Consider the following 125,109-nt stretch of genomic DNA (forward strand, 5'->3'; position numbering starts at 1 on the left):
AGCCCCGGAAGCTCCGAACCGGACACGGCCCGTTCTAACGTGAGTCATCCTTAAATCGTATCCTAGCAGTTAACGTCTGCCAATGGTCAGTTAAGTGGATTGCCGTGAGTATATACTGTATACATGGTGTTCACGAGGAATGCGAAAGATTTTAACCACGCATTTCTGAGGTCTAAAGAAGGAAAAAACGTAATATGAGTTTAGGTCAATTACACCAAAAAAAAAAAATTTTTTTTGTTTGTTTTATTTTCATTTTTTTAATATACATTTGTACATAAAAAGTAAATGTAAAAAGTAAAAATCCTATTTAAGTGAAATTTTAACCAATAAAATTTCACTTAAATAGGATTTTTACTTTTTTTTTCGTAAAACTTAGTTTTTGCAATATTGCAACCTGTCATTTTTTGACATCTATCAATAAGGATATTTAGACTACGTCCCATAGTAGGAACATCGCCATCAAAAAGGCGTTTTGCACTATGTAACAATAAAAACTAGTTTTTTTTAAAATTGGTATTAACTCTGAAACTAGGCGAATTTCAAAAAGGTTTCGTCATGTTACACCGTGTATAGGCAGCGTGATGTGGATTACGTTCACAAACCTCAGACATTCGCCCATCCTAGAGAAAGGTACCTATAATTAATTACTAATAGTCACCAGAAAATTCAATTTGTAGCAAAACGGTAATCAATAACTAACATGCAGACCTGTTTTTCGACCAATGACGCGGAGCAAGTAAAAGTATCATACATACTTGAGTATACTTCAAATACTTAAGTGTATTTCATTCATAACAATGAAAGGCCGGAATACAAAGCATGCCACAGTCTTATTCTGGCCTTCTGTCTGAACTAGTGATCCAAAAGACTCGAGCCTTTGGAGCTCTATTTTTTAGGGCTCGCCTCATCTCTTGACGCCTAAAAGGCTAAAAGCCTATTTAGCTCTTTAGCCCCCGAGCCTAGTTCTATTTAAGAGCCTAGACTCTTGGGGCTAATAACCTTATTAAGCCCCTAAAAAAAAGCCTGTTTAGCTCTTTAGCCCCAAGCCTTAATAAGGTTATTAGCCCCAAGAGTCTAGGATCTTAAATAGAACTAGGCTCGGGGGCTAAAGAGCTAAATAGGCTTTTAGCCTTTTAGGCGTCAAGAAATGAGGCGAGCCCTAAAAAAAGAGCTAAAAGGCTCGAGTCCTTTGGATCACTAGTCTGAACTATGCATGGCTCGAGATCAAAACGACGATGAACATATGCTGTACCATGGTCTACACGTTTTTTACACGAAAGCCATTTCCCGAGTCACTTTAATGTACATGATGTGGGTCATTGTGTTAATGTTTGGGGCACTTAATCCATTACGAGACGATCTGAGTCACTCACGCGCTGCCTACTCTAATCACATAGGAAGTTAATATTACCGAAAGTTAAGTTAATAAAAATTACATTAGGCTCAGACTTAGGTTTAGCTTCATTTAAATGCACGTGTTTGGTTTTAGACGTGTATATATTTTACGTAAACCGTGTTAAATTTTGTGACAATTGAATGTAAGTAAGTGTGTCTTTGTAGGGTAGAGAAGCTACCGCGCCACTGCCGCCGGGCAGCCACGCGCGGTGCGCATCTCTGCCCTGGCGCGTTCCGCCTAACTTCTATCGGATTCACTTCGCTTTCGCACTTTTTATTTGGTGTTTGTGCGATAGATGTTTTTGCGCTGGCACTCTAGGTGTCAGTTAAACAACCAATCTAGGTCACTCGTCCAAACATTTATAAAACACTTTTCCTTAGTGGAGGATAGTACTTATACTTATAATTTAACAAACATTCATTGGGCGCCCAGTTCTACTGCAATTTAGTATTAGGTGACTACACTACAGTATTGAATTGGAGCTCCAGACTGTCGCAATGAAGTACGGAACGTTACCTATATTAGGTAATAATGTTACAATGCCCTGATGTCGATAAGTCGGTGTAACAATGTCATTGATCAACTAATCCGGATGTTATGATACCCTAATGGCAGAAAGTTTAGATGATGCCACATGGGTAACACAATGTCCAAAATGTCAAAAAGTCAACATGTCTTTTGTCATGGCGTCAAAATGCCCAGATGTCATATTTGCCTTATCTCGGGAAGTCATAAAGTTATATTAAGTAGGTGGTTTAGTGTTAAAGTATCGTTAACAGAACAACAAGATAGTATCATAATGTTCGTTCATTGAACTAATTACCTATTACAAATAGGTTCCCTGTAGTAAATACACAGTATTTGTCGGTTATTTTTCCGCGGTGACCACACTGCAACGTAATAGAGTATTTTCCTACTAGTCAAATCAGTTACTTTTTTAGAACTGTCAAAACGATTTGATAATATGGCATTTATATGAAACATTACATCGTGACGTCACGGTCAACTCACCTACTTTTTATATTTCTATCCGACTTATTAAATAGAATTTGTGTTTAATAATAACTCCTATCTGTGTTTTTCTCATAATTATCTGGTCCTTTATTTCATGCATGGTGTAAAATAATTTATTTTAAATACAGTATAATACCCTATTATATAAAAATAATTTTGTTTCATAATTATATTGATGGCATTTTGAGGATTGAACATTTTGTCACTTGGGCATTTGAACACACGAACTTTTTGACACTAGATTAGATATTGTAACACCTGGCCATTCTGGCAGTAAGGCATTATAACAGTTTGACTTAATGACATTACGACACTGAAATTTTCTGGCAATACGACATTCTAACACTTGGACATATATGCTCCTAAAGAATCAAAACAACATACAACCGAAACCAACATACAATATTGTACAACCGAGGTGACTTTGTCAGAGATTCCATTCCGCTATTCGCTGCAGCTAGATATAATTTCCTGGTGCTATTAAGCCTCATGTTCTTAAGAGCAAAACACATTAAACGTTTTGAGTGGAAATATAAACGGTATATGCTTAAGAATTAAAGTGCGCGACGCAAGGAAGAAACATTGATGTTGTAACGCAGTTATGTTGATGACAAGTGCGTTGGCGCGGCGGCGCGGCGCGCGTGCGCGGTAATCGCCGCGTAACGGAGCCAACTGTAAAGCACGCCACGGCCCGCGGGCCTCGTGCTAAATTTGCCGAAACAGCGCTTTGTAGCGAGAAAAACTTGAATCCCCCTAATTTGTGTCAAACTATCTACTTATTTAGGAAAATGATAATTAAAAATGTTTGGTGTCCGCTACGAATGTGCGTCAATTTGACTAAACGAAAGTAGAATTGGACGTTTGGTGCTTTGCTTTTTCTTTAGTTAGTTTAGTTATACCTAATATATCATATATACAAATGACCTAGTGTATCCTGGTAGATATTTACGCTGTGTCCTATGTGTGTCCTACAAAATCAGAGCTACCTACTACATAATAGTAACTTATTAGTTTTTGGATGCATCGAAAAATAATCTATGCATATTTTACCGTAAAACCCGCTTTATGTGAAAACGCGTTTTCTGTAATCAAAACTAGTTTTCCGTATCGCCTTGGTGAAAATGGTGAAAACGTATTTTCACTAGTTAAATCTACTTATAGTTTTCGCAAAGTGCCTTGGTGAAAAATTAAAACTAGTATTGACTACGGAAAACGCGTTTTCACTAGTTAAAACTAGTTTTCAGGATTTTCTGCCTGAGGTAAAAAATAGGAGCGACGCCGAGCGAAGCGAGGATGGGCGTGTTAGGTTAACCACGATCAAACATCGCGGGTAAATGCTCAGTTGCAAGAAAAAATTTACAGCGACTTTGAAAATATTATCCATAAAATATTATATGAAAAGGTTTTAAAAGTTGTACCTATCAGGATCGAACACTCTTTTGAGTACCTAGGAGGCTTGGGGCTTTGTAAAAAGGCATGTTATTAAAGTAAAAGAAAAAAAAAGCGTTTAGAAAATTCATCCACTAAGGGCGTTAAAAAGCAGTTGAAAGTTTGTACCAGGTCCAAATACACTGAAATTTCTTAGAAAGACATATTATTAGAATACAGGAAAAGTAGTTTTAGTCTTTTTGAAAAGTTATGCCCTAAGGTGGTTAAAAAAGGGTTGAAGGCTTGTTTCGAGAATGACAGTTTTCTTAAAGTGAAGAACTTGAACCTACATAAATAAACACATTTCTTCAACCAAAACCGTAACTGACACTGACAGATCGGTCTCGTATCGCTGTGACATCTTATAAGCATTGTTCGAATCAGGCCGATAATTTTAGAACACAAGAAATGTGGTTGCAGCTTATTTGAAATACAAACCGTAAGGTGTTTAAAAAGGGGTTGCAATTTTGTATCGGGTGCAAATACTTTTTGAAGCGGGGAACTTGAAACAACGAAGAAAAACACAATTTTGGAAAAAAACATTCCTTAAGGGGTTAAAAGGGGGTAGAAGGTTTGTATCGGGTGCCAACGAATAAGTAGGTACTTTTTTGAGACAGGCACTTGAAACTTCGTAGCAAATCATTAAAGTAATTTCAGCGTTTTGGAAAAAAAATCGCTCGGGTTGACAGGGTTTATATCGAGAGCGGTTTTTTTTTACTTCTAACATTCTGACAGACTAGATAATATCAAGTTACTAACAAATTATAAACCCTATTGCTATCTTTTGCTGCACAATGTTTATGAATATTGTTGATGTAGATGTAGATTGATGCAGAATAATACAACAACCAATATAAAAATTACAACTTATTACATACTTATTACTAAATTACAAACAGATTCCCGACAAACTGTTGTCGAGCATCTCAATCCGGATTCCCGCAAATGTAAAAAGCTTATGAATATTACCTCCGTTACGGTGTACCGAGTTAATGCAATATAATAACATTATGTAATGAAGAAAATCCGGTCTCATAGCGAACTATCACATATTAATTAAGCGGGATTGCGTGTAAACAACGGAGTGGCGCGGGTGTACCGCAACAATGGGGAACATGGCGGGCGCAGCGATTCAATCACAGCGCCGTGAAAACTAATATGAGACTTAACCCATTACGGTACTCTTTGATAGACATGATCTAATCACGCAAACTGGCACCCACGTATATATACGAGTACCTAAAGGTATGTAGTCTCTTACTGAATTATGCAAAATGAGGACCATGTAACTGCATAAGTGCATACATTATGTTTATACTGAGCCAGCATTTGAGCATTTATATTTGATTACCAGATTGACTAAGTCCCACAGTAAGCCCAAGAAGGCTTGTGTTGTGGGTACTCAGACAACGATATATATAATATATAAATACGTAAATGTAAATACATAGATAACAACCATGACTCTGACACAAATATCTGTGTCATCACACAAATAAATGCCCTTACTGGGATTCGAACCCAGAACCATTGGCTTCACAGGCAGGGTCACTACCCACTAGGCCAGACCGGTCGTCAACCTACCTACAATGTACCTATATGTAGATGGTTATTAGATAGATCTCAGATTTAAATCATTTTCATGACGGGCGAGCGAGGTACCTACGGAAAAAAATACTGTGCTGACTTTTATTTAAATTGGGTAATGATGATATAGATCCACCCACCACTGGTACCTACTATAAATAAATGAAACCAACGTATGTAAGTACATTATTTATTTACTTGTTATAATGTTAAATTTTATTTCATTGTAAAAGACAGTAAAAGGACAAATAAATAACTTATGAACTAAATACATCTATGAATAAAACTAAATTAAAACTAACAACCCTAAATATATCTAAAATAAAACAAGGAATATAAAAACTACTGAAAGAGGCCTCCACGCGCTACCCCCGGCGCAAAGGTGCCCATCACACTCGCTGCGTTACCGCGTTGAATTGCGATGGACAGCCTTTGCACCAGGAAAAACCCGGAGCGCGGGTCAAGGCCCCTTTCTTGCAGGCGGCGACCTACTTCCCTAAGGAAGGTTTTTGCCTCAGCGCACCAACAACCGGACGTCTCTACGGCTACTGGGACGAACAGGTTATTGGTGAGTGCTGAGTACTTTTGGTGTTTTGTTATAAACAGTGTTAATTTATGTTCTACAGTTTCTCAAAAGTTTAATGACTTGACTGTACTTCAATAGGCGAGTATGTACTTAAAACACGTAGATACCTAATCATAAACCAATATTTACACTCAAGTATGTTTTGTGAAAGTGTTTATTACTGTAATTGAACATTGAACTGAAATTCATACAGTTTAATAATTAATGCGATAACTTTACAAAAAGAGGCGTGGTAATCAACCCTATCACAAGGAACAACTTTAAAACACCTACTTACTGTCAACACTTTCAAAGTAAGTACCTAATTAATATTGGAGTAGTTTTGTGGGTATATAAGTGGGGTCGAGGCACTAAAATTATTTATTACAAGCATAGTCCGAGAGTAATCATGAGCACTAGAGCAGAAGCGAGACGCGAAATAGGGACAACCTTATCCCTATGCATATTTTCAATGCAGTGCATAGGGCTTTCGTTCGAGCGGCCAGACGGCACTGCCCGGCTTCTTCGCCAGAAGCTGATTTTCGTAGCGTCGGTTTGCACCATTGTCTATCACGTCTTCAGTGAAATCGTTTACATTGGCCTCACGTTATCTAATTCGCCACGAGTCGAAGACGTTGTTCCGCTTTTTCATACTTTTGGCTACGGCGCTTTAAGTAAGTCGAGTACGAGTTTAGCGAGACGATATAGATTAAAGGCCTACAGCATTTGAATTATTTGTGGCATTGAAATATTTATGTTTCCCGTATCATTAAGTTATTGTATTCTGTATTTTTAGGCATTGCGAAGGTGTTTGCCCTGTGGTCTAAAAAGAACGTGTTCGCTGAACATTTAGACGAACTGTCGGGCATATGGCCCATGGAGCCGCTCGATGAAAACGTACGAAACATCAAGGAGAAGAGCGTGGCTTCACTACGCCTAGTTCATCAAAGTAAATTTTATTTTAATGTCTGCAGCACTATGTATAATTGAGGTTAACGCCATCTAGCGTTGTATCGTCGCATTACTTGAAACCCCTAAGCACATTACTGTGAGTACTACTGGTACTACAGTTATATTAATACCAGTTTGAGGGAAACTCATTAGATGGCATTTAAATCAAAAAACAATGACATTGTCCGTCACACATAACATAACGTCACGCAAAGCGCCCTGCGCCACCTACATGAAACAGGAGGCTCAGGCATACATTTTCGCCGTGCGGTAGAAAGAGAGGAGAGACGCCTTACGCGTTACGCCTTACGCTGTCTCGAGTTTATCATTTTTTCCCCACCTCAAAAGTGCACAGCGCCGCTAAAGAAGTTTTCACTTCAAAAACATCTTTACGCGTATAATTTATGTCCGCACAGTCTGAACTGAAACACGAGAATATGAATACTAATAGGTATTAAAAGGTTGCATTTATGTAATCAATACCTAGGATTAATGTTTGCGCAGGTTACTTCTTAATCAACGTCGGGGGGGTGATGTTCTACAACGTGACGCCCATATGCGTTTACCTGTACGAACTGTGGCAGGGGCAGGACGCGGCGGTGGGCTTCGTCTGGGTGTCCTGGTACCCGTTTGACAAATATAAGCAAATCAACCACGTTTTTGTTTACATATTTGAAATATTTGCTGGTGAGTTTCGTTTCGTCTAAATGTCTTCTTTATATTGTCGATTTCCTAATTGAGAATAATAATAAGAGAAAGCCATAATAGATGACGACAGTAACAAATATCGATTTAACAATTATCTCATTGAGAACAAGTAGAACACGCTATTGTTCAGAAGCAAGTAACAATTAATTCCAACGTTTTGATTGCCTGCCTATACACACTATTAACTATCTAAAAAACGATACAGCGCAATTTGCTATTGCGAGATGTGCTCAAAACAAACATCGTTTCACTTTCTTTGCTTAATCCACTTTCGACAGTTTAAAATTGGTGTAGAGTTGTCCTCACGCAATGTTACTGTCAGACAATAATTGTTTTTTGAGGCAATTTACTATGTATACATCTGTCATATATCTAGATCATTTTTTGTCTGTTAAATAGTAAGAACAAAAGTAATAGTCATCGTGTCTCATAAAGTAAATACATACACCTGTATTCATTGCTATATATGAACATACGTTCATTCGTTTAAGTAATCCCACACAGTATACATTTACATAGGTACCTAATACTATTTTAGTCAAATAGGTACTTACAATTGGTGGGTTGCAATTGTATTTGACTAACAACGCATCTGTCATTTCATCCTTTATAGAACTGCCAATCTGTCCTTAATAGAGAAATAACATTGGCAGTTGGTGATACTGGCCCTTAATACAACAACTGTTAACTGATAGGTACCTGCAACAGTGTCCAGTGTCCACAACTGACCGATCAGATGGCGTGCGTGCACTCAACCGAACTAACATACCCGTATTCCAGGTCAGACTTGTGTGTGGATAATGATCAGCACGGACCTGCTGTTCTCGGGGCTCACGAGCCACATCGCCATGTTGCTACGGCTGCTACACAAGCGACTGGAGACATTAGCCGAAACTGAAAAGTCACAGGAGGAATATTATCAAGAGATTGTCGATAATATTAAACTGCATCAACGGCTTATAAGGCTTGTTCAACTGATTCTGTAGATTAGCCCGCTTTGGGCAAACAAAGGACATTCATGAGCTTCATGGCCCATTTTGATAAAATATTTCACGTGCCCCATCCTTCTTCCCAACCCGCGACACTCTTTTAGAGGGGTCTGGATGGGTTGGCTCCTGCTCTAGAGTATCTGAGATACCTATTGAGTTTTTAGACCGAAAGCCAAAACTTGGATGTATCCATAAAAACATATTCTTGTTTCTTTATCTACCTAAGTTGTAGCGAAAAAAGACAGCAATAATTAATATTAGGTATGAGAGTATTTCCCCTGAGTATCCTGAACGTATCAGGTAATTTAACATTGGTTTATAATTTACAGATACTGTAACGACCTGGAAGAGGCGTTCACGATAGTGAATCTTATTAACGTCGTATTCAGTTCATTGAATATATGTTGTGTCGTATTCGTTATTGTGGTTAGTATGTCTGTTTTTGGCCCAAAAAGAGATATAGGTAACAGGAATGTATTAATTATGAAAAGACAGTAGATATATATCTACATGCCTATAATAAGTTATAAGAGGATATAGCGACGCACATACCTACTGATATATACGTGACTACCTGCGAACTTGTAATCTTTATATATACACAGTAGGGGGAAGCGGGGTAGATAGGCACAAGGGGCAGGTTTGAACACTCACACTAATTCCTTAACTAAAAACTTATGTTCACCTTCTGCAACACTAAAACGTGGCTTTGTATGTGTGAGTAAGGTACGAGCTTCGGTACATGTCTCCTGACAGCCGTTGCCGCTTGGTGCGTGAAAACGTGTTTCCGCGGTCGCATAGTAAATAAATTATGATTTTTTTATCGAGTAGTGGTTCGAAATTTTAGACTTTACCGGATGAACATCATAATGAGCGCTTAGTACGTTTATTCAGTAATAGGGTTAGATTATTATTTTAAAGTAATACTTAATAGTATATTTTTAATAAATTATTTTTAATTTATTTGACCATTGGGGTACTTTGGTACAATAAAGATTGGGGCAGTTTTGAACATATCAAAGTGCCCCTCTAGTGTATCTAAGTGCCCCTGCCAGTTTTTTGTTGTGAATTTTTTTTTTTAATGAATAATGCGAACGTACAAAGAGTAAGAAAATTGACAAAGAAAAGTTAAAACAACCAAAGTAGCTTTTTGTCAAAAACTGACACTGATTTCATTAAAAGTTGTTTTTTGTACTGTTAGTGCACTTGCTGCTTAATAACTGTAGTATGTTCTAATAGCACCGCAGTTAATAGACGTTTTATAATGTTTAATAAATTTACTACTGGTCAGCTAACTGAGTTGATCTGTAAAGTGTGCTCTGGGGGGCAGTTTGAAACACTTACGGGGCACTTTGATTCACGTGCCAAAGTACCCCAAAATGATGTATCAAAGTGTCCCATGTAATGTATCAAAGTACCCTGCAGGTGGGGCACAATTGAACAAATCCCATTTTTTGTTAAAATCCATATATCTCTTTTACTGGCCATAAATTTAACAAAAAAACATATACTTTGTATACCTTAGTAAATTTGTCATCTACTAAGTACAAAAAAAATGTATTTTGAATTCATTTTGGGGCCTAAAATCGATTTCAAAAAAGGGTGTACCAAGCTGCCCCGCTTCCCCCTACCTAATCTACGAGCAAGTTACACTTACGCTTTTTTATTTAGACCTTATTCCTCTTTCTAATTCCATTTTAACGTTTTGTGTATTTAAATTTTACTCTAGCACAAAATAGTAAAATTGTTTTATGAATCGTGTTCCGCAAAAATTACACTGCTGTTTTTTTTCAGCTCCTGGAACCATTTATGGCTGTGAGCAATAAGCTCTTTTTGGCATCTGCACTCATTCAAATAGGAATGCTTTGTTGGTACGCTGATGATATTTTCCATTGTGTGAGTATTGCTATATTCACAAAACATACAAAAACCACAGGTTTCGCAATCTTCAGCGTGACAAATATGGAGAAAATAGAGTTGATGGATTTCCGCTTGCAACAATCCTGACACTGTTTGGGTTCATCCACTTTCATTAACGTTCGTCATACCTATATATGCTCGTCTGTTATGCTCATAGATCCAACACACCAAAATAGGAATTTCCTGGGAACATTCTCACTGTTGCATGAAAAAGGCTTGTTATAAATAATAGTACATTGTTTGCAGAACGCGGACGTGGCGCTAGCGGTGTATAACAGTGGGTGGTACCGTACAGACCCTCGGTGTCGCCGCGCCCTCATTTTCCTTATTCGGAGGTCGGTCTGACACTGTAATAACCGCAAAAAATGTAAACGCACTACAATTGCTACTTTCCACTCACCGTCAGACAGAAGAGAATGCTTAGCGGCCAGTCCACAGATTCAATCATTTGCTATCGATCAGTCCATGGTATAATAATATACTCCGCCTGGTACTCTATTCCCGTCTTTTCTAGGTCACCTAACTGACACAAGCCTACGTCATCATGCGACAGCGCTATATGATAATATGCGATAGCGCTATATATAGCGGCCATGTTATTGTGACGTAGGCCTGTGTCACTCTGGGAATAGAAGACCATGTTTTATTAGACCATGGATCAGTCTTATTTTACACATCGATAATGTAAATTCAACTGTCCATCATCGCCGGTCGGTTTACCTTTCAATCAACGTTTATTGTATAGATAGTACAGATGCCTATGCCTAATTCGTTACTTCAAAATTTTTATTAAAATTAAGTACACCTCCAATAAAGTCCAGTAGGCGGACCTGCTGGATGGGGTGTTCTTTTTATGATTAATGTATTTTTTATATGTAAGTTTATTTTTAGTGTTACTTTTAATCTAAGTATTTGCTGTTTTAGTTTATTTAAATAAGTTTATATTTATGTCATTTAAGTTAACTTACGTTCTTTTGTTTTAAACAAAAGTCTTATGAACTAGTCTTATGACCATGCAGTTATGCAGTGGAGTGAGCAAGACTTTTTTCATCCTTAGTGACCTTCATTCCATCATAATTATATTTTACATCTCATAGACTTGCATATGGTTAACAGTCGCATGTTAATATCTAGTACGTACACATTTCAGAGCCCAAAAACCAGTGGCGTTCACTGCCATGAAATTCACAAACCTGTCTCTGGTTACTTATTCATCGGTAAGTTGTGTTGTTGTACAATTAAGTAACTGCTAAAACATTTAGAAGTTTTTAAAATTAATATGGTACCTACTGATAATATGATTAGAAATTAAATTATATGTACAAAGTTTAAGTAGAAATAAATTAATAGAGGAAAAATCCCCGTCGCAGGCGAAGCTAAGCCCCGCGTCACTGGATCTCAAGTTTATGCACAGCCAACTCAGATATTGAGACCTCACCCGAGGACAGCGAATAGTTATTTATATTTAATTTATTTCTAAGCTTAATCGCTTCGTTTGCAGACGTTTTTGCTTAATACAAAATTAATTTACACAAAGTTTGCATCTTTCTTCGTACACATACAAAGCACGCGACAGCTATCTGTTGGAATCAGATGTAAAAGTTGGTTGGTGAAACCCCTGTCTAAAACTGCAAAATTCGTGTACAGTTTTTTTTTATATCTAGTAACACTTATTGAAACTCTGTAATGTAGAGGCCCAACGGAACCGACATGTCTTCATGTTTCTGTCGACATGACTGTGTTCTTTTAAATATGTAGATAAACGAAAGTTGGTTGGTTCGATATTATAATCGATATAGCTGAATTAAGACTAAATGATTTGGCAGCTTTTTGTTTCAGATCCTGACCAGGTCCTATTCTTACTTCGCTTTACTATACACCATGTACAATGACAGCTAAAGACAAGAAAATAAAATGAAGTAATATTGTTGAAACATGTACCTATATGTATTTATATACCTACTTATACTAAAAACAAACTGGAATCTACCAGTTTGCAAAGAGAATATGAAACAAAGCATTCATAATACATATAATATCATGTAGACTTTGATGCAGACTAAGTATCCCTACTGCCGTTAAAAAACTGTAAAATGAAGGTGTGAAATCTGGATTAAATAGTAAAGCTTCAAGTATATATTTTATTTGTGATATCCAATACTCTTGATTTTAATATTTGTGTAGGTACCTAGTTGCATTCAATGACCTTTTGTTGCATTAGGTTCAAGGCAAGGGTAACTTGCGTCCCTCTTTTACCTAGGTACTCCAGGCTACCCTTTACTAGGCTAAGGGATATATGTTTCCCACATACGGCACTTCAAACATGTGTTCTATTTTCGATCAGTAAGACTGACATTAGATTGTCATTTTTGAACTGTCAGCCTGGTAAAGTATTTGCTCGATTATTTGTGAGGGAGCGTGCGCACCTATATTTATAGGCTAGGAGTCATATTAATCATATACCTTATTAATCATATTCGATTTGCACTTATTTCTCTTCTTCTTTGGCCAACCCTCTTCCCAGCTCATCTGGGGTCGGGTCTCCTTACGCCAGATAGCTCTGTTCTGGGTTGTCTGCGTAGTTAGGCTGTCCTGGTTCATCTCTTTTTGTATTTTGGTCCACCAAGTAGCGGGGGGTCTACCTCGTCCTCTGGATCGGTTTGGTATGTTCAGGACCTTTTTGACTACATAGTCATCCTCTCGCCTGGAAATGTGTCCGAACCAGCGTAGTCGGCTTTCCTTGATTTTTTCAGCTATTGGAGCTACTTTAAACGATCCCCTCACGTGTTCGTTACGGGCTTTGTCCAGACGTGTCACTCCACCTGCCCATATAAGCATCTTCATTTCGCTCATATGTAGTTGTTGCTCGTGTACTGCTTTAGTAGTCCAGCATTCAGCTCCGTATATTAATGCAGGTCTCACTACTGTCTTATAGAGCTTTCCCTTCGTTCTAATGGGCATTTTGGGATCACAAAGAGTTCCGGAGATTGATCTCCATTTAAGCCATGCCGTATTTATGCGGTTGTTTACATCTCTATCGATGTTGGCATCTGGTGTGATTGTAGAACCCAGGTATTTGAAGGTATCTGGGTCAAACAGATCACTGTGTTATGTCTTTCCTGTAGACATACACAAGAGTTAAGGGCTATAAAGGTTAATTTTCTTATTTAACCCTTATCCACGTGAAAAGGTCCTCCTTTTATTTAGAGAACTATGATAAAATCATTGCTTACATGCCCACAAGCTGTTAACTATTGCCCACAGGAGAGAAAAATGTGCTGTTCGCGATAACACACTAGTTTTCACGTGGATAAGGGTTAAATAAGAAAATTAACCTTTATAGCCCTTAACTCTTGTGTATGTCCACAGGAAAGACATAACACAGTGATCTGTTTGACCCATCTACTTTAGGTAATGGTGCATCATCGAGGCTTATGGTGCAACCTGCACTCTCTGTACCATCGTAGTTACACTCCATGAATTCCGTTTTGGTTCTGCTAATTCGAAGTCCGTGGCTTTCAATTTTTGCTACCCATCTGTCGAAAGTTTCTTGCAGGGCAGCTGCACTTCTGCTTAGTAGCACAATGTCGTCTGCGTATAGCATGCACCATGGGGTGGGTCCTTGTATTTCACGTGTAATAAAGTCCATGCAGAGATTAAATAGCAATGGGCTAAGCGCTGACCCTTGGTGGACTCCTACCTCTACCTTAAATGGGTCGCTGAGCCCGGCAGGGCTCTTGACGCAGGTGGTAGTGTCGTGATACATGTCCTGTACTATGGCTACGTAGCCTTCAGGTATATTCTGCGCTCTCATAGCCTGCCAGACTAGTTTCCGAGGTACGCGATCAAATGCCTTTTCCAGGTCTATGAATAGTAAGTACAGGTTGTCTTTGTTTGCGCGGTGTTTTTCCATTACTATTCGGATGGTTTGTATAGCGTCGATCGTACTTTTACCTGGAATAAAGCCAAATCGATTTTCTGAGATGTCAGATAGAGCCATTATTCGGGCCGCGATTATTCTCTCCCACAGCTTTAGGGTGTGCGATGTCAGCTTTATCCCTCTGTAGTTTCCGCATTGGGCTATATCTCCCGTTTTTTTTTTTTATATAGGGCATAGAGTACTTTTTCGCCATGATTCGGGAATCTTACACTCTATTAGGATATTATTGAAGAGTTTTGTTAGCCAAGGTAACGCTGCATCACTCATTTTCTTCCACACGTCTGCTGGGATTTGATCAGGGCCAGCAGTCTTACGATATTTTATTTTAGAGACTGCTTTTCTGGTTTCCTCGAGAGATATAAGATTTACGGGGCCTTTGGTCGCTCTTACAGTGGTCCTGGATTCACTCGGGTACTCTTCGTTCATAAGCTGTTCAAAGTACTCCTTCCATCTTTTGTTAATGTCTCTATTTGATGTTAAAAGGGTGCCTTGGGTGTCGATTTGCACTTAGGTATTTATTAAATTAAATTATTGATTATAATTATAATTAATAATTACCGAAGATTCTCTCGGTTGACTTTTAACTGTCATTAAAGAGATTTACCATAGAGTAACTTTCAACACTACGTTTAGAAGAGGTGGAAGTTAGAACATTAGGTATAAGCAGAAAAGCTTCCGTTTAATGCCAACATAACAAACTTGTGGAAATTACCAACAAACCAAAACCGTTTTTGACTATTATACTCTGTCAAGCAATTTCCGTCAGTAGAAAAGAGCGGCAGATTTATAAAACTAGGCGCGAAGGGTTATTGTCCCATAGAAAATTCGAATTACGCGCCTTTTTCTACTGACAAACTTGTTTGACCGGCTGTCATAATTTCATAGAAGTTTGACGTTTAAAATAACACTTGCACTACGTGTGCTATCAAAATCGTTGCAGATTTGGCGCCTTGGATGATCTAATCTAAAGAATATAATACTCACCAGTCATCAGTATTCAGTAACTATATAAAAAATTACTCTATGCCAAGGATGTATATACTATAATAATCTCACAACACCATGAATAAAATAATCTATCAAATAATATATGCTCTCTAATAAATTAAAAATATGAATAGAGTCTGTGCAGAAAGAGAAGAGTGGTGGAATGTATGGGGCCCAATACATTCCACGACTCTTCTCTATCCGCACAGACTCTACCTACAATTACTTATGCCAAAGATAGATAGGCCTAAGGTATGGTGCCATCTTTTCGAGCGATGGCGCCATACATTTGGCCTACTCTCGACTAGATGGTGATACTTTTTGACATTTAACAAATTTAACACATATCAGTGAAAAAATAAGCATCTTAGTCAAATGGTTAATCATTTGTGTCTAAAGATGGCAATAAATGTACTGATTACATAATATACTTTGACAATATTCCTCTATTTCAAATACTCTTTGCTTATGCGAATGAAACTAGGGACTAGAAGAAAAACAAAATTACTTATATATTTTTTCTGATAACCTTTTCTGTCAATTCCTCGTCAGCAGAGCAGCAGCAGAGTATAATAATATATGAATAGGACAGCTCTATGGTCTTAAACAAAGAATTCAAATAAATAAAGAATAATATATGTCTTGAAGATGTATTGAAGTTGACAAGGTAGTGTAATAACTGTCACGTTGGTTTGTGTATATTCATAAAATTCATAAATAACACAAAATTAAAAATAATTAACAGTTTTCTAGTTGGAATTCTGCAGTACAGAATCATTAAGATTTTTGGATTATAACAATGAAAACATCAAAAACAGACTCTATAGAACAACAAAGCCTACCTAGTGTGCCGGCTATAGGTAAAACACCAATACACAAAAAGCATAGGTACTAAAATAACAACATATCTCACAGTACATTTTTATATACATTTTTTCTTTCAGATAGTAATTCTAAATACGTGTTACATCGCATTCGCACAGCTTACCCTAATGTTTCGCTAATAAGCGTCACCACTAACGAACCAATCTCGAGTGAAGACAGTGGAACGAGCAAAGAACGTAATAACCATAGCTCTAGAAACAAATGGGATCGTCAATATGAAAGACTTGACTCGGCAAGTACTTTTATAGATTAATTTCTACTTAATAACTTAATAATTACGTTAATTGTTTTTCATTATTTTAACGGGACTTCACTTAATTCCGTTTATGTATTTACCCGCATTTTCTGAATCAATATTTTTATAAGAATTTAGCTTTAATTAACTTTACTGACTTGATTTCGTGTTAAGAGAAAAGAAGAAGGTACTAACCTAACTAAAACGGAGAGCGTTTTATTGCCCGAGCTACTGCCGAATGAGCTTGAATTCCTTCAACTGGTAACTGACGACAACGTTTCTGCTGTGCGGGCCTACTGCCTGTCACACCCATCCCTCGACATAAACTGCGTCGATTTCCAGGTCAGACACATGTATTAGCGATTATGATATGACGAGATATCCTCATCGCCATATTTTAAAGACAATATATTGATAAATAATTAACACTTGTAACTATACCAGAGTATCGTTAAGAATCCTTCAGAGACTCCTTTAAAAGTTTTGAAATTATCACCGTTATTTCTGTGGGATACCGTTGCACGTGGGACCGTTCAGCGCACAACTGATTTCATGAGTTTCATGACGATGATCTAAGTATTCTAAGTCACTGACTAAGAATTAATTTGCTTTTAAACAGCCGTGGCTTTAAAAAAATATAGGTATCTCTTAATATTAACGGCATACATGTAAACGGGCTTTTTACTTATTAATGTCTTATAGGTAGTTACCGTGTAAGCATTAATTAATGAAATAACACGCGATTTTAATGTGTTGAATATAGGGCACCTCAGCACTTCACATAGCTGTAAAAAACCGATCGGAAGCAATGGTCGAATTTCTCTTAACGCAGCCAAATATAGAAATCGGTGACACGATAATGCACGCCGTTCGAGAGAATACCATAAAAATACTTGGTAATGACGTTGAATATGACTTCGTTTCAAACAAAAAGTAAAATTTCATTTTCTTATAACCCAATTTGTATACTGACATGTGTTTATAGTAAAACTGCTCGATACCCGAAAGAAGATATGCCCTGGTTTGGAGTTTGTAGGCAGCACTCACTCGCCAGATTTTCCGGAATACGTTACGCCTCTGATGCTCGCCGCGCACTCCGGGAACTACGAAATAGTAGCGCTGCTGGTTAATCGAGGCCACACGATACCTCAACCGCACTCACCGAATTGCCTTTGCGGGGAATGCAAGTCAGTAAATTCTACGGTAATGGCTGGGATCTTACCAGTCGACCGCATTTAAATTACAGACCCCAATAGATTTTACAACTTCACTGAACGATCGGGTTTAGCAGAACACTTTTATTATTTTGCCACGTTACTCTCAATCGAAATTTTACGCATTCCCGAAGGTTCTATAGTACCTATACACTACATAGGTACGCACTACCCAGTTTATAGCGCCAGACTACTTGTCAGATATTGTATGGAACCCAGTAGGTAGATAGTGACACCGAGGCACGGTCTATTTTTTGCTGAGTACCTACTGGGACAGACTGTAGCAACGGATTATCGTCCGGGATAGCTAACGACTATCATTTGTTAATTCTACTATATTAACTTGTTTGAAAGGGAGTCCCGCGAGACGGACGCTCTACGGGCAAGCAACGTCCGGCTGGCTTCGTACCGTGCTATGTGCGCGCCCGAGTACCTGGTCCACGTGGCTGCGGACCCCATACTGGCGGCGTTCCGTTTGGCGAGGGTGCTGAGCGCGCACGCTGACGCCAGCCGCCACCAGGCTGCCGCCTACTTACAGCTAAGGAATCAAGTCAGCGAGTTCGCCGTGAATCTTATAGGTTAAACATACCATACCAAAAATAGTTTTCTAGGATAAAATTTATCGAATGCACATGTACAGTCGAGAAAATAACGAAGTAAACAAAATATTTAAGAATCAAAATAATTTTAATAGCTCTGACAGTAATTCCAACGCCAGCTTGACAGCAATGACGATCATCACTATCATCAGTGCCCGGATAGTTTTCGGTGCGTTAGTGACCTAAAATCATGTAGGTAGCATGATTTTGCCTAGCTGATAGTAATTAAGAATTCTCTAGAGTTTTTGGGATAGAAACATATTATATGTTTCTGCTATATTTATATAAATACCTTTAACAGTATAACAGCTTTAATAATAAACCGCCTATTTCATTCGGCACAGTAGACGCGTCTGTCAGTCCCAATTTAATAAATAAATATTCAGATCATATCCACACAAAATAACGAAACTAAAATTGATATGATGTATTATTTAAGTACTTGCTTAATCTTAATAAGCTTTGCTGAGTAACTATGTACATCAGACTACTTACAGTAAGTTCAGGGTTTGCTTGTGTCAAGCTTTCCATCTCATTAACGGGTTTAATCCAGAATTAGCCTTTAGCGTTTACTGTAGGAACTGCTTTTACATTAAGTATTCCATTAACCGTTACTGTTTCAATAAATTGACAGTAAATTACACGTGTCACATCATACAGCCTGAAATAACAGCATTAAGCTCACTCCAAATGACATCAATTTAGCCACTAGTTTATTCTCCGCAAGTATGCTAAATATCAAATCGTTGGCCTTTGGTACAACCGTTAGTCCGCCATGGGATGTGGTTTGCCCTTTTGTTACCACTACTTTATTGGGAAACCGAGCAATAATAAAACTATAGTATCTATAGGTAGTACTATGCATTAGTTAATAGTACTTACCTAATGTAATTTAAACTCTAAGTGGTAGACTCCATAAATACGAGTAAACGTTTAATTTACTCATGTTAACCCTATTGCCATTCGTCATTATGTTAAAAATATTACTTCAAATTCTTTGCTAATTTAAGTTATAATAATTACTTAGGTACTTTGGCAACGAATGCTATAACACATACCTAATGGCCAAGTTATTCTTCGTATTGCTTTTTAAAGGTATCCTTTGTGTTTTAATGGCTAAATCTGTGAGAAAATGTCAGTTTAACATATTAACTTTTATAGTTTAAGTGCAGTAGCGGTATTATGTTATGAAGAGCCTGGCAATAATTTACATTTAACGACCTATGTTTGACATTCTTTAATTTGCACAAATAACAGGCAAATTCTCCTCCTGTAAAATGCATTTACGCCATCTTCTTAACGATCGCTGTGGGTCTATCTGTGTTCTAATTGTAAATTGCAACTCGCGGTAATTGAAAGTCGGAATTTTGCTATTTGCCTCTCTATCACTCTTATATTTTAGACTTACTTACGCGAATTTGTTATTGATATGTTATTTACTCGCTTCCCTAATATAAAGATACAAGTGACATGACATCAATTTATTTAAATTAGAATCTGTGTGTCTACAGAGTGTTGCCGAACGTCAGCAGAGGTGGAAGACGTATTGAAGCAAACGTGTTGCCAGAGCCTCACGTCGTTCAAACTGCCGCGACTTCTGATGGCCGTAGACTATAAACAGAAGGAGTTTGTCGCACATCCTAACACACAACTGGTACCTTGGATATTTAATTTACGCTTTCTTAAAAAAACCGGACGTGCGAGTGCGAGTTGGACTCGCCCACCGAGGGTTCCGTACTTTTTAGTATTTGTTGTTATAGCGGCAACAGAAATACCTACATCATCTGTGAAAATTTCAACTGTCTAGCTAATCGGTTCATGAGATACAGCATGGTGACAGACAGATGGACAAACGGACAGTGGAGTCTTAGTAATAGGGTCCCGTTTTTAATCTTTGGGTACGGAACCCTAAAAAGGGGTTATTCCACTGAGACGTACAGTTACAGCTGCCAAGGGATGTGCATTTTACCTTACTTAGTCACATTAATAAGTATGTAGGTTATTAATTAAGTGTGAGCCATAATTGAAAAGATACACACATATTACATATATTGACAAATAAGAACATATCGATAAAAGAAGATTCCATAGTTTTAATTCATCACCGCATTTGTATCATTTGACCCACAGTATGAGTCAATTAAAAGATAATACATAAGGTTTTATAAAAAGCTTACAAATTAGAAACTAACCTCTATTTGGTCGAATAGGAGTGTAACTTGTTTACATCCCACAGACGTAGATTTGACGGATTTAGGCGGCCAAAAGTCGATTTTGCAAAAATCAACCTATAGATAAAAAAATATCACGTGGGGGTAGCCTATAGACCCAGGTATATTGTGGTACCCTCCCCACTCCTTATCGTCAAACCTGAGCCGCACAACAGGCAGTCGAACTTTGACTATCGCTCAGAGCGCACGTTTCTGTTCTCGACGCTCCTAAAAGTTACATGTTTTCCAAAGTGTATATATTTTTTTCTGGTATTTTCATAAAGTTTTATTGATGGAATCCAGTTACTCAGGGAAGAATTTATATATTTAAATCATTTGATATTATATTTTTTACGTTTATCATATATTTTGAGCCAGTTAAATATGACCTTTCACAAAATGTTGTTTTTTTCATAGATTTGGTTTTTCAAACGTCTTTTTGTTGTACTTCAGGGTGCGTCCCTGTAGTGTATTGTATATTATATTTGAATAGAATGCTTATTCCTCTTTATGTTGTTTACAAAATTAGCCGCAACTAGCCGCAACTTCCGGACTTAGACGCTTTCAAAGAAAATTCCTTTTCGTTTAAATTGATTAAAAAAATATATTATTTTTACAGGTAGGTAAACCTAGTGCTTCGGGGAGAAAAGTTCTCACTCGAAAATATATTTTAGAGTAAATACAAGAGCAAAATTTACCTGTTTTTATTTTTTTTAAATTGATAAAATATAATTGTCTTTAATATAAAACACGTTTTATAATGTTTTATCCCATTTTGAACTAATATAAACCCTAAAATAATATTGGCCGCCTAAATCGGTCAAATCTACGTCTGTGCATCGGAGAGAAATGAGAAGGATTGGTATAAAAAAAGTTGTCGAAATTGACGATTTGGTGGCTGACTGTATTATTTTCCAAAATCTGTAAATGTCAATAATCGTTAAACCCCTTACCGCATACGAAGCCATATATGGCCGATATGATATTTAACTCTATTGACAGCTATTAAAGTTCAAATTTCAACAAATATTTTTTATTATATGCAGTAAGGGGTTAACAAAATAGGGGAGACTTTAGCGTATCAGCACGGGACAAGGTAGCTTCCCTCAGTATTCTATTTTAAAAATCCACCCTGTATGTTAATGCCTCTTTATTAAGACTAGCACGAGGCCTCAAGCAAGAAAATTAATAATGAACGCGTAAAGGCTTTGCTGGAAATTTTATTTACAGCAGCATGAGATTGTAGCGCTATTTTAATTGGAGTCAGTCCTCGCATCCAATCGCGTGCTATTATTAAGGTGTCTTGGGGTTATTACAATAGGATTATGGGCGAATTATAATATAAGTGATGTTTGGAATAGGGCTCGAAGATCACAACTTACGAAAGATTCCTTAAACTGATGGCGTAATTACTAGTAGTTCGCCCCGAACTGAGAACTCGCGGTTAACCAAAAATTATATAGAGCCATCGAGTTTGTTCATTGAACGTTGCACCTACTTATTAGTTATATAAATAATCTTTTCCATCAGATGTTTTTTTGTTTGTTTCATGCCTTGGATTAAGACGTTTTGACGAAATAAAGTGAAGCCATATAAAAAATGAGTGTAGCGTTAAGTAAAATAGATGGCGCTATTTTTTCGAATAAAGGGCTTTATATACGACTGTCCCTCCCCTGGATATTAGAAATTAAAATAAACTGTATCTGTGCTAAGCCGAAATATTTCCTGTCAAATGTCAAATTATATTATGTTTATTTTATATTATGTTTATCTTGATAATTATTTCAAAATGGTAAATTTAAAAACGATATTATAAAAGTGTAAACCGAGCACTTTCATTTGATACTAAACTCGACCATATTTTTGCAAATAAAATGACCAGAATAGCAAAACCTCTCACAAACAGCTTTTTGGCCTTTTAAGCTCTTCAATCTCAATAATCCCTTGATCGAACCTGCTCATAATTTAATGACTAAAATATAATGCCCTCGACTACACGTTTACCCAATTTCATTTAAATTAGGACAAATTTACTTAAGTTCTTGAGTATCAAACTATCCTCTGACAGTTCAGCTTAAAAACATCGAAATGCCGGGACGTGCCCCTAGCCAGCCGCGTGTCCCAAGTCGAATGTAAGAACTTCGTTCGCTTCGCTCACTCGTTCGATTAATTTGGATATAGGTAGTACTTATACATTTTATTGATCAACGCTTTATGAAAGTTCTGGTAAAAATATGAGTCATGGTAGGTACACATGTAACAAAAATACCAAATGGCAGTTGAGCATTTGATAACAGCTTACATGTACGTAATATATGGTATATGGTACCGGAGCGAACGCAAAAATTAGCTCAGATAAAAAGACAAATGTTAATTTCGGTAATTTTCGAAATTACAGAATTACCTTTACTGAATAACCCCGATACACCTTAACAGTATACTATCCGCCACTTCGTTTCCAGGTTCTGCAATCCTACTGGCTGGAAAACTGGTCGAGTTGGGAGACCAAGTCAACGGTATGCAAAGGACTCATAATAACGAGCCGGATTTTCATTACACCTCTCATTCTATTTATGTGCCTGGTAAGTGTACGACGTTTCCGCCGGATATTAAGTGTGTTTAATAGCTAGGCGTGTAAATACCCCTTGGATAGCCATCAGTTAGTACCTAAACATGGATATTAGGAACCACTTATGGACAGCAAATTTCATTCTATATAATTGGACAAATCGGTCGTATATTCGCCAAACGGCAATAAATTTCACTTGGTCGTTATACATGTACGTATTACTCGTAAGTATTTGCACGAACATGGTGTGATTAAACTTACATATAAATGAGTTTCCAGCTACATAATAGTAAATTTTTATTTTACATATTTAGTACACATTTGTGCTCAAAATACCACCTGTTTTGGTCAGTGTCGCCTAAATATGATATAACATGCACTCTAACGCACTTCAAGACGTAGGTACTCGTACAAATGGACAAAAGTACTACAAAACCCTTAAGAGCTGAAAACATATTACATATTAGAATATGTAGGATTGGTAGGCAAGTGATCTGTGCCTCCCGCGCCCAGACAAGCGCAGCGATACAATCAGCACATATTTCGGTACAAACGGCGCACGTTCCAGGTAGCCCCGTGCCACCGTCTCGTTAGCCACTACCAGATACCGTTGAACAAGCTGATTACCCACGCCACCGCCTACTTCGTATTCCTGGCCTTAGTCTTCTATATATCTAATCAAGATAAAGCGAAGCAGAAACGAGGACCGCCGAATACGGGTTCGAGCTTTATTCACTCTCGCTAAGATTACGATGATGAGATTTGTTGCCAAGATTATCACAATTAATTGTTAGGAACATTGTAGGTCAACGATTAGCGTGAGTTAGTACTGTTAGCGTTACTCGTCAAAATCGATTTAAGTTATCATAACTTATTTATTTTGTTCTTACCTACAGGTAAAAAACTTTACTAAAGCCCTTTATCCTGGTGGTAGGGGATAAATTTGGAGTTAAGTAGAAACCTATTGGAATTGAAAGATCAGATGATAGGAAGAATAAAAGGTTATGTAATGTTTTCTTTTTCAATGATCAGGGAAACGTCTAACATTTTTTTTAAATAGCGGGCGGCTGGTAAGCATTTAAAAAAATTGTTAAGTAGATTGTGGATTTCGTAATGTTGGTCTAAGTTAAATTGTGCTAGTACTTATTTGACAATTATTTGTAGATAAGCATTTATTTTATATGACGGTGACAATTTCGATACCCGATTTCTAACGAGTACACAATAATGAGTTTACAAACCATACGTTATTTATACTACACATTTAAAAAAGGAATGCCTATTCGAACACTTAAATTCACTATTATACTTATTCTGTGATTTCACTCACAAGAGGCACTGCAAGAGGGGCCTTAGTAAAGTTTTTTTACCTATAGGTAGGTATACCTACATATTTAGTTGGAAACATTATAATCGATTTTGAAATATAAGTGTAGGTACTGTTTATTTCTATGCCTGGTAAATAGACTACGCATTCCTCTAAGTCTAATGCACCCTGGCACAAATCCAAATGTCTCAATTTTATTTGACCGGCATTTAAAAGAGAGAAGGTTCCCAATTTAAACTTTTTAATCGAGTCGGGTCAGTTCATCGAAGGAGTTTGACACTGTTAGTGAAGTGGAACTGCTGATGAACACCATGAATCCAAGTATCTATTAATTAAAGACCTTAATACTAGATGGTCGATTGCGCATTACATATGTACCTACTACCTACCCTTAGGGCTCATTTAGATTTTAGACGATGTGAGAACTCGCATGCGAGTTTCATTACATTGTGGATTGTGATCGGTCGGTTGATTCGGACGTAACCACAACAGTCCGTAATGTAACTAAAATCGCATGCGAGTTCGCGCGCCGTCTAAATCAGCCCTTACTCAGGATTTTATTACCGATACGTCTGTCTTTCTGTTTCCAGGTGCAGAAACGCCGCTAATGCTCTTCGTGCTAGGCTACGCTTGGTCTGCGCTGCGCAAATGCGTGTTGCAGGGCTCGCGACGTTATTTTTCTTACGCATGGAACATCTTCGACCTCACCATGCTTTTGCTCTTTGGCCTTACTTTTGCTTTTTGGGTTGCTGCCATGTTTGAAACTGTTAATGATTATGAGGAACTGGGTAAGTAAATAATGAGACCATAATACTGATGGATCTACCCTTTAAGTATACACTTATTATCATCATAGTCATCATCATCATCATCATAGATAATGCTATCTATGATCAGGGTCAGGTATTTACTTACACGCAGCTGCTTGTAAGGTGTGCGAAGTGAAGTTTGGACTAATTTCAATGTCGTATTACTTGGTTGTTTTTTTAAATAATCATGTCTTTAATAATGTAGGTATTTGACAATAGAGAATATTAGGCAAAGCTCTGCGTAGGTGGCACCTTTGTGGCACATACAGTAGGTATCGTCTTGGGTCGTCCCATTCGTTTTTCGTCAAGTTCTTAAATTAGTCCTATTCTACTTTCGTCACTCATTCTACATTCGTCACAATCGTCGGTGGCTTTCAATGTAGAATGAGTGACGAAAGCAGAATAGGACTAATTTAAGAACTTGACGAAAAACGAATGGGACGACCCAAGACGATACCATACAGTAAACAAACCACATTGACACATCACACGTCACGTCAATCACATGGCCTACCGCGAAACAAGAAAATCGAAATTTCGTTATCTAATCTATCACTCTTGCATATTCGAACGATAAAGAGGCAGATAACTAAATTTCGATTTTCGCGTTTACCGGTAGGCCCTCGTTAACAAACCGCCTAGATGCATCAATGTCATATTTTATTGTCTGTGAAAACTTGTCAAAAAACAGTTTAAGGCACTGTATGTATAAATTAGTCTATGAATTTACTGAGTACTGAGTAGAACATTGCAGTAATATCCCTATTAATTTCCTTATTTTATTTATTGTGTGATTCGCTATTAATAACCCCAACAGATTTTTTTGTTATTATAAATTATATGTTTTCTATAGTAGGTATCCTCATGGCTGAGGACACTCTTCACTATTCCTCTCCAAACCGCTCTAATTATAAGGTCCGGTGAATTTTGAATTGAATTGAAATAGCCTTTATTCCTTGTGAATATGAATACCTACTAGCTTTTAATACGCAGCTTTGGCCATCTGTGCTCTTCTGGACACTTCTTGGTCGCAGTTCCCATAGTCGCTTATTTGAGAACCCTAATACACAAACATGTAGGTATACCACCTCACAATCTTGCAACTCCTTGGTTCTCTGCTTTTACCAGCTGCGATTCTTACAAGGTTAATAAATAGCCCTTAAAGAATTTTTTGTTACCTATGTTAATAATGTGTTACTGTAGTAAATAGGTACTTAATAATATGCAAAAGATGAATGTAAAACTTTATCCAGGTAAACGGAGTCTTATCGATTGGTTGTTGACAGAACGAAAATATTGGAACCAACATGATCCAACCTTACTGGCCGAGGGCACCTTCTGCCTTGCAACCATTTTTGCTTTCTTCCGACTCTTGTCATTTTGCCAGCTTAACTACCATCTTGGACCACTTCAAGTAAGTGAACCATACGTAAGAATGACCTTAATATACGTAATAAGTAGGACTGTGTTTTAAACTAAGTTTATGTGAGATACAGCTTGGCAAAAAAGAGTAGAAATTAAAAAGTGGCAACACTGTAGTGTCGTCCCGTTTTCTTATATAAATAGGTTTGAAAGGGACGACACTACAGTGTTGCCACTTTTTAATTTCTACTCTTTTTTGCCAAGCTGTACCTACACTAAAAAATTTTAATGGTGACAAACGAGTGAACGATCTGATTGGCTAATCCACATTACTAGTACCTAAATGCATCAATCTTTCTCAGGTGTCTCTAGGAAAGATGACTGTTGATATCTACCAGTATTTAAAAGTGTACGCAATAATAATAAGCGCATTTGCGGTGGGTTTGGCTCACTTCTATCAATATTACGATGGCATGGTTTATGTGGACGAAGCAGGGATGAAAACTGTACAGGTTCCTTATTTAACTTATATCTTTCATTCATATACCAGGGATGTAACGGATGTGGTTTTATCGGAACCGAAAACGGAAACAGATGTTTTCAATTTAGTTTAACGGAACCGAAAACGGAAACGGAACCGGAACCAGAATCGGAGCCTGACTTTTTAACGATGTAGTCGTTTTCCCCTTTCTAGAATAAACGTTCAGACAAAGTTTACACTTAGCCGTGTCCCCACTAATTACATCAAAATAGTTCCAAATCAAACTTGATTTCGGCTTCTTTGTGCGTTTTTTTACACACTAACATTCACCACACACACTACACACAGTCAGTAGTCAGTGCACAACAGAACACATACGATTTTAATTTTAATAACACGAATAAAACAAAGTATACAAACAAACAACAAATTAGCGTAGCACGTGGCAAGCGGGGCGATGAGCGAATGACTGCTTAGAGAATATAACCAACGGAGACGCCAAGTCTATAATTGTCGGTACAAAATAGTCTGCCGTTTTTTGCGGGGGAGGGGCACATCAAATGTATACGTAACGTAAACATAGCCATGTCAGATAAACGTCAGGCCATACATGGGGTTGACATGTGGTTGACCATTGGCCGCCTATTTTCTACAGAGGGGAACGCCTGTTAATGACCACTCCGTTTGGTTATATTCTCTAAGAATGACTGGTATGATGCTTGTATTTGATGTACGCCGCCGCCGCGCGAAGCATTGACATCCGTTATAACTTCCGTTTCAAACATAACGGAACCGGAACAGAAACGGATGTGTAATACCAAACGGAAGTTCCGCCTTAACGGAAACGGAACCGGAGCTCCGTAACATCCCTGTCATATACCTATCATGTTCATCAAATACAGGTGTTTCCATATAATTACATAATTGGTACTTAAAGTAGCAGTCCTTCTTGTCCTGTGAAAGTGTTTGCTTGTTATAATATCGTGTATGGCAGAAACAGGTTTCAATCGACCGGAAAGCCGATGACAGGATAGCTAACTAGAAAAGATCCGCTAAATAAACGCCTACTTCTACCTCGACAAAATGAAATAAGATAAAATAACAGAAACATTATACGTGGGATAGAAAATATGAAGTAGAGATGGCAAAGGAATCAGTTGTCAAATGTTGGGAATCGGCGAAGTTATAGAATTTCTTAACTGATTCAGACACAGACTGAGTTATTAATTGGAATTACAAATTATAATTCACAGGCGTCATCATTCATAAGCTTACCGGACACCCTAAAAACATTGTTCTGGGCATTGTTCTGCCTGTCGCCCCTGGAGAGTGCCGACGTGGTACTTGACAACCGCAACTCTTCGGACAGGCTTCCCCTAGCGCAGCACACGTACACTGAACGAATCGGATACATTTGTTTCGGATGTGAGTCTTAACTAATTATAATTATAGCAACAAACAGTGTGGTGTAAATCCAATTTACGAAAAATGTAATGTACATGGTGAACTTGATGCAACTTAAATAAGGTTTTATTTTTCGACAAATTGTTTATTTTTATACTATTGTAAAGATTTTTCGAAAAGTTAATACTTGTTATTAATAAGTATGAAGTCTACTTGGCATAACTACATAATTATTGTTGCATCATACAAAATGCCTTTTTTACTCGTACGTAATATAATAAGCACTCATAGTGAATTTAGTGTTTGGCATTTTTTTGGTAGGGCAGCCAGGGAAATTGCGGACCCTGTTCACTTTAGACACTTGATTTATAGGGATTTGAATCCGCCCATATTCTGTTAGAGTTGTGATGACAGCATTTCTCGAAACTCGAAAATCAATATTATTAAATACGACCAAATGCCAAAGTGGTATGAAAGCCAAGAAAATTGAGTTGGAAGTTGGCTGGCTTTTCATCAAAAATAACGCTTAGTTTTATAGATACTTAACTGAATTAGCCGCATTTATCCCAGATCCGCACTTGTCCCAACATACCTTACTTAATACGAAAGAATAATACTAATAAAAAGAGAATAGTACCTACTCTCGATAGACAGAATTGTTCCGGATGAAGGTTTCCACTTATTCGCCCAGATAAGAAACTGTATATTTGCACAAGTAATGTTTTATGAATTATGATACATCGATTAAGTTACTTTAATTTATATGACCTACATTACTAGGACCACAGCCCGCGTTGTTTATTACCGTGTTAAGTATATTTTATTTTTTATAATGAACACAACTTCCCCGTAACGGATAATTAAGTATGTCGATAAGCACGAAAGCAGGAACTTAAACTCTTAACTTAACATTAAACAACTTTTTACTTAGTATGAAAACTGAGTGAATATAAAGATAGGCACCCATAAAATCTAAAATTAGCACGGTAGGTACTTACACAGCATCAAACTGGTATTACACACTCGCAACTGTTATATCATTTTTCGAAAAGTTAATGCGTGTTATTAATAAGTATGATATTTTTTGCATCATAGAAGATAACGTTATTATTACTTTATATTTTGCTTTACAAAATCAGTGTTTGACATTTTTTTTGGTAGGTAGGGAAAATGCTGACGTTCCCATGGTGGTAAGTAGGTATGAACTATATTCCAAAATCTACCGTGTTCACTTTACACATGGACACATGATTTATAGGGATTTGAATCCGGTCATGTTCTGTTAAAGCTGTAATAACAGCACTTTCTCGAAAATCAAAGAAACCAACTAGAAAAAATCACATCGTTCTCAAAAAGCTTTAGCAGGTAGATACGTCTTTCCCGTGTTAAGGTAAAGCAATGTAAGCATGTGGTTCTCAAAGTTTTCTAGGAAAACTATCAAGATATCGAAGCTTTTTTGGAAGCTTGTTAATTGGGGAATCGATAAACTTTAATTTCTTAGTTTTATAAATAATTGAATACACGCACCTATCCCAACATACCTTACTTTTTTACTATTTCATAAATAGGGGTTATTTCATTAAAACTTATTACTTGCAGGTTTCGAAGTGATATCCGTTATAGTAGTGCTAAACATGCTGATAGCGACAATGTCTAACACATACCAGCGCGTCATAGACAACGTCGCCACCGAGTGGACCTTTGGGAAAACTGAGGTAACTCTCATTGGGATAACTTCAAAAGCGGGGTAATTTTGAAAATTGCTAATATCTAGGTACTAAACTAGAAGCATTTTCTAACCATGGTCTTACCACTGATCTCAATCTTTTTTGTGTCAATATTAACCTTTTGGACGCCAATGACCGATATATCCGCACCGCAGGTTCAACGCCAAAAACTGATTCATCAATCACAGGCCAGAGAGCAACATAGACCTACGTGCATATGCATAAAGTTCAATTTCAGTTTTGACACATCGGGGACGTGGCGTCCGCGTGACAGCTTTTGTGTTTGACACACGGCGTCGAAACGGTTAATAAAAATACCCGGATGATTAAGGAGTGGGTTCAATTTAAATTTAAATATCCGGGAGACCGAGCTTTTCTCGGAAAACCTATAAAAACTAAAAAATATATATAAGACATAGATATAGATAAGACCTAGCTAGATCGATTTATCGACCCCGAAAACCCCCATATAGCAAATTTCATCGAAATCGTTAGAGCCGTTTCCGAGATCCCCGAAATATATATATTAGATAGATAGATTTAGATTTAATAAGTTACCTATGTCTTTCCCATCACGGAACAATGGTGTTCCGGACCTTTGGGAGGCGTGCGCGGAGCCGAAGCCAACACGTAGAGGCCCTTTTGACACTTTAATGAAATGTAAGGGGTACACCGAGCGGAGGCTGCCCTTGCCCGTGTCATGGGACGCACGCAGAGGCAGCACCTGCCAGGGTGTAAGGACTATTGAGAGTTGATGGAATCTAAAATGAACTAGGTTATTGGGTGAAAGCGATGGACTAAGAACTGAGCTATGGGGTAAAAAACCGGACGCCTGCCTAATAAAACGGTATGCAATTTTATTTACCTATTATTGTTAGCATTTTTAAGGTGTCCGAAAAAATTCGAACACTTTAAAGAATTCTAAATACACCAGTAACTATGTACCTACAACTTGGTGGTACTGTGAATAGCCCAAGAAGAAAGGGCGTGTGCCGCATTCTGCCTGCTTTACTATATTTATCAACAGTCGAGTAAAAAGAAGATCAATTGCAGATGTATCTGAACTACATGTACGAGACCACGCTGCCGTCGCCTTACAACCTCGTCCCGACTCCGGGCGGCATACGGGCAGCCGCGGAGTGGCTGCTAGTCAAAATATGCCGCAATAAGCCGACAGTCACATGCTGTGCAAGATACTGCAATATTGTGAATATACAATTACAATATTTTATTCAATATCTACAGGGTGGTTATAAAATAATTGCATTCCCGTTCCCAGGTTTTGGGATTATACTGAGCAACTTTTACTATGGGACCTACCCCGAAATCGCGAAAAAGTAATTTGGCTGTTTCATACATTTTGGCTGGTCCTTTTTCTATGGGAGGGTAAATTTTTATTACGCAATTTCGGGGTTGGTCCCAGTGGTTGTAATCAGGGTTAAGGAAGCAATTGCGAAAGGCATACCTATGTCTCGAAGCTTTGGATAACGGTTTTGAATTGGTGTAGGTATCGTTAACAGCAGCGAAAGCGCCTGCTGCACTCAAGGAGCTTTTCATGTGATCACCTTTTCATTTGTATATACGTATAAGTGTATACTCGTAGGTGTGCACTTTGTACCTAATAAGGCTTGATTTCCTCCTACGCTGACATCGGTCGAGCACAATGTTCTATGGGCCACCGCACAGCGACTCTGACGTCAGATTTACCTATTGCTACGCTAACACAGTATTTTGGTCCGCAGGAGTGTGGCAACGATATACACGTGAACACCGAATACGCGGCATTGATGACAGTTCTGGTTCAAAGATACTTTAGGGAGAAGCGCTTAGTGCTCCAGAGCGAAGACCGAGCGAGCGGACGAGATCTCGATACGCTGCGCCACGAGTTGTCCTCTATAAAATCATTACTCGAAAACTTGCAACCGCCGGGTACCACCGATAATAATGAATAGGTACCTATTAAATAAGCTAACCAATCGCTGTATTTATTCTTTCCCTAATGACTCGTGCCTTTTTTTCGCCAATCATTGGCAACTCCGACAGTCCGCAGTGCCAGGCCACCGATTTATACACGGGTAATACGTATAACCATAGTAAAACATACCTATGAGTATAAGTAGTACATGCGTTCTCAAATATATTGAGTGACACCATGAACTGTGACACTAACGAGGACAAAGTACATATACTAAATATGTCATGAGGAAATATAAATCGATTTTTAATTGATTTGCGTCCATGAAATATATCGGTAAGTTATAGCACCTTATGTGGTCTTCCATTTATTAATCTATGACTATCGATAACAGATTAATCGGTGTTACATTTTGTCAAGCACTCATTCTTACCAGGAAAATTATATGTCTGATCAGTGAAAGGCAAAGTACCTACAGTATCTCACGGTATCTGCATACGTGTGATTGAGTTTTCTCTTGCACCTAATTAGATTAAGTTTAGGCTAGGTATCAATTAGTGTCCGACCGAAGGTTCGGTTTCAGCCAGTTTCGGCCAAAAAATCATGTTTCGGCTGTAGTTTCGGTTTCGGCCAAAAAACGGCCGAACCTTTCGGCCGGGCCGAAACTTACGAAATGGTACTTCGTACTATGAAACTAAACATGTGACAAAGATGAAAAGTTGGAGAACAAGTAGGACATCAATATTAATATACTGATTGACTGAATTAATTGGTTTATTATAAAACACAATTCCCCTAATCAAGGCGCCACTGGACGGGCGACGCAGTCTTAATGTGTTAACTAGTTAAGTGGAGTGGCCAAGTTGAAGAATAGCAACTTTCGTAGGACTAAAAAGGTTTATAACGACAAGTGGTATTGTTGGAATCAGCATGGTCTACTGATTATCAAAATGCATGTTGTCGCTAAATAAAGTGGTGGAATGAGTTTATATGACGTCATAAAGTCAGCACTACAAAGTTGTAAACTTTTTTCTTTTAAACATACCATGTGGGGTACCAAATGAAATGGCTTAGTGAGTAGGTTACAAATATATAACATAGTCTAACATGTTCACCACTTGGTCTAACAAATTATTAGAAAACTTTCAAAAATTTGACAATCCAGAGTTGAATTTGAACTGCTCTATATTGAAAATGGCTGAATGGTTTAGTCCAAATTTTATAAAAAAATACTGTGAATACTATACTATACTATGTCTAAAAATAATTAATAAATATATCCAAAAATAAGAAAAGTACATCAAGTTGAATAACAGTATAAACTGTTACAGTAGACTACTAAATACTTTTTTTTTTAACATATGAAAAGAAAGGGCTTTGTCAGCTGATTACAAATATATTTAAACGCCCAAATAGTGGAAATGGTATAGTATGTTATATATTTGTAATTTACTCATAAATCGCTTTCATTTAATACCTCACATGGTATGTTTTCAGTAAAAAAAATGTATTTAAGAAGTTTCCCATATCAGTAAATTATACTGTTATTCAAACTGATGTACCTATTTCTCTTATTTTTTAATATTTCTGGCTAATTATTTTTGAACATTATATAGAGGATATTCACAGTCACTTCACTTGGTATATGTTTTAAAATAATCCATTCAGTAGTTCTCAATGTAGAGCAGTTCAAAATCAACTCTGCATTGTGTAATTTTTGGATGTTTTCGGTCGGCCTAAAGCAAAGGGAGTGCAAAAAAAAGACAGATTTTTTTTTGACTAAAAGTGCAAAATATATAGGAATCGTAAAAGACTTAGAAAAATTCAATCAAAACGCTAAAATAAGCATGTTTTGTAGGAAAGACTTTTCTCTAAAATCGAAAATGGCCAAGATATTTGACCCGAAAGTTGGGAAAAATCTAGGACAGTAAAAATTTCGATGAATGTTGTGTCATTATAATATCTATTTTTTATTGTGTTATTGTAGAGAATACGCTAAAATAAGCATGTTTTGTAGGAATAACTTTTCTCTATAGAGTCTGTGCGGAAAGAGAAGAGTCGTGGAATGTATGGGGCCCAATACATTCCACGACTCTTCTCTTTCCGAACAGACTAATCAAAAATGGTGCTTGCTGATGTTTATTTTAGCGTATTCTCTAGGATAAAATCATGAATAATAGGTGTCATAATAACATCACTCTGATGAAATTTATTCTAAGTACTGCACCCCCTTAGTCCAACCCGGTATACCTTTAACCTAACCTTTTCGGTCCTACGAAAAACGTAAATAAAGTAATTTCTACGAATTGGCCTCTCCGCTAAAAAGCGGTTTTGTGACATATTTTCAACGATTTTCACTAGTCCACAAAAGGTTCGGTTTCGGTTTCGGTTTCGGCCGAAACTGGGGCCAAAGCCGAACCTTCCGTTTCGGTTTCGGATTCGGCAAAAAAAACATGTTTCGGTCGGAGACTAGTATCAATTGATCGTCAGAACGGGCAAAAAGAATAGATAGTATAGAGGGGTCCTGTCCTTGTAAATTTTGTAGTCACTGTAAATTTACTGCCATCTATCGACACACGACTAAAACTCAAAATGAAAACGTATAAAGTTATCAAAAAATGTATATATGTATATGGATAAATGATTTTATTATTTTTATATAATTTTGATCCGTGTTCATTCACTGATATCTATGTGTTAAAATTGTTAAATATGAAACGGTGTCGTCACGCCATCTAGCCGAGGATAGGCTAAAGGTGTGTGCGGCATCTATTCGAGAATGACTTTTACTTGAATTCCGAGGCACGTTTATTCCTTAGACTTTATTCGTCTTATACGAAGTTACATATGTCTTTGGAACGGGGGAACGGACCAAAACCCTATTTTTGTTATGAGGGTAAAGCTCGGAGTAAATATCTATGGAGCGACCATTAACAGGCGTTCCCCTCTGCAAAAAGATCGCGGCCGCCGGTCAAGGAGGTTATATAAAACTAGTTGCCACACGTCACACGTCGGAGAGCCACTGGCACCTCGCACGGACGCACCTCACCAGCACCAGCTTATCCGGACAACGATTTTCTGCGAAAATTGAAGCCGGTACGCGCCCGGCCCCGCCGGAGCAGAAGCCCAGCTGCACCCAGAACCCATCCACCGATGGTCGCCCTGTCTAACAGGGTCGTCCGACGGTGACGCGTCGCGCAGGTCCCGCACATATGGACAAGAAGCCACCGAAGTCCCCCCCCGTCCCTCCGGGGCGGGTGGGTAGACAAGAAAACGGATTTTACAATCCACCCGCAGCCACAACAGAAAAACTCGCGACCCCCCCGGTCCCCTCGGATAGGGTGGGTAGTTTGAAACGCGAGTTTTTCAAAGTACCCGTCGACACCAGGACTCCCGAACCCGCCCGCGGCCCCACAAAGCCGTGGCACTTCGACTTCGACGGACTCATCGAAGCCCTTGGACGCCCCCACGCACCGACCCCCCTCCCGCGGGTAGCCCCAGACCGACTTTCCCCTCGCGGGCACCTCGATCGTGACCGATCCAGGGTCGCCGGCCCGGAGAGAGTCGGTCATATACCTCCGCACATGGAGGTATACCCCCCGGCGCTCACCCCTGGGATAGTGGAGCCGTCCCTGGAAGAAACCAAACCACAGCGCCACCTGGACGAGCGCCCGACCACTCTTCGACCTTCGGCAGTCGAGGAGGGACCGGAGCGCAGCCCGCCCGACTGCGAAGAGGATGATGATGATGATGATGACGACAACAACATCCCGCCGCCCAAGGACCAGCAACTCCGTGCCAGCCCCGGAGTCGCCCCGCAGCCCCACAAAGGCCCTTCTAAGGGCCCCCACCACCACAACAACGACGCCGGACACACAGAGGCCCCCAAGCTGGGAACCTCTGTACCAGCACCCCCGGTTCCCGCGCCAGCACCTGCTCTCGCGGACACCGGCCCCACCCACGCAACCGTCGCAGCACCACAGCTGCGCCCGAACAAGACGACCGAGCGCGCCGCACACTCGCGTCTCTGCCACCCACTGGGCATCGCGCCGCTCCACGCACGCCCTCCGGACAACCGCCGTCAGCGCCAGCGCCCCCAGGGCGCGGGTGCCAGAAGGAGAAGAAAAAGATGCCACTCAGCGGGCATCGCGCCGCTCCACGCACGCCCCCCGGACAACCGCCGTCAGCGCCAGCGCCCCCAGGGCGCGGGTGCCAGAAGGAGAAGAAGAAGATGCCACTCAGCGGGCACTGCGCCGCTCCACGCACGCCCTCCGGACAGCCGCCGACAGCGCCAGCTCCCCCCCTGGGACACCGGCTCAAGAAGCAGAAGGAGTCAGCCCGCAGCAGCTACGAGGCCCCACAGCCACAAAGCCGCTGAAAGGCTATAAAGAAGTAACTAAAGCCATGACAGGCCATCACGGCTAGCCATGGCGCAGAAAGCCACAGCCCTTAGAATAAGGGCACTGAAAAGACCCGCCCGTAGTTACGGGCGGCGATTTGAAACCGCCAAAAATCCCCAAAAGGGATGGGAAGGCATCTCATGCCTCCCTTCGGGAGGCATGAAAGAAGCACACGTCACACGCCATTCAGCAAACGTCAGTCTAAGCGGAATGATAGGAGCCGAAAATGCCGAATTGCAGCGTTTTCTCGTGCAAAATGAGATCGGAAACGTCTAGTCTACAAAAAGAACACGTTTCTTATCATATGTAAGTACTATTACATCTAAATATTATCATATAGTGCATTCACTTTGCAAATAACTAAAAAACATTGTCAATCTGACAGTGATACCAGTGATATGATATTAGATCTAATTTAGGGTAATTCTAAAGAAGACTTTCTAAATATTAATTAGGTACGAGTAGAATTTCTAATAGGAAATATTATGCGAAACTCTGCGTAGGGGGCGCGACTACCACAATCCATCACAATCTGGGGGTCCGCCGCGGAACAAGAAAATTTAAATTTCGTTATCTAACCTCTCTATCACTATTGCATATTTGAGCGATAAAGAGAAAAGAGAAAATTTACTAGCTAGCTTAGTGCTACACTCTGGCGGCAGAACATTGCAGTAATATGCCCTATTTGCGTTGCTTTTTGTTATATATGACGTTCCATGGAAAAAGGTACCTTATGGCGGCCGGCGCTTACGTCGCATGGCGCCGCAATAATATTGGAGCGGCGTTAATAATAGCGTAATCGCCAACCCCCATAAGGTACCTTTACCCGTGGGACGTCACAATTATAATTTATGTAACACATTATTTTTATATAACACCTTAGTTTCATATCAACCTAATCTATTTAATCAAATAAATAGATCTATAAGAATAAAGAAAAGGGGGACGGGGGATCAAAAAGTAGTCGAAAACATCTCGCGTGATTTGTGCACAACCCCTAAATAACGTAAAATTACCGATAGACTCTTTTTTGAAAATTAAATTTTCCTTTAGTTTCTACATATAGCTGGTCAAGCAGATCTTGTCAGTAGAAAAAGGCGGCAAATTTGAAAAATGTAGGCGGGAAGGGATATCGTCCCATAGAAAATTTGAATTTCGCGCCTTTTTTACTGACAAGATTTGCTTGACCAGCTATATATTTTTATTTAACATGTCAAATATTTTATTAATTTAAGGTATTTACGGCTGTCACTTTCCATAAATAGGCACTTTTAATTTATTACTCTGGTATCACCGTACCAATATTAGTGATGGGACACCATAAAAACCAATATCGGTAAAATCGATATAAACAAAATGAATAATATACAGATGGTCATGATGCCTAGCGAACACCAGCCATATCGTACAAACCTCAAGGAGTGATATTCCTAGGCAGATGATGATCTGCCTAGTGACCACCAGCCATATCGTGCTAACTTCAAGGTGTGATATTCCTAAGCAGATCATGAAACGCCGGCATGTCATGATCTGACTAGTGACCACCAGCCATACCGTGCAAACCTCAACATTTAGGCATATCGAATAAGTAGGATGTCCTACATTTTAGCAAATGATAACCATTGAAATGGCTTGACAGCCTACTTATAGTACGTGTTTGGGTAGCGTATGATTTTAGTACCTTCCTAGCACCTACGCATTCTGCTCCAAATGCCACATAGAATGCAGCACTAGCAGTGGCAAAAAATGCAAAAGGCAGATTATTAAATGGCGGAGTTTCATGATATGCCTAGGAATATCTCGATATGCCCGATTTTACGATCTACCGCCGATATATATACTAATTATCCCCTACTCAATATCCCTTAAATGACATCCTATGGCCGCGTTCCATCTCTGTCATCAGATCTGCATGCTCGATAGTATATTGCATTGCTTTCAGAAGTAAACCAACATGTAAAATATTAACTAATGAACTGATAATAAAAAATCATTCTATATCAGCTTGCAAGATTCGCCTTAAAGAAATTGACAAACTATTAGAAATAACATCTAAACAATACAAAAATTCAAAGTTAGTAAAATGCTGGTACAAAGACTTGATATTGTATTATTATTATAATTGATAAAATCAGAAATTAAAATTCATTGACAATTTTATCGACAATATTATCGGCGCGTCCCTCGCACTATCTAGGTTTACTTAGAACTGACGTCATCTCGTTCACGGACAGGGTTGTCTGTGTTTGTTCTTGTACTTGTGTGAATATAGTTTTTGCTAGTGTTTGATAATTTTGTCGTGTGCGTGTGTAGCGACGCATGCTAAAAATGCATTAGTGTTAACATTATTTGTGTGCGTTACCTCGTCCCCCGCGCCAAAAACGACAGAATTTTTCAGATAGAAATTAGTGCGCGTCTCTACTCCATAGATATTTACTCCGAGGGGTAAAGTAAAACGAGAGTTAAGTTATAAAACCGTTATAATTAGCAATTTATATACTTATTGAAAACGAAAGAATACAAATCATTCGGCCTACAAAATCCATCATCATCATTGGCCTTCAAATCTATTACAGACTATACAAGCAGTGCCAGGTAGGGCGACAACGACAAATCCATATGCAGATATATATCTAGCCTAGTGTAAAAAGTTGACATTAAGTTTTTTGTAGAATACTACATTCGGATATTTTGTATAACATTCACCTTATAATTACATAATATGTTGATCTAAATTAAATAAAACTATAACAATCAACAAGTACATGAAAATTGCATATTTATACTTTCCATCTACATATAATTTAAATAGGGATACTTTCCATCTACATATAATTTAAATAGGGATATCTATCAATGAAAGTCAAAATCACTCGCTCGCCCTTACTCGTATCCTAAAATGGTGTCTCTAACAAATACAAAATGTCAAAATGACGGATGATTATCGACCACATGTTAGATCTAACAGACGTTTATGAATAATTAAAAATTACTCAAATCAGTAGAGAAGACCAAGAGTGAGGCGCACCTTTGAATTATAAATGAACTTACCCACGTAACTTACTTGACTAATACATTTATTATCAGATGTAAAATTATTTCTATTAATACGCTCAAAATAGATAATTTGAGCGTATTAATAGATAAGATTAACCTCTATTTTATTTCAGTAACATACAGTCGGTAGAATGATATTTATATGATCTTTAACGTCAATATTTTTACATCTGACTAACCATCGTATGGGTTGTGGCTTTAAATAACAGCCTTTTTACAAAATGGAGCCCCAATCGCCGTCACGGTTTATATGTCGGCCTACGACATATACATAATATTTTCCTAATTATAAGTATTCCGTTCCGCGAAAGACCGTGTTCCGTTTCAGACTAAGGTCTTATTGGTCTCCCGTCGATACGCGCATGAGCGTAGGGACTCTAAGTACGTTCGCATTTATTATATTTACCTATTAGTGCAGATCGTTATTATTTCAATGTGGATTAACGCTAAATTTGTTTATTACTTAGGTACTTCACTTTTACAGAGCCTTACTAGGGCAAATTCATAAATTCCGTTTTATGTTAAATGCACCGCTATACTGTTAACGCGGTTATAAGTTATATCATATTTTTTACCTTACAATTTCACGAAACACGTTGGACATCGTCGACCCGCCCCGTGCAGGAATGGTGTCACTAATTATAACTACGAGTATATCTAAACTCCATATCTAAACGCATGACGCCTATTAATAAGAGACTGCCGTCATGGCATGTCCATATGTATGTACTTAGATGAATGGGCGATAAGCAGACGAATAGACCTTTACTAGCCAAGCCAAAGCGAAACATAACATATTAATAAGAATAACAAAGGCCCTCTCAACCTGATAACCACCTATACTGACAACCAGTAGTAGGACCTCCAAAATACGAATGACGGAAGAATACATGTTTGGTCACAAATATGAATACATGTGTATTTTTAGGGTTCCGTACCCAAAGGGTAAAACGGGACCCTATTACTAAGACTCCGCTGTCCGTCCGTCCGTCCGTCTGTCACCAGGCTGTATCTCACGAACCGTGATAGCTAGACAGTTGAAATTTTCACAGATGATGTAATTCTGTTGCCGCTATAACAACAAATACTAAAAACAGAATAAAATAAAGATTTAAATGGCTCCCTGGCTCCCATACAACAAACGTGATTTTTGACCGAAGTTAAGCAACGTCGGGCGGGGTCAGTACTTGGATGGGTGACCGTTTTTATAGATAATGGTACGGAACCCTTCGTGTGCGAGTCCGACTCGCACTTGGCCGGTTTTTTTTTTATTTCCTAGACTACAGGTTACAACATCCCTAAATACATAATGATGTACATAATGCATTATCACTTTTAGTTATAGTTATATTTATTTTTTCCTGTATATGTTGTCAATTTAAGTGTTGTTAATTTATCTCCTTATTAGTTTTAAGTTAGTGATAAGTTAGGTCCCCACCGAAAATCAGCGCTACGGCTTACCGTCGTAGCATTACGCTGAGTGGGGTCCTATTTAACGTCTATGTGTGTGCCTATGTAAAATTTATAATTTAATGATTGGTTGACGTAAATAAATGTATTTTCTTTCTTTCTTTCTTCTTCTTTCTAGTACAGTCAGCGTCTTATAGTAGGTAGCATCCAAAGTATTAAAATAGTTCGGTACACCATATTATTTGTATGGCGTACCGAACTATTTGAATACTTTGGATGCTACCTACTATGTATACGACGCTGACTGTACATGAGTAGGTACATAATGATGAGGTGCATAAGATAAGGCAGTAAACTATTTTACAGGCAATTTGAAGGCAATTAAGGAAGATAAATTGTCTTCGCTAAGAGGAACAAATTTGGCTAGTATTCTTCTTGATTTAACCTTTTTAGTGTGAGGATATTACAGCTCAAAAATTGTCATGCTTAAGGCCTAGCGCGCACTACGATTTTTTGTCGTGCGATTATTTTGACGCAGAAATGCAACGTATGTGTTTATATGTCAATACGCGCATATGCGTAAAAACAATCGCAGCGATTTAAAAAAAATGTGATTTGTCACATTTTTCCGCGACTGCTAGCGACGCGATTGTCGCAAAGTGAATTGCAGCATACGGAGTTGTATGGCCCCGCGCGCACTGCGATAATAAAATCGCACCCCGGACCTAAGTCGGCATTTCGCTCTCCAAGCGTCAACATGTTGGAACCTGCTTCTCCAATTGAGTCACAAGATGAGACTAGATATTGACCGTTTAATTATGGAAATAGAAGGAGATCACCTTTGTGGTATAAATACTCAGTCATACAGCGATTGCATATTGAAGACACGTTTCACGACAAGCGACTGGTACGTAATCCATGCCGAGAATGAACAAATCGTCGACTTTTTCATCGCAGTGCGCGCAGTGAATTTTCTGCGATATATTACAGCGCGATTCTAAAATCGTGTCGCAAAAATTAAAATCGCAGTGCGCGTTAGGCCTAAAAGGTAGCGCCGCTTGGGACCTGACCAAGATGACATTCGTACATCGACAAACGCCAACCGAAAAAAAAAATGTATCGGAATGAAAAGTCACGTGCATTTATCCATTCATTACCTATTGTAGTTTTCTATCGACGATTGTCATATTGGCAAAAACCTCTGGTTTAGTAGTAGTGATAAGGCCTTAAATATTAAGGAAAATTCACTAAGATCGCCTCAAATCAATTGCTGACGTCGTACATGCCAGCCTTCGAACGTATGCGCCCCCTATTATTTAATTATTTTAGTTTATACTGACCGGCTGGTATATACAGGAGACTTGCAGTTTCGGTTCATACATATCACGCTTAGAAATTATATTTAGGAGCCATGCCGGGTCCGGGTTGGGTTGGCATCACATGCGCACTTTGAACTTGCCACCCTGATGTACTTGACGCTAATGAACGGCTTCAATTGCTCGACTTGTATATGTCGCTTAACTCTAAACTCGGGTAAATCCATGTGTCAGATATTTGCTGAGAGGGTCGAATGGATTTACCCGAGTTTGAAGTTAAGCGAGACATATAAAGCAGCGGTCGGCAACAAGCGGCCCGCGGGCCGCATGCGGCCCGCGAACCTCTCGCTTGCGGCCCGCGAGCCTCCCTGGCTATTTTGTATGTGGGTATTATTGACAAACGTCAAAGTCACAAATATTACCAAAGTGCGGCCCGCGTCAACTTCGTTAACTACTATGTGGCCCTTGGCTGCTAAAGGGTTGCCGACCGCTGATATAAAGGATACTTGTAGGTTCATATTCGTTTAGTCGGGTCACAGCAACCTGAGGAAGAGCCACGCCAGGTCCGGGTTGGGTTCGCATCACATGCGCACGTGGAACTTGCCCGCCTTAGTGACATACTTGACGCCCTTGAACGGCTTGTACTTGGCGCCGTACATGTCGAGCCGCGAGACGCGCAGCCCGGACACGGCCAGCTGGGGTATCGTGAAGTGAACGTTCACGCTGGGCGTCGCGCCTGTCGTGTCCGCGCCTGACGCTACTGATACCTGATACAAAAACAGATGGTTAATAAATAGTATCGGGGCGGAGTTACGTTACAGTTGAAACTTGATTAAAAAAAGAACCGGCAACACAATAGAAGGTATTACTGCAATGTTCTGCCGCCAAAGTGCAGCACTAGCGCCTATCGTAAACCAATATGACATTGATGCATCAAGGCGGTTTGTTTACAAAGGGCCTACTTGGAAACGCGTAAATCGAAATTTAGTTATCTGCCTCTTTATCGCTCGAATATGCAAGAGTGATAGAGAGTTTAGATAACGTAATTTTGATATTATTGTTTCGCGGTAGAGCCTCCAATTGTGATGGATTGTGGTAGTGGCGTCCCCTACGCAGAGTTTCGCATAATATTCCCTATTGAAAATACAAAGCAAATCCTGTCGGAAACATATCTAAACGTATAAGTATGCCGCATCAATAATGACTGATAGGTCCATTTATTTTCACCACACCAGCTCGGAAAGGCTTACTTTGCACTTCAAAAACTGATAGCAAAGTTGCATTTTATTCACATGTGAGGCAAAGTAATCAAATGCAAGTTTTGAGATGTTTTGTTATGTTTGCTGGTAGAATTGACTTTTAAATGATGATTTAGGCTGATAAATATTTAATAACATTCATTTGGATTTGATTTAGATTGATTTTGTTTGATATTTTACATTTAATATTTGCTTCGGGTTGGTGTGGTGAAAAATTTTGTGTTTCACTCGGGGGCAAATTTTGTTTAACCGCTCGTGCTTTGAAACCCTCGCAACGCTCAAGATTCCATTTTTCGAACCACTCGCTACGCTCGTGGTTCAATTTTGGAATCTTTCGCTTGCTCGGGTATCAATATTAGCACGAGCGGTTAAACAACAACTTTGCCCCCTTGTAAAACAAATAACTATTATAGGCAGCGTTAGTTGTAGTTGTTACTCACAGTTCCTCTAATATTAGGCAACTTCGGTAGCTCTATACGTCCGATGTCCCACAGCAGCACCTTGCTGACCGGGTCGTACGAGTACTTGCCCTGGTTTGCGGTCAGCGAGCAGTTCAGAACACACTTCGGCATGCAGATTTCTAATGCCACATCTGAAATTTACAAACAACTAATAAGAAAATGCTAGAATATTTTTTGAAAACTACCTACAGAGAGTACGTGCAGTAAGCTGCGGAGGTACTTAACTGTCTCCCTGTAAACAAGTCCCTATGTAGGGGGGTTAGTTACCACTGCAGCTTAATGTACAAGAAAAGAAAAAATATATTATTTTGGTATTATCTGGTTTGTACTTGTAGATATTTATTACTCATTTTGCCGTATTTGCGTGAAGCGAATACGATTCTAGATCTCTTGCATTCCTATTTTTTATTTTTATTTTTTATCAAAGGATAACAAACAGAATTTTCTTTTACAAATGAACGTGCATTACATGTGTACAAAGAGTAGTTCCATAAAAATGTTATATGTAAAAGCAAGGAAACCTAAGAACATGTAAACTTTATATTAACTACGTGTGCGACTGTGTCATCCGCCTGGCCCCAATTTCACCACGGTGACAGGTGCGACAATTGTAAAACATCACTGTTGCTGACGTCACAGGCATCCATGGGCTACGGTTACCGCTTACCATCGGGCGGGCCGTATTCCTGTTTGCCACCATCATTGTATTATTAAAAAAAACTTTATTATATCGGAAAAAAACAGATATTTCTCTTGCTAAGTTTATGACAATTGTCACAAGAAACACTACAATTGTCACGAAATTCCGACATATAACTCATTTCCTGTCAAGATTCACCGACAATTCTACAAATATGTCGACTAGAAAAAATAATTCTTGTTTCACAACATAATTGTAATACATACAATTGTAGCAAAATGCCTGTCATGTTTGTAAGTATTTCTATAGAAAATATTTTATAAAATTGTAATATGTCACCTGTCGCTTGACAATTGTCGCTCGACATATGTCGCTGACAATTGTAGCCGTGGTGAAATTGGGGCCTGGTAGTTATGGGCCACATTAATTATTTAGCAGTTTGAATATGTCAGTTAACCTGAATATTTGATATGTTTTTAGAACTTCGAACGTGTGTCCCGTCCTTCGAATTCGGTGTTTAACATCGTCTTGGTCCAAATTAATATAAATAAATAATTTTATTTAAAAAAAGAAGTGCAGATCGAATATGATTAATAACGACTCCTAGCCTAGGTGCGCACGCTCCCTCACAAAAGGAGTAGGTAAAAGAGGGATGCAAGTTACCCTTGCCTTGAAAATTACAGTTATTGTCCTACACTTCAATTAAATATACATACTCTCTAAAGTTCTGCCCATCGTCTGTTTTGGTCCGACGGTCAGGTCGAGCCGGCCGTGGTCCCCGTTGGAGCGAAGCATCAAGCTGTGCCGCACGTATATGGGTATGGCCACCACACTCTGGGACCCGATGTGGTACGACATCAGACGGAAGTTGCCGTCCGGAGGGATGAACGATAAGATTCTTTCAGACTGTAATAAGAAATATAGCTGGTCAAGCAGATCTTGTCAGTAGAAAAAGGCGGCAAATTTGAAAAATGTAGGCGCGAAAGATATCGTCCCATAGAAAATTTGAATTTCGCGCCCTTTTCTACTGACAAGATTTGCTTGACCATCTATGTATATTATTTTTACTTATAAGGTCAGATCCAATTTCTTTGTCCAATATCATTGCGTCTCACTCTCTCATTAAGCACAATGTGATACGCAATACAGATTGGACAAAGATATTGGACAGGACAGGACAGGACACATGGAATACCACCCTAAGATCCATTCAATCAGCTCAAAAACTACATACACTACTTATCTAAAAACCGGACAAGTGCGAGTTGGACTCGCCCACCGAGGGTTCCGTACTTTTTAGTATTTGTTGTAATAGCGGCAACAGAAATACACCATCTGTGAAAATTTCAACTGTCTAGCTATCACGGTTAGTGTGATACAGCCTGGTGACAGACGGACGGACGGACGGACGGACAGCAGAGTCTTAGTAATAGGGTCCCGTTTTACCCTTTGGGTACGGAACCCTAAAAAGGTTTAATTATAATCTGTACAGTTGTTAATGTTATGAAATATGCAATGTGATTTATGGCATAGAAAATATTATCAGGAAGAAAAATTGCTCCAGTTAGGTTTTCTTTGGTGAAGATTGGGATTGTGTAAAGATTTGATAGACGAAGAGGAACAGTAACATCAGATATTTGAAATGTCGTACCTCCCATCGTTTAAATCTCACGCAAGGATGAAACGAGACATCATCGAACAGGCGCGGGTTTACGAAAGTGAGCGTCAAATCGGGCATGCCACTTAATTTGATGCAGCAGTCAATCTGGAATAGTAAACAATGAATTTCTTAAATAAAAATCCCAAAAGTTTTTTTTTGTTTCCATTATTTCATTCAATGCACATTTTGGTAGCCAAATTAGCTATCTACCTACCCAAAACATTTGTTTTAGCTCAATGTCGCTTACCTAAGACTATTCTTTTAACAGTTTTACCTGCTAGGAAGTAAATTTTTACTTTGATCGTATTTCAAGACTTGGCTTAAAAATTTAATGGTGTACTAAAGAAAAGCATTTAGTAAGCACACACCAGTGAAATACTCTAGCAACCTTGCCAGTACCAAAACATTGTACAGGTAGCATCAAATGGATAGCGGCAGCCTTATTGACTAAATATATCGCAACAAATCCCTATTCCTATATGGTAGCAAAGGTGTTGCCATATATTTGGCCACTTTGGCTGTCACTATCTATTTGGTGTTAACTGTATGTGTAAAACGTGCACTTACATAGCCCTGTATCTCAGCGGAGACGGTGGCGCCACTCTTGTCTATGATGGCGTCCACCTCCTCGACGACGTCGAAGTAAGCCTCGTTGTTGGCGTACTTGACGCCCGACCGACGCCACGGCACGTTGGACAACTGGCCGGATGGCAGGATCGAGGAGACGCTGTGAAAATTATCTTCACTACGCACTGGGCCAGACCAGTCGTCAAACTAATCTACTAGGATACTTAGGATAAAACTGGTTAGCTGTAAGCTAGACTATATAAGTCACATAATATATGTACTATGTACTTTCTTATGAATACATTAAATCACTCATGATTCTCATGAAATTAAATTTGGTTCTTTATAAAATCAAACTTCACTTGCACATTGAAATATTTTAAGATTAACAAAAACTAAATAAAGTATGGTGGATTCATTGTCAAGTCAGCCTTTTTTTTTCTTCTGTCCCAACTTGGTATTGAACTCTAAGAGTTCTTGTATATAAACCTAATTTAGATCTAACCATCCTATTTTATTTGTGAATTTTATTCTATCATAAAATATAAAGTAGATAATCTATCTATATATAAAAATGCAAGTGTCCTGACTGACTGACTGATTCATCAACACAGAGCCGAAACTACAAAAGATAGAAAGTTGAAATTTGCACACCAGATTACATTTATAAAGTGTACAAGAGATAAGAAGCGATTTTAAGAAAATCAACCCCTAAGGGGATTTAAAAGGGGATGAAAGTTTGTATGGGGTTCAAGTTTTATTTTAAGCTAGGAATCTGAAACTTCGTAAAAAGATATATTATTAAAAAACAAGAAAACTAATTTCAGCGTTTTTGAAATAACAGCCCCTAAGGTGGTGAAAAAGGTGTTGAATGTTTGTATGGATATCAAACATTTTTTCGAATGAGGGAATCTTTGTATTTGGGGATATGATTAAGACAGGAAAAGTAATTTCAGTGTTTTGTAAAATTCATCCCCTAACAGGGTTAAAAAGGGGTTGAAAGTTTGAATCCATTACAAATGCTTTGAAACTTCTTAGAAAGGCATAATAGCCGATTACAAAAAAAAGTTATTGCAACGTTTTTGGAAACTCAACCCCTAAGGGGGTTAAAAAGGGGATGAAAGTTCGTCTCGGGGTGCAAATTTTATTTTATGCTAGGAACTTTAAACTTTGCAAAAAAAGTATTAAATTAAAAAACATGAAAACGAATTGATGCATTTTTGAAAATTCATCCCCCAAGGTGGTGAGAAAGGGCTTGAAAAGATGTAAAATGTTAAAGATAAAATTCCACGCGGACGAAGTCGCAGGCAACAGCTAGTACTAGTACTAGTATATGTATAATTTAAAACCACTGATGCATACTTGGATTTTCCTGTAACAGTATTGGCTATAGTCCTCAAAATATTTGGTGGCTTGATCAGCTCTTTCAGGATGTTGCTTTCAGTTGCCAGTGGGAACCCATTATCCAACATTTCATCAAGAAGCTGTAAGATAAAAAAAATATTGTAAGTAAATATTAAAAAGGTAAGTACAATATTTAATTGATTGTATTAAAATCAATAAAATAGATTATTCATTCTTACCTCATACACAACAACATAATTTTCTTTGATTATAGTCTCTGTGCAATCAGAAAAATAGTCCTGGAAAAGAGCAACATAATGAAATAAAGCAGCTGTTTCATAAGTTATAGCCAAAGAGTAGCAAACTTTCAACAAAAGAACTTAATGTGATAAATATCATCCTGCTTATTACATAAATATTTGTGTGGTCTCAGTAATATATATGTATTGGATTTTGTGTACTCTCTTACAAAACTTCTTATAGGTATGTACATATATATTGGGACTAGATTTTGGAGGGACATTTTTTTGTATATATTGGCATCTTCTTATCTTTTTTTACTTTTTTTTACGTTATTTGTTTCCTAATGCAGAAAGAATGCAGTGATATCAATTTTAAAACAACAGAGAGGGACAGCCAAAGTGACCAAATACAGTGCAATATAGCTTTGCTAACATAAAATAAAGCTCTGTTGTGATTTATTTGGCCACTTGGGATATCACTTTGATGCCAAATGTACATTTTAATACTATAAAATTGTGGTTAGTATAACCTCAGAGATGTAATAATGTTAAAAAGTTAAAAGAAAAAGTTATTTTCTGCTTTATCTGAATTATCAATTTGATTGGCCCTTGGGGTGTATGCATACCTGGAAAGTGTCTACAACCCTGTGTAGGAACTCAATGACAAAGAGCGGTGCCACCTCCTGCTGGCAAACTGCCACAAGAGCCACGCCTCCTCGCTGAATGGAGATAAGGTAGTGATGGGGCGCCGCCAGAACCGGAGGCACATCCTTAAAACATATCAACTAAATACTAATACATCTCAAAGTGTTTTAATACTTACAGGGTGATAAGCATTCATTGGTACCTTACATGTAACCTATTAATTGGAATCTTAGTTATTGTATATTATTCCCACTGTGTCTTGAAATAAGATTAATTATGATTTTTATGTCAAATTGGAAGGGTACCTACCAATACCTACCCCTGTACCCTATGAATACCTGTCAAGAGTGCCTTCACTAACAGTTTACTAGTTAAAATGCTAATGACGCTACAATTATACTTGTAGCAGTACAAGTTAAAAACAAAACGACTATTTATACTTACATTAGGCGAGGCTCGTTGAGCTTCCAAATAGTAGTCGCATACAGACCTTGGAATTACGCTACGCCAATGCTTTTCAAGGAAAACATCCCTGGAAATAAAAAAAGTACATGTCTGGCTTCATATTGCATGTTAAAAACAATAAATCAAACATAAATTATCAATAAAAACTATAATACGATTGGAGATCAACTAATTTGTTAAATGAAGTACAAAATAAAGATAAAATAACATACCCAGAGGGGTTAATAATGAATAAACTATGAATCATCGTGATCCTTAACAAAAAGATATGTACTACAACTTTATTCGTAACATTAGTGTATTAGAAATTAATAAAGTATCACGGCGCCAGAACAAAATTCTAACAAGCTGGCAGCTTATCCTATTTGTAACTGTCAAAATGTGACAGTGACAAGACACCTCTTTTTTTTTTTTTTTTTTTTTCGTCCATCTGGACAGGCTAAAGCTACAAGACACCTCAGTAGACTCAGAGGGCCTACCGCGAACCACGTTCGACGTGTTGCCCCTCTGTCGCACTTGTAAATTTGTACGTAAGTGCGACAGAGAGGCAACACGTCGAACGTGGTTCGCGGTAGGCCCTCAGCCCATACTCAGCCGAGCGATTAAGTTGTTTGAGCCATTTATATTAACGTCGAATCCAGTCTATACTTTGCTTTGTCCATAATTTCCAGACTTAATGGTAAAATTTTGTAAATTATTTGTTTGTTTGAATCAAAGAATATAATACTCACTAGGAAATCTTTTCTCGCTTTTCTTTTTTCAACTTATTAATTAAAGTTGGTCAAGCAGATCTTGTCAGTAGAAAAAGGCGGCAAATTTAAAAAATGTAGGCGCGAAGGGATATCGTCTCATAGAAAATTTGAATTTCGCGCCTTTTTCTACTGACAAGATTTGCTAGACCATCTATATTTATTATGTTTTGTAAAGTCTAAAGTCTTCGATCACCATCAGAAAAAGGCGCGATATTCAAATTTTCTATGGGATAACTAATCGAACCCTACGCGCCTACATTTTTTAAATTTGCCGCTCTTTTCTACTGACGGAAATTACTTGACAGAGTATAGTTTTGTCACTTTCGTCCAACTTTACGTCCGTCTGCCTTTCCGTCCACGGCTTAGCTCACTCAGCTCACTGACTGAGTGATAAAAACAGGTAGATAGCTGTAGCTGTAATCACGCCGACAAAGCTCTAAAATTAAAACTAGAAAAAAATCACACCAGCTCGTAAAGGCACTCTTTATACTTCAAAAACTAACGGTAAAAAAGTAATCTGATACAAATTTTGAGTTGTTTCATCATGTTGGCTGGTAGAAGTGACAGCTAGAGGAGACGCCACATTACCTAATAGAGTCGGACCAAGAAAAGTCTGCAGCGGATTTGATAGCCCACGCAGTGCAAGTTTCATTTATACGTCATCATTTCATAGAAGTTTGACGTTTAAAATAACGCACTGCGTGGGCTATCAAATCCGCTGCAGACTTTTCATGGACTGACTCTACGTTCATTTGAATTTAATATATGTATAATGTTTTGAAGTTAGTATTTTCCTTACGTGTGGTTTTTTTTTTGTTTTTCACTCTGTAGCACAGTTGTTTATCCCTCGTGCCTTGAAACCGCCGCAACGCTCAAGATTCCACTTTTCGAACCACTACCATCAATATTGGTACGAGGGGGGAACTTTATGCAAATGCACGTAGGTCTATGTTGCTCTGTGGTCTGTGACCGATTAATCAGTCTTTGGCGTTGAACCTGCGGTGCGGATATATCGGTCATTGGCGTCCAAAACGTTAAAAGCAACTTTGAGTCTTTGTAAAAGAAATAAATATTGTACCTTACCTAGCTCCCCCACACGTCAAGTGAGGAAGAATTATTTTTTGGCTTCAGCCCTTTGCTGTGAGGTGTCGTTGGACTCGTTGGAAAGAGATTTAAACGATATTTAATATTTTCAGAGATAATTACGCCGTGAGGATACCTTCTTAATTTATGGAAGGCCTAATAAATACTCGTATCAAAAAGAAATAAATAACATTTAATATACCTACCTTCCTTTTAAACTCGCGCCTACATTTGTCAAACCCATAGGTCATACTTAGTATGCAGGTACTATGTACATACTAGTTCTACAGTGGAACATGAAGTAGAACTTCTACTTCATGTCCTGGTCTCGGGACACAATCCTAAACAAAATCTTAATAGCTTGGAAATTATTTCCACTCGGTACCTACTTGGAACAGCGTCATCTAGCTTTCTATATGTATACTAAAAATACTTAGGCTTATTAGGATCTAGCTACCGAACGACCATTATATCAAGACCCTTTTTTTTTTTTTTTTTTTTTTTTTTTTTTTTTTTTTTTTTTTTTTTTTTTTTTTTTTTTGACGCAGGGGAAATGCATTTATGCATCCACCCCGGGCTGGAGAGGCCCATTGTGGGGGTGGTATGTGGGACTCGCTCCTCCCGTAACTCCCTCTGCTAATCAGAGGGAGGGGAGGAGAATACCCACTAAAACCCCTGCGGCGTTTCCCTCTCTGCCGTTATAGGGGAGCACCGTGAGGTCACTAATATTCTACCACGATGCTCCCCCGGCCGCCCCAGCTGTTCACCGGGGGCACCCTCAGATTGGAGGAGGAGGGATTGTGTAACGCTACAACCCCTCCTCGAGCGTGTAGAGCTTTATTTACGGGTCCCCAGCCCGCAGCTCTACTGGGGAATCAAGGCATTGACGAATTGCCGCCGCCTGACTCCCCTCCGTCTTTGTCGTAGCGGATGCGCATCGGCTCTGTCCTCGCGCGCCCGCTCCGCTTCTTCCTTCTTTCTCATTACTTTTTCGGAAAAGTTATGGAACGCCGCCCAGGATCTCTCGCTGACTAGGATTCTTGCTACTATATTGTGCAGCGAGAGATCATCCACGTTCAGGGCCATTTCCAGCTCCCATCTCTCAGGAGCCCAGGTTGGGCATTCCACCATCGTGTGATAAGCAGTGTCATCATCGTACCCGCAATGGTGACAAACCGGCGAAGGTTCCCTCCTTATTGTGTACAGGTAATGACCGAAGCAGCCGTGTCCAGTCATTACCTGCACTTGTCTATACGTAAGAGTACCACTTTTTCGGTCTAGCCAGCTGTCAAAAGATGTGAGGAGCGCCGCTATGGTATACGTACCATAGGGCTCGTCCTCCAGCTGGCTTTTCCAACGATCCCTCGCTCTCTTTTTTTCCGCATCAAGCCGAGCCTCCAACTCCCTGGGAGCCAGACGCTCATCGGCGATGCGTAACTCCGTCCGCTGGTTGTACCTCTCGGCCAGGAGTCGGGCGTCAAGCTCCCACGGTATGGTGCCGGCGAGGGCGCAAGCGGCTGCATGCCCTATTGTCTTGTACCCTCTTATGATGCATATATATCAAGACCCCTGCGCTAACTCCATTTCAGTATTATCAAGTATTATCGATTCCTGTCCTATTAATGCTGTAACTAAGTAGTACGTTTTGCCCAATCAATAAAGCTTAAATTAGAACCTTCATAGAACATAATACATCATTCTATTAAACTATGTTAGTTATACTTATTTCCTTACCCTGAATCCATCGAAACTAAACGGTAATATACACCAAGTCGGCGGTTAACTAACGTACTCGTATAGCACGTAGAAGATCCTTCAGTCTCCAACTCCAGTGATCAGTATGACCATTATCAATGGCGTAGCCAGCCAGTGAACTGCCATCGCCGGAGGCCTAGGAGGGAGGGGGCAGAGGCCGCCGAGGGGCATACACTGTATGTAACATTTAAGCTCCAGGTGTTCCCCCTGCCTACGCCCATGCCCATTATGACGCTGACCGCATCCTTTAAAAACGTATTTACACCTTTCTTTAGATTATTATAATCACAGATGTCCTATATAACGTTATTCCTTCCCTCATCAATTCATCGTCATAGCTTTTTTATCAATTACATACCTACATATATGTACATATAGGGTCATTGCGTTAGTTTCCGTCCATGCTCTAGTTTTCGGCCACTTTACGGATTAGCAAATAATATATTTCATTTTAAATTTGCTACTTTTTGCGAGATATAATTTTTATGTAGATAGATACATATATTGTTTAGACTTTAAGGATTGTATTAAGCCCAAATTGGTGCAGCAAGGGTGGTTTTATATTCAAATTTCGTCAAGTAGACGAAAACTAGCGCATTGACCCAATGTTATATGTACATATATATGCAATGCAATTCTAGCTCAAATAAACACCGAATCTTCGAAAAAATTACTACTGCTCAGTCAATGTATGAGAAGTTCTTGATAGGATAGAAAATAGATTATAGCTTTAGTGAAAAGGAGTAGAGTCGCCTGTACACAAGTGTCGCGCAAGGCATATAAAAAGTTATATTTAAACTGCACTGCGCGAGATTTTTACCCCTTTTCACTAGAGCCCCAGTTAGATACACAGTGGCTACCTATAAAGTAGAAATCCACTAATTAGCGCTTCAATTTCTAAAGCAATAGATAAGCAAATATATGAACAAACAAAGTGATGGTGGGCTATAGTTAACCCAGATATACATCGCATGTATCCATGGTGTCATTATTCAAGCAATTACCTTCTAACTACTTTCACTTTTGTGGAACAGTTTCAGTACCTACTTTCAGGCCATCTGGTAAAAATACTTACTAGATAACCAGAAATGCCATTAAGATATACAGGTGATGCATCGACAACAACCATTTGAGTGAAACCAAGAAACTATTAAAATGCTTGAATAATGACCCACAAATGTACAGTGAGCTGCAAAGATACCTGAACCCCTCTGCAAACAAGTTTCTATGGGGGGTCACTTAAAATATCGTATGTAACTGTCATATCAGTTAAAACTGTACATGGGAAAAAATTATTCGCAATTGGAAGAGCATTACATTTACAATTCGCTAAAGGCATTTTACATTCCTTAAAATTTTTTTTTACTTTTTTTAGTCTTAAGTTTTTCAAAGTTGCCATTTGCTACGCTATTTCCTAGTTTGGTAGGTGAAAAGGTCCACCCATTTAATTTCATGTACACAGTTATGTTTTTTAGGGTTCCATACCCAAAGGGTAAAATGGGACCCTATTACTAAGACTCCGCTGTACCTGCACAAACCGTGATAGCTAGACAGTTGAAATTTTTACAGATGATGTATTTCTGTTGCCGCTATAACAACAAATACTAAAAAGTACGGAACCCTCGGTGGGCGGGTCCGACTCCCACTTGTCCGGTTTTTTACCTTTTCCCAGCCTTGTCCTCTAAATTAGTCTTGAACAGATAACTAATGCAATTAAAATTAAATATAATTCTATTAGTCTTTAAAACTAGGACACTTATTAAAGATAAACTAAGGGTGGTATTCCACTTGTCCAATGTGTAAGTTTCTCGCATTTTGCTTAGAAAATGTGGGACAGAATGCACATTGGACAAGTCAAATACCACAATCTTAATATCTAATTCTGAGCAGTAAGTTTGTTGGAATAACTATACAATCATTAGTAAAGAGATAATCTGTTGCATTATCACACAGTAACAATAATATTAACCCAAGTGCTAAGACTAAGAAACAAAAGTTTAGTACTAAGTGCCACTTGCACTATTTCAATAACCCGGGGTTAACCGGTTAAACCTGGACTTACCATGGTTACCAGTACACCTTGACACTGGGTTAACGGTTTAACCGCTTAACCCCGGGTTAGTAGGATGGTGCAAGTGGCGCTTAGCCAACTAGGCTAGAAAATGAGTATGTCTGTCATTGTTTGTTGAATGGCTCTTGCAATTCATCCAACAAATATGTGAAACACTCCATGTGTACTGAGCAAAGTGCTCATGAAAAAGCAGTTTTAATTTAATCTATGAAACAGTAGAAGACCAATTTTCTTAGCGCTCACCCACTGATCTATGACAGGTTTAAAAAACTATATTATTAAATAGTGCAAGACATGATTCTTACTTGAAGGCACAGTAAGCCCAAATGTAAAAAGTCAAAAATGTTTCAAGATATTTACAATACTTTAAATTGAAATAAGTTCAAAACTAAAAAGAAATTTAACTCAAATGATTATCATAAAATATCTGTATACTTTTCTGTTCAGAACTGCCATGGTATTTTATATTAGAATGAGGTTATGTTTTCAAAAAGATAAGTGAAGAGTGTTGATATTTACTGGCAAATCTAAACAACCATGGCAAATTTAGAAAAGAAGGTTACTTTGAGTTTATGAAAGAAGTTAATTAAACAATCAATGGATTTCTTACTTTTTTATTGAGTCCAGCCCTTACACTTAACAATTAACGGTTGGATTTAGCGACACGCTCCAGCTCGTCCTTCTTCTTGATAGCGTAAGAGTTGGAGGAACCCTTGGCGGCGTTGATGAGCTCATCGGCGACGCACTCCGCGATCGTCTTGATGTTTCTGAAGGCGGCCTCGCGGGCTCCCGTGCACAGCAGCCAGATAGCCTGGTTGACGCGACGCAGCGGCGACACGTCCACGGCCTGACGACGCACGGTACCGGCGCGACCGATTCTGGTGGAGTCTTCGCGGGGTCCGGAGTTGATGATGGCCGTCACAAGGACTTGCAGGGGGTTCTCACCAGTTAGCAAGTGGATGATTTCGAATGCGTGCTTCACGATTCTTACGGCCATCAGCTTCTTGCCGTTGTTGCGACCATGCATCATCAGAGAGTTCGTCAGACGCTCCACGATGGGGCATTGAGCTTTGCGGAAACGCTTGTGTGCGTACCTGCCAGCTGAGTGTGGTAAATACTTGGCGTATTTCTCCTTCACGGAGATGTAATCTTGCAGGGACATGTCCGAAACCTGGACATCGTAGCAGCTCCATCGCCCAAAAAGCTTAATTTCGGGAATATCGGCCGCTTGGGGCAGGGGCGCATTGTCGACGGCCACGCTGCCTGCGTCCATGCCGTCATCAACCCAGTTTTCATCAGCCATGATTATTTTAGCCTATGAACAAACGATTACTGTGTTAAAACATGATGAATCACACACATTATGTATAATTGTACTACTATTTAAATGAATAATACTTACTTTTAGGCTAAGAAGTCGCGACCTAACCTCGTGTTGTCAGTGGAACACGGTAAAAAGGAAGTGGATTGGAAACGTGAAGTTGGCATCACACTTTTAGTGTTGCCATGATAAAGTAAATATTTTTATGTAGTTAATTAAGGTGTGTATACATAGGACAGGCAAAAGACATTATTTTTATAATAAAAATATATTTTTGATAGATATTAATAGTACATTGTACAACATGGGGCGTAAGTTAAATATTGCAAACGTGCCGGAGCGATTTATAGACTCGAGTTTGCAATATTATTACGCCCCGCCCGAGTTACACACAATGTTTTTCATCACACTTACGATCAAGGGCCCAACGTTTTCTGTTCTCTTTCACGGCGCAGCAACTAGTATCATTTCTCTCTCCTCGCTCTTTTAAAAATGGTGTTTGTCAAATAAGGACAACCATACTGTTGACAAGATGGACTTCAAATCAAGTGTTGCCTTTTGTGATGCGCCCACGAGTTCGTAGTTGACTACCAAGTTGTAGTGTAATCAGTGTGAAAGTGGTAACACACTTTCGCACCGCACCGCGACCTTGGTGCGTCGCACCCATAAGCGAGAGACAGATATCTCTTTCTCGCTCTCACTTATGGATACGCCGCACCAAGGTCGCGGTGCGGTGCGATAGTGTGTTACGGCCTTGACAATACGCTATTCAAATTACTACTTTCCCTCATTTTATTAGATTCTTACTTTCCAGGCCATAACTGTTAAAAAAAAAAAAATTATTAGATTCTTATCAAATTCTTATGCCATCCCCGCATGGAGTTAAAGTTGGCCGTTAGTGAAATGAAGACTCTGTTATAGTCTGACAAACCCAATCTATCAGTAAATAGTAACAAAAAACTATACTCATCTCTTTCTTGTGGGTGCTAATGCTAGCGTAAGACAAAGACAGTGTAATTCTCTCTATCTATGTTTGAAATGAGACATTCCCTGGCCAAACAACTATACTTGGTCAAGCAGATCATGTCAGTAGCAAAAAGGCGGCAAATTTGAAAAATGTAGGCGCGAAGGGATAGCATCTCTTAGAAAATTTGATTTTCGCGCCTTTTTCTACTGACAAGATTTGCTTGACCATCTATATATATTGGATTGGCCTGTATGTAGGCCTAACATGTGTACCGGGTATTACATGTGCCGTGTGCATGTCGCGAGGCTCGCGTGAAATGAAACGTAAGTCGTAATGTAATGTCAAGTTTTGACATTTCACTGTGCGTGAGATGTGATACGATTCGGTCCTCGGCTCTTCAAAGTAGATAAGTTTCTCTCTGTACACTCTTATCTATCTTTTACGCCGGCCGGAGACCCTACCTATTTATTGTGATAACATCGAAGTGAGGTAACAATTGGCGTTATTGCAGTGACCTCATAATCAATACATAATTTCACACCAAGGTTAGAAATAGGTGTGCAAAGTTCGGTCGCTATGGCTGCGATGAAAAACACCAAGAATATTAAACTTTTCACTTTTCTGGCGTCGAAATGTAATCCACAAGTGAGCACGAGAAGATTCTTGAACCTGCAAGAGTACCACAGCAAAGATTTATTAAGAAAGCATCAGGTATCAGTTCAGGACTTCCGTATTATTGATACCAAACTAGATCCTAAACCGCTCGGCGACTTTAAAGCTGATGAGTACGTGGTGAAGGCTCAGATCCTAGCCGGCGGGAGGGGCAAAGGTCATTTTGATAATGGATTTAAAGGGGGAGTTCATTTGACCAAAAATCCCAAAGATATAATGGGCTTAGCAAAAAATATGTTAGGTCATAAGTTAATAACCAAACAGACGCCAAAGGAAGGCATAAAAGTCGAAAAAGTCATGGTGGCCGAGAGTGTAAACATCAAACGCGAGACATACTTGAGCATTATAATGGATAGGAGTTTTAATGGTGCAGCTTTGGTGGCATCGCCAGCAGGTGGCATGGATATAGAGGCTGTGGCTGAGAAAACGCCCCATTTAGTTAAGACTGTGCCTATTGACATATACGAGGGAATTACTGATAATGTGGCAAATGAGATTGCAGGTTTCTTAGAGTTCAAAGGTGATCTGAAGAAGAAATGTGCTGAGGAGATAAAAAAAATGTGGCAATTATTCACAAAGGTATGTAAGTGTTTGCATTGGTATAAGTTAATTGTTTACTATCTAAACAACTTTATTTATGCAACTACTTTTTTTTAATTAATACAATATGAATATGCATGTTGTGATTGCCTGTAAGTGGGAGATCAATTGTAAATGGCTTCAAGTTCTATTGAAATGTGTAGTGTCTTCTATTATTCCTAATAAAATAATGATATTAATTAATAATGATAGTCAAGGAATTAATTATATTATTTGTTATCTTTCTTCGTTTGGGTTGCTTCTTAGGTTGTACCAGGATAAAATACTTTTCTTTAAAATGTGTTATGATGATCAATAACATAAAAACATGCTACTTACTTTATAATCTATCAAAATAATAATTATTGGTTCTTTTTCTTTAATATCCCGTAAACCTGTGTTTTTTAATTTTTATTTAATTGTAATAGTTGTTAAATAAATCATATATTTCTTTATTATATACAGGTGGATGCAACCCAACTTGAAATAAACCCTTTAGTGGAGACAGATGATGGACGAGTAGTTGCTGTGGATGCTAAGATCAACTTTGATGACAATGCTCAATTCAGGCAGCAAGAGATATTTGCTTTGGATGATGATTCGGAATCAGATCCTAGAGAGGTAATGCAATCTGTGACCATAAATTTACTATCAAACTTAATTCAGACTTATGGCAGTGTGCCAAACCAAGGCACAGACACAATAAGGGCCACTTGTACCATCCCACTAACTCGGGGTTAACCAGTTAAACCTGCAGTTACTATAGTTACCAGTACAATTTGACACTGGGTTAACGGTTTGACCGCCTAGCCCCGGGTTAGTGGGATGGTGCAAGTGGCGGTTAGGGTCTTTGACGGTTTTAGCTTCAATTAAATATTAACACTTTCGCAACCAGGCAAAATTTCAAACAATACCCCAGAAACCGACAGTACTCGCTAGTCGGGCAACGACGTGCAACTCAATGCCGCACGCCGCGAACCCGCTAGTCGGGCAAGCGGCGGACGCTAAGGGCTGTGCCAAGTAACTTTCGTATAAGTACGTGGATAAAATTAAATCTGCTGTCTCATCTGTTTAGGCTCCCCGTTTTATCAATTATCACAATGCATTCAGTGGGGCAGTAGGAAATGAATAAAATCACACAAAGCCAAATCATCAACAGGCTAAACCACAAAGTCTAGTAAGAAAGCAGAAATCACGTTGTCCAAAAAACAAGCCGAGTCGTCAAAATGAAAATTAACACAACACAACAACGTCCGAAGCACATCACAAACCATTACGGAATGGCTCCGATTGCAATTTTACACCGAGACCGGGTTGAAAAAAAACCCGGGTCGCAAACTTCAAATAGATAAGGGATGGTAAACAACATCTCCAGGGTTAAGTGTATGATCACAGTAACTACATTCTTTTGTCAAAGAAGTTGCGACTTTATTGTATGTGTACAAACGTACTAATTATCGTAACTATTCAAAGCTACTTGTTACGTTTTGCTTCCATGCAGTTGCAGTGCAGTGCTGTTTTATGATGACTGACCTATTGTCTTTTTCTGAGAACTGCCGCTTAGAAGTTAGAATGTTGTTAGGTACTTAGTTGAATTTCTTGGTTTATTTTTCTCCGAATTTTGTTTCACAAAAATCATCCTATGAGTACTCATGAAATAAATGTATACCTATACTTACTAAATATTCGTAAACACAAATTAGGTTGTACGATTTACGAAAATTCTAACTCCTATTGATACATACCCGTGTATGCAATTTCACGTAACCAACTAATAAGAATTTTTATTTTGTAATCGCATTAGGTAAAGTAAATAAAAATACAAAGTAAAGTAATAAAATATAATAATCAACTGTAAGTACCAACTTTTCGACCACATAATAATCAGAAGACTTACAATTTTTTCTGTTAGTGGCAGTGGCAGCCCTGAGGTAGTGAAGATGCAATGCTTGCCCGCCTGTCGGGCACTTCGGCGTCGCGTGTAGGTTTATAGCTCTTGCCCGACTAGCGGGTATGCCGGCATCTGAGTAAAGTTTACGAGTGCCCGAGAGTCGGGTACGCGGTGTCGAATGTGTTAACATTGAAGTCTCCAAAAAAAATTAATAAAGTAGAAAAGACTAAAAAACGTATTTTAGTATTTTTTTTAACTATATGTAACAGAAATCTCAACTAGTTGATTCATGACTTAACTTAAACTAGGTGTGCAAACATTGATGTGTTTATTAGTTGATTTCTTCCACAAAACACCACAATCTCAGTCTCGTTTTCTCTGTAATACTCGTACCAGTTGATCCACTCAAATATTTACTTGCTTGACATTAGAATTAAGAAGAACTAAGCGGGCATCTGACTTGAAGAAGAATTTTGAGTGATGTTGTCAATGTATGGAAATTGTTTGAAAGTTTACATTTGAGATTCAATTTCTGTGTTGTCTTTGTGAGTAAAAATATAAATCGATAATAAATTGGTAGTTAAATTATCTAGCTTTCAAAATCACACAATAATTCAATTACTGTCAAAGACAAAATTGTTTTGCTTCTTTCTCAAACGGAACTCCATATTTTGATTTTTTGATACTTTTAGTGTCGATTTTTAGAGAATAACAGCAAATTAAAAATATAATGGCATGAAGAGTCGGTACACGGTTTCTTCGTGAAGAAATTTACGTGTAATTTGATGCAATTATTAAACATTTATTGAACAAATTATGGTCACAAAGTGAGATCTAAATCGAAAACGTCATATACCGGCCCCTTAAGTAGTGGTTGTTACATTTTCATCGTCATACTTTTTTATAGAAAGAAGCAGCTGCTCTCAACCTGACATATATAGACATGGACGGAAGCATTGGGTGCATGGTAAACGGAGCTGGACTGGCCATGGCCACTATGGACCTGATTGCACTGAGTGGTGGCCAGCCTGCTAATTTCTTAGACCTTGGAGGAGGTGTGGGTCAAGCTCAGGTCTCGGCAGCATTGAGGATTTTGGAGTCAGACCCAAAAGTGAAAGTTGTATTTGTCAATGTTCTTGCTGGTAAGTAATAGTTTAAAACTTTAAATAAACATTCGAACATACTCTGCATGCGATAGCAGTATTATTTTAGTATAAAATAGCTGGTAGCTGAGCAAAATTTGAAATTAGTGATATTATTTTGCTCATATCTTCCGCCGCCAATCCGTCTGTTGAATTCTATTATATGGAAAATTTCATAGTTCACTGCTGATTGCCGTTAATCAGTCTGTCAACTGTGGTGGGTGCTACTGGCCCTAAGAGTGTAGTGTTATATTGCCTATGGTAGAGGAATAAAAATGTAACTATGAGTTATAAAATATTAACAAGTTTTTCCATTTCAGGCATTGTGAACTGTGCTACAGTTGCTAATGGAATTGTGGCAGCTTGCAAAGCAAACCCACCAAAGCATCCCATAGTCATCAGGCTGCAAGGCACAAACTCAAACGCGGCTAAGAAAATCCTTGAGGAGTCCGGCTTGCCCCTACACATGATAAATGATGCAGACGAAGCTGCCCAAACCGCAGTGAGATTAGCTAAGTCTAAGTAAAAATGTAACCAAACTAATATACACTTTCATCTTCAGTGTAAAGTGTTTGTCCTTAAAGATGTAAAGTGAGACAACTTTATGTTGGTAGATGAACATGGTGTGGATGCAATTCTTCTACAGGTTTTTATTCTACAGGAATTGTTATATTAATCATAGTTTATGTTGTGAGACGTATTACACCATTTAACCAATAAAAAATCACTCTGAAGACTGATTTGCTAACACCATACTAAAATTGTACATATGTTTTTGTTTTTCTTAAAAATCAATGAAATTGTCTTCCATGTACTTGCCTTTGTTTTAATATATATCACCCGATATAAGAAAATTAGAGTTATTATTGGAATTATCGTGTTTTTTTTTAAATTCCGCATGTGAACATTAAAATAAAAAGAAAAAAACTATCGAAACGAAGTCATATTTGAAATGCAAAAGATGACGAATAAATACATTATTTACAAAAAAATATTTGAATGTGGGCATTGTTGAAAATAAACATAAATTTTGATGTATCATACATTTTATTAAACAAATACGATTATAGTTAAATTTTACAACAAAATCTAAAAATTGTGAAATTTCTATAGACAATACTAATGCGTAACGAATAGCCGAAGCCGCTCTCGTGACCAGAAACATATTTATCGTAGTCTAAACATTACTGGGACAACATAAACATTTGAACAGAACTGTTCTGCTAAGTAATTGTATTAATGTCTCTTCAACCAACTAAGAGATAGTTGTACAAAAACCATTTGTAGCGTACCGACCTTTCGAGTATCCTTACTAGGAGACTGAACTGGATTACAATTATTTTTGCATAAAGCAAGACTAGGAATATTATAAATGGATTTTTCATTGACTACATTTTAAGTTATTTCTTGTTATCATCAGCGAATTTTTTGTTACAATTTGCCGCCCTAGGCCCGGGCCTACTGGGCCTTAGGGCAAATCCGCCACTGAACATACTGCCAGACGTTATTTACTCGAAACTATACTTACGTAATACCAACTGGCCACTGAGATCATAATGCTCCTTTACCCTTGTTGAGATTAATCAAGAGTGAAAGAGTAGGCATTATGACCTCAGCCGCCAGTTGGTATTGCGGTAAGTATTGTTAGTTATAATTGTTTGATGGTGTTCATTAATCAAACAGTTGTCGGACTACGTAAATTAAATATAAACGGAAAAAATGTAATTGTCTCGACTCGAGGCTAATAGGCCATCCGTAATTTTTTTAAATAAAAGGTTCCGTAATTGACTCTGGAGGGTTACTATTTTGAAGAATGTATCCCAAGCTTTACATATAGCAAATAAAAAATGCGATTTTCTTTGTCCTAATTCTACAGGATTTTAAAACTGATTTTAAAGGTGTGTAATAGGGATCAGTTTAGTGCGATAGACATCGGCACGGCGGTATAATTTATGTGTAGACTTTTAGCGTCTTTCATGTGCATCTTGGAAAGATTACTTTATGCTGTAATAAATCGTACCCCAATTTTTTATTTTATAATAAAAAGCTTCACAAGGGGTAAAAAAACTCATTCGTTGTCCGGTATGAACCGTACAAAGATACGAAAAATTAAGCATTTTTTCTTCTATTAAATTAAACAGTTTTTATGTTCTATCAAGAACGAAAGAGCTGATGGTTCTAAGTAGAAAAAAAACATGATACGCTTTTTATAGAAAGGTTTGGTTATCCGCGTCGCACTGAAACCTGTCTAATTTAGCCATTGGGCGCCGTAACGGCGATGGAATCAGTCAATCAAGCTCGGAAGAGGTTGAGCCTCCGGCCCTGAGGCGAGGAGTCGGTGGTGAGCGTCATGTTGGCGCAGATCTCGTCGAAGGAGGGCAGGTGCGCGAGCCGCCCGCGCGCCGCCACCGACGGCCGCCCGCTCAGCATGCGTCGAGCCACGCGCACGATGTCGTCGGCTGTCACTTTTTCTACAACGACAATATGTAAAATATTCAAGTCTCACGCGTCGAGTAAAAATAGGGTTATATGGTTTTCATATTCATAAAACATAAATTTACAAAATTTTCCTTAAAACTAAACACTGCTTCCGAAAAATCTGCACACCACATACACACCCTACCAATACCCACATATGCACCCGTACATACCAATTTCATCGATAAAGAAGGAGGGCGGCTTCCTCTTGCCGGTGGCGAGCACTTGCCGGCCGACGTCCTCGAACACCACCGGCCTGGCCTCAAGGTTCATCAGCAGCATTGACTGCAACTGGGTCTTGGCTCGCTGTCCAAACAAATAACAAAACAAATATTTAACTGTAGTGACAGAGCAGTTAGGTTTTATTCTGAATATTTAGTAGGGTAAACGTAACTTCTCTATGTACAGTCAAGTCATAAATAAGTATACCATTTTTCACCTTAATCCACTGCAATAAGGTGAGGAAATCTATACATATTTATGAACTCGACTGTAACAAGTTACTGTAATGTTTCATTGCTGACCGCCCCCTGCCTATACACCTTTTCAAGACCATTTGATGAGCACGTTACGTTGTGGGAATATCCAGGGGTTCCTTCGGACACCCTCCGAGTTCCGACTGCATCATCAGATCAGCTCCATGTTAGCATAAGTATAAGGAAGTGGTTTCATTTCAAATAATAACAACTGTAGAAGCACGGTAGAAACACCATACAACTGTAAAGAGTGAAACTCAACACGTAAAAAAATACTATAACTAATATATAGTGTGTCAAGCCACTTCCGTCAGTAGGAAAATTTAAAAAAAGTAGGCGCGATGAGTAATCTTCCCATAGAAAATTTGAATTTTTTGTCTTTTGCTACTGACAAACTTGTTTGACCGGCTATAGGTCCATTGCATTCATCCATAGTTCAGTTTCACCTACCTTCTCAGTAATTTTGGCGTTGGGTATCGTAAATGCGGTTGGGCGTTAACGCCGGTGTCTCCATGCGCTAGTGTATATCCTGTGATGATATCTGAACGTCACTCACCCTCAGCTCCGTCTCGCCGACCTTGCCGGCCATGTTGGCGAGCTCGCGCGCGATGACGACGGCGGTGTCGTAGATGTGGGTGGGCGGCGACGCCGGTGTCTCCATACGCTAGTGAGTATCCTGTGATATCTGAACATCACTCACCCACAGCTCCGTCTCGCCGACCTTGCCAGCCATGTAGGCGAGCTCGCGCGCGATGACGACGGCGGTGTCGTAGATGCGCGTGCGCGGCGACGCCGGTGTCGCCATACGCTAGTGAATATCCTGTGATATCTGAACATCACTCACCCTCAGCTCCGTCTCCCCGACCTTGCCAGCCATGTTGGCGAGCTCGCGCGCGATGACGACGGCGGTGTCGTAGATGCGCGTGCGCGGCGACGCCGGTGTCGCCATACGCTAGTGAATATCCTGTGATATCTGAACATCACTCACCCTCAGCTCCGTCTCCCCGACCTTGCCAGCCATGTTGGCGAGCTCGCGCGCGATGACGACGGCGGTGTCGTAGATGCGGGTGGGCGGCGACGCCGGTGTCGCCATACGCTAGTGAATATCCTGTGATATCTGAACATCACTCACCCTCAGCTCCGTCTCCCCGACCTTGCCAGCCATGTTGGCGAGCTCGCGCGCGATGACGACGGCGGTGTCGTAGATGCGGGTGGGCGGCGACGCCGGTGTCGCCATACGCTAGTGAATATCCTGTGATATCTGAACATCACTCACCCTCAGCTCCGTCTCGCCGACCTTGCCGGCCATGTTGGCGAGCTCGCGCGCGATGACGACGGCGGTGTCGTTGATGCGCGTGGGCGGCGACGCCGGTGTCGCCATACGCTAGTGAATATCCTGTGATATCTGAACATCACTCACCCTCAGCTCCGTCTCGCCGACCTTGCCAGCCATGTTGGCGAGCTCGCGCGCGATGACGACGGCGGTGTCGTTGATGCGCGTGGGCGGCGACGCCGGTGTCGCCATACGCTAGTGAATATCCTGTGATATCTGAACATCACTCACCCTCAGCTCCGTCTCGCCGACCTTGCCGGCCATGTTGGCGAGCTCGCGCGCGATGACGACGGCGGTGTCGTAGATGCGCGTGGGCGGCGACGCCGGTGTCGCCATACGCTAGTGAATATCCTGTGATATCTGAACATCACTCACCCTCAGCTCCGTCTCGCCGACCTTGCCGGCCATGTTGGCGAGCTCGCGCGCGATGACGACGGCGGTGTCGTAGATGCGCGTGGGCGGCGACGCCGGTGTCGCCATACGCTAGTGAATATCCTGTGATATCTGAACATCACTCACCCTCAGCTCCGTCTCGCCGACCTTGCCGGCCATGTTGGCGAGCTCGCGCGCGATGACGACGGCGGTGTCGTAGATGCGCGTGGGCGGCGACGCCGAATGGACGCAGAACACGCCGGTGTCGCCGTACGCGTGGTTGTACGCCGTCGCGTTGAACATCCAATGATATCTGGAATTTGTACAATTATATCGTCAACCTTGAAACTAATTCGTTTCAAATTAGGATTGTTTTTTCTGTTTTTCGTATACTCAAATCCTTAACGTACTGCGATAGAAAAAAGAAAAATAAAACGAATAGCTCGAAGTTTGAAACATAGATTATCTAATTTCACAACATGATTAGAGTCCGACTCATCTTTTTCCGCACAGACTCTAATATAGCAGTGACCATTTCTACGATATTTGTGATATCAGCTCGTAGTAGGTAATAGGTATACGTTTTCAATAATATACACTTACTTATTGTTTAAATAAAAAAAAATGTTGATTAATATCAATCCTTACACCCTAGGCCTAGACATTGCCATCTCGCACGCTAAACCCATTATTTGCTGGTAGGTTGCTGTACGGTGCCTACACATTGTATGGTAACAGAGCAACGTTTCTACGTAATGCTATAGGCAGCGTACGGCGTGGGAGGCCACGGCCTTACCTATTAAGCACGTTGGTATAGAGGCGTGTGTACATGCCCTTGCCAGGGCCGCCGGCGGAGAAGGAGCCGCCGCCGCCCATCATCATGTTCAGCACGCACGTCGTCACGAAGTCTGGGTCTCCATGCGAGCAACCTTCACGAGAAATAATTTGGTCAAAAAATCGCCATTGAGACGAACATATAAGGCCTCATTTAGGCGGTGCGAGAACTCACATGCGAGTTTCATTACATTGCGTTATTTGATTGGTTGGCTGAATTGATGTAACCTCAATGGTCCGCAATAAAACTAAACTCGCATGCGAGTTCGCGCGCCGTCTAAATGAGCCCTTAGTATGCAAATGATTAGCGCAGATGCGGTTCGTAAATTTGGCAAGATATTTGCGTTCTGATTTGAGCAAAGATTTTTGAATTTGTGACATTTTCTCAACTTTGGTTTTATGTAGCGACAAAAGCACTAAACCAAATAACACTTACTTTCTAATCCAATAACAACATGAGATAGCTCTGGTAAGTCTGATCCAGGGTACAGTGGTATTTCACATTCCTCCTGTAAACAAAACAATAAGTGTGTGATTGTTATTTATTTGTTAGAATGTAGTAATAATGTAAGTTACACGTTGAAGAAGAGCAGGAATAGATATTATTTCTTATTGTTTATTTTGCTGTGTGCAAATGGTAACTAAAAAAACTAAGAATGAGTGTACGTAAACTTGCCTTCCCAACCAAAACTTTTGTATGTCGGTCTTCCCCATATTGACCAAATACATACCTGTTCCATACCGCCAGTATACTGAGCCACGGACTTGTCGACTAGTGGCGTGAACTTGTCGCTGTCCTCGCCATGCCACGTGGGCTTCATGTCCACAAAATACTTCTGTACAAACTCTACGAACGGCTCATGGTCGACCTAGAAATATTACAAGTAAAAATTTAACACGTTCATTGCGGTATGGCATCGAAACACTCCAGTCACCCCATGCAAACTATGCGTAATTACGAGTTACACTAATTGCAGCAGCAAAGGTGTTAAGAAAGGCAATACCTATCCTGTTTTGACACTAACCCTAAAATTGACCCTAAACGTAAGGTCGTGAAGTGAAGCCTCCTGAAGACTCAACATTGCTAATAAAAGATTCTGTTTCAGAAAAAGATGCAAATAGGAAAATCTATCTAAGGTAATGTACCACCTGTGTCCGTTTGTAAATTTTCCAAATTTAAGGGTTAGTTTATGTTGCTAATAAATTTCGACATGGTTTTTTATATAATTTAATTATGGAAGAATTTTGGATATTTTATTAGAAAAGTATTACTCACACCAACAGCCGCAACTACCATCCGATTTGGCGTGTAGTGGTTCTTCAAATAATTCAGTATAATGCCACGGTCTATTTTGTTTACATTCTCCTTGGGGCAGATCTTTGGTAGACCAAGTGTGTTGCCCTTATATGCGGCCTACAAAGAAACAGGCATTATAAACAATTATATTCTAAGTAACATTTAGAAATCTAATAACATCAAAATCATGCACAACATAAATGTATTATGGAGCATTCCACAGGGGTGTCCCCGTACAAACACATTATGCTTAGTGTATTAGTATTTTTGAGAATGAATATTTTCTGAGCATTGTGTTGGTCCTTTCTCACAGAAAAAGTAGGCAACTCCTACTTGCAAATCTTCCGAAATTTCGCATTAGTTTGGGACATTGGTAGACAATTTTGTGCAATGCTCCCATATATTCAAGAATTGTGATCCAACTGACACCATAATAATTTAAAATGCTCTTCTTATTTGCCAGGGATTAATTAATGGTTATAGTGACTACTATGTACCCCAAATATCAACTACATTCATAAAACTTTACAAGCCTCAATTTAGTAATATATGTTTTGTCCTATTCTTACAAATACATAAATAAAAATTACAGATTATGATTAACCAAATGAAACCAAGTCAATGACTAACCGAATGTATCATGTCCATAAGTATAGTTTCTTGCTCCGGCCTCATAGCAAGAGTTTCTAATTCAAATGCTACTGCTTGTCTGGCAGCTTCAATCTCTTCAGTAGACAGCCGTGGCCTTAATGTCACCTCTGCTAACACCTTAAATCATACAAACATATACATAAAATCATAGTGGATTAAGATGGCCGAACATCTACTGCGGCCCAACCACACATACCCTCATACATCACTGTTAACCTAAGCCACATAGTTTTCCGGTAGCTGACTTAAAGTTATACTTAAAACATTCAACACAAAAGTTTTTAACAAAGAAGCAGTGTCAATAGGATTCTCAGATATAATTAGCTTTCTAGTAAATGAATGTCATACTTGTGTAACAGCCTCAAGACCTCTAGAATCAGCGCTAGTTGCATATACTGTAGTGTCACGAGACCCTTGGCAATCACAAATGCCGCCATGCCTCTCTAACTCTCGCAGCATCACATCACGGGTTGCAAATTTATGTGTTGCCTAGAAAAAAAACCTTCATAAACACTTGTAAATTGTATACCAAATTACAAATTTATTATTAAATGGTTTGTCATATAGGTGTATAAAAGAAAAAAATTATGTGTTTACACTTACACCAAAACTTAACTTTTCCAGAAAGTGACAAATGCCATTTGGGTAAGCAACTTCATATCGTGGCCCGGAATCAATAACCACTGCAAAATAAAATATACCAATATTATTTATTAAGATCAAGGCAAAAAGTAATTAGCTTTCTTGTGTTGAGCTTAAACTTACCACCCGCAGTACAAAACTGGCCAAACTTTTTCTCTGATGCAACTCTAAGTCCATTGCTGAGGGTGGTCACCTCAGTTACACAATCCTCTGCTTTTCCGGTGGAATATATTACAGGTGGGAGGTTTGGCATAGGATCCGACAGTGGTGGGAGTAGTGTAACACTGTTCTTAGCCAGGGCTTGAGCTGATTTGTCCACATCTTGACTAAAACTTCTTACACCAGATTTGAAAAGCCTGAAATGTAATATTGGAAACTACTGAAAAATGCATAACCCGGATACTAAATAAATCAAACAAATGGGGCAATCCACAGACATATTGGGTATAGACAATAGCAGGAGTGAATTGAGTGTCTCTTGGAAGCAGATGAAAAAACCTACACCCAAAAAGGTCATTAGAGAAATCTTAAAATACAATTTGAAATGTAACTTAAAAAAAATAGAATAATGGGCTTGTTATTTTCACATGAGGTAAGGCAATATATCACATGCTAATGTAAAGTATACAATTTTTTTTTTTAAAGCATCAGTAATATCCTATAACAACTCTTATATTTTATTTAAATTCGCCAGCCAGGGAAGATTCTATTAGAGTTAAAATGTTGAAAGTAGTTTGTCATTAAAATAAAACAAGTAGTTAAATATAATTTCTAACATAACCTACTCTTGTGATCATTTTTCGCATTGCATAAAAAACCACTGGAAGTGAGTCCTATCAATTTTGAAGATTTTATTACCTAGTTACATTTGAAATTAATAAAGAAGAATCATTATCAAATAAATATTTACGATACAACACGGTATTAGACTAAAGATGAAACAATATAGGTTGTGTACTAAAATGCTAAAAGAAAAATGTAAATAAGTAAACGACAAAGTTAATTTTGTGACTCTATACTTTTTGTAGTTTAAACTAGCATGCAAAATTAGAAATAAAAGTAGACCAATATGTATATTCAAGCTAAAAAAAGTACTCCACTAGGTACACAAATGAGACAGAACAAACATGATGCAATACACTGGATTAAATATAAAGATATACTCGTACACACGTAATAAATTATTAAATTTTACTGCATAAAATAATAAAAGGAATAATCGCTTCTCGTAGTTACTTATACAAAACATCTTACTTACCCATTTTTCATAGAAAATAACCTAGAAACAAGAACTTTAACTTCGGCTACATGTGACATGTTTCGAGAACCTTATTGGATGTATTTGCTAGAGTGTTCACAAACAAACTCAATTACATTCAAATATAATCCAGCTACAAAAGAAATATATATTTCAAAGACGTTTGGAGCTTTCAACATCGCCTTATCATTTTTTGACAGTTCTAATAAGGTAATAAGTACACTCTAGCAAAAAAAAATGACGCTACCGAGCCATTGACAATATAAAATTTGTATTTTTAAAGCAGCAACACTTTACAATTTGCCACACCATTTCCGGTTACTGAAAATAAAAAATTTAAACCAAAGATAAAATAAGGCTGAGTATACATGTCCGGAATGCCTTACCACGTTCGATGATGGTTGCAATTTTTTAACATTGTTTAGTACCAGTATTCATCTGCAATGCAAAGCTCTCGAAAAGCTAAATTAATGCTAATTCTTATTTATGTTTTTAAAATTGAGATCGTCGTCTGCCTGTTTTACACGTTTTACAGGATAAAGCGCCGTTAACACTGAAGGCCCCAGTACACAATGGGCCATCGCCGGCCACTCCAAGGGACGCATGTATGCGTTAGAGGGAGCAAGTGATATTGCTATCTCATTCTACCGCATGGCTGCGTCCCTTGGAGTGGCCGGCGATGGCCCATTGTGTACTGGGGCCTTAAAACGTAGTGATTTTATTCTCTTTGCACTCAATAGTACAGCCTGGCCAAAAAGAATAGAAATTAAAAAGTGGCAACATTGTAGTGTCGTCCCGTTCTCTTATAAATTGATTTGAAAGGGACGACACTACAGTCTTGCCAGTTTTTAATTTCTACTCTTTTTTGCCAGGCTGTATATTGTGTCACAACTTTGGTCACAACACAAGAACACAAGAGAGCAAAATTACCAAAGAGTATAATAAGTATGTATATATATATAGTTGGTGTAGTTGGTCAAGCAGATCTTGTCAGTAGAAAAAGACGGCAAATTTGAAAAATGTAGGCGCGAAGAAGAATCGTCTCATAGAAAATTTGAATTTCGCGCCTTTTTCTACTGACAAGATTTGCTTGACCATCTATAGTAACAAAATTACCATGAATCTAGTATAACTGGATCTGGCATGAAAGGTGGGGCGGAAAGTGACCGAACAGGATAGTGTTATGTATCTTTCAGTAAGAGTAGCAGCGCAAGAGCTATTATTGTTTGTCCTTGTCACAGTCTCACATTTTATTTGGTCCCCACCGTAAATTTAGTATGGATTATGGTGGGCAACAAATAAATTCGCGTATGTTTTGTCCCTCACGGAGGCACGCGTATACCACTTCTATAGTATCCTTCTATGAAAATTACATATTTACGGTGTGGGCGTACATTGAATCCTGAACGAAGCGGAGGATTCTATAATTGAACCCGAGCGTAGTGAGGGGTCTAAAAATATAATCCTGAGCGTAGTGAGGGATTCAAGTGTTAACGCCCAAGGTGGATATAATTTTGCTACCATAAGAGCATATGGCACATACTTAGTGCTTTTTACATCACCTAAGGTGGAAATGATTATGTTTCAAAATATTATATAACCCATTCAGCGGTAATCACGACACGTTATCGGTTTGCTTCTACGAAGCATTTCCGCTACATACCGGGAAAGCCATATCGGCTACGACGTAGCGCTACGACCGTAGCTCAGCGGTGAATGTGTTAAGCTAGCAAAATATGCAAAAAAATAGTATCCCATCAAAAACATTACATGTAAAAAGATGCAAGTCTCGCAATGCAATTCTTCTACTACAAAAAAGTTTTGAGATGTTATGTGAAACCAGGGGGGCGATTTTTGAAATTCGATTGCACGATTTCGTCACTCGAAAATCGGTGGAAAACGGCGAAATGCTAATTTTTGAAATAAGAGCGATAGATATTTGGAATCGAGTGGTATTGACCACTCGTTTTCAATTCTATTAGTAGAATTTAAATGCCTAGTAGCGGAGATATTATTGAACGAAATCGAGCGGTCGAATTTCAAAAATCGGCCCCCAAGTCGGTTATTTTAGTCAGTGCCAGGGGGTGTTAAACCGTATCAATAAGATATCTTTAATGTTTAATACGTATAATGACTCGGCCATCGCACGGCTGCATAATGACACAAGAATCATCGTCAACTAAAACAATAATTAAACGTAACGCTAGCGCGCTAATCGCATGCAGTTTAAGTATTATACATATTTACGATTACGGTACGAGTAAAGCATTATGTGCGATTGCCAAGTCGTTATATTATGTATTCAAAATTAATGATATCTTATTGATACGGTTTAACACCCCCTGGCACTGACTAAACTAACCGACTTGGTTTCACATAACATCTCAAAACTTTTTTGTAGTAGAAGAATTGCATTGCGAGACTTGCATCTTTTTACATGTAATGTTTTTGGTGGGATCTCATCTCTTTTTGTAGGTAGTCCTTCTTTCCGGGTACCACTTCTTCTACGTCAGCTACCACTTTTATCAAAGCTCATACCCATCCCGCACTATACTCGTACACCTATACAATACTCATGGCCATACCAAACTATACTTGTACTCATACAATACTTAATACCCAAGTACCCATCCTACAACTCCCACACCATACCCGCACTCATACCTATGCCATATTCATATCCTTACCATACTCATAGCCATACCATACCTACTCGTACTATACATATATAATAACTACATATACACATCTTCATACTCACATCGTACATCACAGACCTTTACTTTACCTACTATTTGTTGGAACTGCAACAGTAACTTTGTAATACCATATATTTATATGGGACTACAAACTTACTTATGCAGTTCTTAAATATTTAAAACGTGACTGATATTGCAATATTTTTAGGTTTTCTATGGCTTGATAACCTGAAAACTACTTATGTTTAAAATTTGGAGCTTGTGGGTATGCTAGAAGTACCTTAGAATTATGATGATCGTGAGTGTGTCAGTGTCGAAACTAAGGAACTTTGACGTACAATAATTCTTAAACTACAAGTTCAAATTGAATGTTTTTGAGAATATATCTAAAGCATGTTAAGCCCTATATGTCACTGAAAATTCAGGGTTCTAGCTTTAGCCAGCACAAAATTATAGGACGTCGAAAATCGCCTGAATCGCTTCGGGAAAAGGATGGTACGGCCGTGCGTCTTTGTTTTGCTCGACTTGGCGGGGGCACTGCCGTGCCCCCAGATGTATAATAGGACAGAAGGGTGCTACTTTCACCCCTCCTAGCAGGGAAGAAATAGCCCTTTTCCGAATAGGTGATGTGAAAAGTATATTGTGTGATATATGGCTGTCCGGCACACTAAGCTCATGATGTCCAAAACCACCTTATAAATACTTTCCCTAACAGTTGCCTCTATAGGGTAGATAAGGAAAAGAAAAAAAAAAGTTTTAGAAATATGATTTAATTTTTTGCATAAGTACCTAGGTGGTAGCCGTGTGTCTTAACAGTTTCAACTTGGGTATTATAGCGCATGCATAACATACCTATTACAAAACCTAAGTTGCATTGGTTAACAGTACCTACCTATATATTTAACAAAAGTAGTATAGTTTGAGAAATACCGGAGGAAAAGGCAAGGCAACACGATCCCAAATTGGCTACTTTCCTACTAGTCAAATCAGCTTCTTTTTTAGAACTGTCAAAACGATTTGCTAATTAATATGGAATTTATATGAAAACGTGTGTAGACGTCACAGTCAACTCACCTACTTTTTATGCTTCCATCCGATTTATTAAATAGAAATTGTGTTTAAAAATAACTGCTCTCTGTTTTTCTAATAATGATCTGGTCCTTTATTTTGTGCACGGTGTGAAACAATTTATTTTAAGTAGAGGAAAGTACTCAATTGTAGTAATATTTCTTAATGTATGTTTGCCTCGACTATTATCCTATAAAGCATCGCACGACTTTTTTGTAGCGTGCAGCATTGCAGTAGGGTACATTTGCAATTTAACACCTCTCCTACTTTTCTTTACTTTGGCGTCGATTTAGCAGTGACGCATAGAGCTAGTTAATTGTTATCATTAGAGATCTTATGTGATGTTCCATGCCTAAAAGGTCCTTATGCACATGGAGAGTAAGAACCCTCATGGATAGAACGCCACTTATAATCAAATGACAAAAAGGCTCCTAGCTGTATCGCTGCAAAAAGTCGCCGTGTGCGATAGTTCTTACTAATGCAAAATAACTTTGACTAAAACGCTTAATGCTCTGGTTTCCTAGGATAGCGGTGCCGTCATATAGCGGCCGTCTCCATACAAAAACTACGACATCCATATTTAGCCGTATTATTTTGTATGGAGACGACCGCTATATGACGGCACCGCTATCCTAGGAAAATCGAGCTTTAGGAATGGTTTTTTATTTTGAAGACTGTTATAAAGAATTTTAAATTCCTTAGACTTTCTACGCACACATTGATAGTTTTACTGGTTCTGTAATAATATAATTAGTTTTAGTGCGTAGTGCTACAAAATTCTTTAATATAGTCCATGTCACAACATTCAACATCATCAGGACATTGCGTATTATAATTTCATATCATAACTAATTCATCATTAATATTAGAAATAAAATTAAAACAAAAAAAAAAACATTCAACACCATAATCCATATATCGCAACGCAGGCCAATACAATCATTTTTATTTGCCTGATACCAAAATACAAAATCATATTGAATACTTATACTTTCACTGGTAATTAACACTTCTTCCAAGTCGCATTTTAAAAAACCTTTGTCACACTATACTATATGGAATTTCCATCAGATTTCGATTATTCGAGTGTCATCTTTGTGAGTGATTTGATAATGAATGATGAGTGGACTAAATTTGGCACACATTTCTGTGCGAGATGCTCTCGACTCTTCCATGTTGTTTGCGTCGGACTGCCACTGCAGTGATCCCCTATCATCTAAAATAAGCTACCTTACTTCTGAAGCAAACTATTTATTCAGCAAGCTACACTCTTAATTATTATATTTTATGCACACTAATAAGATATAAATCAAATAGACTAATTTCATAAAATAAATCATTGTTTCATAAATATTATTTATATTAGAATTTATATAAATCTAGGTATAGGTGTATTTTTCAATTGTTTAAACTGAAATGGTCTCAATCATACAACATTAGAAAACGAATACAGTGAGCCAACAGCAGCCAATATTTCCCTGTTAAATATTATAGCTCTCCAGCACATTCTGAATAATAAAAAAGTATTCAAATATTTAGAGCTATACTATTTTTTATTTTATATAAAAATCAATTAAACACACAAGGAAATGATTGATAAGCTGTCGGTTCACCATAATTATTTGTTATGGAGTTCATACAGTTTTAACCTTTCTTGTAAGAAATACTTTTAATTTAAATTTCAACATGTCGTATTTCACATACTGGCGCTGTCTGTAAAGCCCCCTCCAGACTATGCGCGTGAATCGCGGGCGAAGCCGCGAACGCAAGTGTGGAGTCGATTTTCGCAGACAGCGAAATCGACTCCACACTCGCGTTCGCGGCTTCGCCCGCGATTCACGCGCATAGTCTGGAGGGGGCTTAATGTCTGGCAAACTCCAATAATGAAAACCAGTTCCATCCCGTTTCACCGTCAGCATAGACTGCAGGACACATCCAGTGTGATAAATACATTAGTTATCTAAAACGACAATAAATATTGCGCATGTCATTAATAAATATAAACCAGCCCAGTCATACGTTAAATGCTACCAAATGTTATCAGACTTTTATTCATGAATTACCTTACCATCCATACATCCACGTGCTATCTTGCCTTCATTTGGTTATATTTGTTTAAATATTAAATATAATTTTAGCAATAATTAGCATACAATATTTTTTATATTAGGGGTTTTAACTTTAACGCCAAATGTGTTTTTCCTTTGTTCGTCACGCCGTACTTCGTCAACTAGTGCAGTAATTCATAGTTCATTTCATTTTACGTATATTAATAAATATAATTACAAATTGGGGTGAAAACAATGACGTAAGCTTTTGGCATTGTTATCTTGAAATTATCACGAAAGAAATAGCCTTTTAAACCCACTGAGCAAGGCCTTAATCCAAATATGGTTCAACCACTTTTACATGTTAAAGCACCTTTGGCGAATTAACTAGGCCCTAAAAGACAAGCAAAGCCCCTCTGTTTTCTGACAGAGACGGATATATGCTAACATCCACCAACAATATTATTAAATCCTTCGACTAAAACGCGTGTTACATTAAGGCTAGGATCATGGACTATCTATACGCATGGGTTTGATTATATGACAGGTTTGTTTCTGTCTTTTGCCCAAGGCTCTTAGCCATGTTAATACTATCACTGTCGGAAAATGACGTGGCTAGGAACTGCTTTGTAGAAGTGTGGACGCATGTCTGCATTTCCGGCAATGGAGGCTTTAACAATAGCGGCGCATTTTGCGACAATAACAATTTATGGAAAGTTTCTATTTCTCGTCACCAAAACTCATAAAATACAAGCTAATACTATTAGTGATTTTGTATGTAAAATCACTAATAGTATTAGCTTGTACATATTTTATTATGCAATAGGCTCCAGGAGGCGATAAGGGACATAATTCAAATATTAGGTCAAAACATAGCACCATACCAAAAGATGCAAATATGCATCTAATTTTAACCGGCGTACGGACACTTTTCCTTCGAGTTAACAAGGTTAGGTATACTTTCTTGCCATATTATGTTATTAAAGAGTATGTCCAAGGTTTTACATCTGTTTGGAAAAAGATATGATATGCACATGAACAGACTGCAACAGCCGATAAATGAAAATAATGTATCTTGTAGAGACCTGATATGTATGTTGTGTATCAAGTTATTACGGACATTACCCTAGTAGCATTTTCGTTGGGGCCCACGGTGCCAACGGTAGGGAAAACGTTGGGATGAGGTTCGTTCCGTAGCCAACATTAATTTTGTATTTGCCCACCATCGCATTTACCAACATTCGCTGTGGCACAGATGCCCAACAATGGGCCTTTGTGTATTTTGGTACCGTTGGCTAAACAACGATAATATTCGTTGGCCCAATGATGACATATATCGCATTTACCAACATTGGCAGTGGCAGTGATGCCCAACAATGGGCCTTTGTGTATTTTGGTACCGTTGGCTAAACAACGATAATATTCGTTGGCCCAATGATGACATATATCGCATTTACCAACATTGGCATTGGCAGTGATGCCCAACAATGGGCCTTTGTGTATTTTGCTACCGTTCGCTAAACAACGATTACATTCGTTGGCCCAATGGTGACGAATACCGCATTTACCAACATTGGCTGTGGCACGGATGCCCAACAATGGGCCTTTGTGTATTTTGGTAACGTTGGCTAGTCAAGGATATCATCCGATGGCCCAATGATGACAAATATCGCATTTACCAACATTGGCTGTGGCACTGATACCCAACAATGGGCCTTTGTTTATTTTGGTAACGTTGGCTAATCGACGATATCATCCGATGGCCCAATGACGACAAATATCGCATTTACCAACATTGGCTGTAGCATTGATGCCCAACAATGGGCCTTTGTGTATTTTGGTAACGTTGGCTAATCAAAGATATCATCTGATGGCCCAATGACGACAAATATCACATTTACCAACATTGGCTGTAGCATTGATGCCCAACAACGGGCCTTTTGTTTATTTTGGTAACGTTGGCTAATCAACGATATCATCCGATGGCCCAATGACGACAAATATTGCATTTACCAACATTGACTGTAGCATTGATGCCCAACAATGGGCCTTTGTGTATTTTGGTAACGTTGGCTAATCAACGATATCATCCGATGGCCCAATGATGACAAATATCGCATTTACCAACATTGACTGTGGCACTGATGCCCAACAATGGGCCTTTGTTTATTTTGGTAACGTTGGCTAATCAACGATATCATACGATGGCCCAATGACGACAAATATCGCATTTACCAACATTGGCTGTAGCATTGAGGCCTAACAATGGGCCTTTGTGTATTTTGCTACCGTTCGCTAAACAACGATAACATTCGTTGGCCCAATGGTGACGAATACCGCATTTACCAACATTGGCTGTGGCACGGATGCCCAACAATGGGCCTTTGTGTATTTTGGTAACGTTGGCTAGTCAAAGATATCATCCGATGGCCCAATGATGGCAAATATCGTTATTTACCAACATTGGCTGTGGCACTGACGCCTAACAATGGGCCTTTGTGTATTTTGGTACCGGTGGCTAAACAACGATAACATTCGTTGGCCCAGTGAGCACAAATATCGCATTTACCAACATTGGCTGTGGTACTGATGCCCAACAATACCAGTTGAGTTTGCTTGTGGCGTCACTAGATGGCGTTACTGTCTCCAAATATCGAAGTTATAGTTATTTTCTCGATTATTCCGGATATAATCATAATATTTTTTTAAAGTAACTTATAAATCTAATAGCTATAACTATAAAATTTATACATAAATTTAAAAAATTGTATTTTACCAACATTTTCTCAATTTAAATCTCAAAAAACATAAATCTCGCTTACGAAGTTTCGAAGTGCGGTTAGTATATATGTCGCAGTCGGATCGTATAATCCGCCGTATTACATTACGGCTAGCCGTTTTCAAAAACAGGGGCGTTTTGAAATGCGGCGGTTTAACGATTAGCCGGATTGAATGCGGCTGAATGGGAATCCGCCGGAATGTATTCGGCGCCATACGTTCTTCAACACGGCTAGCCGTAATGTAATACAGCGAGTCATTAGCCGCCGCTTTGACAGTTTTTAGTTCCCATTTTTAACACCCGTGGCGCTGCCTGACAAACGCTGGGGTGTCCATCAAATCTGGAGTTCGTCGGACTGTTTCTTTTCAAAAAACATTTCTTTCGCAACTTAACTAGACGGAGCCCCGCTTCGCGGGGCTCCTATTTCTGAGCGGTTTGCCCTTCGGGCATCTGAAGCTACCTAACAAACCTAACCTACCTACCTATTGATTTAGTGAGACGTCCGTGAAAACATTACACTTTGGGGAAAAAAGCGTAGGTAGGTAAGTAGGTTAGGTTCGTTAGGTAGCTTCAGATGCCCGAAGGGCAAACCGCCCAGAAATAGGAGCCCCGCTTGCGGGGCTCCGTCTATTTAAGTTGTGAAGGAAATGTTTTGGAAAAGAAACACATGTAGTGCGGTGGGACCATGGTAAAAATAAATTAAATTGCAAACATTGTCAAACTCCGGTTACGTAGGCGACCGAAAGAACTGGTCACTCTACAATCTAAAATAGTAGTACGATGCGGCTAAACGTTGGCCGCCTTATTGAAGAACGTATGGCAATGACAATCCGGCTAATCGTCGAACCGCCGCATTTCAAAACGCCCCTGTTTTTGATAACGGCTAGCCGTAATGTAATACGGCGGATTATACGATCTGACTACGACATATATATACATTAGAGTGTATAGTAAGTGTACTTGCTTCGGCAGTACATATACTAAAATTGGAACGATACAGAGAAGATTAACAACAACTGCTGCCTAGCCTTGATGTCCTTCATGTGGATACAACCAATGCCTACCGTAGTGTAATTGTAATATTTATCAGCAAAGGCCCAACGTCGTATTACACAACCACTTACTTAACGTAGGGTAACTGTAGGACTCGTAAACAAAAGCCCATTACATAATTAGATTGTAGGCACACTATAAATTACACAACTATTTACCTCCGGTAGTATTGTAAGAATCCTACACAAGGCCCAACGTTAAAGTTACAATGTTGGCCCTTTGTGGGACAAGCTGTGTTGGGCCTTCAACCTGGTGCACGACTACCTACCGACCTACCTGACTTGCCGTTGGGTAATTGTTGAATTTGCAAACAGAAGCACAACGAAAAAATTGCCCTTTTTTATTTTTTTGCAGTTGGCCCTACAGCAAGCCATACGGCCAAATGTAACAATTAACCAACCATCAAACAAATGTGTATAGGCCCAACCACGGCCCAACCAAAACCACCACCGTTGAATAATTGTATGATTTATTTAAATAGGCCCAACGAAAAAATTACTCTAATGGCCCTCTGTTGGGAATCTTCGGGAGGGCCTTTGTCGAGGGCCCTCCAGCAAATCGTACGGCCAAATATAACGGTTGCCCAACTAATACGTAAACAAAGGCCCAACAAAATCCCTACAAGAAAATGCTATTAGGGTAGGCTCTTTAACACTAAACGAGAACGCTAGGGGATGTGCGGTGCTTTAGGCAGTGTTGGCCGAAACGTTAATGCAATTGAAGATTCTTGACCATTAACCAGTACAAGTTGAACCGTCAACTGTAACCGTCCGTTACCGTTTACGGTTCAATTTGTAATGGTTAATGGTCAATTGCAATTAACGTTCGGCCAACACTGGCTTTAGGTGCTTAGTCACGAGCAGAGGTATGTTCCCGAGCGACGTGCTTCAACTAATGTGCATTGTAGGTACAATACAGTCGAGTGCGTATTTTCGTCTACTTAGTTACTTCTGCAGGTGACTTTATTAATCCGTTTGTCCCAATGCCTTATCAAATGACATGAAATGTCGGAATCATCAGACAATGAAACTGACAAATGATTCGGACTTCATTATATCACATCAGTAGCAGTTATATATCTTACAAAATGTATTTACCCATATATAAGACACACAGAAAACTTTATTTCCATAGCAAAATTCAACGTTAAAAATCGATATTGATATTATATTAGAAGTAACTTTGGTATTGGTGTTATGAATTATTATTTTCAGCCTATATGGCTCCGCAGCGGTTATCAAAGCTTATAAGCGAGGCCCGGGCAGCTGCTGCTTGAAGTCTATTCCCGCTAGTTTTATTATTGGAACTATAATAGTGCATTTGCTTTCCTATAAGTTCTAAAAAAAATTAGCGGGACTAGTCTTCACAGAAGTTAACACTAAATTCTACAGAGTACTGATGAGTTTGATGAACCAAGCCAGTATCAGTAGGTAGACCTAGACCCAACTTGCAAATGCTTGTAGCATCGATATGCGTGATTATCCCGCGAAGATTGAATTTTTTCTGGCACCTTTTACTAATATTCATGTTTTTGTAAGTGTAAATATATGTATCTAAAAATTTTAAAGGTACCGAAACTTGTCATTTACATAAATGCCTAATATTGCCTTGCATACAGCGCTTATAATATACGCGGGGCAAGTCCGAACGGGCCCACGACGATAAATACGGTAAATATCAAACATGGCAAAGTTTACAAAGTAAACAGTAAATTATTACGAAAAAAGGGATTCACATTTATTATCAATATATTGCCGTCTGTGGCGTTCAAAAGGTTATAGGAAGCTCGTATCACATAGTTGATTCATTACGAGGTATTCACAAGGTATTTACCAAAGTGACTGATTGGCTAGCTAGTGAGTTTTTATTTTCAACCGACAAACAGTCATACAACAAATAATTTAGGATGTGATACGTGACACGGCTACCCCGGCCGTCACAATATTATTGACGATTTAATGGCAAAGTTAACTGACCACAATAATGGACATTTTCATTTTAACTTATACTTAAAAGTCCGTTTTACATTATTGACGTATTATGACGACTTAAGGTATGACTAAATGAAAACGTTCTCATTACTCTTATTACCCTTACTATAATGTGTTAACTTTACTTCTACGTGTGTTGGTGAGTAAAGGGCAGTCGCAGAGCACAGAGAATTTAGGATACTGCTCAATAGGTGTCTTGCTGTGTTGGTTACTCGCGCGCAAATGTACAACTGTCGCAAGCCGTCCATAAAGATGGTCGTATGCGATAGCAATGTATGTGTGACCGAGCATCGTAGAGGTACATATGTAAATGCATAAAAAAATGTGCTTAGCAATGCCATAAAACATATGCCGTCGTGTCTGCTGCTCTACTTAGTAAATTGGTGTCGTTTTACACATTTACAAGTTGAATTGTACAAGGCGGTATGAATTTTGCCGTTTGACATTTACGATATGATCGCCGTGAGGCTCGGAGGCCAGGACTGCACTACAGGGAGCGAAGGGCGCGTGAGCGCGGCGCGGCGCCGGCGGCGCGCTATGACGAGTCCACGTCCTGCCACAGCCCCGAGTCGCAGTTCCCGTCGTAGTCCTCCTGTAACATAACACGATATTACTTCTTCCACGCGTTATCCCGGCATTTTTGCCACGGCTCATGGGAGCCTGGGGTCCGCTTGACAACTAATCCCATGATTTGACGTAGGCACTAGTTTTTACGAAAGCGACTGCCATCTGACCTTCCAACCCAGAGGGGAAACTAGGCCTTATTGGGATTAGTCCGGTTTCCTCACGATGTTTTCCTTCACCGAAAAGCGACTGGTAAATATCAAATGATATTTCGTACATAAGTTCCGAAAAACTCATTGGTACGTGCCGGGGTTTGAACCCGCGAGCTCCGGATTGCAAGTCGCACGCTCTTACCGCTAGGCCACCAGCGCTTCACATAACACGATATTACTACATAGAATAATATAAAAACGTCTTCTAGTTATCAAATATTATTCTGCTCGAGTAAACATACATAAAACTTAAAATCTATACTCTGGCCCACATCATAAAGAAGAAAATTCCATGGAAAATGTTATGTGAGCTATGTTCCAGTAAACCATAAAATCTTTAAAAAAAATCCTACGCTATATGCCAACGAAATCCATTTTATGCCAAAAATGCCTTATATCATTTTGGAAAAGAGCTGCTGAATCGATTTCTATGAAACACTGCTAGAAAATTCGCTTTCACATAAAAAAAACCGCGTCGAAATCGGCCCATCCTTTGGAAAGCTACGATGCCACTGGCAGACAGACATTGGCGTCAACATATACCACTCCTCTTTTTCGTCGGGGGTTAAAAATATACAGTAGACCCGACAGTTTTAGTTTGGTCCGCGTTTGACGTATACCACTTTACGTCCAACTTAGGCGTCGGTTTCACCAAACCGTCTATCAACGTTAAAACCTTCGCTAAATTTTATTATAATTTTATTTTATTTATTATATATTAAACAGTTTACTACCCAGTAAAGTTGACAGTTCGTCAATTGTGGTCGATACTACTGGTTCTTATATCGCAATTTCCACTGAAGACTTTACTGACCGACATCCACGCGTGGTCGAGCACGTCCTCGGCCGCGAAGCGCAGCTCGGGCTGCGGGCGCAGCATGTTGGCCACGAGGTCGATGGCGCCGGCCGACACGTGCTCCCACGGCAGCGCGGGGAACTCCAGCCGCCCGGACAGGATCGCGTCGAACAGCCGCTCCTGGTCGCCGTTGGGGGACGAGAAAGGAGGGAAACCGCACAGTAGGATGTATAGGATCACGCCCGCCGCCCATACGTCGATCTAAACAAAAAAACTTGTTAAAAACGGACTTTCAAATCGGATCGGTTATTAGTACGATCATCGACATACCAATTATCATAAAAAGGACAGGACTGACGTTCGACACAACATGCACTTCTTGAATATACATTTTTGGAAAATGGCGACTACTGGCGCAATACTCAGCAATTTATTATAATTATCAGTGATCGGGGTTTTGGTTGCTACTCGGGGTGAATGACCTCAATAACGGCTTATTTAATGTCGTATATTTTATAAATGTGTTATCTATACCAAACAAGCGTTTTTTTTTTCGAGAAGGTTAAGGCATCTACAACCCAGATCACTGATATTAATTATTATAATTAGTAAAACAAATATATCAAATGATTTGTCTTCCATGCTCAGGATGAGAACACGAGATAGCTTATCTTTAGGCCTCGTATACTGCCGTCTGGGGCCATCTCCACCTAAACTCTGGCTCAATTACTTTTATGTGGCACAATTATCTCCACCTAAACTCAATTAAGTACCTTTAAGCCGTAGCCAGTTTGCAAGAGGATCTCAGGTGCGACGTATGTGGGCGTCCCGCAGATGGCGCGCAGTGGCCCCATGACCTCGACGGCTAGACCGAAGTCAGCGAGCTTTAGGCCTCGTATACTGCCGTCTGGGGCTACCTCCACCTAAAAATTATCAAAGCACGTTATTAGCTGCGCGAAGTGCTTGGAAGCCGAACTCTGATCGTTTACAACTTTACAGCATATCATATCATAACTTATCATGAATTAAACTTTGCGTTTAGAAGGAAAAGAATGTTCATGACTTATTGAAGGCAAAATGAGTTAAAAACAATTGACACACTGTTTGTATAAAAATCGATATGACAATATCCTGTGTCCCATTACGAAACAGTTTTAAATATGAAACAATTTCTTCTTCAGTCTTAAAAATATTAAGAACAGCATACTTACCAATAGGTTTTCAGGTTTTATGTCGCGATGTACGATAGAGAGCGAATGTATGTACGCAATGGCGGATGTTAGGTGGCTGATCAGCAAGCGGGCCTGTGCTTCCGAGAACACACCGGAGGCGGTGATGTTGTCAAATAAGTCACCACCTGAAAATGCCACATTAAAAACACAAACATATTTTTACAAAGGTGCGTCCAGAAATTTCAGATCTGGCAAACGGGCCACTACTAAGGCTCAGAACGAACTGCGACTAATTTCTTGCGGTTTCAGTATATAATTCTATATTAATATATATATAAAAAAAATGGTTCATATTATCCGAGCAAAGTATACTGTCGAGTATTAGCCGCGAAAATACTCGACAGTATGCTTGACTCACTTCTTGAGAAGCACCTCCAGATTCACGACGCACAGTTCGGTTTCAGGACCGGGCTGTCGACGGAAAGTGCCATCCTATGCTTAAAGCATACTGTCGGGTACTATACTGCAAGAAAACCCCCTATCTATGCCTGTTTCCTCGACTTATCGAAGGCCTTCGATAGAGTTGATTACGTTATACTTTGGCGTAAACTTGGGGAGACATGCATGCCTAGTGAGTGTGTCAGTATACTCAAATACTGGTATTCGAGGCAGTCGAATCAGGTGAGGTGGGCTGAGACGCTGTCTAGCGAGTATAAACTCGAATGTGGTGTAAGGCAAGGTGGGCTTACGTCTCCCAATTTGTTCAGCTTGTATGTGAATGAGTTGATAGTCGGTCTCAGCAGCATGCATGCGTTATATAGACGGCATTGCTGTTAATAACATCAGTTATGCCGACGACATGGTGCTGTTGGCGCCGACTGTCGGCGCACTTGCTGAAATGCTGAGCGTTTGTGAGACGTACGCCAAATCTCATGGCCTTAAGTATAACCCCAAAAAAAGTGAGGTGATGGTGTTCAAAACGGGAAAAATAAAACCCTTCTATGTACCTCCGGTTATGCTCTGCTGGGGGTGCCTTTGAATGTGGTGGGCCGGTTCAAATATCTTGGTCATATAATTACTGATGATCTGAGTGATGATCAAGATATAGAACGAGAGCGCAGGGCTCTGGCGGTACGTGGAAATATGCTTGCCCGTAGGTTTGCTCGATGTTCCAATGAAGTAAAGATAACGCTTTTTAAAGCTTATTGTCAATCTTTTTACTCGAGCAGCCTGTGGGTGAGGTATACCAAGCGTGCCTACAATGCTCTGAAAGTGCAGTACTACAACATATTCAGAATGCTGTTGGGCTTGCCCAGCAGGTGTAGCGCCTCAGGCATGTTTTGCGAGGGGCGTACTGATGGGTTTCCTGCAATCATGCGAAAAAAGATTGCATCCCTGCTGAGGCGAGTGAGACAGAGTCCCAATAGCATTCTGAATGTGATTGCTGACAAGTTTGTTTGCCCGATCATTGTTTACTGGCTTTTTAATTATTTTAATTATTGTAATTTAATTTAATAACTGTATACTAATACCCTATGGAGTCATGTGCTTCGAAATAAAGATTTTTATGATTATTATCAGAGCTCGGATTTTTCACGGCAAAACAAAACACTATCGGAATCTAGCCAGTGATAGAAACATTATTTTATCGATATCGATAATTCAGTACAAGAAGAAAATACGTCACCAAATAAAATAAATATGTAATAAAAACATTTGTATGAAGTTATATATTAGAAACAGACGCAATTTCTTCTTCAAAATCTACGTCAGTACACACAGTAGGGTTGGGGCGAAAAAAAAAATTTCCCCCCACTTCATGTGTATGGGAGGTACCCCAAAAAAACATTTTTTTTTTAGATTTTATTGTACCACTTTTTCGGCGTGGAAAATATACATACTCATACCAAATTTCAGCGTTGTAGCACTAACGGTCACTGAGATTATCCGCGGACGGACGGACGGACGGACGGACAGACATGGCGAAACTATAAGGGTTCCTAGTTGACTACGGAACCCTAAAAATGTATTGAGGCAATACCTGTCATATACTCTAGTAATACTCGATATCGATAAAATAATATTTCAAGCACTGGCTAGATTACGCTAGTGTTTTGTTTTGCCGTGAAAAATCCGAGCTCTGATTATTATATAATTTTTTTTTTAGTGCCCTCTTAAAGCTCGACAAGTAAAAATATTTGTAAAAATATATTAGCCCTAATTACCAGTTGTATTAAACCAATATTTTAACAAATAAAATAGCACTGACCGCTAACTAGCTCCAGTACAAGGAAAAGCCATTCCGGCGTGTGGAACTCGTCATACAGAGTGACGATACGCGGGTGACACAGCTTTCGCATCACTCGGACCTGAAAACCATCAAGGTGAGGTTATGTTACGTATGAAAATGTAAGTTAAATTGGCTAAATTGCGTCCATGACATAAATGGGATTTCTCTAGAATTTATTTACAATTATTTATGCATAGACACATTCGAAGGATAGTCCAGGGGTAAATCGTATTATTACAAATGAGTTAATGGAATTTAGTACGAACATGGCACGAAATTTCATTAAGTTATTTACCAGTCGCTTTTCGGGGAAGCAAAATATCATAAATTGGATTTTATGATAACATACTAACAGCGTAGAAATATATAATACAGGAAGAACCTACTTAATGTTATTCTATTTGTAAACGTACCTCTGCTGCTACATAATGCTCTTTGCCCTTGCATTTTAGCTTGTCTATTACTTTCAGAGCATACTTTTGGCCAGTCGTTTTATTATTGCAAATGCGCACCACTGCGAAATTGCCCTCGCCTGTAACAAAACAAAACGTTAAAGGATACATTAAAAAACCGGCCAAGTGCGAGTTGGCCTCGCGCACGAAGGGTTCCGTACCATTACGCTAAAAACGGCAAAAAACACGTTTGTTGTATGGGAGCCTCACTGAAATATTTATTTTATTTTGTTTTTAGTATATGTTGTTATAGCGGCAACAGAAATACATCATCTGTGAAAATTTCAACTGTCTAGCTATCACGGTTCATGAGATACAGCCTGGTGACAGACAGACGGACAAACGGACGGACGGTTTTTACCCTTTGGGTACGGAACCCTAAAAAGGAACGGAACATATTTGCCGACATTTATAAAACTAAGAGCTGAAATCTCCAGGAAACTAAATGGTTTGATATAAATATCAACCGCTGAAGGGTTACGAAGCAAGGGTTACAAATGTTACAATAAGGTCTGCTATTTACAAAAGATTTATTCCGAATATTCTGAGGTTGGAATTCATAATTTGCCATTACATGAAACTTGAGAGCGGACAATGATTCGTTTCGTAACAATGTAATCGAATTCTATGCCACGGCCCACGTGTAAATATAAAGCGTTTACGCTGACGTAGTAGGATGTGATGCGTTGGCGAAACAACTATCCTAATATTTACGTATTTCGCCTAAAGTGAGGAACAACGAATGAATGTAGTAAAAATCGTAATTTATGAACACTATAAATTATAAACTGAAGTAGTGTGACTATTTAAAAAACACAAATCAAAATATTTCATAAAATATTTATTTGACGACCGGTCTGGCCTAGTGGGTAGTGACCCTGCCTATGAAGCCGATGGTCCCGGGTTCGAATCCTGGTAAGGGCATTTATTTGTATGATGATACAGATATTTGTTCCTGAGTCATGGTTGTTTCTATGTATTTAAGTATTTATATATTATATATATCGTTGTCTGAGTACCCACAACACAAGCTTTCTTGAGCTTACCGTGGGACTTAGTCAATTTGTGTAAGAATTATAGGGATAATATTTATTAATATTTATTTAATATTAATATTTATTATTAATAATTTATTTTGTTCCCTAATCGGACACTTCATATTGTTGATGACACATTGTGTAAGCAACCATAAAACAACAATTAGAGAAAAATTATACATATTCCGGTAATTTTGTCGTAGGTATTTAAATTCGTGAATTAATTAGCACACTGGCGTGCGCGGAGGAGGTATCAGTGTGATCGGCATGGTAGTGTTACGGGTTATGGCTGTGCGCTATATTGCCAAGGCAATTTTAATATAAGATTGCTGTTATTTGCTGGAGCATAAAAATATATTTCATGTAGCCTGTACTTATCCATAAAGACGAACTTTACGACCGTGAGAAGTGATATTTTATTGTAGGGAGGCACGCGTTTTATAATATGATTAATTGTTCGCAAACCGAAAGGGCAGCTCACTAACGTCTTTTCTAAAATCGTCACATATCATGGTTTTTGATCGAGGTCTTATAGATAGATTTGTCTATGATATCCCGGATGTTGTATCCTGTAAAAAGAGGCTGCAACATGACCGGCCAGTCGCTGAACTGTCAGCAAAGCTGTTAGCTTATTAGCACCACACCACAGCATACATTTTTATATGCAGGCTTTTTCGCTTGCCACCATGACAAGGCTCGCCTCTTCCTGTAGAAATACATGACCAGCAGCACTGACCTAAGATGGTATCCCTGATATTGTGAACTTGAGCCTTAGAGGCTGCAGCATGACCATTCCCATACAACCATTTCCAGTCGCCGTTACGACGCGGTGTTGACACATCTTGTGTCGACACCGTCTGTTTCGGTCACAATTCCAGTCGCAGAGTCGTCGCCGTGTCGACACAGTTACCAGAAATGGGGAAGGGTCGACACATGACACAAAGTGACATAAAGTGTAGTCGCCGTGTGCACACATTGTTTCGGGTTTGCGACTACTTTATGCCAAAATCATTCGTTCATTCGTTCATTTTGTTCCTGTCAAATGGAAACTGTCAGATGGAAAAATACTTAAATAAAAATAAGTGACATTAATACGCCATCTCTAAAACGGATTACAAGACGTAATTATATATTGTTTGCATTTATATTACAATAGGACTTAAATTATTATGGGGAATTAAACTGCTCGAGTGATTTGATAAACTAAGTGTAATATAATCAACGCGCCACCACATTGTTTTAGTTTAGCCGGAAATGAAATTGTTTACTTCTCAGTGCCTGTGTTCATAACTATATTATTTGAAGCATTTTTAGTACTTCGATGCGTATACTATACTTAAATAACAGAAATAACGCTTTACATACTACGAAACTTGTTAATTATGATGTATAAATATGGTTTAAGGCTGAGAAATATTGCAGTCACAAAGTAGTTGCAATGTTTCGACTTTGTGTCGACTCTGTGTTGACACATGACACGCGCTGTCAAAAGTAATAACAAAGTTACTGGTATGTTACTGGATTTGCAAATGGCTCCTTGTGTTGATTTGTTTTCAGATATTCTCAAAGTGTAAAAATGCCGTGGTCAGAGATGGGCATTAATCGATTAACTGTTTATTCGACTAATTAATGGAATAAAAAAAGTTAATTCTCAAATTTTAATCGCGATTAGTTTAGTCGACCTAACATGGATTGAAATTGAATTAATCTGAATATTAATCGAATAAATTATCGATTAAATCTCGATTGAAAGTTGACAGGGGGCCATTTTTGTACGAAAAAATAATAGAAATGTCTTGCATGCAGATGGTAGCAAAACACTTTGTCATAAAAGTCGAGATGGGTGTCGATATATAGGTTTTAGGGAGTGCCGATTTCGAAAATAATGACCATTTTGGAATCCGAAATGGCGGCCATGCACTGTGTCATAAAAGTCGTCATGGATGTCGTTTTATACGTTTTAGGGGGCCCCAATTTTGAAAATGATGACCATTTTGGAATCCAAAATGGCGGCCATGCACTATGCCATAAAAGTCGTCATGGGTGTCGTTTTATAGGTTTTAGGGGGCGCAGATTTCGAAAATGATGACCATTTTGGATTCCAAGATGGCGGCCATGCACTATGTCATAAAAGTCGTCATGGGTGTCGTTTTATAGGTTTTAGGGGGCGCAGATTTCGAAAATGATGACCATTTTGGATTCCAAGATGGCGGCCATGCACTATGTCATAAAAGTCGTCATGTATGTCGTTTTATAGGTTTTAGGGGGCCGCGCTTTCGAAAATGATGACCATTTTGGAATCCAAAATGGCGGCCATGCACTATGTCATAAAAGTCGTCATGGGTGTCGTTTTATAGGTTTTGGGGGGCGCAGATTTCGAAAATGATAACATTTTCAATTTAAAAATGGCGGCAATGCACTATGTCATAAAAGTCGTCATGGATATCGTTTTATAGGTTTTAGGGGGCGCAGATTTCGAAAATGATGACCATTTTGGATTCCAAGATGGCGGCCATGCACTATGTCATAAAAGTCGTCATGGGTGTCGTTTTATAGGTTTTAGGGGGCGCAGATTTCGAAAATGATGACCATTTTGGATTCCAAGATGGCGGTCATGCACTATGTCATAAAAGTCGTCATGTATGTCGTTTTATAGGTTTTAGGGGGCCGCGCTTTCGAAAATGATGACCATTTTGGAATCCAAAATGGCGGCCATGCACTATGTCATAAAAGTCGTCATGGGTGTCGTTTTATAGGTTTTGGGGGGCGCAGATTTCGAAAATGATAACATTTTCAATTTAAAAATGGCGGCAATGCACTATGTCATAAAAGTCGTCATGGATATCGTTTTATAGGTTTTAGGGGGCGCAGATTTCGAAAATGATGACTATTTTGGATTCCAAGATGGCGGCCATGCACTATGTCATAAAAGTCGTCATGGATGTCGTTTTATAGGTTTTAGGGGGCGCAGCCCAACTAGCAAAATAGTCGTATAAGAATTGATTTACTCAGCCTGTAATCGTATAACAGCCGAGTTACGGTTGTTGAAACACCAATATATCGTATAATAGCGGTTAACTCGACTATTTACCAATTTTCGCTAATTAGTGCTATAATCATGTCGTATAAACGTTTATAGCACTATCTTTTAGCACTTTTATTCCACCTTTTAATAAATGCTGAGTTAGCGCTACTAAATCACTTTTATTCAGCATAATTGTTCTATTAAAATCATATAACAGCTATAGAATAGCTAATTGTCTGAATAAGGCGCTTTAATACAACTGTTACTCAATTATCTTCTCTGTTGCTATAAAAGCTTATTAAAAGCAATCCAATAACCATTTGGCAACAATGCTGCTGTAACAGCGCGCTTATATCATAATTCGGGTAATGGGGTTCAAACTAGACGTGCGCGCCGGTCGAAAAAAATCGGGCGGCGGCGCGCCACGAAAAAATCCACGGCGGCGGCGTAACGCCGGCGGCGTGGGATTTTTCAACTTTTCAATATTAAGACGTATAATGAAAAGTTACGCTTAACCCTTAAGGGGCTACCCCACGCCAATGACCTTCGATCTGTATCCCTTAGTTTTCTAATGTTTTTTGTAGCTTATTATTTACTTAAAAGTTCATTGTCTTCGAGATATTTGGCATCAAAGTTGAACAATTTTAGGCTAATAACCTGGTTTTCTGGCCATAACTTTTGTGTTAATTACTTTGAAATTAAAACCCTGGACACGTTTTACGAGACGTCAAAGACGAACCCAAATATGTAGATTTCGTACATGTAAGATCCTTCACTGCAAACTAGATAGGTACCAAAAAAGTGTTCTTTTAGACAATGTTTAAAAAATTCATAAAAAATAAGTACTTATTCATTTATTTCAAAATCCGGTGGACAAAACCGGAGATAAAAGATTGAAAAACCAATAACCGTTTGTCTTATAATTCTATCTGTAGTGCAAAAAAAGGAAGTACGATTCAAAACTTGTCAAAAATAGATGAAAACCTCGGGTAGCCCCTCGACAAGGGAAAAAAAAATCTCAAAAAAACTGTGTTACTATCATTTTTTTGGTGTTATTATATTATTATGTGGTTGTTTATTGTAGAAAAATCATGAAAACAATCTATTTATAATAGTTTCGAAAAAAACATACGTAGGTATGTTAAATATGTTGGATGTTGCCAGGTTCGGCGTAAATAAAAAGATACGCCGCATAATGAAAAGACGTCTAGTATTTTGGACGTTGCCGAGTATACATACAGTACTTTATGTGCATAAGGTTTTTTTTGTTAAATTCATGTTTTTTTTTAATAAATATAGAATAATTGCATTTTTTAATTACAAATACACTTAGTGATAATGTCAACGTATGTTATGAATTAAAGTCAAACCTATTATTTTTATATTTTTCCAAAAACTTTATAGCTCGTAGGTGGTAAAATTTTACCAGTCATTGACATAATTTATCAAACTTAGCGGGGTATCGTAGGAGGACTAGGAGGCAGCAATATCTGGGCAATGGTTTTTACAATAATGCATGCAATTTAACCAATATTTTTGTAAGAAATTTCTCAAATGAAATCGGGTCTGTCTCTTGATGTCTTGATGCACAGGAAAAAAATCCGTAATAATATTTTTTTATCTATTTGGTTCATTAGTTCATTACGTTGTAAGTAAACCGACAAGTAATGACTTTTTAAAACGTTTTGAAACACCTAACATCCCTCTGTTTAATTTATTAATTTTACTCTTCGCATACTTGGCAATGTCCAACATACTGGACTTAGCAAAAGTGCCGTGTAAATTGACAACGGTTAAAACACTGGACATTATACTTTGTAAATGTGTTTTACCCATACATACAACACATTTTTATGTAAATCATACTGCCACTTAAGAAATAGTTAGTATTGTGTTGGTGCGACATAAAATAGTAGAATTTAAATTATACAATAACCAAAAAAATCCGTACTAAATTATTGCCATGTAAGTATTTTACATCAAAAATGTGAGAGTTATGTAGGAAGTGGTGCCCGCAATAATTTTCAACTATTTCTTATCGGTCTATAACCATATTTTAACGCTGCATAATACTCTTATAAAAAAATATTCGGCGCGAATTTTAAACTACCGGCGGCGGCGGCGGCGCGCTGACTCTCTATGGCGGCGGCGCGCCGCGGCGGCGCGCACGTCTAGTTCAAACCGCTGTTATAGGAGCTGAAGTGTATTTACAGGTTTTATTCAAAATGTATTCAGCTTAGAGTACTTTTAAAGAGTTTTGAACTACATTAACAGCACAAGTCAGCCATGTTGTCGTTTCAATATAGTCCGGTGGCCAACTGCATGAAACCCTACCTGATAAAAAAATAGAAAAATCCTACTCTGTAGGGGTAGCTGACTTTTAGTAGCATCAACTGCTCTAGGTCGGCCGCGGCTTAATTTGGCAAATTTTGCGGTAATGGCAAAATAGTGGCACAAAAATTCATCAAAAAAAAACCCCATCGTATAATAGAATTGAGGACAGCAAAACAAAAGTGGTCAGCTACATCCTGTGTTGGCAGGTTCCTGTGTCCTACCGAATTTGTGGCACAACGTGACAGCTACAATTTACCTCATCGAAAAATAGAATGAAAAAAACTGATTGTAATACCTACATTAAATTTGTTGACGTATGTCTTGGTCGGTCTCACCTTAGCCTGGCAGCTTTTGCAGTCCGTCCGCATTAAAAAAAATGTCAATGGCAGCTATCCTACCATACAAGTGACATTCTATTTTTCGATGAGGTAAATTGTAGCTCACTTGGTACCACAACTTCGGTCGGACACAGGAACCAGCCAACACAGGATGTAGCTGACCACTTTTGTTTTTTGATGAATATTTGTACCACTTTTTTGCCACTTGCGCAAAATTTGCCAAGTTAAGCCACGGCCGTCCAAGAGCAGTTGAAGCTGCTAAAAGTCAGCTACCCCTACAGAGTAGGATTTTTCTATTTTTTTATCAGGTAGGGTTTCATGCAGTCGGCCACCGGACTATAAATCCATAAACATGGCGACATCATGTGCTATAAGTGTAGCAGTAAACGCAGTTACTCGACTTATAGTCGAATTAATGAGATATAAGAGAAACTAGATCGTGTAAGCAAATTTTTACTTATTTTAATTAATATTTTTTTATTGAAATTTAAGAAAATAGACGGCCCATGAATATATATGAACCAGTGCCTTTGGTTTTATCAATAAAGTATTTTTCGCGCTAGGTTTTACTGTATTACGTGTACTTACAGACAGTAAAAACTTATGTACACAATCACGGTAAAAATAAATGTCATGGATGACAGCAGTAAAAAAATACTTAAGTACCTTTTTGTTTTATTAGACACGTGAAGACGATTAGGCCTCAAACATAATAAAATAATTGTAATATAATCGCTTACCTGAGATCGTTTTTAGCACATATTAGTTGAATAAAAGCATTTACTGCACTCTTACACATTTAAAATGCCGAGTAAAAGCAATTCGGCTTAGATATGAGCGCCGCGCCGGCGCGCCGCCGCCGCCGACAAAATTTACGCGCCGCCGCCGCCGACGCCGCCCTATCGGCGTGGCATCGGCGTGACCTTGTTAGATACTACTACTTTCAGAATCAGATAATATATATTTTATCTAGTTTAGATCTTTAACGGCGCCAGTCTGAATAGCTTATAGACATTCAAAAGGTATTTTAGGTCCATATAATTCTAAAATATTGATGGTAAATTCAAACTTTTCTGTTTGGTAACCGCGCTACTAGTGTAATGACTAATTTTGCCAGCTGGCTAGCTCATCCGTCATTCACCGCGAATTCAATTATTGCAAGCATGGTTTAAATGTCTTAAAAAGGTGTAAAAGGGGGTGATGGCACGTGGGCGGAGGTCGGAGGATCTTGAGGGAATCGGAGAGAAAACAGCGTGTGCTTCTTATCGTGTCTATTTGGAAAGTGTAAGAGTACATCACAAATTAACTAGCCTAAAATAATTAAAACTAATAACAGGCACCACCTATGCACTTTGTAGGGAACTAAGTAGGTAGGTACTTACGTTTATGTAGATCATTATTAAAAAGTATGTAAGAGGTGAGATAGATGGCGCTGTTAAATATACAATTTAACAGGGGGTAAATTTCAGATATTAAGCGTTTTCACGCCCAAAGGTCCGGCCGTTGGCTTTGCACGGAAGGCATCGGAAACGGAATAAGGTCTCATTTTAAGCTTGGCAATTGTTCAAATTTCAAGCTTTGCTCTCTCGCAGACCAATCTTTGGCCTCGCATCGCTCGCATAGAAGTAAGCTGCTATCTGAACCTCCAAGTTTTCGGCCCTGTTTGGAGCGTAACTTTTGGCCTCGCTTTTAAAATGCTTGGTTCTTCTCCAATCTTAGCTCCACTGCAGCACGGCCTTTGGTCTCGCACGAATGCACCTACAGGAGAGCCCCAGAGGTCTTTAACACTGTGGCCACGGTCTTTATCGGCCTTCGGTCTTGCTTACACTGGACCAATTCCAAGCTCTGTCCTCTTGCAGCTTGGCCTTCGGCCTCGCACAGAAGCGCGCCGTAATCGGCACTCCGCGCATTCGGCCGTCAGCCAAGCTCACACTTGGCGTTCGATTCTAAGCTGTATGCTTACCTGCAGCTCAGCCTCTGGCCTCGGATGGGAAGGCGTCGGAATCTGGTCTTCGGTGTTAGGTGGAGCTCGGCCTTGGGCCTCACTTTTTGACATAAACCGGTTTGTTGGGTCGATATTGGTTAATAACGGAGCTTGATTTTCCTCACTTCGGCTCTTTGGACAGTCGACCAGATGTTTCCCTGATACAGTCAATCCGCTACTTTTTACTTAGCACAATAGATAAGGACCTCGCAAAGATCTTCCGGCCAGGGCCTCGCCAAGATTAAGACCGCCTCTGATGCCGCTCGATACCGTTTATACTATATAAAACTTTTTTCGTACCTTTATTCAATAAATTTTGCTTGCAATTGAAAAATGCACTTATTTTATAACTTTCTTACAGCAAAAACGTGTAAATTCGGCAAAATTTTGGTGTGAATTCTTTTTCATTAATCAAAGGTGTTTCAAGGCCACGCCGCCGATTCGCCGCCGCCGCCGACCGATTTTGACCGGCGCGCCGCCGCCGGCTAAATGCCTATCGGCGCTCATATCTTTTCGGCTACTTTTACGAAACATTTTTGCTGAGAAAAAGCAGTGCGGCTGCTTTTATAGAATACTTTCACTGAGTAATAGTAAATTGCTAATGTTTATAGAACAAATAGTCGAATAAAAGCACTATCGTTGCTATTAAAACACTAGAAGCGCTTTTATCCACTTTTACTCAACTCTTGCAGCATCGATTTGCTTCTTATACAGCGCTTACTCGATTTTTATAACACTTTTAGTCTGTATAAGTGCGCCTTTTCGCGTTGAGTAAACGCTTACAGGACTTTTATTCGACTGTTTTTACACCTTTTATAGCACCAAAAAGCGAAAATAAAAACGTGCTCTCAACTTTTATAGCACATAGATTTGCTAGTTGGGAGATTTCGAAAATGATAACATTTTCAATTTCAAAATGGCGGCAATGCACTATGTCATAAAAGTCGTCATGGATATCGTTTTATAGGTTTTAGGGGGCGCAGATTTCGAAAATGATGACTATTTTGGATTCCACTTTTATGACAAAATACGTAGCCGCCATCTTGGATTATAAAATGATCATCGTTTTCGAATTCTGCACTCCCTAAAACCTATAAATCGACATCCGTGACGACGCAAGTTATCTTTATTTTCAGATCTAACAAATTGCTACAGAATACAAAGGACAAAAAAGAAGCGAGGAGGTAATGAAACAAGCAAAAATACAGATGATTCCTCGACGCAATTGGGTGATTCTTAAATTGTGTCCAGATTTTTTTTGTCATAAAAGTTTATATTTTTCACATATTACTCTCACAAGTTCCGTGACATTTCGACCTTGTAATTTTTTAAGTAAATGTTTTTGTTTATCTATGAGGATCTCACTAGAATAGTATAATCAAGGTATGTTTATATTTGATGAATGAAATAGTAACGCAAAAAAAAAAATTTGTGTCTTATATTCCTGCCGAAGACTTTTATTTTACCTTTTCCTTCTACACAAGTTTGGCCAAGTAATAAGAATTTAGGGCTCTCAATTTTATTTTGACTTCTACAACAGTAAAGCTACGAGGCCATGTTTGGTATCGTTTTCGTATAAATTCGCAGTACCAAATTTAGTTAAGGTATCACATTGACACCATTCCGAAGTAAAAACATATAAACTTATTAAAATACTTTCTTTTAAACTCCTCTTCACGCTTAAACTGCTGAACAGTTTTAATTTAAATTTGGTACACATATATTTTGAGTCCCGAGACGAGAGAAGGTGTGAAATGAGGTGTAGGGGGGAATTCAGAATTGACTTCTTGAAGTTAATACTGTTTAAGTTTAGGTTTGAAGTCATGTTTTTTCATCATTTTTAACTAAATCAAAGATGTAGACCATCCCAAATTTCATATAAATCGGTTCAGCGGTTATTGATTTCCCGTACAAATTTCCACGCCACTTTTCACACCTTCAAAAGATGATTTTGGTTATAAGATCTATCCTATGTCCTGTTCCGGGACGCAAACTATTTCTATACCAAATTTCAACGAAATCGGTTCAGCGGTTAAGCGTCAAGAAGAGTTTAAAAAAAACCGGCCAAGTGCGAGTCGGACTCGCGTATTAAGGGTTCCGTACATTAAGTCCGACTCGCGTTTGACTGCACATTTCTAATAGGTTTTCCTGTCATCTATAGGTAAAGAACTATTTTGTGTATTCAGACGGACATACATACAGACGCACGAGTGATCCTATAAGGGTTCCGTTTTTTCCTTTTGAGGTACGGAACCCTAAAAAGATTTATTTTTATTTTGTGGAATGGTGTCAATGTGATATCTTAAATGGATTCAGCACCCCAGATTTATACGAAAACGATACCAAACACGGCCTAGCACCTTCACTGATATAGATATATCAAGATAAAATTGAGAGCCCTAAATAAACTTTCAAGAGCGGATATCTCAAAAACTATTCAACATATCGAAAAAATTGATTGAATAAACTTGTAACAAATTAAATTAACTTTCATTTTGTATAAGTGGCCATGTCGCTGAGATGCATAGTTTCCGAGATATAATCGAAAAACCGGAAAATGGGACCTTCAAAGCCCCCTCTCTCCCCCCCGCTCAAGGGCTACGGCCGGGGACTTTTGATATGTTCACCTCCTAACTTGTCAAACCGAGTTACGGAGTCAAAAATTGTGTTCCGAGCATTTCCCTCTACAACTTTTGGAGCATTCGTTGCCTGACCTAAGTAGCTTATTGAATTTCTTTAAAAACTTTTCTGTAAAAGGTTGACGGGTGTTGGGTGTTTATATGGTTTCGGTCGATTATTATCATTTGCATTGCCCATGATGACTTACTAGAATTACGAGCACACGAGACACTAATAGTAGTTTGACAAACCTTGGTTTTCAAGAGGTATTTTATATTGACATTTGCTGTCACAAATTTGCTGTCAGATTTAGTCGCAAACCGCACGCAAAGTGCACACAAATGTGTCGACACCTTGTTACGGAAAAGTGTAGACACGGCGACGACACTTTGTTTCGAAACAATTCTAGACACATTGTGTGGACTCTGTTACGACACATCTGACATTTAGTTACCACTTTGTGATTCTGCGACTGGAATGGTTATATGGGTTAAGTCGATTGTACAATAAGCTGCAGAGAAAAGGTACCACCCCCCCTGCATAGAAGCAAAGAGAATTGAGTGTATAAAGACGGATTGTCAAAGTAAATTATGTAGTCACTGTAAATTTACTGCCATCTTTCGACAGAACATAAAACTGTTAGAACGCCATTTGACTTTGATCCTTATTCTTTCAATGATATGTGTTAACTTATTAAATATTCATATTAAAGCCATCTACTCAAACTCGACTACAGGCCAAAGGTATGGTGCAATCTTTTCGAGCGATGGCGCCATTCAGCCTACTCTCGAGTAGATGGCGTTAATATTATTATTTAACAAGTTAACACATGTCAGTGAAAGAATAATGATCAAAGTCAAATGGCGTTCTAACAGTTTTAATCGTCTGTCGAAAGATGGCAGTAAATGTACTGTAGCTACATAATTTACCATGACAGTAACTCTCTATTTCTAATTCTCTTTGATAGAAGTATGTATGGACTGTACATAATGGCCACGGCTTTGCGCTTGCCACAATCTTAAAGCTGTAGAACTACTACAGCTATACAAGCCAGCGGCACTTACCTATGATATCCCCGATGTTGTACTTGAGCCTCAGAGGCTGCGGCATGAGCGACAGGTCGATGGAGATGGGCGCATCGTCGGGAGTTTCGCCCGTCTCCGCCTTGCGGCTCGCCCCGCCGGCCTTCTTTGGCATGCGCGGTATCGGGCCTCTCCTGTTGGATCAGGTTAATATAATAAATGCTCAGCCAAATGAACATTTGGAAGTAAATAAAAAATCTGTTTACTTTCGAATTACTATTTATACAGCAACAACCATAATTATTTGACAAAAGAGACACAGAGAAAAGACAGATGTTTATCATTTCGATAGAAGTTTGATTTAAAGTGTTCGATAAATGTTATTGAGATTCTTTATGCAACATGACCTCTTTCTTTTTAAGACTGAGTTTAAGATCTACTTCATATGTTAAGTATTCATAATGGCTGATAATAACATTGATATGGGACCATAATAAGATCAATCTTGTGTCATGTTATGAAGCATTATTTTGACATAGTTATATGTATTTAACTATTTCCTTGTAAAATAAGCACATTTATGATATAGAAAAATAGTATTTTATTATAACAGGTATACAAAGTTCAAAAGATATATTATGCATCGAGAGGTATTAAGTTACCTTGTAGTTCTGGTAATGGGCGTCTTTCTGCATTGTAGCACAGCTTTACTTTCTTCAAATTCGAGTTCAAAGTCTTCCTGATTTACCCTAAAAAAATTATAAAGAAAATTTCGTATGAATATATTTGGGAAACGGACTGCATACTTCCTCTACTAAAATCATCTACCTAAACGAATTTTTGACGTTGGTAAAAAAATCAATACTAAAAATATAATGCGATGTCTCTGTATGTAAACTCTTCAGGCTTAAACTGTGAACCAATTAAGATGAAGTTCAATGGAGATAATTTCGGGCCCGGGAAAGGAATCATGATAGTTGTTATCAATGATGATTAAGCTGCCTCCATAAATTAAAAATACTAAGGGCCACTTGCACTATTCACTAACCCGGGGTTAAGCGGGTAAACCTGGAGTTACCATGGTTACCAGTACAATTTGTCACTGGGTTAACGGTTTAACCGCTTAACCCCGGGTTAGTGGGACGGTGCAAGTAGCCCTAAGTATTAGATATTAATATCAATTAAATACGAAATGTAAATTATAACTTCTATGAGTGTCACACATCAACGTGTAAATGCTAGAATTTTTACTATGAAATTAAGAGTATATTTTACTATATAGGTAGGCATCTACATTATGCCCCATTGTGCTCAAATTAAAATACCTGCCGCATTGTTGTGCTGATTTACCAAAAACGTTAGTTTACTATATGTAGAAAACATTAGTCTTCAATTTGCATCAACAGGAAGCTAGGCAATCCTACCTTTCATTTCCGTATGCAAAAAACACGTCTTCGCCTTGAAAAAACTGGTGCAATGCGGTGACGGGAGTTCCGGACTGCGTGAAGACTTTCCGAACGCACCCCGTGTCCAGTTTCACGCAGTCGGTGATGGAGGCCAACGCCTGCTCTAGTGTCGGGCTGTTGCGCTTGTTCAGCAACAGTCTGCATACCTGAAGAAAAGCTATATTGCTTAAAGGATATAAAATAACTGGAACATTACGAACAGACGCGCGCGCGCATAGAACACAATAATGATATTTAAAAAAGTCAAGCCTTCCCACATAATTATACAATTACACCTCAAATGGTCAGCTTCACTGCGCTTTGACACCCGCGTCTTTATTAAAAAGTTTAGCTTTGCGAGCTGTTGGCTCTGAGTTAATTCGTAAGCCATACAAAAAACGTGCACATTGTATTGGGATTTTGGGATGACTAGGCGGTCTTCACAATGGATGCAAATTCGCACGCCGCCCCGGTGTGCGAGTGGAGCATCGCTATATAAGTATATATGCACATAGCGCTGTCACGCTCATACACTGGAGCGACATGCGAAGTCGCGTTGGGTGACAGACAAAAAAACGACACGAATAAAAAAAAGCGTTCCAAAAGGCTAAGTTTTTTTACTAAATATGTTTTCGATAGATGTTAAGTAGTTAGCGACAGAAAAAAATAATAAATGCTACATGTAAAAAAGTAGAGAAAAATTATAAAATGCAATCCAAAAAGGCTGCCAATTTTGCATAAGTAGGTACCTACATATGTACTTCGTATTCTAATGTGATTTTACGAACAATGCTACTATATTACGATATCATCAAGCTGGTAGGGAAATGAAATGAAAATGCTTTATTGCCACAAAGAAGTACAAAATATAAACTAAACTAACTTAAACTAACTATTCTAATAATATTAAGTATAAGTTATAATTATTTGTGAATAATGTGCCAAACGGTTTTGGCGTCAGCATGATGCTGAAAATGCCCGCCCACATGGGTGACACTTTAGCGCTGTTTTTCAGCCAGAACCAGATTCCCTTCGCACGTTCACAAATCAATTATATGTAAACCGCGTTTTAACATCTACATAATACATAATATATTAAATTAAATTAAAAGTGAACTAAAGAGTGGAAAATATAGTACTTTAACCAGGTGATTGAGTCAGATACTTATTTTTATTTATCTTAGGTTCGCCGCTTCAGCCTGTTTGTTAAATAATAATATTTTGCATTGTTTTATAAAGGTCAGCAAGTAATGTAGTAAATAAAGGTAGTGGACCCCGCAGTAATTCCTCAGCCAGAAAAAACTTTACAGTATGATAAAGTATCACTAAATAAAAAGTATTGTATAAATTTCCAAAGAATAATAATAATAGAATTAAAGTAAATACCTAAAGTCTTAAATCGTTAATATCTTTTTACGGAAAAATGCTCCGTTTAAACTTTCTTCACCAGACATATTCATGTAACGTATTGCAACAATATATGAAATAGCAAAAAAATATCCCAGCAGAAATACCAGTATTAATAACATAAATTTTTTTGGCGTGTCTTGGACCGGAAAATTGCTCAGTCTAATTTTTTCACTGGAATGCCATTTTATTGCCGTTTTATACCTACAAAATGAAAATCTAAAAATTTTCCACTCTCAGTTTTTAATAGTTCTATAATACATACATTTGGGTACGCATTTTTTTTAGATTTTCTTACCCACTGCGCCAAATTATATTCTATGATCATATAAGAAGAAAAAAATGACAGAGCAATTTTCCGATGAAAATGAGCGTCAAAAAAAGGAAGTATCATAAAAAAATATTCTCATGTTTGACAAAACTTTTAGATTTTTTTCTAGTATCACATACTGATACAAATAACTTATTTTGTAAAATAATTTTGGACTGAGGAATTACTCGGTTCAATATATAATCAGATTTGTGTTTTTACCTAACTTAGGAGTGTTTTTTTTTGGATATTTATAATGTTAGTCTCGGCTCATACTATACAATAACCAAGCTAAATTTCATCGACTGAGAAATTAATGCATGGGTCTCCATACAACAACTTGCTTCATTTACTACACTAAAGCAGGTTTTTAGCCTAATTGGAGGTGGTAAATTATTCCAGATTTTTGAAGCGGCGTACCTGAAACTTCCCTTAAATCCTGCAGATTTATATCTCGGGATTATTAACTTCATCTTCATTGTATTTCTTTTAGGTCGACGAGTTTCAGTATAAAAGGATAATTTTTGAAATAGGTAAATGCGCCGAACGCAAACGCAAAATGTATAATTTTACTGTATTATATTAGAAATCAATATTTTTATTATGATTATTATTTAAAAATATGTTTAATAAAAAATATTATTTGTTTAAGTTTTGTAAGTAAATCCCAGTATTCCACGCCATATTGCGGTGTAGAGAACGTTCGATACATTTTATTAGGTGCTTCAATCTTGAATGGGAACTTACTTTTCGAAAACTGATAGTCTGACCAGATTCAAAAAATGTGACATCGCTTAGCGATTAAGCGCGCGTATTAAATTAAACACTTGTTCACACAATCACACATACGATATAACTCGCGATGCAAGGCACATCTTTTTAGATATTTATACTTAGGTTATCTCCACCTTAACCTATTCACATTTACAATGAATGCACTCATAGAAAATACAATAACGCAAACGATCACTCAGCAATGTATTTGTTATTTGAATTTAAAGATTGTTTTCACTTCTCATGCTCAAAAAGTGCACCTTTATGTCGTGCGTAGACGACATAAAATCGCATTTTATGCTCTAGAGCATAAAAGTAAAATTTTCTTCTAAGACTAAGGTAATCGGTCTCAACAGCCAAACAGTTAAAACATATTGCACAATTTTACTGAGCAATAAAATTGTGTAGATGACAAAACTTGTTATATTATTTTATTTTTGCTACAATTTATTAGAAATCCGTATTTACTGTCATTAAATTTAGTAAATCACATAAAATAGGAGTCGATTATCGTTCAAAAATGTTCCGAAATGTTTGACTTGGCAGAAAACCAAGCGTCTGAAACTACGATAACATGTTGAAAATTAAAAAAAAAAAAAAAATGTTAGTTGGCGGGAATTGGTTATGTATTATGTTCTTTCGCTTTACGACAATTTCATGGTGTAAATTGCCTTGAAAAATATAATTATTTTCCTCGCAATCGAAGTGAAAAGCAGAGTGTACAACAAGGGCATAAATGTCCATTTTTTCGCTTCGCTCAGACCAAAAAATTGCCTCGGGTACAAATGGGTCACTTTATGCCCTTGTTGTACAATCTACTATATTTACATACGTCGCACTCCAGTGGGCATTTTGCGGGCATGTCATTGGTAAGGTTCACAAATACATTTTCGAGTTGTCAGAATAAAATATTTGTACTCAGTATTTGGTACCTAGTATTTGTAATGTGCAATTCCAAATACCTTAGCAACTAAAGTTGTACGTTGGTTAGGTATCTTTTTTTTATATACATTTAATTTTAAATAAAAACAAGGTTGAATAATATGTAGTATATTTGATATAACAACTTACTTAAGCATATATATTACGCGAATATATTATGAATATTTTTTCCAAATTTTTATGCAGTCAAGGTTTTTCGTCATGTCAGCTATTTATTAGATTTTATTTAGTGGCCACTAAAATGGACTTATCACTTCAAAGAGTATTTACACATGTAAGATTGATACATGATATAACGGATATGTTACGAATACTAAGTAGGTACATATACTCGTAAGTTAAGATGGTTTTTTTGTAAACCTTACCAACCTGCCGCCAAACTGCCCGCTGGAGTGCGACGTATGGTTATTTATCTACTTATATTCGACAACATAATATAGCGTATGTTAGTGACACCTCTAGTAGCTCCTTTAGTACAGCTTACCTTGCGTGGCTTTACTCCGTTCCTTATGATGGTTACGATACGTGATCGAATCACGGTTTCCGAAGGAACCGGACTGACCCGCGCGGTCCCGTTGCTGGCAGCTGGCGAGCCGTTTGGCTGTACAAGAGAAAAAAATGACTGTACTATACAGTGTGGAAAGATAAGTCGGGCCCTGGAGGGAAACTACCTTAAATCCTTAAGCTGGCTCATTTTACTTAAAGGAGACATTCCTTTATTTTTAAAAAGAAACAAAACTTCAAGATCACGAGCAAATTGCACTGTCTGTATGTCTTCTACTTTTCTTAACACTTACCTAGGCGTGATCTTCCTTCCAGGCGCACAAGTGATTGTGTATTTTCATCACCTGGCACTACTTTTCCCCCAAATAAAACGCCTGGCATTGTTATATTTAAATTAAATACATAATTAGCTATTATATCACACCAAACACAGTGCTCTATAAATTGCACACCTTCAATTGATTTTACAACCACTTTGTTGCTCATCCACTCCCACACCCACCGCTAAACAGCTGCCAGGCGCCCGGATTAATTAATAATGATAGTATTGCATACTACGAGGGCCGCCTTTTAAGTCTTGTCGTTTGCAAATCTCTCACAATTATATAAAAAAAAAACTACCATTGTATCAAACTATGTGAATTGAGTATTCAAAAACAATTAAACGAATCATGACTGACCGAACCGTTTTAGTATAGCGTCGAGTTAAAGTTGACAAGTCAGTTGTAAAAATGGAAATTTCATAGGAAAATTTCCGTGCGATAATTTTCTATAACTTTAAATGAGGTTTAACGCGACTTCAGTGCTTTACAGAGCTGACTACTGTTTTCATTGACAAAGCATCATGCCTTCTGACTGTGTAACGCTGGTATTTGGAATTTTAACGCGATTGCTCTAGTCTCAGTGATAGACTGGGTGAAGGTCGTCCGAACACCGCGAAAAACCAGGAAAGCATTGAAGCTGTTTGGCAGCTGATCGTCGAAGATCGCTATGTGATATACCGAAAGATAGCAGCTTCTATACGCATTTCAGGGACTACCATTTAATAAACCTTACATGAAGAGCTAGGTGTAAAAAGAAAAATCTCTCGCCGGACACCACATTTGCTTGCTGCCGACCGAAAAACGTCTCGCACTAGTTAGTGCCGCAAAACTCTACAGCAATTCGATCGAGGAGATACAAAACTCGTTTATGACATTGTGAGTGGTGATGAATCTTGAATTTATGCTTATTATCCAGATTCCCAACAGCAATCCACCGTCTGAGTGTTCTAAAACGAGCGGAAACTGATATAAGTCATACGCCCAAGTAGTACTTAAAAAATAGTCGCCTCGTTTGTCGCCAAAAGTGGACACGTTGCCACCATCGTGTTAGAAGATCACAAAACAGTTAACCCTGACTAGTATATTACAGTTTGCTTACTAGAAGCTATAAGTGAATTCCGAAAAATCAACCTAAAACATCGTATAGTACTGAGCCATGACAATGCAAGCTCACACTCCTCCCGGCAAACAATTGCGTTTTTACTAGAGCAAAACGTCGAAATTCTCGACCACCCGCCGTACAGCCCTGACTTGAGCCCTAATGATTTCTGTACTTTCCCTAAAATCAAGCAATGCCTTCGTGATTAATGGTACCGAACACAAGAAGAGGCAGTGAGACGTATACAAAACGGCCCTTTTGAAGCATCAACTTCGGAGTGGAATAAGTGGTTTCAAAACTGAATCGACCAAATGAAAAAGTGTATTAAATATCACAGCAAGTTCTTAAAAAAACAATAATTAGTATTTGAGGTTTAAATTGTCTTTAGATTTTACAAACGACAGAACTTAAAAGGCACCCCTCGTAATTAGAGGGATTTCGTTGCTCTATAAATTGCATACCTGTTGCCGTGGCTAGCTCTTAGACCACTTTGCCCTATACCCACTTAATGTAATCGGACTATACCCCATTCATTCTCGTCAATGAGAAGTGCATTACTTATCAGCATGTCTGTGTGCGTGATGTACAGTCGCCATCAGATATATCGGAGCGGCTAAGGCGCTCACAAATATCTGAACACGCCTCTATTGTCAGGGCGTTAGAGTGCGTGTTCAGATATTGTGAACACCTTGGCCGCTCCGATATATCTGATGGCGACTGTACAAAAGTTTAGAATGGATCAAGATTGCATCGTAACCAGCCCTGCGTATTTGGAGGCCAGATTTGTATGTACCAGTTCACTTAAAGGTCCTCACCGCTATTTCTCTGTTAGAACCATTGTTACTTATACCATCGGAAACAACTACGAACCAAACGAAAAAAAAACAATACACAAAACAGGTCAATCAATGGAGTAATGACGCGCTAGCATTGTTTGTATAGCTCTCCAATCAATAAGATAAGATAAAATACGTGAGTCGGCTTTTGCTTTCACGTGAAGGGCCCATTTTTCATACGGTATTATTATAATCATGGGTCGGAACCGGTTTAAAATATCTACATATAATTGTTGACACAATAGTACAATACTCTTTATTGCAAACCTCAACAAAATAAATAGGAAAAATTAGCAATTGAGGTAAACAGCAGGCGGTCTTATGGCTAAAAAGTTAAATAATTCTGGTTTATTTCGGTTTCAAGTTTTCTTAAGATCGTACACGTTATTAGAACCTTAACTTCCTTGCAGCAAAATATCCAAAATGCGAAAATAAATATGTCGCGAGCACCGCGAGTAAAGACGAAAATGGCTCGTACAAAAGCGCCCTTACAAAAGTGGTCTACGTCACAGGCCGCACGGTTGTGCCAAAATGTAAGGAAGAAATCATGAAAAATACCAAGTTTTTCTAGTTACAATGCTATAAAAAAAAACTCGGATCATACATTTTTGCATTCATTTGATGATGTTAAACGTGTTAAAGAACAAACATAATACATATAACATTTTTCATGCATGTCCATTATGTAGAACACCCCAGCACTCCTAGACTTCGTGAATCAGGTCTAGCAAACGGTATGGAAAATGGTTTGCCCGCGGATTAGCGCGCGCACACATGAATAAGAATGGCCAAGCGAGCCATCCAGGCGTGCAATGTGCGTGATGAAAATGCTGTAATAGCTCAACTTATTCGTATGTAATTAAGCCTCGTGTTGACTAAGAGTACTAAGACCGAAACGTGATTTTGCGGGCGCACCTGCTTATAACAAGATACCAAACACCATCAAAATGCGTCCGTCTTTCAGCCATCTAGAATCTATATTAATGAGGCGGTAGGTCAGATGTAGAATTTAACTTTTGTTACAAAGTAATACCTGTGTAAAATTATAAAATACTTCTGGCGTTTTATCGCGTGGGGGGGTATGGGGTAAGGAAAGTTGGAATGCTAAAGTCAATTTTTTTTTACTTTTAGGGTCCCCTTTTTATGAATAACATTCTAAGTGGAGTATGTTTGATAATATTATTATGTACAGTCAGCTGCAGACCTGCAGACAGAAAAGTGCATAGAAGTTTGTATGCGAAGGTGCTAAGCGAAAAGTATTGTTGACTGTTCTAGCCTCCGCCAACCTAACCCATTTTCACCCCCTTAAAGGCTGAATTTCTAAAAATAGTTTTTCTTAGTGCTGTATTGCTGTACAAAATTTCAAGATCTTCATAATTTAAGATGCTACCTGCAAAGATTACACTTTCTATTGTCTGACAGTATCTAAGTAATGGAACTGTTATTTAATAAATTGACTGTACCTATAATAGATAAGTAAAGTAACTTAGAGCTTAAACCTTACCTGGATACATCGGGAATATCTGTTGGTAGCTTTTACACTTGTACTGTCACTAGGTGGTTCAGGCCCACTTAATCTAAAAGACTGTGGAGTCACAGCACTGGCTTCGTAGTCCAATCGTTTAAATGGTTCTCCAAATCCACTGCACACATAGGATTGGCCATCTTCAAGGTCATCAAGTTTTCCTATCTAGAATTAAAGGTAAAATAAGAATGTTTAGATTAGGTATAACCTGTCTAAACTAACTTTGAGTGGAAGAAAGTGGGGAGCGTCGTATTATCACCATTGCCATAACAGTTTTTAATGATTCAGTTAGTTTCACAGTTCACTAGACTTATATCGACCGGGATATGAACCGTGATTACCTTTTGTATTGTTTTCGAGCTCCCAATATTTCAAAACAGTTACATGCATCTTGTTCAAAGGTAACTGATGATAGCCACCCACCCGCTATGGCTATCATCAGTTACCCAGCTATTAGGTTGATATAAGTCAGATTGCCATACTTTGTATATGCAAAGACCATGCAGAGTTATAAGCCCAATTAAGATGGTTCAAGAACTTTATATAAATAAATAAAATTAATTCAAAATTCATTTTTAAATCATAGCAGTGTTATTATAGAAAACCATTTCTATAAAACCACATATATAACAATGATAAAAAATATACAAATTTTTATAAGTGTATCATTACTATCTTGGCATGAATACTTAATAATAAACAATAATACCCCACTGCTAGTCACATGAATATTATTGCTATATACTATATAGTATTATATTATAAATTATAATACACCATGTTCTTTTTTTAAACTCCGTTAAATCAAGGGTGCATTCCTAAACTTAAATTAAGTACCTTTCTGAAAGACACTTGTATTCTAATTAATTAACTCCACTTTGGAGATAATCAATAATTTCTTTTTATCTGATAAGACCCCTACAAGCGTGTACACTTCCCTAAGGTCCTGTTTACATATTGATGAGTGTTTACTATGAGTTTATACATTTGCTACTAAACACAAGTACTATCTCAGACAATCATTGTTTGAAATGATGTTGATAATTATATTGTCATGGTTTTCAATTGTTTGGTTGAGTTAAATATAAAGCCTGGGATACAACACTATATGTATCATTTTATAACTTTTTTATGAAATATAAAAAAACATACAAATTTATTGAAATAAAAACCATTCAGTTTCCTTAAATGTACTTAGGAATACCACAAAGTTAATGGAGTTTAAAAAAACACAGTGTATATATTATTCAATGTTGCTGCATGCCACATTCATTATTCCAATTTACAGAGATATGGCAATAGTATGTTTTGGGTTACTTACTTTTTTACCATCTAAAGCATATATTGTCCGGACACCACTAGGCAATGTCACATTGTCCACTAATACTCTTGTCAAATCTGCTATTAAACTATCAAAAGACCTGCAACAAAATTCATAAATGAAGCTTAAACAAAGCCAAAGCCAGTATAAGTATAAGTACTTTGTAACTTGTGTGTTTATGATTTAGTATGATTTGTTTCCAATTATCATTTTAGATAGAATGTTCAAATTCAATAAAATTATATTCTGTAATATTTGTTTTTTACTTTTATCAATCTAATGCTGTAGTAAGGTAGACATCCATGCGCTGATACTGATCACTCCCCCAACCCGCTGTCAATAGAGGTGACAGCATGGAGTCATCTATTGGGCATTGTCAAGTACAGTGGTCATCAAAAACACCCCTTAGTGAAGCACAAAGCTTGGAACAAAAATATCTGCACAACACTCAAAAGGTGATGCATGTTCTATTGTTTTCAAATTGATTATTACAGCCAGCAGTTGTGATTGTTTTTATATTCTAGAATGGTAAATATGAAGAAAGACTGTTTTTCAAATACAAATACATGGTAACAATCATCTAACATATTTTTCCCCTAACCCTATTACATTAATGGAACTATTGTTAACATTATGGGTACTGTCCACTGTGACTAATTGCGAAATCACTGTGTGCTGCTGTATAGATAGGTATGAAGTTTAGTGAAAGTGGATGAACTTATTTGAAGTTTTACAGCATGTAATTAGCACACGTTGCTAACAAATTAGTACATACCTGTATCTTTCAGGCAAGACTGGAATTATAACTCCCGAGTAGAACTTGTCACCGTTCCGAAAAAACCTTACTCGTTTTGCTTTTCGAGAAGCTGACGTTCGAAGAACTATACTACGGTGGTCTTTTCTGTTTTGCAATATTTCATTAAAATCTTTTTCGAGCTCACTAACGGAACTCGATTGACTTCCGCTACCACTCAAATTCTCCATCCTGAAAAGAAAGTTAGAATTAAGTTACGATACGAGTAACGGATTGTATTCTTTAACACGAATCAGTTTAGGCCTCACCTTTTTTCCTCCAACAATCAGCAAACCTACCTACTGTATGTGGCTTCGAATAAAATAACTTTTGATAACGTCACATGGATAGACAAAATAGAACAAATAATTAATTAGCTGCTATGGATTCGATAAATTTATGAATCACACGAAAAGCAGCGTAAAGCTAAGTAGGCACTATTAGGTACCTATTCTATGCGAACGGTTGGTTCATTGGCTATATAGATAGTAGCAAAGAGCATATAATCACTACGTTCTAAGAGAAGGAACTCCATAGTACGTTTTTGTCAAACGGTTGGTTTTGACAGGACTTGACTGATGTATGACTGATGAGCATCTATTCATACCAACATAAAGAAAATTGTTTATAGCACAGATAAAGAAATATATTATCTATATATTTATCTATGGTTTATAGAAAGCAGTGCTGTGAAAAATCGATAATAGTGAGTTCTCGAAACGATAATAACCGACATGATAGAAAGTAGTGCTGTGAAAAATCGATAATAGTGACTTCCTAAACCGATAAAAACCGTCCTAAACTCATTCAATTTTTTATCTTAGAAAATAAAACACCTGTGAGTTTATTACAAACTTTATTAATTTCTTAAATTGATACTTGGTATATACAAAAACTCATTTATTATAAATAATAAGTGTTCTAAAATGAATATAAAACTAAAATTAACTACAATTAAGATAACTGAAGCTAAAAATTTTGCGCCCTTGGTAGGGTACCCATCACGCAGGCAGCGTTCCCGCGCTGGATTGCTATGGCCAATCTTTGCGCGAGAAAGCTGCCTGCGCGAGGATCACCTGTGGCCTCCCTTAGGAATTTACTGAGCACCTTGTGGAGTCCCCGAGCCCCCCTACCCCATGGACCTAGTGTCTCGACGCCAAAGGCTACATATTCGTAGTATGCGCCGAGACAACTATATTTATTCGCCTTGAAGAGTTCTCGGACGTCAGCCGCCGCCCCGGCCTGTTTGCTGGTGGCTAAAATGTAGGACACCGCCAGCGTATCTGCGCAGGTGGCGTCGTACACCAGCGCCCGGCCCATCCGCCAGGGGATCAACGACATCCCGTCGGGGCGTTTGCCGTCGTCCCTTGCGATCTGGGGCTCCAGAGCCGCAGGGACGTCGGCGCTGACGAGCGCTCTCCTCAGGATGTCGTTGAGCGCGGCATGACGGGATAGGCGGCCGGCGCCCGAGGAGCAGGCGAGTCCGTGGTGGCCAAGGCGATCAACAGGGGCCCCACTAGAGGCACAGCTGTGGTCCACACATACATCGGCCCCGACCCGGAGTCCGATAGCAATTCTGAGTGTTTGGCTCGATGAAAGTGCCGTTGTTGGGTGATGGATAGGCGTGCAGCCATAAAATTAGTAAAATAAAATAATGTATTTACCAATAAACTATGGTATACATATTTACCAGGGGCCCCCGCACTAGGTGAGACCTGGGCTATAACCGCGAAAATCGAAGTTCGCAAATTGCGGGCATTTTTCTCTGTCACTCTAATTACACCTTTAATGGAGTAAAAGAGAAAAATCCCCGCAATTTGCGAATTACGGTTTTCGCGGTAGCCCCTCTGTATCGCGGGGAACAATTTTAGGCAGGGGCCTTAAATGGCCTAAGGGGCCCAGAATAACCCACGCTGGCCCATTGTGTATAGTTGAATTATCGAGAAGATGGAATTGCATTTGTAGTGGTTGTATGCTGATAGTACAAGAAAATAGAAAATTCAAATATATAATGCCTGTAAACAAACAATACTACTACATATGCAATTCCACGCTCTCGATGATTCAACTATACAGGGGTACACAATGGGCCAGCGTGGGCCATTCTGGGGGCCGCATTTATGCGTTAAAGGGAGCAAGTGATATTGCTATCTCATTCTACCGCATGGCTGCGTCCCTTGGACTGGCCGGCGCTGGCCCATTGCGTACAGGGGCCTTTAGATTTGTACATGCAGTATCTGAATTTAGTTACTTAATAGGTATAGCATGCAAGTTACAAAATTACTAAAAATGACACTTAAATATTTGCGTACATTATAAAATATTACTTAGTATAGCTTCTAGCTGTTTCCACGTAGTTAAGTGATTGAAGAAGAGTGTAGGTAAGCTTTTTGGCCTCAATAACTGATCTGTCTTTGATTTGAGATAACAATGCTTTAGCATGGCACTGTAGGTTGAAGCCTTAAGGTGGTCCCCAAATCGTTTACCGAAGGCGGAGAAGACTTCTGGAACAGGTAGGTTAAAGATTCGGTTTTTGAGAAGCGAGACGTAACAAGTCATGAGTGTAGACGATTTGTGTGTAAGCAAAACGATACTGTGCAAAAATAACTGCCGAACAGTCAGGCCCATAGCTTCAGCGTAGAGTTCAGAAGTTGGAAATCGAAAGGGTCATTGTCCAGAATCTGGTCACAGCTAGGAGCCTTGCGTGGTCCCTTCCCGACGAAGTGTCAATTGGGGATTTTAGAACGGCAGTGGGGGCTAAGTTGTCCCAGGCCCTTATTGCCTCTCGGGTCTAGGTGGCACATCTGGCAGTTTAGCTAGCCAGGCTTTCTTGGCCTCATCCAAGCACGCGACCTCGCAGTTTGTTATTTTAAGGATTTTACCTGCGAGATCAGACGTGCTATGGATTGAGGACAAGAATGCCGGCAGAGCAATACTCGATATTTTGCGTGTTCCTAAACCGCCAAACCTAATGGGCAAAGAATCTTGGGTCACATTCAAAATCGATTCCAGTTGTGACTTAAGGAGACTATCGATAGGTTGGACTAAACTAGCGACTTTCCAGATAGCGCAGCAACGGAGCAAGTACGTAAATTTGGGAACCAACAACAACATTTTAAAATAAATAAGGCCGAATGGCTACTAATTTTGACTAAACTTTCTGAATCTGATCTAAACTCGAAAAACTTTGAAGTACCTAGGCTGCTAAAGAGGGTTCTACGTTTTCGGAAATGTACAATTCACATTTGTCGAAGTCAAGTTTCAGGTCAATGGCGCTAAATTTCTGTATAACTAGGGATAAGTCACGTCGCTCTCCGGATAGCCTGGAAAGAGTAATAATAACGGGAAAAGTTGAAGGCACGACACCTCAGGGCCCTCCTCCTACTAGATGGTGTGCTCAAATTACGGCACCTATGCTATTAAAACTGCACGAGGCCATGCGCTTGGCGGAGAACAGAACCCTATGGAGGAGCCTGGTCTTCAACAGAAGGATATGATGTCACGATCCTCAGTATTGAGGGACCGACTGAAGAAGAGGGATAAGTCTGCCAGAACCGTATTATATGTGAGTCTCCGCTGATGGTGCCGTCGTCCAGGTACCAAACATGCAGTATGAACGTGAGACTATGAATAGCTGAATTAATAGCCAGACTTAATATATGGTATATATATATGTATATATATATATACATATTTGTTCTTATTGCACAATTTGAATACTGAATGTACAAATATGCTGTACCTTTGTTTTTAAACACTGAACTGTACAAAATATATTCTGGTAGAATTTACAAACGGATACACTGTACTCGTTACAAAATCTAACATGTTTGTCTAAAGATTTTTCAAAAACTAATCTTAGAATTAATATATTTAAATAGGATAAGGTAAACACAAATATAACTGTAAAAAGGAAGTAGGAACTAACTGAATTACCGTCACACACTCAACTCAACAGTCGAAATTATATATACCTAGGTCTATTATATACTTTAAGCCGTATCAGCTGTGGGCTGTGTGTGATAGTGTGTGTGTTAATTATTACGCTATGAGCTGATCCTCATTAACCCCTGACGCAGAATGGCTACAGAATCACAATCTCCAAGTTAATACGCATAAAATAAAACTCATTCAGTTAAGACCCTACCAAAACGAACCCATAGATCTAACTTTAACCAAAATAATAAGTTTATGGCAAAAAAAATATTTTTGGTACAAGCTTTTATCGCTGACTGTACTTTTATTCCACGGGCAACTAATACGAGTACTCATCGAGACAATTCTATAAACCCCAAACACAATTAGGTTTCGTTGTTTTATCACAGAGTTCCTATGGCCACCTCCTGTCTCGCGTCTCGCCTTACTTATGTATACAAATTTCCAGCTTCATTGGAAGTCGGGAAGTGGGTCAAATTTAACTTGCAAGATTTGACCCGTACAAACATAGTTACATATAGTCTGTACTAAATATGGTGTGCATTGATACCATCAATGAAAATAGAGTGTATAGAGGCGGATTGTCAAAGTAAATTATGTAGCCACTGTAAATTTACTGCCAATATCTTTCGACAGAAAATTAAAACTGTTAGAACGCCATTTGACTTTGATCCATAAGGCTGATTAAGACGGCGCGCGAAGCGTATATGCGATTTTAGCTACATTGCGGACTGTTGGTTAAGTCCAATTCGACCGCCCGATCGAAAACCGCAATGTAATGGAACTGGCATGCGAGTTGTCGCATCGACTAAATGAGCCCTTTTATTATTTCACTGATATGTGTAAATTTGTTAAATATTGAAATTAACGCCATCTACTCGACTGTAGGCCAAAGGTTATGGCGCCATCGCTCGAAAAGATTACACCATACCTTTGGCCTACTCTCGAGTAGATGGTGTTAATATTAATATTTAACAAGTTTACACATATCAAATACTATTACTTATTCTGTGATATCAGTGAAAGAATAATGATCAAAGTCAAATGGCGTTCTAACAGGTTTAATCTTCTGTCGAAAGATGGCAGTAAATGTAGGTACTGTAGCTACATAATTTACCATGACAGTAACTCTCTATTTAAAATTCTCTTTGATACCATGTTTCAAAGATGGATTTAAAAACAATTTATCTGGTTAAAGTCCTAAGCTACCTATTAGGCAGACTCTTAATAAAGTAAACTCGATTTCACTTTCATGAGCTTCTTCAGCAATTCTTTCTTCGTTGTATTGTAATCTGTAACAAGTAAAATTAATTTAAATGAAACTCCGTAGAAATCTTTGGTCTCTTAAATGCATTCGTACAATGCAAACATAAAGTACATCCGCGGAAAAATTAAAAGATGTATGAGAACCTTTTACCAAGTGGATGAAATTAGGCTTGTTTTAAGCAATGGTATGTATGCAGGCAGAGATTAAAAAGTATTATTTGGTACTATTCCGCCGTATACATCCTTTAAAACGAAGATGAGATAATAATATACTGTGCGTAAATATTAACCAATAACTTTGGAATGAATGTTTCAAACTGCTGAGAGATAAACAAATTTTATTTTAATACGAGTAACAATACCATATTCACTTACCTAGTCTTTTGATTTGCTCGCTGCGTTTTTCGATTATCAGAAGCAAGAACTAGAGCAGCGGTCGGCAACCTTTTAGCAGCCAAGGGCCACATAGTAGTTAAGGAAGTTGACGCGGGCCGCACTTTTGTTAATATGTGTGACTTTAATCAGACATTGTTGTTTGACAATATTACATACAAAATAGCCAGGGGGGCTCGCGGGCCGCGAGTGAGAGGGCCGCTTGTTGCCGACCGCTGAACTAGAGTATCCCTATAGATCCGCCAGGTTGTTTGTCAGCAAAGTGGGGGCGTTTAGCTGGTATTGCCGCTGAAATCAAATAATCCGCATAATTATAGAGGTACTAGCTGCTCACCTCTTTATTAGTAGTATTAGTACCTACCTACTTAAAAATGGAGACCTATAAGCTCTAAAAACCACGGACCGGAAGACGCAGCGTGGGAAGGCCCTCTACAAGATGGAGTTGTATGGGGTCGGCGCGTGACCGGCCGCTGTGGAGATCGTTGAGGGAGTTCTTTGGCCATCAGTGGACGTCTTTCGGCTGATATGATGGTTATGATGATGATGAAGCTTTCGGAAACCCGTCGCGCGAGTGACTAAAAATACGTAAATGCTCTACCCATCCATGCAGTATCATACCATGACCGTGCTGTCGTGAACGTATCAAGCATGGAATGTAAGTTAGTAATAAATAAGAGCTCGTCAACATAGGTAGAGTTTTTTTGATACTCCTACAGTCAGCAGCAGATGTTGCTAAGCGGACGAGGTGTTCAAAATTACCTTGATACCATCTTGATACGCACTTATTCTCTTAACAATAAAAGTCGCGTTAAGATCATTTTGAACACCTGGCCCTTATAGTAAATAACCTTATAATCGGTCAAGTCCTATAAATTAAATACCTTTGTACTTAAATTACATACTTCACTGCAGGCTTCACTTATACGGACTCTACTTGTCTGGTCTAATGTATGGTTTTGAACCATAACCATTTCTTATTCGGTGGACAAGTCGCATGCTCAATAGGCAATAGCATTAATTGAGCCAATAACATTTTTTTTTTCTCAATTCTACGCTTACCTTTATCCAGTCGAATGCTTATTCCAGATTTCAGACAAGCTTGGCCTGTACTCGTAGATGCAGTAGCTGAAGTTTGTGCTGGAACATTTCACACGTTAAAATTTTAAAAATAAATTACAAACATAGGTACCAACATAAAACATTAATAGTTAGTACCTTCACTTATTTTTATTTGTCAGTCGTAGTTAGCTGTTAACCAAGCAGGTAAGACTTAGACCGTTTAAATACCTTACTTTGAACTTCTTATCTGTTTTATACCGATCCATGTTTTACCTAGTAATAGCTGATACTAATGACCTGCTTGAAGACATGCATATCGGCGTCCGCGTGAGAGCAAATCTCGCATACTACCGAATACCTAGTAGGTAAAGAATCCTCAAGTAAACTATTAAAGAGCATGCGAAGACCATCTCCGTATAAATCCTTAAGCGGACGCACACATTTAACCGGTTTCGATGAAACTTGCATGGGGTATGAACTTTAAGATGTTTTGCCCCGTTTCCAATGATACCACACTCGTAGTTCGTACCTATCAATAAGCGAGATTATCATACTAATACGTACACGTACATTAGAACGTTATTGATAAACCGGTTTTGATAAAACTTCCACTGAATAACCTACTAAGTTGAGATAAATGTACCTATGCCAAAAATATTTAATAGAAAAAACCGACTTGTCAAAACAGTCTGAAATGCCATAAATGAATGACGACTGGTCTGGCCTAGTGGGTAGTGACCCTGCATATGAAGCCGATGGTCCCGGGTTCGAATCCTGGTAAGGGCATTTATTTGTATGATGATACAGATATTTGTTCCTGAGTCATGGTTGTTTTCTATGTATTTAAGTATTTATATATTATTTATATCGTTGTCTGAGTACCCACAATTAACACAAGCTTTCTTGAGCTTACCGTGGGGCTTATTCAATTTGTGTAAAAATGTCCTATAATTTTTTTTTTTATATATGTAATTTATTGGCTGGCATTTAACTGATCACAGTGATCACCATATATAGTAATCCACTTCGTCACCTTTACCTAGTAGCATTTCGTTTCTGTAAGGGTCGCAGTTCTTACCTAACCTAATATTAACCTTACCCACTTTTATACTCGTAGTAGCATTTCGTTTCTCTAAGAAGCGCTAGTGGCCTAGCGGTAAGAGCGTGCGACTTGCAATCCGAAGGTTCGCGGGTTCAAACTCGGCTCGTACCTACCAATGAGTTTTTCGGAACTTATGTACGAAATATCATTTGATGTTTACCAGTCGCTTTTAGGTGAAGGAAAAAATCGTGAGGAATCCGAACTAATCCCAATAAGGCCTCGTTTATCCTCTGAGTTGGAAGATCAAATGGCAGTCGCTTTCGTAAAAACTAGTGCCTACGCCAATTCTTGGGATTCGTTGCCAAGCGGACCCCAGGCTCCCATGAGCCGTGGCAAAATTCCGGGACAACGCGAGGAAGATGATGATGATGATAATGATGATTTCGTTTCTCTAAGGGTCACAGTTTTATCCTACCTAACCTAACCCACAAAATCGAAATCGCCAAATGTGTACTATGCGTCGTTCAAGAGTTCTGTTCTGATAATCATCAGCAGTTCCACTTCATCAAATGCAAATGTGACAGTTTTTAATGTAAATGCTTGATTTTCTGATTAAAATACATAAATCTCTGTACGTATGCCTTTAAAATTTGAGGAGTTCTCTCGATTCCTCATGGATCCCATGTTCAGAACTCGAGCTTGACATAAATGTGGCTTAAAAACGTGAGCTATGCGTCGTTGAAGAGTTCCGTTCTTGGCCATCATCAGTTCTACTTCATCAATTGTCACTTTTTTCAATGTAAATGCTTGATTTGTTGTATGCCTTTAATTAAAGATTTGAGGAGTTCCCTCGATTCCTCATGGATCCCATCATCAGTAGGTACCTACTCGAGCTTAACAAAAATGTGGCTTAAAACCTTAACTTGCTTAATAGTAATTTCGAAGACCTATCGAATGATGTGCTTATGTTGATATTTCTCAAGAAAAAAAACAATTTTAGTTTCATACGACGACGACCGGTCTGGCCTAGTAAGTATAGTGACCCTGCCTGTGAAACCGATCGGATCCCGGTAAGGGCATTGTATGATGAACACAAATATTTGTTCCTGAGTCATGGGTGTTTTCTATGTATATAAGTATGTATTTATCTGTATAAGTATGTAATGTATATCGTCGCCTAGCACCCATAGTACAAGCTTTGCTTAGTTTTGGGCTAGGTTGATCTGTGTAAGATGTCCCCTAATATTTATTATTTATTTATTTACCTACCCATGGAGTGTATTTTAAACTACGTACCGAAGCGTAAAGTAAGTACATCAACACCACTTAATTAACGTCCATTAAGAGAAACGTGGACAAACTACTTGAGATCTGTGTGAAAACTAAAATACTTTTACCTAAAAGCAAAACTAGCATAATTACCATTTTCACTGTTTGATGTTGACAGAGGTACTCTGGCATGTGAAGATCTGATCTGAATCTGGTTTGCAGCTGAAATTTAAATTATTGTAAAAGAAATAAGGTAGAAGTACTAGTGCTTGACGCTGCACTAGTATTCGACATGGGCACTTTATGTCAAAGTAATATAGGTTAAATTTGAACAGCGAAGATTTTTCTGTATTCAAATTTAATCCTTGTCACTTTGACATAAAGTGCCCATGTCGAATACTAGTGCAGCGTCGAGCACTAGTACTTCTACCTTAATTTAACATTTTTAGATTAAGTACTATTAGGTATAACTCCATACGCCGTGCACCGCAATAACGCGGTTGGGAGCGGCAATTTATCCAGAAAAAAAAAAGATCTTCATGGACTTTCCATGTGCGACGGTAATCGCTTATTTACAGGTGATTCGTGTCCTCGTTTGCCTCCTATATAACTTATATAGAAAAGCCTATGTTTATTTTAATATCCTTATATCTTATAGTTCTTGAGTAAAATGGCTGTGATCTACGGACGGACGGACGGGCGGACTGACCGACGGACATGACGAAACTATAACGGTTTCATTTTTGCCATTTTGGCTACGGACGGAACCCTGAAAACGATCACAATTCGGACTAACCAATTCGAAGAGAAACGTGGGTAAACTGAGGGCCTCTCGCGAAACACGTTCGCCGTGTTACTTCTCTGTCGCACATACGTACGAATTTACAAGTGCGACAGAGAGGCAACACGTCGAACGTGGTTCGCGGTAGGCCCTCTGAAGTCTGTGTGAAAATACTTTTAAAGATAACTAGCATAATTACCATTTACCTACACTGTTCGATGTCGATGGTCTGGCATGTAAAGGTTTGCACCTGAAATTTAAAATTCTGGTGAAAAATTATTTTAATATTTTTAACATTAGGACATGATGTCACGATCCTCAGCATTGAGGGAACGACTGATGATGATGAGATGATCTATTTTTTATGGGTAATCAAATATACCTACTGTTACTGTCTGTCTTTCGGGGCTCCCTGAGGATGGGGGCCCTGGGCACGAGCCCCGTGTGCCCTTATGGGAAAGACGTACTGACTTATATATTAAACCACTTATTCATAAAACTTAGCATCTACCTTTGTTAAATTTGTCCCTTTCTAACAAACACAAATGACAAAATGACAAAAGCGTTTATGAATAATGTCATAAGAATACTGTTGTTGAAATTGAAATAAGTACCTTCAATTCAATCTCTCATAGCATAGCATACTTAGTACCTATTGATTGAAGTTTCTTGTTAGATGGACATTGTTTCCATCAAAAAATAGGTAGGTAATACTAATAAGTAATGAAAAATAATGAAATAGCTGTAAGTACCTACTCTGGACTGGAATAACCGTGATGTGCACAAAAACAGGCCAATTCGAACATACACTGAAATCAGAATAATAATTTATTTTAATCATCATCATGCATTCATTGTTAAATTTAGTCATCGTGCGTCTTGCCCGCACCAATACATGTACGGAAAAGTACGATATTTGAATGACATTAGTTAGATGTCATTATGATCCAACCTCACAAACACCCAATTATATGACAAATTGTTTACAGTACCTATATTAGGTACTCAGTAAAATTCCTCCTCCTTAGAAGGTAGGTAGTGTATGCCGTTTATACATGTTTTAGGGTTCCGTACCCAAAGGTTAAAAGCGGGACCCTAATATTACTAAGACTCCGCTGTCCGTCCGTCTGTCTGTCTGTCTATCACCAGGCTGTAACTCATGAACCGTGATAGCTAGACAGTTGAAATTTTCAAAGATGATGTATTTCTGTTGCCGCTATAACAAGGAATACTAAAAACAAAATAAAATAAATATTTAGTGGGGCTCTCATATAACAAACGTGATTTTTTTGCCGTTTTTTGCATATGGGCACGGAACCCTTCGTGCGCGAGTCCGACTTGCACTTGGCCGGTTTTTTAAATTATAATATTAGGTCTTGGTACAAAGTTTGTTTGGGGTTAGCTGGATGAAGGGATAACTTCATCTTTATAATTTAAAATGTATCTGTTGCTGTGCTGGACTGTTTTAAACTTACCTACGATAAAATGTTTATTACTTACCTAATCACTTAGTGCTACTTGCACCATACCACTAACCCGGGGTTAACCGGTTAAACCATTAACCTAGTGTCAAATTGTACTGGTAACCATGGTTACTCTAGGTTGAATCAGTTAACCCCGGGTTAGTGAATGGTGCAAGTGGCCCTGTGGGCTACAACTAAGGCTAATTACTAATTATGGCTAATAGAAAGTTACCTCGTCTACTTGTAGCATGTTGAGGAAATTCTCATAATAATTGGTATTCCGACAGTGGAGGTGCGGAAAGATTTAACTTTGGATAGGCTCTTTTTAGGGTTTTGTAGTCACCTAGAAACCCTTATAGTTTCGCCATGTCTGTCTGTCCGAGGCTTTGCTCCGTGATCGTTAGTGTTAGAAAGCTGCAATTTGGCATGGGTACATATATCATGCATTGCGGCAGCGATAAATTAAAAACTATAAAAAAATTGTTTTGTTCCAATAGCGTGGGGTACCGTTGGATAGGTCTTTCAAAACGAATAAGGAGACCCTTTTTTGATATAGTAAATTTTTCGGAAATAATCGCTCCAAAAGAAAAAAAATATGTGCCACCCCTGTAACTTTTGAACCATGGGTCCAAAAAGTATGACAAAAATCGTGAAACAAAAGCTTAATAAATAATTTCAATGAAAACTACTTATAGCAAACATGATCGGTCCAGTCGTTTTTGAGTTATTGCTAAAAATCTCCTTTTTCTTAGTAAAAAGACGTACAAAGCGCTGCAAATAGGTACTCCCTGTAATTTATAATGTACCTACATGATACTTACGAATATCCCCCGTTTGGCCTATTTTGACAGAATCGTAACTACGAAACTCTACACTGAGCAATTGAGCATGGCTCGACATGTAGCTTATTTTCTGTCTTGCCAAAGTCTCTCCGTTCAAAATGATCGCCACAAACGTGACGAATCTTCTGCAACTTTTCTATGGGTAAATGAACGAGATCTTCTTTTCCAGTCTAGCTTATCTAACCCAAGTTATACATCTGTAAGCAAAGTGGTTTTGGCTTCCTTTTCATTGTGTACTGTAAACATAATATTGAGGGACACAAATGATGCAAATTAAAATAAGTATTGCAAACATAAGAGGAAGATAGTAGTAGTAAGTATGTGCTTTAAAGTGATTGCGACATTTGGGTTCATGCAGGACTACTTTCAGATAACTAAAATATGAAATTGAATAACACGTAAGCTTTTATAGTAATAAAAGGTCATATTTGAAAAAGAAATGGAGATTATAGAGATTCGATGATGATAAACAACGTGCGTTGTGTCGGTCTAATAAGTACCCTGTGCCCTAACTATTAGAAGAGACTTACAGGTAGCAAACATAGCAAATTCAAATAATTCACCGCATAAGTAGCAAATAATATTTTTAGGAATTTATAAATTGAAATAGACGTCATCTTTGAATGCCTGAGAAGTATTTGACCATCAACAACTTTGATAACTAGAGACTGATGACCCCACAATCAAACTCATTGTTGAGTTTTGCTGGGCTATGACTATTTTGAAGAATACCTCTGTATTTTATTAAATAAATAAATAAATAAATAACATTTACGGCGAGCAATACGTGCTTGTTCCTCCTATTACGGAGTGGCGGAGACCGGATTCGAACCGGCGTCTCGGTCGGTCTTTAGCTTGTTACGCGGCTGATAAATCAAAATGTTTAATAAAATAATTTGATTTGTTCCCTGGTAGTTGTATTTCGGAACTTGTAGACTTACCGCTGTTCATCCTTGAGAAATTTGGCAAAGAATCCTCCTCGAGTGATTTCTCAGACACCGCATATTTCACAATATCGGTTTTTGCCGGCCATT

The 125,109-nt window shown here is 38.7% G+C and overlaps 7 protein-coding genes across 8 annotated transcripts; 3 read left to right on the top strand and 4 right to left on the bottom strand.

The window, feature by feature from the left end:
* The first annotated feature begins 6,323 nt into the window (after positions 1–6,323).
* LOC134805229 (odorant receptor 4-like) lies at positions 6,324–12,514 on the top strand. Its single transcript, XM_063778536.1, has 9 exons — positions 6,324–6,664; positions 6,787–6,939; positions 7,446–7,628; positions 8,430–8,613; positions 8,968–9,064; positions 10,433–10,534; positions 10,805–10,893; positions 11,709–11,775; positions 12,398–12,514. Exons 1-9 carry the CDS (start codon positions 6,400–6,402, stop codon positions 12,455–12,457), a joined length of 1,200 nt encoding a protein of 399 aa, XP_063634606.1. The 5' UTR covers positions 6,324–6,399; the 3' UTR covers positions 12,458–12,514.
* A 4,259-nt stretch (positions 12,515–16,773) lies between these two features.
* Positions 16,774–32,259, top strand: LOC134805042 (short transient receptor potential channel 4-like; the record flags this gene model as incomplete). Its single annotated transcript, XM_063778330.1, has 14 exons — positions 16,774–16,947; positions 17,369–17,501; positions 17,591–17,792; positions 18,174–18,397; positions 19,930–20,072; positions 23,091–23,210; positions 23,766–23,916; positions 25,115–25,312; positions 26,620–26,747; positions 27,058–27,207; positions 28,430–28,601; positions 30,180–30,295; positions 31,361–31,513; positions 32,050–32,259. Coding segments are annotated over 14 exons (2,274 nt in total), but the record flags the coding sequence as incomplete, so codon positions are not given.
* Positions 32,260–42,449: 10,190 nt separating this feature from the next.
* On the bottom strand, positions 42,450–50,062 carry LOC134805214 (AP-3 complex subunit mu-1). Its single transcript, XM_063778522.1, has 11 exons — positions 49,901–50,062; positions 49,668–49,755; positions 49,205–49,348; positions 48,576–48,635; positions 48,355–48,476; positions 46,993–47,152; positions 46,417–46,530; positions 45,482–45,671; positions 44,105–44,256; positions 42,894–43,172; positions 42,450–42,592 (listed from the first exon to the last, which is right to left on the bottom strand). Exons 1-10 carry the CDS (start codon positions 49,933–49,935, stop codon positions 42,987–42,989), a joined length of 1,251 nt encoding a protein of 416 aa, XP_063634592.1. The 5' UTR covers positions 49,936–50,062; the 3' UTR covers positions 42,450–42,592; positions 42,894–42,986.
* Positions 50,063–55,947: 5,885 nt separating this feature from the next.
* Positions 55,948–56,874, bottom strand: LOC134804548 (small ribosomal subunit protein uS7). 2 transcript variants are annotated; one of them, XM_063777652.1, is made up of 2 exons: positions 56,752–56,874; positions 55,948–56,664 (listed from the first exon to the last, which is right to left on the bottom strand). In XM_063777652.1, the coding sequence occupies exon 2, from the start codon at positions 56,650–56,652 to the stop codon at positions 55,993–55,995; it is 660 nt and encodes a 219-aa protein (XP_063633722.1). In that variant the 5' UTR covers positions 56,653–56,664; positions 56,752–56,874; the 3' UTR covers positions 55,948–55,992. The 2 variants fall into 2 exon arrangements, with proteins under 2 accessions (XP_063633722.1, XP_063633723.1); XM_063777653.1 differs by having other exon boundaries at positions 56,779–56,797.
* A 1,142-nt stretch (positions 56,875–58,016) lies between these two features.
* Positions 58,017–62,794, top strand: LOC134804216 (succinate--CoA ligase [GDP-forming] subunit beta, mitochondrial). The gene is made up of 4 exons (XM_063777181.1): positions 58,017–58,888; positions 59,354–59,509; positions 61,687–61,921; positions 62,242–62,794. The coding sequence occupies exons 1-4, from the start codon at positions 58,214–58,216 to the stop codon at positions 62,445–62,447; spliced, it is 1,272 nt and encodes a 423-aa protein (XP_063633251.1). The 5' UTR covers positions 58,017–58,213; the 3' UTR covers positions 62,448–62,794.
* Positions 62,795–62,949: 155 nt separating this feature from the next.
* On the bottom strand, positions 62,950–71,466 carry LOC134805057 (mitochondrial-processing peptidase subunit alpha). Its single transcript, XM_063778343.1, has 12 exons — positions 71,263–71,466; positions 70,128–70,360; positions 69,966–70,045; positions 69,711–69,851; positions 69,342–69,479; positions 68,691–68,828; positions 68,146–68,283; positions 67,851–67,923; positions 67,377–67,509; positions 66,728–66,893; positions 64,573–64,705; positions 62,950–64,392 (listed from the first exon to the last, which is right to left on the bottom strand). Exons 1-12 carry the CDS (start codon positions 71,319–71,321, stop codon positions 64,214–64,216), a joined length of 1,611 nt encoding a protein of 536 aa, XP_063634413.1. The 5' UTR covers positions 71,322–71,466; the 3' UTR covers positions 62,950–64,213.
* A 10,529-nt stretch (positions 71,467–81,995) lies between these two features.
* Positions 81,996–112,510, bottom strand: LOC134804203 (serine/threonine-protein kinase GA29083-like). Its single transcript, XM_063777159.1, has 14 exons — positions 112,294–112,510; positions 112,007–112,216; positions 111,232–111,331; positions 109,890–110,075; positions 106,108–106,224; positions 102,170–102,357; positions 101,408–101,494; positions 100,788–100,939; positions 88,348–88,466; positions 87,914–88,013; positions 85,684–85,829; positions 85,246–85,395; positions 84,491–84,733; positions 81,996–83,492 (listed from the first exon to the last, which is right to left on the bottom strand). The coding sequence occupies exons 2-14, from the start codon at positions 112,213–112,215 to the stop codon at positions 83,436–83,438; spliced, it is 1,854 nt and encodes a 617-aa protein (XP_063633229.1). The 5' UTR covers position 112,216; positions 112,294–112,510; the 3' UTR covers positions 81,996–83,435.
* Between the last annotated feature and the right edge of the window lie 12,599 nt (positions 112,511–125,109).

Source organism: Cydia splendana, chromosome Z (genome assembly GCF_910591565.1).
Source record: "Cydia splendana chromosome Z, ilCydSple1.2, whole genome shotgun sequence".
NCBI classification, from domain to species: domain Eukaryota; kingdom Metazoa; phylum Arthropoda; class Insecta; order Lepidoptera; family Tortricidae; genus Cydia; species Cydia splendana.

Coding starts and splice junctions, on each gene's coding strand:
- LOC134805229 (XM_063778536.1), top strand. CDS start 6,400: ATGAGCACTAGAGCAGAAGCGAGACGCGAAATAGGGACAACCTTATCC. Junction 6,940..7,445: donor ACTACGCCTAGTTCATCAAA/GTAAATTTTATT, acceptor ATGTTTGCGCAG/GTTACTTCTTAATCAACGTC. Junction 7,629..8,429: donor CATATTTGAAATATTTGCTG/GTGAGTTTCGTT, acceptor CCCGTATTCCAG/GTCAGACTTGTGTGTGGATA.
- LOC134805214 (XM_063778522.1), bottom strand. CDS start 49,935: ATGATTCATAGTTTATTCATTATTAACCCCTCTGG. Junction 48,477..48,575: donor ATTATGTTGTTGTGTATGAG/GTAAGAATGAAT, acceptor TTTATCTTACAG/CTTCTTGATGAAATGTTGGA. Junction 47,153..48,354: donor ACTGTTACAGGAAAATCCAA/GTATGCATCAGT, acceptor TAATTTTCACAG/CGTCTCCTCGATCCTGCCAT.
- LOC134804548 (XM_063777652.1), bottom strand. CDS start 56,652: ATGGCTGATGAAAACTGGGTTGATGACGGCATGGACGCAGGCAGCGTG.
- LOC134804216 (XM_063777181.1), top strand. CDS start 58,214: ATGGCTGCGATGAAAAACACCAAGAATATTAAACTTTTCACTTTTCTG. Junction 58,889..59,353: donor TGTGGCAATTATTCACAAAG/GTATGTAAGTGT, acceptor TATTATATACAG/GTGGATGCAACCCAACTTGA. Junction 59,510..61,686: donor CGGAATCAGATCCTAGAGAG/GTAATGCAATCT, acceptor ACTTTTTTATAG/AAAGAAGCAGCTGCTCTCAA.
- LOC134805057 (XM_063778343.1), bottom strand. CDS start 71,321: ATGTCACATGTAGCCGAAGTTAAAGTTCTTGTTTCTAGGTTATTTTCT. Junction 68,829..69,341: donor TTATGGACATGATACATTCG/GTTAGTCATTGA, acceptor GTTTCTTTGTAG/GCCGCATATAAGGGCAACAC. Junction 68,284..68,690: donor TGGTAGTTGCGGCTGTTGGT/GTGAGTAATACT, acceptor TAATATTTCTAG/GTCGACCATGAGCCGTTCGT.
- LOC134804203 (XM_063777159.1), bottom strand. CDS start 112,215: ATGGAGAATTTGAGTGGTAGCGGAAGTCAATCGAGTTCCGTTAGTGAG. Junction 88,014..88,347: donor AGCATTATGTAGCAGCAGAG/GTACGTTTACAA, acceptor GATGGTTTTCAG/GTCCGAGTGATGCGAAAGCT. Junction 85,396..85,683: donor TAAAACCTGAAAACCTATTG/GTAAGTATGCTG, acceptor GATAATTTTTAG/GTGGAGGTAGCCCCAGACGG.